The following is a 134574-nucleotide window of genomic DNA, read 5'->3' as shown; positions in this document are numbered from 1 at the left end:
CTGTACAGGTGATCAAGTATGTACATATGTTGACGGTGGTAGCCAAACAAGGTGCATGAGTGAAAAAGTGCAGGATGTGCAAAAACTGCTGAGACAGTGTTTACAGAATGGGATAAGAGCAAATGTGCTTCCAAATGAGAAAAAGGCACATGTCCATAAAAACTATTCAGACTATGGTAGTGGTTGTGACCCCTGCGCCCTCAGCGAGATGTTGTACAGCCGGATGGCCCGGGGTACGAAAGAGTTTTTGAGTCTGTTGGTGGAGCAGGTCAGGGACAGTAGTCTGGGGCTGAACACACTCCTCTGCCTGCTCAGAGTTCTGTGCAGAGGGTGAGAGGAGGAGTCCAGGATGGTCAGGATCTTGTCCAAGGTCCTCTTTTCTGCCACTGAGACCAAAGAGTCCAGCTCTGTGCCCACCACAGATCCTGCCCTTCAGATCACTCTGTCCAGCCGTGCTGCGTCCCTTTTCTTTATGCTGCCTCCCCAACACACCACAGCATAGAAAAGGACACTGGCCACCACAGTCTGGTAGAACATCAGCAACAGTTTCTTGCAGATGTTGAAGGACCTCAGCCTCCTTAGAAAGTACAGACGGTAAATGACGCGTTGAATCACCAGAAACACATGTCCACTGCTCTGTTATACTCTATGGACTCTACTAATTCCAGGTTGGATGCAATCACGAAAAAAGTGCAAGATCTGAAATTAAGCGTACAATTTACACAGAAAGTTGTGAATGAACAAAAGATCACTCAAGCAAAACAGTCTGATCATTGCAACACAATTCAAAAGGACATTGTAAGATATTTAAGTCTACAGGTTGTCCTGGACAAGCAAGAGTACCTGGAGGGTCGATCAAGGAGGAACAACATTGTGATTGATGGAATACCTGAAGCTCCAGGTGAATCCTGGGCAGATTCAGAGGAGAAAGTGAAAGACATGCTGAAACAGAAGTTACAGCTACATAGGGAGATAGAGGTGGAGCGTGCACACCTCACAGGTAAATCTCACATGCACTTTTGGAGGAGGCCTGTGTGGGCTTGTGGGCGGTGAGCTGTGGGTCTGGGCTCTCCCACTGTTCTCCTTCCTCCACTCCCTCCTCTCCTCTCCCTTATGTGGTGGGTGGGTGGCTTCTGAGGTTGGTGGTGTCTCGTTGGCTGTGGACGCTTTGCGTCCTGGTCATGGGAGACAGCTGCTCCTGGCCTGTCCTGCTCTGGGGGGCCTCCTGGGGTACGGGGATGCCTACTGCTGCCAGCAGCTCACCATATGGAGGGTGAGCCGGTGGCGTGTGTTTCTGTACAGGTGTAGCAATTGGTTGTCTGGTGTTAGTTTGGATCGATGGGTTGTTGCCTTCTATCTGTTGTATCTGTGTCTCCTCTTCTTTTTTCTACTTCCCTTTTTACTTCTGTTCACTTGTCTCCTTTTTTCTGTCCCCTCCGGTCAGGTCCAACAAGATTACATAAATTCCATAATTCAAAATAAATAAGGCAGACCATCATTCTGCCTGCTACCATGCTGGACACGACAAATAAAAAAAAGCTTTGACTAGCTAAATGGCTTCATTCTAAAAACACAGATGTTTCCGTCATCTGAGGATCTTCAATGTTTTTAAAAACATCAACAAGCACACCTCTCTCAGTCTGTCTTTTTTAACGATATTGTTATCTGTTGACGCCAAATCCTGTTGCCTTGGTGCTGTTGGATCTTTGACATGGTGGACCATACAGTTCTCCTGTCACACCTGGAAACTATTAATATTTGTTTTTAATGGTCTTAATGGCTTCGCTCCATCTTATTTATCTGAGCTGCTAACTGTTCGTGAGTGTGGCAGGGCTCTGAGGTTGTCTAACCAGCTTTTGGTGGAAGTACCCAGGTTCAAATTTAAACATCAGGGTGACCGAGTTGTTTTAGTTGCTGCATCCAGGCTCTGGAATAAGTTTCTCACTGGCATATGTGTCATCACAGAACTGGGCCTTTTTAAATCTAAACTTCAAACTTATTTATTTATAAGGGCTTTCAAAACCCAATAGTGTGGTGACACTTCTATTTTTTATTTTTCTCTTTTATCTCTCTATTTTTTGTGCTTTTATTTTTTAATCTTACTTTTACTTATGTACTTGTTTTCTGGTGTTTCTAAATTGTTGTTTTAATCTTTTGTACATCACTTTGGTTCACCAGTGGGTGGTTGTAGAATCCTATATAAATAAGGTACATTTAGATTTTTTACATGCTTTGAAATGTATAAAATCAAGTAATGATTCTTAGTTTTATGTAAGGGGATGGCTGCAGCACATTTAAAATATATCTTACAACCTCTGTCGGCCATTGTTTAGCTAACTGTATTAGCATAGGTGTTTGAAATTAGCAGGGGGGGAAATTATTTACAATTTACATAAGAAACTACAATTTAATGACTGTAAGTCATATGATCTTATCTGAAATTGTGTAAGTACTAAAAAAGGTTTAATGCTGTTTTTTGTTGTTTAAAAAAACAAAACAAAAAAACAAACAAACAAACAAACAAACAAAAAAAAACCCCCAAAACAAAACAAACTTTCTTAATTTGAAATTTAAATTTTAATCTCAATAAAATCTTCATGTAACTGTTTCCAGCCTTGACAACCACCATGTAGGACTGAGGAGGAAGTGGACAAACCCTGAAATGATCATTTAACTGCTATCTCATCCTTTAGTGGTGGAAATGGTGGTGTAATAATTCACACAGAAAAGGACAAGTCAGTGTCAGAGCTCGATATGTCCATCACATTTTTCAAGAGGTCCCTTTTCAGAGGAAAATACACTAAATATTTTTGCTGTTTTAGTGTTTCAAGTTTAAACCACAGTAGAAAAATTAACTTAAAAAAACATTTTTTTGGTATTATTTTATTTAAATGTTGCACATTAAAATCTTCTGTCATGGTGAAGAAGGAGCTGAGCCAAAAGGCAAAGCTCTTTATTTACCAGTCGATCTACGTTCCTACCCTCACCTATGGTCACGAGCTGTGGGTAGTGACCGAAAGAACAAGATCGCAAATACAAGTGGTCGAAATGAGTTTTCTCCGCAAGGCGGCCGGGCTCTCCCTTAGCTGCCCCCACGATCCGACTCCGGATAACCAGAAGAAAATGGATGGATGAATGGATGGATGGATAAAATATTCATGTAGCTGTTTCCAGCCTTGACAACCACCATGTAGGACTGAGGAGGAAGTGGACAAACCCTGAAATGATCATTTAACTGCTATCTCATCCTTTAGTGGTGGAAATGGTGGCGTAATAATTCACACAGAAAAGGACAAGTCAGTGTCAGAGCTCGATATGTCCATCACATTTTTCAAGAGGTCCCTTTTCAGAGGAAAATACACTGTAAATATTTTGTTGTTTTATTTCTGGTTAACTAGTTTTAGTGTTTCAATTTCAAACCACAGTAGAAAAATTAGCTTAAATTTTTTTTTTGGTATTTTATTTAAATGTTGCACATTATGCATGTACTTTTATTATCAGTTTTAACAATACAAAAAAGTTGTTCTGTGGATATTTAAAATGGTATTTTATGCTACGTTCACACTGTAGGTCTTAATGCTCGATTCTGATTCTTTGCTGACCTGAGATATTTCCCAGGTGGTCGTTAACATTATAATTTAAACGTGACCTCCATCAGACTCCAGTGTGAACAGTCTACAGCCCTGAAATAACCACCATGCTCAGAAGACGTGACGTCACACGCAGCACGCTGTGTTAATGCAGGTAAATATGGATGCTCAATGTATCAGTTGTTAAGTTGTTCTATTAGAAATAACATATTTATAATATAACCTTATTTAATCCATTGTTTATATTGGACCTTGCCACGCCCTGCTTTCTCTGAAGCAGAATAGGCAAGGTAAGGCAAATTTATGTGTATAGCACATTTCATGCACAAGACAATTCAAAGTGCTTTACACAAAACATAAAAACATTACAGCAAGGTGCAGGGAAAAAAATACAAGTGCAATAGAAACACAAAGATTAAAAAAGATTGAATTGATTACATAAAAACAGCAAGAAAAAGCTCAGATAAAGAGATAAAGTCAAGATTTCATCATAAAAGAACCAGCTGCAGATCTGGACTCCTAGTAAAAACTATTGAAATGCGGCAGAGAACAGGTGGGTCTGAGTGTTTCAGCTGATCTGAGGCTTTCTGGGAGTTTGTTCCAGACATGTGGAGCATAGAAGCTGAATGCAGCTTCTCCATGTCTGGTTCTGACTCTGGGAATTGATAAGAAACTGGATCCAGATGACCTGAGGGTTCTGGCAGGTTCGTACTGGGTCAAGAGGTCACTGATGTATGTTGGTCTTAAACCATTCAGCTTTATAGACCAGCAGCAGAACTTTGAAGTCTATTCTCTGACAAACAGGCAGCCAGTGTAAAGACCTCAGAGCTGGACTGATGTGATTCACTTTCTTGGTTTTAGTGAGGACTCTCACTGAGCGAATTTTGAATCAGGTGCAGGTGTCTGATTGATTTTTTCGGTAGACCTGTGAAGACACTACTAGTTACTACTAGACTAGTTTTTCCAGTTCCTGCTGAGACATCAGATCTTTTACCCTTGATATGTTCTTAAGGTGATAGTAGGCTGATTATGCAATTCCCTTAAAGTGTTTCTCAAAGTTAAGGTCTGAGTCCATCAAAACACCCAGATTTCTGGCCTAGTTGGTGGTTTTTAGGTGTATAGACTGAAGCTCTATGGTGACCTTTAATCGTTTCTCTTCCGCTCCAAAGACCATCACCTCAGTTTTGTTTTTGTTTAATTGGAGAAAGTTCAGGCACATCCAGTCATTAATCTCGTCAATGCATTTCCCATGAGTCTCTACAGGGCTTCGATGTCCTGGTGACATTGTAATATATATCTGTGTGTCATCTGCGTAGCTATGGTAACAAATTTTATTGTTATTTATGACCTGTGCCAGTGGGAGCATGTAGATGTCAAACAGGCCCCAGGATGGAACCTTGGGGAACTCCACAGAATAGTGACATCTGTCTCATTTCAGTGATGTAGAAGTTGGATAAAAATTAACATTCAGATTGAGGTGATTTTGAAAAACATCAGATATGTATCTGATAATGTTTAAGTAAAACAAAAAAACAAAACAAAACAAAACAAAACAAAAAACAAACAAACAAAACAAACAGATTTTTGTTGTTTAGACTCATAAAGGAATCATTCCTGGGTCACATATGGTCAGAAAGGTTATATTTGTTCCACTTTTAGTCCAAATTTAATTTTTACAACCTCAGTGAAGTGAGACCCCTGTGATCAGAGGAGACACCAGGTTGGGAACCAATGAACACAACCCCCTTCCCATCTGTTCCCCATGTGGATTCAAGTATGCACATGATCTGATTTCACTTGTTAAAACTTTATTTAAGGAGAAAAAGTAAATTTAAAGCCTCTTTTCCACAGATATTCTGTCTGAGACACCAGAATACACACAACACACTCACAGCATCACATATATAAGTATCAACATGCAGAATAAATGATAAAACTTTAAGTTTCATGTTCAGTATCTCACACATGATTTATGTGCCAGAGAGCATCATTACAAAGAAAAACTCTCCATATAAATCTCCATCAAGCATCAGTTATTATGTATTGATGCTTAAAATGAGTCAACATGTTTCTTTCAGACTGAAATATTACACCTCAGACAAAATGAGCTGAAAATACAAACTTTACATCTGATGAGCCTCAATGTGAATGAACACAAGTAAAAGAAGATGATGAAGAAAACACAACCCATGAAATCATCTCAAGCTCACACTGACACATCTGTTATTTAACATGTCAGGACTCAACTAAATGTCTTCAAACATGAACTCAGTTTTTACACTTTTTCATCTGTTTAATAAATCGTCTTTAATTAGTCTATAAACATGATCTTTGATGGAGAAAACAAATCACAGGAGAATTTATTTTTTTCTTTGATAAAATTTATAGAAAGTAAAAAAACAAAAACAAAAAAACCCCAAAAGGAAACAAACAAAAACAAAAAAACCCAAAAGGAAACAAACAAAAACAAACAAAAAAACAGAAATATAAACAAGAAGAAAACTAAGTTGACAAGAGAAGAACAATGACACAAAATGTTTATAAAATCATCTGAAGCCTCAGGTACTTTTGTCTAATCAGGTTAACAAAACTTGACACTTCCAGGACCAGAGTAAATCCCAAATCCAGCATAGAGCGGCTGAGTGAATGTGGTCTGGACTCTGTGGAGGAGAGTCCTGGTTTCAGAGACGTTGTAGAAGGACAGAATACCTGCTCTGTGATCCAGGTACACTCCTACTCTGGAGGACCGAGGACCTGAGATGGAGGTTCTGATGCTGTTGTACCTCAAAAAATAATTGTTTGGGTAACAATATAATGACCAAGATTTGTCATTAAATCCAAATCCACTTTCATCTCCTGTTCTGCTGATATTCTTGTATGTGACTGCTACAGAAACTTTTCCTCTCATTTCCACCTCCCAGTAACAACGTCCAGCCAGACTCTCTCTACTCAGAACCTGACAGTACTTAATGAATCTCTCTGGATGACTAGAATAAGACTGATGTTGTTCAATAAATGTCACTTTTCTGTTTCCCTCTGACAGTAACAGCAGTGTGTGTGCTGTGTTTGGATCCAGTGTGATTTTACATGAATATTTTAAGAATCCAGCTCTGCTCTTTGGTTCTGGTTGTGACAGTAAAACATCCACATCAGTGACTGTCAGTGAGATGTTTGTCCATCTGTCTGTCAGAATGTCCTGTAGTTTATCTCTGAGCTCTGACACAGCTGCTGTCACATCCTCAAAGTATCTCAGAGGACGGATATTGATGCTGGATGAGTGTGTAGACTCACTGAGTGCTGACAGTGAGGGGTAGTTGTGTAGAAACTGGATGTGATCCTCTGTGTGTGAGAGCTGCTTCAGCTCAGCATCTTTCCTCTTCAGCTCAGTGATCTCCTGCTCCAGCTTCTCCTGAAGCTCTTTGACTCCACTCACTTCAGTTTCCTGCTGGGATCTGATCTGCTGCTTCACATCAGAGCTTCTTTTCTGGATGAGACGGATCAGCTCAGTAAAGATCTTCTCACTGTCCTCCACTGTTTTATCAGCAGAGTGATTGATGGCCTCCACCTCCTGTTGAAGCAGCTTCACATCTTTCTCTCTGTCCTGGATTCTCTGCTGGATTTCTTGTCGACTCACCTCCAGCTCTCTCTGCCTCTCAGTCCTTTCTGCTGCAGCTGAGACTGTGTCGTGGCCTTTATGTTCATCCATAACACAGACCAGACAGATACACTTCTGATCAGTACGGCAGAACATCTTCATCACCTCATCATGACGAGAGCAGATGTTCTCCTGGAGGTTCTTGGAGGGCTCCACCAGCTTGTGTTTCTTTAATGGAGCCACATCATAATGAGGCTGAAGGTGTTTCTCACAGTAAGAGGCCAGACAGAATAAACAGGACTTGATGGCTTTCAGTTTTCTTCCAGAGCAGAAATCACAGGCCACATCTTCAGGTCCAGCATAGCAGTGATCAGCAGGAGCAGCTTGGAGTCCAGTCTTCTTCAGCTGCTCCACTAAAGCTGCTAACATGGTGTTTTTCTCCAGGACAGGTCTCGGTGTGAAAGTTTTCCTGCATTGAGGGCAGCTGTAGATTCTCTTCTGATCCTCTCCATCCCAGAAGATTTTAATACAGTTCATACAGTAGCTGTGTCCACAGGGAATAGTCACCGGATCCTTCAGTAGATCCAGACAGATGGAACAAGAGAAGGTTTCTCGGTCCAGCTGATTTCCTTTCTCCGCCATTTCACCTCTCAGTAACAACGACTATATTAAGTTTCACTTCCTCAAACATGAAAGTAGTCTGAGCTCTGATTTACAAATCATGTGTTTATAGAGAGAATGAAGCCTGTCAGCTCTTCCTCTTCACCACATGTTGGTTCCACCCATCATGCAACTGCAGATCTGAAGGGGAGGGAACAAGGAAATGTGTGTTCAGAATGGAGCTGCTGTGTTTTAGAGCAGGAAGAAGGAGGAGGTTAATCAGTAACCATCTCGAGAGGTGTGGTTTGACAGAAATAATGTCTGATTAACTCTTTGTATGATAATAACTTTAATCACTTTAACCTTGAAGTTTTCATCTGAAACTGTTGCAAAGACACTTTTACTGGTTTTATTACCTCCAGGATTAATCATTATAAAGCTCAACTTTCTGGCCTCCTAAAGAAAATTATTGAACCCGTGCAGCTCCTCCAGAAAGCAACTGCATGGGTTCTGACCCGAACCAGAAAGATAGCCCATAAAACTCCTGTTTTAAAGTCTCTGCATTGGCTTTCTGTCAGTTATAGAATAGATTTTAAAATTCTTGTACTGGTTTTTAAGGCTTTTAATGGTCTTGTTCCTGGACTCCTTTTACATAATGAGCCTCTTAGAACCCTCAGGTCTTCAGGACAAGATTGTTTAAAAATTCCACAAATTAGACCTTAAATCCATGAGAGAACTTTCTCTTCCTGTGATCCACATTTGTGGAAGAACCTTTTGGTGACCAGAGGACAGTAGTAAACATTCATGTTTTTAAAACAAATGGTACAGCATAAAATCAAGAAAATTTTGTGGTTGAGAGTGTGCTGCCAACATTTACCAGTCAGTAAAAGAAAATACGAAAAGTAAGCTCTGGTCATGTTTTCTGAAATCCAGCAGAGCGGGACAAACTGGAGCATCTAGAAGTGATGCAACACTTATGAACCACACAAGACCTGTCCTGTCCAGCATCCGAACATACAGAACGGCAATCTGTGTCATATTTTGCCGGACAGATTTGCTCTACCAAGGGAGACATGTTATATAAATTCTGTTCTTGATGTTTGGAATATATTTATTATTTTTGTTGTAATCTTATTTTCTTTAGTCTTGATACGTCAGTGCCGAACCTGAAAGGGAGATAGAGGAAGAGAGAAAAAGAGAAAAGGACAGAATTGAAATGTGGAAATAAAAGTTGTCTAGTTTGCCTATATTCTATTCTACAGTCATTTAGCAGCCGCTTTTATCCAAAGCGACTTACATTTGAGAGTAAGAACAACACGAGCATGAATTTAAACAAGATGGGACGTCATAATTAAGCTTTGAGTCCAGTTGGACCCAGGTGCTGTCATGTAGTGCTTGAGGCAGTGCATATATATATATATATATATATATATACATTTTTTTAAAGTAATTTTGTTTAAATACAAGATCATGATTTCATCAAACAATATCAACTTGGGCATAAGTGCACACAGCTTCTTCAGTACTTGGTTGAGCCAAAAAGCTGGACAGATCTTTCTAACTCATTCTGTTGCATAAAATTGCTAAGCTGAGAGTGGAAATGCTCCTTAAACAACTGAGTCTTTAGCTTGCTCTTATCACATCAGTATTCACAAAAACAATATAAACTACCACAGTACTACATGATACATAAAGAAAATAGGATAATGATGATATGAAAAAATACAACAGTCATCAAACATACGTGCAGAGAAACGTACCAACACACAAACATCAGCAACATCTATTCAGAAGCGGATGGCGAGATGAGCACGTTTGTGAGCATGCATGTGTGAATGTGAACATGCATATGTGGCCATGCAACAAGGATGAAACGTGTTCTTGCAAGGGGGCCATTTCCACGCTGCACTCCGAAGCAATAGGGAGAGACAGGGGGGACCCCAAGACCCCAAAGGCCCGGCAGGTCCAGAGAGCAACAGCCCCACTCAGCTCAGAGCAGAGGGGCCCCCATACCTGGACCCGCCCAGTGTGACCGGGCAGGGACACCAAGCAGCCCAGGGTGACGGTGAGCAGGCCCAGTGGGCACCGGGCGCTGCGCCGTGGGCCGCATGGAGAGCGGCACCTCACAGATCCAAGGGCCACCCATCCCCTCCGGCAGAGCCCCGCCAAGGAACCCAACGGAACCCGACCGCCCCTGGTAAAACCACCGCGGGTCACGGCAACCCAACACCAAGGCTAGGTACCCCAGGAACAAGATCATGTCCCAAGGCATCCCGCCCACTGTAGAGATGTAAAAATGAAACTTCTAAATCCAAATGAGTGATTTTATCACATGACAGAGAAGACTGCTTCAAAGCTGGAAATGTCCACCGAGGTGTTGAAGAGGAAAATATCCTGTAACCATTCTGCTCTGTGGTGTTGCTCATTGACTGGTTTTACATTAACATGCCTGATGACAAAACTCCTCTATGCTCCTTAAAAAGAAATAACAGCAATATTTTGTGACATCTGAGTTGCTTTAGGCACCTAATTTTATTAAGGGTGATACAGGTTTATTTTTTGGTGACCAGAAGTTTAAAGCCACAGTAGACATCCTCAATAAAATATTACACATTATTCACACATTCATTAATCTGTTTTAACAATTTTGAAATAAAAAAAAAACATTTCATCCATTTTTAATTTTAGTTTGTGTTTTTCTAGGAGAAATGTAAAAAAAATATAGGAGTTTATATAAACCATTAATTACATCAAAAACAGAAATGATAAAGAATTGTGGGTATTTTCTGCTCAGGTCTTTGTTGTCAACCAATCAGAGCAGAGCAGGTATTCTGGGTCTGTCCTCCCTCCATTCAAGTATGCACTTGATCTGATTTCACTAGTTTAATCTTTATTTAAGCAGAAAATGTCAATTTAAAGTATCTTTTCCACAGATATTCTGTCTGAAACACCAGAACACACATGATACACTCACAGCATCACATATATAAGTATCAACATGCAGAACATGCAGCATAATCATAAAAGCTCTCCAAATTAAGCACACAATTTACACAGACAGCTGTGGATGATTGAAAGATCACTCAAGCAAAACAGTCTGATCATTGCAACACAATTCAAACGGACATTGTAAGATATGTAAGTCTACAGGTCGTCCTGGACAAGCAAAAGTACCTGGAGGGTCGATCGAGGAGGAACAACATTGTGTTTGATGGAACACCTGAAGCTCCAGATGAATCCTGGGCAGATTCAGAGGAGAAAGTGAAAGACATGCTGAAACAGAAGTTACAGCTACATAGGGAGATAGAGGTGGAGCGTGCACACCTCACAGGTATATCTCACATGCACTTTTGGAGGAGGCCTGTGTGGGCTTGTGGGCGGTGAGCTGTGGGTGTGGGCTATTCCACTGTTTTTAAAAACATCAACAAGCACACCTCTCTCAGTCTGTCTTTTTTAACGATATTGTTGTCTGTTGACGCCAAATCCTGTTGCCTTGGTGCTGTTGGATCTTTGACATGGTGGACCATACAGTCCTCCTGTCACACCTGGAAACTATTAATATTTGTTTTTAATGGTCTTAATGGCTTCGCTCCATCTTATTTATCTGAGCTGCTAACTGTTCGTGAGTGTGGCAGGGCTCTGAGGTTGTCTAACCAGCTTTTGGTGGAAGTACCCAGGTTCAAATTTAAACATCAGGGTGACCGAGTTGTTTCAGTTGCTGCATCCAGGCTCTGGAATAAGTTTCTCACTGACATATGTGTCGTCATGGACCCGGGCCTTTTTAAATCTAAACTTCAAACTTATTTATTTATAAGGGCTTTCAAAACCCAATAGTGTGGTGACACTTTTTATTTTTCTCTTTTATCTCTCTATTTTTTGTGCTTTTATTTTTTAATCTTACTTTTACTTATGTCCTTGTTTTCTGGTGTTTCTAAATTGTTGTTTTAATCTTTTGTAAAGCACTTTGGTTCACCAGTGGGTGGTTGTAGAATCCTATATAAATAAGGTACATTTAGATTTTTTACATGCTTTGAAATGTATAAAATCAAGTAATGATTCTTAGTTTCATGTAAGGGGATGGCTGCAGCACATTTAAAATATATCTTACAACCTCTGTCAGCCATTGTTTAGATAACTGTATTAGCATAAGTGTTTGAAATTAGCAGGGGGGGAAATTATTTACAATTTGCATAAGAAACTACAATTTAATGACTGTAAGTCATATGATCTTATCTGAAATTGTGTAAGTACTAAAAAAGGTTTAATGCTCTTTTTTGTTGTTTAAAAAAACAAAACAAAAAAACAAACAAACAAACAAAAAAAAAACCCCAAAACAAAACAAACTTTCTTAATTTGAAATTTAAATTTTAATCTCAATAAAATCTTCATGTAACTGTTTCCAGCCTTGACAGCCACCATGTAGGACTGAGGAGGAAGTGAGCAAACCCTGAAATGATCATTTAACTGCTATCTCATCCTTTAGTGGTGGAAATGGTGGCGTAATAATTCACACAGAAAAGGACAAGTCAGTGTCAGAGCTCGATATGTCCATCACATTTTTCAAGAGGTTCCTTTTCAGAGGAAAATACACTAAATATTTTGCTGTTTTATTGCTTGTTAACTAGTTTTAGTGTTTCAAGTTTAAACCACAGTAGAAAAATTTACTTAAAAAAACATTTTTTTGGTATTATTTTATTTAAATGTTGCACATTATGCATGTACTTTTATTAGCAGTTTTAACAATACAAAAAAGTTGTTTTGTGGATATTTAAAATGGTATTTTATGCTACGTTCACACTGTAGGTCTTAATGCTCGATTCTGATTCTTTGCTGACCTGAGATATTTTCCAGGTGGTCGTTAACATTATAATTTAAACGTGACCTCCATCAGACTCCAGTGTGAACAGTCTACAGCCCTGAAATAACCACCATGCTCAGAAGACGTGACGTCACACGCAGCACGCTGTGTTAATGCAGGTAAATATGGATGCTCAATGTATCAGTTGTTAAGTTGTTCTATTAGAAATAACATTTTTATAATATAATCTTATTTAATCCATTGTTTATATTGGACCTTGTCACGTCCCGCTTCCTCTGAAGCAGAATAGGCAAGGTAAGGCAAATTTATGTGTATAGCACATTTCATGCACAAGACAATTCAAAGTGCTTTACACAAAACATAAAAACATTACAGCAAGGTGCAGGGAAAAAATACAAGTGCATTAGAAAAACAAAGATTAAAAAAGATTAAATTGATTACATAAAAACAGCAAGAAAAAGCTCAGATAAAGAGATAAAGTCAAGATTTCATCATAAAAGAACCAGCTGCAGATCTGGACTCCTAGTAAAAAGTATTGAAATACAGCAGAGAACGGGTGGGTCTGAGTGTTTCAGCTGATCTGAGGCTTTCTGGGAGTTTGTTCCAGACATGTGGAGCATAGAAGCTGAATGCAGCTTCTCCATGTCTGGTTCTGACTCTGGGAACTGATAAGAAACTGGATCCAGATGACCTGAGGGTTCTGGCAGGTTCGTACTGGGTCAAGAGGTCACTGATGTATGTTGGTCTTAAACCATTCAGCTTTATAGACCAGCAGCAGAACTTTGAAGTCTATTCTCTGACAAACAGGCAGCCAGTGTAAAGACCTCAGAGCTGGACTGATGTGATTCACTTTCTTGGTTTTAGTGAGGACTCTCACTGAGCGAGTTTTGAATCAGGTGCAGGTGTCTGATTGATTTTTTAGGTAGACCTGTGAAGACACTACTAGTTACTACTAGACTAGTTTTTCCAGGTCCTGCTGAGACATCAGATCTTTTACCCTTGATATGTTCTTAAGGTGATAGTAGGCTGATTATGCAATTCCCTTAATGTGTTTCTCAAAGTTAAGGTCTGAGTCCATCAAAACACCCAGATTTCTGGCCTGTTTGGTGGTTTTTAGGTGTATAGACTGAAGCTCTATGGTGACCTTTAATCGTTTCTCTTCCGCTCCAAAGACCATCACCTCAGTTTTGTTTTTGTTAAACTGGAGAAAGTTCAGGCACATCCAGTCATTAATCTCGTCAATGCATTTCCCATGAGTCTCTACAGGGCTTCGATGTCCTGGTGACATTGTAATATATATCTGTGTGTCATCTGCGTAGCTGTGGTAACTAATTTTATTGTTATTTATGACCTGTGCCAGTGGGAGCATGTAGATGTTAAACAGGCCCCAGGATGGAACCCTGGGGAACTCCACAGAATAGTGACGTCTGTCTCACTTCAGTGATGTAGAAGTTGTATAAAAATTAACATTCAGAATGAGGTGGTTTTGAAAAACATCAGATATGTATCTGATAATGTTTAAGTAAAACAAAAAAACAAAACAAAACAAAACAAAACAAAAAACAAACAAACAAAACAAAGGAACAAACAAACAAAAAAAACAACAACAGATTTTTGGTGTTTAGACTCATAAAGGAATCATTCCTGGGTCACATATGGTCAGAAAAGTTAGATTTGTTCCACTTTTAGTCCAAACTTAATTTTTACAACCTCAGTGAAGTGAGACCCCTGTGATCAGAGGAGACCTCAGGTTGGGAACCAATGAACACAACCCCCTTCCCATCTGTTCCCCATGTGGATTCAAGTATGCACATGATCTGATTTCACTTGTTTAATCTTTATTTAAGGAGAAAAAGTCAGATATTAAGCAGAAAAAGATCTGTCTGAGACACCAAAACACACAACACACTCACAGCATCACATATATAAGTATCAACATGCAGAATAAATGATAAAACTATAAAAGTTTCATGTTCAGTATCTCACACATGATCTATCTGCCAGAGAGCATCATTACAAAGAAAAACTCTCAATATAAATCTCCATCAAGCATCAGTTATTATGTATTGATGCTTAAAATGAGTCAACATGTTTCTTTCAGACTGAAATATTACACCTCAGACAAAATGAGCTGAAAATACAAACTTTACATCTGATGAGCCTCAATGTGAATCAACACAAGTTAAAGAAGAAGATGAAGAAAACACAACCCATGAAATCATGTCAAGCTCACACTGACACATCTGTTATTTAACATGTCAGGACTCAACTAAATGTCTTCAAACATGAACTCAGTTTTTACACTTTTTCATCTGTTTAATAAATCGTCTTTACCGAGTCTATAAACATGATCTTTGATGGAGAAAACAATTCACAGAAGAATTTTCTTCTTTGATAAAATTTACAAAAAGTAAAAAAAAAACTGAAATATAAACGAGAAGAAAACTAAGTTGACAAGAGAAGAACAACGACACTAAATGATTATAAAATCATCTGAAACCTCAGTTACTTTTGTCTAATCAGGTTAACAAAACTTGACACTTCCAAGATCAGAATAAATTCCAACTCCAGCATAGAGCGGCTGAGTGAATGTGGTCTGGACTCTGTGGAGGAGAGTCCTGGTTCCAGAGACGCTGTAGAAGGACAGAATACCTGCTCTGTGATCCAGGTACACTCCTACTCTGGAGGACCGAGGACCTGAGATGGAGGTTCTGATCTTGTTGTAGTAAAACTCATAACTGTTTTGGTCACAATATAATGACCAAGATTTGTCATTAAATCCAAATTGACTGTCATCTCCTTTTCTGCTGATATTCTTGTATGCAACTGCTAAATCGACATCTCCTCTAACTTTCACCTCCCAGTAACAACGTCCAGTCAGACTCTCTCTACTCAGAACCTGACAGTGTTTAGTGAATCTGTCTGGATGTTTAGAATAAGACTGATATTGATCCGAATCGGTCACCTTTCTGTTTCCCTCTGACGGTAACAGCTGTTTGTTTGCTGTGTTTGGATCCAGTGTGATTTCACATGCATATTTTAAGAATTCAGTTCTGTTCTTTGGTTCTGGTTGTGACAGTAAAACATCCACATCAGTGACTGTCAGTAAGATGTTTGTCCATCTGTCTGTCAGAATGTCCTGTAGTTTATCTCTGAGCTCTGACACAGCTGCTGTCACATCCTCAAAGTATCTGAGAGGACGGATATTGATGCTGGATGAGTGTGTAGACTCACTGAGTGCTGACAGTGAGGGGTAGTTGTGTAGAAACTGGTTGTGATCCTCTGTGTGTGAGAGCTGCTTCAGCTCAGCGTCTTTCCTCTTCAGCTCAGTGATCTCCTGCTCCAGCTTCTCCTGAAGCTCTTTGACTCCACTCACTTCAGTTTCCTGCTGGGATCTGATCTGCTGCTTCACATCAGAGCTTCTTTTCTGGATGAGACGGATCAGCTCAGTGAAGATCTTCTCACTGTCCTCCACTGTTTCATCAGCAGAGTGATTGATGGCCTCCACCTCCTGTTGAAGCAGCTTCACATCTTTCTCTCTGTCCTGGATTCTCTGCTGGATTTCTTGTCGACTCACCTCCAGCTCTCTCTGCCTCTCAGTCCTTTCTGCTGCAGCTGAGACTGTGTCGTGGCCTTTATGTTCATCCACAGGGCAGAGATAACAGATACACTTCTGATCAGTACGACAGAACATCTTCATCACCTCATCGTGACGAGAGCAGATGTTCTCCTGGAGGTTCTTGGAGGGCTCCACCAGGTTGTGTTTCTTTAATGGAGCCACATCATAATGAGGCTGAAGGTGTTTCTTACAGTAAGAGGCCAGACAGACTAAACAGGACTTGATGGCTTTCAGTTTTCTTCCAAAGCAGAAATCACAGGCCACATCTTCAGGTCCAGCATAGCAGTGATCAGCAGGAGCAGCTTGGAGTCCAGTCTTCTTCAGCTGCTCCACTAAAGCTGCTAACATGGTGCTTTTCTCCAGGACAGGTCTCGGTGTGAAAGTTTTCCTGCATTGAGGGCAGCTGTACTTTCTTTTCTGATCCTCTCCATCCCAGAAGCTTTTAATACAGTTCATGCAGTAGCTGTGTCCACAGGGAATAGTCACAGGATCCTTCAGTAGATCCAGACAGATGGAACAAGAGAAGGTTTCTCGGTCCAGCTGATCTCCTTTTTCCGCCATTTCACCTCTCAGTTACAGCGACTGTATTAAGTTTCACTTCCTCAAACATGAAACTACTCTGAACTCTGATTTACAAATCATGTGTTTGTTCAGAGAACAGAGCCTATCAGCTCTTCCTCTTCACCACATGTTGGTTCCACCCATCATCCAACTGCAGATCTGAAGGGGAGGGAACAAGGAAATATGTGTTTAGAGTGGAGCTGCTGTGTTTTAGATCAGGAAGAAGGAGGAGGTTAATCAGTCATCCTTTCAGGAGGTGTGGTTTGACAGAAATAATGTCTGATTAACTCTTTGTATGATAATAACTTTAATCACTTTAACCTTGAAGTTTTTTTTAACAATCCTTGTATTGGGTTTTAAGGCTTTTATTGGTCTTGTTCCTGGATTCCTTTTACATAATGAGCCTCTGAGAACCCTCAGGTCTTTAGGACAAGATTGTTTAATAATTCCACAAGTTAGACCTAAAATCCATGAGAGAACTTTCTCTTCCTGTGTTCCACATTTGTGGAAGAACCTTCTTGATTACCAGAGGACAGTAGTAAACATTCATGTTTCTAAAACCAAACAACACCCCCCTCCCCTTCCACCCTTTAATTATTTTACTTCATTTTAGTGCTGGGCAGCGATTACAGTTTTTAATCATGATTTTTAATCATTTAAGCATGAAATCTTGCAATTAATTGCAATTAATCCCACAGTTTTTACCTTTAAAAGAAGGTCTACTGCTATATGAAGAAAATGCAGTAAACTTTGGTTCACAAACACTAAACTAGGGGTCTTCAACCTGGGGCTCCAGATCAATAAGTGGCTCTGTCGACCTTCCACAATGTCTCTTAATACATGGCTAAAATTACTAAAGAACTAACTAACGTTTTTTAATATAGATATAATAAGAAATACAGGGTTTTAGCCAATATTAAGTTTTTTTTTTATGTGGAAAAATTGCTTTGAACTTCCACAACATAAATACACTAAAAGTACCAATAATCTAAATTCTTTTAACATACATTTCTACAAATATCACATTTATATAGAAGAAAGATTGTCTATCCCCCTTTTGCAAAAGTGTTATGCTTTTCATTATTTTTAAACCTAAAAATAGAAATAAAAATGTAGTTATTTAAAAAAAAAAAAACAACAAAATTTCTATAGTAGATATTTATCAAAAATAAATATGTTATCTTTTTTAAAAAGGTCTTGTAACATTTGTTGCTTTAAACGAGTTTTATTTAGCTGGACTGTAAAGGTTGCAGACATAGAAGTAAATTTAGGGGGGGACACAGGGGACATGTCCCCTGCACTTTTTCAAAAGTCCGTTTTGGTCCCCTGTGCTTTTTACTGTCCAAAAACAATGTTTCTCTACAGTAAACTGAGACGCATCAAGCACTAGAACCAAGTGGAAAACGTCTGCTCAAGTTGGCGTTTATTCTGCCTGAGTCAACTGGAAGGACTGTAATATCAGAAGTTTCATTTACATTAACGTTTGAGCCTGTGTCCATGTGCGTGTGTGCGTATGTGTGTTCAGTAATTAGACGCAGCCAGGATGTTTAAAAAAAGAAAAGTGGACATAAGAGACTTCTTTAAAAGTCAGTGTAAGTTACTCAGAGAAATGCTAACTTACACCCATCCTGCAACACCTTCATTGGCTCCATAAAGCAGCATATCCACTTTAAGATCCTTATCATCATTTACAAAGCTCATAATAATCTTTTAAAGTGTATTCTTTTATTGAAAGTACTGATAAACAAAATGTTTTATGATTATTATTATTATATCGCTAGCTTAGATTAAGTTACATTAAGTTACATTACATTAGATAAGGAAAAACAATGGATTGCCTCAATCTTAACTTTGACTCAGTCCCCCATCCTGAGCTTGCATGGGGCAGCAGCAGTGGAAGAAGAAAAGCTCTTTTATGTGACGGAAAAACCCGGCTCAGTCATCTGCCTCGACCTGTTTGTGTGGAGAGGACAGGGCAGAGGGATCAACAGGCACTGCAACTTTTAGCTGGTAAGACCTGCTGAGAGAGGAGAAATATGTTAATGATGTCAATACTGTCATATTTTATACATGGAAGATAAGGTGTGGAGAGATGAAAAGGAAGTGCTCAGTGCATCATGCAACGTCCCTCAGCAGTCTAAGCCTATAGCAGCATAACTAAGGGATGGCTAGACAACCCCTAACTATAAGATTTATCAAAAAGGAAGGTTTTAAGCCTGATCTTAAAGATAGACAGGGTGTCTGCCTCCTGAACCCAATCTGACAGTTGGCTCCATAAGAGAGGGGCCTGGTAGCCAAAGGCTCTGCCTCCCGTTGTACTCTTAGAGACTCGAGGAACCACAAGTAAACCTGTCTGAGAGCCTGATATTGATCTCTGCTGCCAGTTCTCATCAGAACCCTTGCTGCAGCATTTTGGATCAGCTGGAAACTTTTCAGGACACATTTAGGACATTCCAATAATACGGAATTGCAGTTATCCAATCTGGAAGTAAGAAAAACATGGACTAGTTTTCCTGCATCACTCTGTGACAGAGTGTCCTTAATTTTAGCAATATTATGTAGGTGGAAGAAGGCGGTTCTAGAAAGCTGTTTTATATCAGAATCAGAAAGGCTTTATTGCCAGGTACAGTGAAGGGCATTTACACTACCAGCAATCTGTTGTTGTGTAGATGTAAAAACAGAGTTATAAGTACAAACAGACAAAAGCCAATTTACAAATATACAAATGTTTTAAATATGTTTACAATAATATAAAATAATAAATGCAAGCCAAAGGACAAATCCTGGTTTAAAACAGCTCCAGTGTTTCTTGCTGGAATACTGGAAGTCAAGTTAATATCATCCAGGTTAATTACAAAACTCGACAATTTTATCCTGAATTTTTCTGGTCTAACAACAACAATCTCAGTCTGTCTTCAAAAGGGAATTTCATCAAACTTAAACTTTATTTAAAGTTATGTTTCATTTACTCTTCATTAATATTCAGCTCCTAATTCAACATGTCCCTTCATAGTCACACAGTATCAGCATGAGTGTTTTTTTTTTCCAGAATAAACACAGAAAACAAAAGAACATGAATACATGGGTAGTAAGATGTGGTTGTTGTAAAACACACAGTGTGTTATCTCAGGTTGGCAGAGTCAAAGTCCATCCTGCGTGGCAGTATAAAGTTTATCCATTTCTTCCAGCATGAAACAAACATGTTTCTCTTGTAATTCATCTCTGCTGTTATTCTCTCCATCCTGTAAATATCCATCATGATGTCCATCCTCATTTTCAAAGTTAGGCTCACCTGTAAAAGCCATTTTTCCATGAGGGCCTTTTTCTCGCCACCAGCATCATAGTGAACAAATGCTGATCGCTTGTTGGTCATTCATTGGACACAAGTCCAAAATAAAAAAGTTTCTTTCCAGAGGCAGATTACTTCCAAATATGTCTTGTACTACATCATGTATTCACTGCAGTAACTTTTAATAACAGGACAGTCCCATAAAACATTAAAAATGATTTGCATTTGTGTTTCCAGAATTTCTCCAGCAGGTCGGGAAGTTCATAGTTAGATTTCTGTTCAGGTGTAATAAAATATCTTATCAGACTTTTTCAGTTAAATTCCTTCCAACTCTGTGGGCTGATAGTTTATATTGTGATCCACTCTTCTTCTGTTATGTGTGTGATGTATTTATGATGCCATTCTGTCATCTGCAGAAATCCTCTGGCCAAGATCAAACACAACCTTTCGAGAATAGAATTTTAGACAGTGATCCACGCTTTCATCACAACATGGCTGGATTACTGCAGCTCACTATGTTGGTCTTTCTCCGTCATCTTTATCTCGTCTCCAGCTGGTGCAAAAAGCTGCTGTACGTCTTTTAACAGGTACACGGAGGAGAGAGCACATTTCCCATGTTTTAGCTTCACTGCCTGTTCTTTTTAGGTTTCATTTAAATATTATTTTATTTGTTTTTAAGACAGTGAATGGTCTTGTCCCGTCCTACCTCTCTGAGCTGTTGCATGTCCACCCCCCGCCTCCCCGGTCACTCCGGTCAGCCGACCAGTTGATCTTGGATGTGCCAAGGACGCGACGTGAGCTCAGAGGGGACAGAACTTTTGCAGCTCCTTGATTATGGAACTCGCTGCCATCGTATGTTAGACAAACCTCCTCACTGTCCATTTTTACATCTCTGCTTAAAACCCATTTCTTCTCTTTGGTCTTTGACCCAGTGTGAGAGTTGATTATATTATTATTTTAATGTTACTTTTGTTTTTTATATATTTTTATCTTGTTTTAATTATTATAGTAGTTGTGGTCTCATTTTACATTGTTTGTTTTTATATTTATTTTATGTCTTTTTACATGTTTTATATTCTTTCTATTGTTACTGTTCATTACTTACTGTTTTAAAAGTTTTTTATAAATAAAGTTGGCCTGGTTTGACTTCTCTAACTGTGGGGTGACTCAGGGATGGACAGGAAGCTGAGTACAGAGAACTGGTCAGTCAGTTTGTGAGATGCTGCAGAAACAATCACCTCATTAATAGATCCTGTTGAGTGTCTTGTAAAAGGAGTAGAAACATTCAGTCTGGAGAAGAAACCCTTCAAACCTGAGACATCTGGAGCAATTTGGTGACAAGGATTGGGCCAAAATACCTGTGGACAGGTAGAGAAGTCTGATTAAGAGTTACAGAAATCACTTGATTGCAATGGTTGAAACAAAAGGTTGTGAAACTAAATATTAAGTTAAGGAAACCATCATTTTTGTCCATGTTTGTATGTTGTATGAAAACTGAAGAACTCCTGAAGCTCTGGATCATCTGATTTAAGCTTCCAGAAAACAAAGAGAAAATTAAATAACACAAAAATTGTATTTAATGTGATTTAAAATAAGTCACAAACAACATGGAGTACATTCAATGTGGACACCTAATAATGGACATTTACAGACTAAATCTTTAAATAAACACAAAGTAACAGAAAAAAAACATCAGGGATATTTTTAAATAAATAAAAATGATCAAAGAATAAATGTAGATGGAGATGGTTTGAAGGGAAAATTCAACATCACAAATGTTTCCTCCGTCAAAGCTGTAAACCCACAATCTTCCTGTAGGGGGCAGTGTGCCATCACACTCCTGAACACACTCACTGTTCATAAATACATGAGGGTGAGGAACATTATGAAGCACTTAGCATAAAAACAAAGTTTCATCCTGCAGAGTCCTGCCAAACTGCTGCACCACCCTCTGGTAGCGTCCAGCAGCCATCTTGGAAACAGAATACGTCACTGCTGTGGCCCCTGCACCTGAAATAGGTCCATTTATCTGAGAAAGACGGCAGAAACAGGGTTTATGTTATGTAACAATAAACAAAATGTACAGGTATTTTAGGACACCAGTAAAAACACTCAACCACCGTTTGAGTTCCACCTTTTTATTTAGAAAGAAGAATACGTGTATAAGTATGTATAATATATGTATAATATGTAAAATACATGTATATTTTTATTCTGTTTTATAAATATTTAGCTTATTCTTTTTTTTATTCTTAAAGGATGCAGGTAAAGAAAACACATTTCACTGTACAATTGTACTATGTATAACTGTGCATGTGACAAATAAACCTCTTTGACTACTTGAAGTAAATATACTCAATTCACTGCGTTCTGGTTTTAGAAAACTGTGCCACTGGTTTAGCTGCAGAGATGTGAAAATGAAACTTCTAAATCCAAATGAGTGATGTTATCACATGACAGAGAAGACTGCTTCAAAGCTGGAAAAGTCCACCAAGGTGTTGAAGAGGAAAATATCCTGTAACCATTCTGCTCTGTGGTGTTGCTCATTGACTGGTTTTACATTAACATGCCTGATGACAAACCTCCTCTATGCTCCTTAAAAAGAAATAACAGCAATATTTTGTGACATCTGAGTTGGTTTAGGCATCTAATTTTATTAAGTGTGATACAGTTTTATTTTTAGTGACCAGAAGTTCAAAGCCACAGTAGACATCCTCAATAAAATATTACATATTATGCACATATTCATTTATCTGTTTTAACTATTTGAATAAAGAAACATTATTTAATCCATTTTAAAATTGTATTTTAGTTTGTTTTGTATAGGAGAAATGTAAAAAAAAGATAAGAGTTTATATAAACAATAAAATACAGCAAAAACAGAAATGATAAAAAATTGTGGGTATTTTCTGCTCAGGTCTTTGTTGTCAACCAATCAGAGCAGAGCAGGTATTCTGGGGGAGGAGCTTTCCTCTCTTCATTCAAGTATGCACTTGATCTGATTTAACTAGTTTAATGTTTATTCAAGCAGAAAAAGTAAATTTAAAGCCTCTTTTCCACAGATATTCTGTCTGAAACACCAGAACACACATGATACACTCACAGCATCACATATATAAGTATCAACATGCATAAAATTTTAAGTTTCATTTTCAGTATCTCACACATGATCTATGTGCCAGAGAGCATCATTACAAAGAAAAACTCTCCATATAAATCTCCATCAAGCATCAGTTATTATGTATTGATGCTTAAAATGAGTCAACATGTTTCTTTCAGACTGAAATATTACACCTCAGACAAAATGAGCTGAAAATACAAACTTTACATCTGATGAGCCTCAATGTGAATCAACACAAGTTAAAGAAGAAGATGAAGAAAACACAACCCATGAAATCATGTCAAGCTCACACTGACACATCTGTTATTTAACATGTCAGGACTCAACTAAATGTCTTCAAACATGAACTCAGTTTTTACACTTTTTCATCTGTTTAATAAATCGTCTTTACTGAGTCTATAAACATGATCTTTGATGGAGAAAACAATTCACAGAAGAAATTATTTTTTTCTTTGATAAAATTTATAGAAAGTAAAAAAACATAAAAAAAAACCCCAAAACAAACAAACAAAAAAACTAGAAATATAAACAAGAAGAAAACTAAATTGACAAGAGAAGAACGACTGAAGGACACTAAAAGATTATAAAATCGCCTGGAGCCTCAGTTACTTTTGTCTAATCAGGTTAACAAAACTTGACACTTCCAAGATCAGAATAAATTCCAACTCCAGCATAAAGCGGCTGAGTGAATGTGGTCTGGACTCTGTGGAGGAGAGTCATGTTTCTAGAGACGCTGTAGAAGGACAGAATACCTGCTCTGTGATCCAGGTACACTCCTACTCTGGAGGACCGAGGACCTGAGATGGAGGTACTGATGTTGTTATAGTAAAACTCATAACTGTTTTGGGAACAATTTAATGACCATGATTTGTCATTATACCCAAATATACTTTCATACCCTGCCCTGCTGATATTCTTGTAAGCAACTGCAACATCAACTCTTCCTCTCATTTCCACCTCCCAGTAACAACGTCCAGTCAGACTCTCTCTACTCAGAACCTGCCAGTATTCAGTGAATCTGTCTGGATGACTAGAATAAGACTGATGTTGATCCATTCTTGTCACCTTTTTGTTTCCCTCTGACAGTAACAGCTGTGTGTGTGCTGTGTTTGGATCCAGTGTGATTTTACGCAAATATTTTAAAAATCCAGCTCTGCTCTTTGGTTCTGGTTGTGACAGTAAAACATCCACATCAGTGACTGTCAGTGAGATGTTTGTCCATCTGTCTGTCAGAATGTCCTGTAGTTTATCTCTGAGCTCTGACACAGCTGCTGTCACATCCTCAAAGTATCTCAGAGGACGGATATTGATGCTGGATGAGTGTGTAGACTCACTGAGTGCTGACAGTGAGGGGTAGTTGTGTAGAAACTGGTTGTGATCCTCTGTGTGTGAGAGCTGCTTCAGCTCAGCGTCTTTCCTCTTCAGCTCAGTGATCTCCTGCTCCAGCTTCTCCTGAAGCTCTTTGACTCCACTCACTTCAGTTTCCTGCTGGGATCTGATCTGCTGCTTCACATCAGAGCTTCTTTTCTGGATGAGACGGATCAGCTGAGTGAAGATCTTCTCACTGTCCTCCACTGTTTTATCAGCAGAGTGATTGATGGCCTCCACCTCCTGTTGAAGCAGCTTCACATCTTTCTCTCTGTCCTGGATTCTCTGCTGGATTTCTTGTCGACTCACCTCCAGCTCTCTCTGCCTCTCAGTCCTTTCTGCTGCAGCTGAGACTGTGTCGTGGCCTTTATGTTCATCCATAACACAGACCAGACAGATACACTTCTGATCAGTACGACAGAACATCTTCATCACCTCATCATGACGAGAGCAGATGTTCTCCTGGAGGTTCTTGGAGGGCTCCACCAGCTTGTGTTTCTTGAATGTAGGTGATTCATAATGAGGCTGAAGGTGTTTCTCACAGTAAGAGGCCAGACAGAATAAACAGGACTTGATGGCTTTCAGTTTTCTTCCAGAGCAGAAATCACAGGCCATATCTTCAGGTCCAGCATAGCAGTGATCAGCAGGAGCAGCTTGGAGTCCAGTCTTCTTCAGCTGCTCCACTAAAGTTGCTAACATGGTGCTTTTCACCAGGACAGGTCTCGGTGTGAAGGTCTGCCTACACTGAGGGCAGCTGTAGATTCCCTTCTGATCCTCTCCATCCCAGAAGCTTTTAATACAGTTCATGCAGTAACTGTGTCCACAGGGAATAGTCACTGGATCCTTCAGTAGATCCAGACAGATGGAACAAGAGAAGGTTTCTTGGTCGAGCTGATTTGCTTTCTCTGCCATTTCACCTCTCAGTAACAGCGACTGTGTTAGTTTAACTTCCTCAAACCTTAAACTAGTCTGAACTCTGATCTACAAATCATGTGTTTCTTCAGAGAACAGAGCCTGTCAGCTCTTCCTCTTCACCACATGTTGGTTCCACCCATCATCCAATTGCATAACTGCAGATATAATAATAACTTTAAACACTTTAACCTTGAAGTTTCTACCACTTTTACTGCTTTTATTACTTCCAGGATTAAACATTATAAAGCTCAACTTTCTGGCCTCCTAAAGAAAATTATAGAATCTGTTCAGCTCCTCCAGACAGCAGCTGCATGGGTTCCTTCCCAAACCAGAAAGAAAGCCGATAAAACTCCTGTTTTACAGTCTCTGCATTGGCTTTCTGTCAGGTATAGAATAGATTTTAAAATTCTTGTACTGGTTTTTAAGGCTTTTAATGGTCTTGGTCCTGGACTCCTTTTACATAATGAGCCTCTTAGAACCCTCAGGTCTTTAGGACAAGATTGTTTAAAAATTCCACAAGTTAGACCTAAAATCCATGAGAGAACTTTCTCTTCCTGTGTTCCACATTTGTGGAAGAACCTTCTTGATGACCAGAGGACAGTAGTAAACATTCATGCTTTTAAAACCAAACTACACCCCCCTCCCCTTCCACCCTTTTGTTATTTTACTTCATTTTAGTGCTGGGCAACGATTACAATTTTAATGATTAATTACAAGAAATGTTGCAATAAATTGCAATTAATCCCACTGTTTTTACCTTTAAAAGAAGGTCTACTGCTATATGAAGAAAATGCAGTAAACTTTGGTTCACAAACACTAAACTAGGGGTCTTCAACCTGGGGCTCCAGATTAATAAGTGGCTCTGTTGACCTTCCACAATGTCTCTTAATACATGTCTAAAATTGCTAAAGAACTAACTAATGTTTTTTAATATAGATATAATAAGAAATACAGGGTTGTAGCCAATATTAAGTTTTTTATGTGGAATAATTGCTTTGAACTTCTACAACATAAAGACACTAAAAGTACCAATAATATAAATTCTTTTAACATACATTTCAACAAATATCACATTTATAGAAAAGAAAGATTGTCTATCCCCCTTTTGCAAAAGTGTTATGCTTTTCATTATTTTAAAGCCTAAAAATAGAAATAAAAATGTAGTTATTTAAAAAAAAAAAAAAATTTCTATAGTAGATATTTATCAAAAATAAATATGTTATCTTTTTTAAAAAGGTCTTGTAACATTTGTTGCTTTAAACGAGTTTTATTTAGCTGGACTTAAAGGTTGCAGACATAGACGTAAATTTAGGGGGGGACATAGGGGACATGTCCCCTACACTTTTTCAAAAGGCCGTTTTGGTCCCCTGCACTTTTTACTGTCCAAAAACAATGTTTCTCTACAGTAAACAGAGACGCATCAAGCACTAGAACCAAGTGGAAAACAAAGAGACTTCTTTAAAAGTCAGTGTAAGTTACTCAGAGAAATGCTAACTTACACCCATCCCACCCAACACCTTCACTGGCTCCATAAAGCAGCATATCCACTTTAAGATCCTTATCATCATTTAGAAAGCTCATAATAATCTTGTAAAGTGTATTCTTTTATTGAAAGTACTGATAAACAAAATGTATTATGATTATTATTATTATATTGCTAGCTTAGATTAAGATACATTATATTACATTACATTAGATAAGGAAAAACAATGGATTGCATCAAATCTTAACTTTGACTCCATCCCCATCCTGAGCTTGCATGGGGCAGCAGCAGTTCATCCAGGTTAAATATAAAACTCGACAATTTTATCCTGAATTTTTTCATTTACTTTTCATTAACGTTCAGCCCCTAATTCAACACGTCCCTTCATAGTCAAACAGTACCAGTATGACTGTCTTTTTTTTCCAGAATAAACACAGAAAACAAAAGAACATGAATACATGGGGAGTGAGATGTGGTTGTTGTAAAACACACAGTGTGTTATCTCAGGTTGGCAGAGTCAAAGTCCGTCCTGCGTGGCAGTATAAAGTTTATCCATTTCTTCCAGCATGAAACAAACATGTTTCTCTTGTAATTCACCTCTGCTGTTATTCTCTCCATCCTGTAAATGTCCATCATGATGTCCATCCTCATCTTCAAAGTTAGGATCTCCTGTAAAAGTTATGTTTTTAATAAAAGCCTTTTTTCTCGCCACAAGTAACATACTGAGCAAATGCTTGTACATTCATTGGACACAAGTCCAAAAAAAAGTTTCAATGAAATATCTTATCAGACTTTTCTAGTTATATTCCATCAACTCTGTGTGCTGATTCATGCCACTGTTGCCCATGTTGTTTTCCACTCCTCTTCTGTTTTATCTATCCTTACTTTCTATTTTGTTTTGATGTAATGTATTTTTAATGCAACTCTGATCCTGTCATCTGCATAAATACTGATTACTCTGTCGCTGTGGAGTGTATCGTGATGGACAAGAAGCTGAATACAGGTTTAGTCAGTTTGTGAGATGCTGCAGAAAAAAATTGCCTCATCAAAAGATATTCAGTTTGGAGAAGAAGCCTCATTTAGCGTCGGGAAACTAGTGCCCACCGGACTGTTGAGCCACTGTGCAGGTGGGGCAATGCCTGACTCAGAGGTTGCTTCAAGTAGTTTGGAAGATGCTGCAAAGTTGATTGCACGTTGTTCATATCTAAAGGTGGGCATGGGTGGGGTTAAGTTTTCTTTCTTGGGATCTATAACTGAGAGCTTTTCTGGCAGCATTTTGGGCCATGGGGTTCAGATAATCTTCAGTCTTGTAACTGGCTGCAGCTTAGAGCTGCTAATGGCTTGAACCAGCGGCTTTCTTGCTGTGAGGCTGCAGTACTAACCACCACACTCGTGTTGGGTGTTGCTTCATGTTGTCGATTTTACCCACACGTCAACACGGCTTGTCAACACATCTGTTGTCTCACTGTGTTACAGAGGAACTGAGTTGTTTCATTTAAGAGAATTTCAGCCTAATCACTGTAATCCGAGCTAGCGGATACCATCAAGCCAGCTGTTGGAGTGAGCCTGAGGGAGGCCGGGCACACTAGCTAGAGGCTACCATCAAGTTATCAGCCAGAGAAAGCCCAGGTGAGGCAGTGAGAACGGGCCATTGGGCTTGTGGCTACCATGGAGCTAGCCACCACCAGCAAGCTAACGAGTGAACGAGCTAACTAGAGCAAGCGATTTTCCACCTCAGCTGTTCCCAGTTGTTTCCACTGTTATTGTCAGTTGTTCCCAGCTGCTAACAGACGTCAGTGCTGTTAAGCTAACCTGCTGCTGCTAATCCATTGAAGCTCAGCTACCTGGTACCACAGTCTGCATCATGTGGTACAAATAAAATGGGACCAAAGCAGCAAAAAGAAACACTTATGAATTATTTGTATCCTTCACTCAGGTAAATGACGCATTGAATCACCAGAAACACATGTTCACTGCTCTGTTATACTCTATGGACTCTACTAATTCCAGGTTGGATGCAATCACGAAAGAAGTGCAAGATCTGAAATTAAGCATACAATTTACACAGAAAGTTGTGGATGAACAAAAGATCACTCAAGCAAAACAGTCTGATCATTGCAACACAATTCAAATGGACATTGTAAGATATTTAAGTCTACAGGTCGTCCTGGACAAGCAAAAGTACCTGGAGGGTCGATCGAGGAGGAACAACATTGTGATTGATGGAATACTTGAACCCCCAAGTGAATCCTGGGCAGATTCAGAGGAGAAAGTGAAAGACATGCTGAAACAGAAGTTACAGCTACATAGGGAGATAGAGGTGGAGCGTGCACACCTCACAGGTAAATCTCACATGCACTTTTGGAGGAGGCCTGTGTGGGCTTGTGGGTGGTGAGCTGTGGGTCTGGTCTCTCCCACTATTCTCCTTCCTCCACCCCGTCCTCTCCTCTCCCTCATGCGGTGGGTGGGTGGTTTCTGAGGTTGGTGGTGGCTCGTTGGCTGTGGTTGCTTTGCATCCTGGTCATGGGAGACAGCTGCTCCTGGCCTGTCCTGCTCTAGAGGGCGTCCTGGGGGACGTGGATGCCTACTGCTGTCAGCAGCTCACCATATGGAGGGTGAGCTGCTTGCGTGTGTTTCTGTACAGGTGTAGCAATTGTTTGTCTGGTGTTAGTTTGGATTGACGGGTTGTTGCCGTCTATGTGTTGTATCTGTGTCTCCTCTTTCTTTTTTCTGCTTTCCTTTTTACTTCTGTTCACTTGTCTCCTTTTTTCTGTCCTCTCCGGTCAGGTCCAACAAGATTACATAAATTCCATAATTCAAAATAAATAAGGCAGACCATCATTCTGCCTGCTACCATGCTGGACACGACAAATAAAAAAAAGCGTAACTAAAAGGCTTCATTCTGACAACACAGATGTTTCTGAGGATCTTCAATGTTTTTAAAAACATAAACAAGCACACCTCTCTCAGTCTGTCTTTTTTAATTGATATTGTTGTCTGTTGACGCCAAATCCTGTTGCCTTGGTGCTGTTGGATCTTTGACATGGTGGACCATACAGTCCTCCTGTTACACATGGAAACTATTAATGTTTGTTTTTAATGGTCTTAATGGCCTCGCTCCATCTTATTTCTCTGAGCTGCTAACTGTTCGTGAGTGTGGCAGGGCTCTGAGGTTGTCTAACCAGCTTTTGGTGGAAGTGCCCAGGTTCAAATTTAAACATCAGGGTGACCGAGTTGTTTCAGTTGCTGCATCCAGGCTCTGGAATAAGTTTCTCACGGACATATGTGTCATCATGGACCCGGGCCTTTTTAAATCTAAACTTAAAACTTATTTATTTATAATGGCTTTCAAAACCCAATAGTGTAGTGACACTTCTATTTTTTATTTTTCTCTTTTATCTCTCTATTTTTTGTGCTTTTATTTTTTAATCTTACTTTTACTCATGTACTTGTTTTCTGGTGTTTCTAAATTGTTGTTTTAATCTTTTGTAAAGCACTTTGGTTCACCAGTGGGTGGTTGTAGAATCCTGTATAAGTATGGTACATTTATATTTTTACATGCTTTGAAATGTATAAAATAAAGTAATACTTCTTAGTTTTATGTAAGGGGATGGCTGCAGCACATTTAAAATATATCTTACAACCTCTGTCAGCCATTGTTTAGCTAACTGTATTAACATAGGTGTTTCAAATTAGCAGGGGGGGGACATTATTTACAATTTGCATAAGAAACTACAATTTAATGACTGTAAGTCATATGATCTTATCTGAAATTGTGTAAGTACTAAAAAAGGTTTAATGCTGTTTTGTTGTTGAAAAAAACAAAACAGAACAAAAAAAAAAAAAAAAAAACCCAAACAAAACAAACTTTCTTAACTTGAAATTTAAATTTTAATCTCAATAAAATCTTCATGTAACTGTTTCCAGCCTCGACAACCACCATGTAGGACTGAGGAGGAAGTGAGGAAACCCTGAAATGATCATTTAACAGCTATCTCATCCTTTAGTGGTGGAAATAGTGGGGTAATAATTCACACAGAAAAGGACAAGTCAGTGTCAGAGCTCGATATGTCCATCACATTTTTCAAGAGGTTCCTTTTCAGAGGAAAATACACTAAATATTTTGCTGTTTTATTGCTTGTTAACTAGTTTTAGTCTTTGAAGTTTAAACCACAGTAGAAAAATTAACTTAACAAATTTTTTTTAAGTGGTATTTCAAATAAATACCACTTATTTTAAGTGGTATTTTATGCTATGTTCACACTGCAGATTTTTCAAATGTTCCTTTTCAGAGGAATATATATAGTAATTATTGTTAGAGTAAGCAGAAGTTGACAGTTTAAAGTTAACAGTTTAAAGTTTCTCCCTTAAGGATGGGTAATGATTTGCGGTCTCACCCACCCTGCAGAGGACAGGATGTGGTGGTCACAGCTCTGTGTGATAAGGGTCATAAAGTGTTGTATGCTGATGTGTTTCCCTGTTTGAACTTTGCTTGAACTTTGCTTGCTCTACTGAAGTGTGATAGCTGCTCTATAAAGAGGCTGCTCTGGGGTTGAGACTTCGGAGTTGACACCAGACACTCTCTGAGTGCTGAACCACCGTCTCTCCCCATCGCGATAAAGCTGACTTCACTCTGAGTTCTTTGTGTCTTATTTTATGATAGAAAAATACCCATCAATTATTTTGCTGTTTTATTGCTTGTTAACTAGTTTTAAAGTTTAAAACCACAGTAGAAAAATTTACTTGTTGCACATTATGCATGTACTTTTATTATCAGTTTTACCAATACAAAGAAGTTGTTTTGTGGATATTTAAAATGGTATTTTATGCTACGTTCACACTGCAGGTCTTAATGCTCGATTCTGATTCTTTGCTGACCTGTGATATTTTTCAGGTGGTCGTTAACATTATAATTTAAACGTGACCTCCATCAGACTCCAGTGTAAACAGTTTACAGCCCTGAAATAACCACCGTAATCAGAAGATGTGACATCACACACAGCACGCTGTGTTAATGCAGGTAAATATGGATGCTCAATGTTTGTGTATCAGTTGTTAAGTTGTTGTTCTTATTTAATCCATTGTTTATATTGGACCTTGCCACGTCCCGCTTCTTCTGAAGCAGAATAGGCAAGGTAAGGCAAATTTATGTGTATAGCACATTTCATGCACAAGACAATTCAAAGTGCTTTACACAAAACATAAAAACATTACAACAAGGTGCAAGGAAAAATACAAGTGCATTAGAAAAACAAAAATTAAAAAAGATTACATCTATTACATAAAAACAGCAAGAAAAAGCTCAGATAAAGAGATAAAGTCAAGATTTCACCATAAAAGAACCAGCTGCAGATCTGGACTCCTAGTAAAAACTATTGAAATGCAGCAGAGATCAGGTGGGTCTGAGTGTTTCAGCTGATCTGAGGCTTTCTGGGAGTTTGTTCCAGACATGTGGAGCATAGAAGCTGAATACAGCTTCTCCATGTCTGGTTCTGACTCTGGGAACTGATAAGAAACTGGATCCAGATGAATTGAGGGTTCTTGCAGGTTCGTACTGGGTCAAGAGGTCACTGATGTATGTTGGTCCTAAACCATTCAGAGCTTTATAGACCAGCAGCAGAACTTTAAAATCTATCCTCTGACGAACAGGCAGCCAGTGTAAAGACCTCAGAGCTGGACTGATGTGATTCACTTTCTTGGTTTTAGTGAGTTAGTGACTCTCACTGAGCGAGTTTTGAATCAGGTGCAGGTGTCTCATTGATTTTTTAGGTAGACCTGTGAAGACACTACTAGTTACTACTAGACTAGTTTTTCCAGGTCCTGCTGAGACATCAGATCTTTTAACCTTGATATATTCCTACGGTGATATTAGGCTGATTTTGTGATTCCCTTAATGTGTTTCTCAAAGTTAAGGTCTGAGTCCATCAAAACACCCAGATTTCTGGCCTGGTTGGTGGTTTTTAGGTGTATAGACTGAAGCTCTGTGGTGACCTTTAATCGTTTCTCTTTCACTCCAAAGACCATCACCTCAGTTTTGTTTTTGTTTAATTGGAGAAAGTTCAGGCACATCCAGTCATTTATCTCTTCAATGCATTTCCCATGAGTCTCTACAGGGCTTCGATGTCCTGGTGACATTGTAATATATATCTGTGTGTCATCTGCGTAGCTATGGTAACTAATTTTATTGTTATTTATGACCTGTGCCAGTGGGAGCATGTAGATGTTAAACAGGCCCCAGGATGGAACCTTGGGGAACTCCACAGAATAGTGACGTCTGTCTCACTTCAGTGATGTAGAAGTTGGATAAAAATTAACATTCAGATTGAGGTAGTTTTGAAAAACATCAGATATGTATCTGATAATGTTTAAGTAAAAAAATGAAACAAAAAAACAAAAGCAAAACAAAACAAACAAACAAACAAAAGTTAGATTTGTTCCGCTTTTAGTCCAAATTTAATTTTACAACCTCAGTGAAGTGAGACCCCTTTGATCAGAGGAGACCCCAGGTGGGAACCAGTGAACACAGCCCCCTCCCCATCTGTTCCCCATGTGGATTCAAGTATGCACATGATCTGATTTCACTTGTTTAATATTTATTTAAGGAGAAAAGAGAAATTTAAAGCCTTTTTTCCACAGATATTCTATCTGAGACACCAGAACACACACAATACACTCACAGCATCACATATATAAGTATCAACATGCAGAGTAAACAATAAAACTACAAAGGTTTCATGTTTAGTATCACACACATGATCTATCTGCCAGAGAGCATCATTACAAAGAAAAGTTCTCCATATAAATCTCCATCAAGCATCAGTTATTATGTATTGATGCTTAAAATGAGTCAACATGTTTCTTTCAGACTGAAATATTACACCTCAGACAAAATGAGCTGAAAATACAAACTTTACATCTGATGAGCCTCAATGTGAATCAACACAAGTTAAAGAAGAAGATGAAGAAAACACAACCCATGAAATCATGTCAAGCTCACACTGACACATCTGTTATTTAACATGTCAGGACTCAACTAAATGTCTTCAAACATGAACTCAGTTTTTACACTTTTTCATCTGTTTAATAAATCATCTTTACTGAGTCTATAAACATGATCTTTGATGGAGAAAACAATTCACAGAAGAAATTATTTTTTTCTTTGATAAAATTTATAGAAAGTAAAAAAACATAAAAAAAAACCCCAAAACAAACAAACAAAAAAACTAGAAATATAAACAAGAAGAAAACTAAATTGACAAGAGAAGAACGACTGAAGGACACTAAAAGATTATAAAATCGCCTGGAGCCTCAGTTACTTTTGTCTAATCAGGTTAACAAAACTTGACACTTCCAAGATCAGAATAAATTCCAACTCCAGCATAAAGCGGCTGAGTGAATGTGGTCTGGACTCTGTGGAGGAGAGTCATGTTTCTAGAGACGCTGTAGAAGGACAGAATACCTGCTCTGTGATCCAGGTACACTCCTACTCTGGAGGACCGAGGACCTGAGATGGAGGTACTGATGTTGTTATAGTAAAACTCATAACTGTTTTGGGAACAATTTAATGACCAAGATTTGTCATTACATCCAAATCCACTTTCATCTCCTGTTCTGCTGATATTCTTGTATGCGACTGCTACATAAACCTGTCCTCTAACTTTCACCTCCCAGTAACAACGTCCAGTCAGACTCTCTCTACTCAGAACCTGATAGTATTCAGTGAATCTGTCTGGATGACTAGAATAAGACTGATATTGATCCAAATCGGTCACCTTTCTGTTTCCCTCTGACAGTAACAGCTGTTTGTTTGCTGTGTTTGGATCCAGTGTGATTTCACATGAATATTTTAAGAATCCAGCTCTGCTCTTTGGTTCTGGTTGTGACAGTAAAACATCCACATCAGTGACTGTCAGTGAGATGTTTGTCCATCTGTCTGTCAGAATGTCCTGTAGTTTATCTCTGAGCTCTGACACAGCTGCTGTCACATCCTCAAAGTATCTCAGAGGACGGATATTGATGCTGGATGAGTGTGTAGACTCACTGAGTGCTGACAGTGAGGGGTAGTTGTGTAGAAACTGGTTGTGATCCTCTGTGTGTGAGAGCTGCTTCAGCTCAGCGTCTTTCCTCTTCAGCTCAGTGATCTCCTGCTCCAGCTTCTCCTGAAGCTCTTTGACTCCACTCACTTCAGTTTCCTGCTGGGATCTGATCTGCTGCTTCACATCAGAGCTTCTTTTCTGGATGAGACGGATCAGCTGAGTGAAGATCTTCTCACTGTCCTCCACTGTTTTATCAGCAGAGTGATTGATGGCCTCCACCTCCTGTTGAAGCAGCTTCACATCTTTCTCTCTGTCCTGGATTCTCTGCTGGATTTCTTGTCGACTCACCTCCAGCTCTCTCTGCCTCTCAGTCCTTTCTGCTGCAGCTGAGACTGTGTCGTGGCCTTTATGTTCATCCATAACACAGACCAGACAGATACACTTCTGATCAGTACGACAGAACATCTTCATCACCTCATCATGACGAGAGCAGATGTTCTCCTGGAGGTTCTTGGAGGGCTCCACCAGCTTGTGTTTCTTGAATGTAGGTGATTCATAATGAGGCTGAAGGTGTTTCTCACAGTAAGAGGCCAGACAGAATAAACAGGACTTGATGGCTTTCAGTTTTCTTCCAGAGCAGAAATCACAGGCCATATCTTCAGGTCCAGCATAGCAGTGATCAGCAGGAGCAGCTTGGAGTCCAGTCTTCTTCAGCTGCTCCACTAAAGTTGCTAACATGGTGCTTTTCACCAGGACAGGTCTCGGTGTGAAGGTCTGCCTACACTGAGGGCAGCTGTAGATTCCCTTCTGATCCTCTCCATCCCAGAAGCTTTTAATACAGTTCATGCAGTAACTGTGTCCACAGGGAATAGTCACTGGATCCTTCAGTAGATCCAGACAGATGGAACAAGAGAAGGTTTCTTGGTCGAGCTGATTTGCTTTCTCTGCCATTTCACCTCTCAGTAACAGCGACTGTGTTAGTTTAACTTCCTCAAACCTTAAACTAGTCTGAACTCTGATCTACAAATCATGTGTTTCTTCAGAGAACAGAGCCTGTCAGCTCTTCCTCTTCACCACATGTTGGTTCCACCCATCATCCAATTGCATAACTGCAGATATAATAATAACTTTAAACACTTTAACCTTGAAGTTTCTACCACTTTTACTGCTTTTATTACTTCCAGGATTAAACATTATAAAGCTCAACTTTCTGGCCTCCTAAAGAAAATTATAGAATCTGTTCAGCTCCTCCAGACAGCAGCTGCATGGGTTCCTTCCCAAACCAGAAAGAAAGCCGATAAAACTCCTGTTTTACAGTCTCTGCATTGGCTTTCTGTCAGGTATAGAATAGATTTTAAAATTCTTGTACTGGTTTTTAAGGCTTTTAATGGTCTTGGTCCTGGACTCCTTTTACATAATGAGCCTCTTAGAACCCTCAGGTCTTTAGGACAAGATTGTTTAAAAATTCCACAAGTTAGACCTAAAATCCATGAGAGAACTTTCTCTTCCTGTGTTCCACATTTGTGGAAGAACCTTCTTGATGACCAGAGGACAGTAGTAAACATTCATGCTTTTAAAACCAAACTACACCCCCCTCCCCTTCCACCCTTTTGTTATTTTACTTCATTTTAGTGCTGGGCAACGATTACAATTTTAATGATTAATTACAAGAAATGTTGCAATAAATTGCAATTAATCCCACTGTTTTTACCTTTAAAAGAAGGTCTACTGCTATATGAAGAAAATGCAGTAAACTTTGGTTCACAAACACTAAACTAGGGGTCTTCAACCTGGGGCTCCAGATTAATAAGTGGCTCTGTTGACCTTCCACAATGTCTCTTAATACATGTCTAAAATTGCTAAAGAACTAACTAATGTTTTTTAATATAGATATAATAAGAAATACAGGGTTGTAGCCAATATTAAGTTTTTTATGTGGAATAATTGCTTTGAACTTCTACAACATAAAGACACTAAAAGTACCAATAATATAAATTCTTTTAACATACATTTCAACAAATATCACATTTATAGAAAAGAAAGATTGTCTATCCCCCTTTTGCAAAAGTGTTATGCTTTTCATTATTTTAAAGCCTAAAAATAGAAATAAAAATGTAGTTATTTAAAAAAAAAAAAAAATTTCTATAGTAGATATTTATCAAAAATAAATATGTTATCTTTTTTAAAAAGGTCTTGTAACATTTGTTGCTTTAAACGAGTTTTATTTAGCTGGACTTAAAGGTTGCAGACATAGACGTAAATTTAGGGGGGGACATAGGGGACATGTCCCCTACACTTTTTCAAAAGGCCGTTTTGGTCCCCTGCACTTTTTACTGTCCAAAAACAATGTTTCTCTACAGTAAACAGAGACGCATCAAGCACTAGAACCAAGTGGAAAACAAAGAGACTTCTTTAAAAGTCAGTGTAAGTTACTCAGAGAAATGCTAACTTACACCCATCCCACCCAACACCTTCACTGGCTCCATAAAGCAGCATATCCACTTTAAGATCCTTATCATCATTTAGAAAGCTCATAATAATCTTGTAAAGTGTATTCTTTTATTGAAAGTACTGATAAACAAAATGTATTATGATTATTATTATTATATTGCTAGCTTAGATTAAGATACATTATATTACATTACATTAGATAAGGAAAAACAATGGATTGCATCAAATCTTAACTTTGACTCCATCCCCATCCTGAGCTTGCATGGGGCAGCAGCAGTTCATCCAGGTTAAATATAAAACTCGACAATTTTATCCTGAATTTTTTCATTTACTTTTCATTAACGTTCAGCCCCTAATTCAACACGTCCCTTCATAGTCAAACAGTACCAGTATGACTGTCTTTTTTTTCCAGAATAAACACAGAAAACAAAAGAACATGAATACATGGGGAGTGAGATGTGGTTGTTGTAAAACACACAGTGTGTTATCTCAGGTTGGCAGAGTCAAAGTCCGTCCTGCGTGGCAGTATAAAGTTTATCCATTTCTTCCAGCATGAAACAAACATGTTTCTCTTGTAATTCACCTCTGCTGTTATTCTCTCCATCCTGTAAATGTCCATCATGATGTCCATCCTCATCTTCAAAGTTAGGATCTCCTGTAAAAGTTATGTTTTTAATAAAAGCCTTTTTTCTCGCCACAAGTAACATACTGAGCAAATGCTTGTACATTCATTGGACACAAGTCCAAAAAAAAGTTTCAATGAAATATCTTATCAGACTTTTCTAGTTATATTCCATCAACTCTGTGTGCTGATTCATGCCACTGTTGCCCATGTTGTTTTCCACTCCTCTTCTGTTTTATCTATCCTTACTTTCTATTTTGTTTTGATGTAATGTATTTTTAATGCAACTCTGATCCTGTCATCTGCATAAATACTGATTACTCTGTCGCTGTGGAGTGTATCGTGATGGACAAGAAGCTGAATACAGGTTTAGTCAGTTTGTGAGATGCTGCAGAAAAAAAATTGCCTCATCAAAAGATATTCAGTTTGGAGAAGAAGCCTCATTTAGCGTCGGGAAACTAGTGCCCACCGGACTGTTGAGCCACTGTGCAGGTGGGGCAATGCCTGACTCAGAGGTTGCTTCAAGTAGTTTGGAAGATGCTGCAAAGTTGATTGCACGTTGTTCATATCTAAAGGTGGGCATGGGTGGGGTTAAGTTTTCTTTCTTGGGATCTATAACTGAGAGCTTTTCTGGCAGCATTTTGGGCCATGGGGTTCAGATAATCTTCAGTCTTGTAACTGGCTGCAGCTTAGAGCTGCTAATGGCTTGAACCAGCGGCTTTCTTGCTGTGAGGCTGCAGTACTAACCACCACACTCGTGTTGGGTGTTGCTTCATGTTGTCGATTTTACCCACACGTCAACACGGCTTGTCAACACATCTGTTGTCTCACTGTGTTACAGAGGAACTGAGTTGTTTCATTTAAGAGAATTTCAGCCTAATCACTGTAATCCGAGCTAGCGGATACCATCAAGCCAGCTGTTGGAGTGAGCCTGAGGGAGGCCGGGCACACTAGCTAGAGGCTACCATCAAGTTATCAGCCAGAGAAAGCCCAGGTGAGGCAGTGAGAACGGGCCATTGGGCTTGTGGCTACCATGGAGCTAGCCACCACCAGCAAGCTAACGAGTGAACGAGCTAACTAGAGCAAGCGATTTTCCACCTCAGCTGTTCCCAGTTGTTTCCACTGTTATTGTCAGTTGTTCCCAGCTGCTAACAGACGTCAGTGCTGTTAAGCTAACCTGCTGCTGCTAATCCATTGAAGCTCAGCTACCTGGTACCACAGTCTGCATCATGTGGTACAAATAAAATGGGACCAAAGCAGCAAAAAGAAACACTTATGAATTATTTGTATCCTTCACTCAGGTAAATGACGCATTGAATCACCAGAAACACATGTTCACTGCTCTGTTATACTCTATGGACTCTACTAATTCCAGGTTGGATGCAATCACGAAAGAAGTGCAAGATCTGAAATTAAGCATACAATTTACACAGAAAGTTGTGGATGAACAAAAGATCACTCAAGCAAAACAGTCTGATCATTGCAACACAATTCAAATGGACATTGTAAGATATTTAAGTCTACAGGTCGTCCTGGACAAGCAAAAGTACCTGGAGGGTCGATCGAGGAGGAACAACATTGTGATTGATGGAATACTTGAACCCCCAAGTGAATCCTGGGCAGATTCAGAGGAGAAAGTGAAAGACATGCTGAAACAGAAGTTACAGCTACATAGGGAGATAGAGGTGGAGCGTGCACACCTCACAGGTAAATCTCACATGCACTTTTGGAGGAGGCCTGTGTGGGCTTGTGGGTGGTGAGCTGTGGGTCTGGTCTCTCCCACTATTCTCCTTCCTCCACCCCGTCCTCTCCTCTCCCTCATGCGGTGGGTGGGTGGTTTCTGAGGTTGGTGGTGGCTCGTTGGCTGTGGTTGCTTTGCATCCTGGTCATGGGAGACAGCTGCTCCTGGCCTGTCCTGCTCTAGAGGGCGTCCTGGGGGACGTGGATGCCTACTGCTGTCAGCAGCTCACCATATGGAGGGTGAGCTGCTTGCGTGTGTTTCTGTACAGGTGTAGCAATTGTTTGTCTGGTGTTAGTTTGGATTGACGGGTTGTTGCCGTCTATGTGTTGTATCTGTGTCTCCTCTTTCTTTTTTCTGCTTTCCTTTTTACTTCTGTTCACTTGTCTCCTTTTTTCTGTCCTCTCCGGTCAGGTCCAACAAGATTACATAAATTCCATAATTCAAAATAAATAAGGCAGACCATCATTCTGCCTGCTACCATGCTGGACACGACAAATAAAAAAAAGCGTAACTAAAAGGCTTCATTCTGACAACACAGATGTTTCTGAGGATCTTCAATGTTTTTAAAAACATAAACAAGCACACCTCTCTCAGTCTGTCTTTTTTAATTGATATTGTTGTCTGTTGACGCCAAATCCTGTTGCCTTGGTGCTGTTGGATCTTTGACATGGTGGACCATACAGTCCTCCTGTTACACATGGAAACTATTAATGTTTGTTTTTAATGGTCTTAATGGCCTCGCTCCATCTTATTTCTCTGAGCTGCTAACTGTTCGTGAGTGTGGCAGGGCTCTGAGGTTGTCTAACCAGCTTTTGGTGGAAGTGCCCAGGTTCAAATTTAAACATCAGGGTGACCGAGTTGTTTCAGTTGCTGCATCCAGGCTCTGGAATAAGTTTCTCACGGACATATGTGTCATCATGGACCCGGGCCTTTTTAAATCTAAACTTAAAACTTATTTATTTATAATGGCTTTCAAAACCCAATAGTGTAGTGACACTTCTATTTTTTATTTTTCTCTTTTATCTCTCTATTTTTTTGTGCTTTTATTTTTTAATCTTACTTTTACTCATGTACTTGTTTTCTGGTGTTTCTAAATTGTTGTTTTAATCTTTTGTAAAGCACTTTGGTTCACCAGTGGGTGGTTGTAGAATCCTGTATAAGTATGGTACATTTATATTTTTACATGCTTTGAAATGTATAAAATAAAGTAATACTTCTTAGTTTTATGTAAGGGGATGGCTGCAGCACATTTAAAATATATCTTACAACCTCTGTCAGCCATTGTTTAGCTAACTGTATTAACATAGGTGTTTCAAATTAGCAGGGGGGGGACATTATTTACAATTTGCATAAGAAACTACAATTTAATGACTGTAAGTCATATGATCTTATCTGAAATTGTGTAAGTACTAAAAAAGGTTTAATGCTGTTTTGTTGTTGAAAAAAACAAAACAGAACAAAAAAAAAAAAAAAAAAAAACCCAAACAAAACAAACTTTCTTAACTTGAAATTTAAATTTTAATCTCAATAAAATCTTCATGTAACTGTTTCCAGCCTCGACAACCACCATGTAGGACTGAGGAGGAAGTGAGGAAACCCTGAAATGATCATTTAACAGCTATCTCATCCTTTAGTGGTGGAAATAGTGGGGTAATAATTCACACAGAAAAGGACAAGTCAGTGTCAGAGCTCGATATGTCCATCACATTTTTCAAGAGGTTCCTTTTCAGAGGAAAATACACTAAATATTTTGCTGTTTTATTGCTTGTTAACTAGTTTTAGTCTTTGAAGTTTAAACCACAGTAGAAAAATTAACTTAACAAATTTTTTTTAAGTGGTATTTCAAATAAATACCACTTATTTTAAGTGGTATTTTATGCTATGTTCACACTGCAGATTTTTCAAATGTTCCTTTTCAGAGGAATATATATAGTAATTATTGTTAGAGTAAGCAGAAGTTGACAGTTTAAAGTTAACAGTTTAAAGTTTCTCCCTTAAGGATGGGTAATGATTTGCGGTCTCACCCACCCTGCAGAGGACAGGATGTGGTGGTCACAGCTCTGTGTGATAAGGGTCATAAAGTGTTGTATGCTGATGTGTTTCCCTGTTTGAACTTTGCTTGAACTTTGCTTGCTCTACTGAAGTGTGATAGCTGCTCTATAAAGAGGCTGCTCTGGGGTTGAGACTTCGGAGTTGACACCAGACACTCTCTGAGTGCTGAACCACCGTCTCTCCCCATCGCGATAAAGCTGACTTCACTCTGAGTTCTTTGTGTCTTATTTTATGATAGAAAAATACCCATCAATTATTTTGCTGTTTTATTGCTTGTTAACCAGTGATGCCACAGATTACTTGAAAAAGTAATCTGACCACTGATTACTGATTACTTCTTTAAAAAGTAATCTAGTTACTTTACTGATTACTAAGGTTTAGAAGTAACTAAGTTAGATTACTAGTTACTTTATTAGTTAAAACCCCCCAAACAAAAAAATGACAATCGATTTTTTTTCGCATATACTTTACTGAAAGTGCATTAGTTACGAATGGTGACTTTACAATGTTTTGCAACTTGTAACTTTTAATTGTTTTTCACCTTCTATGAACATAGTCAGTCTCTTATTAACTTTGTAAATCATTCAGTGCTTCTTCCCTACCATCATATACATTAATTCAAATGAATAACAATAAAATAAAGCAACATCTCTCGTTAAGCATAAGACAAATCTGCATTATGTTTTACGTTTACACATGAGAAAATAATGAAATAGTAACGGACTTATTAAAAAAAAAAATCAATTCGGTTTGGAATAGGTTCTGATGAGGGAAGTGGAGAGGCGGACCTCCCATCATGCACTAGGGTAATACGTTTCTATATCATATTTTTTTCTAAAGTCATGTGCAGTGAATGATTTGTGTTTGTCGATTTAAAAAAGGTCAAGTTTCAGCGAAGAAAGGTAGCTGCATGCTTACGAGTACATAAAATTTCTGTACCACCGTTAATGAGAAGGTGTGTTGAGTTAGATAAATACACTTTCGTCCATGGCGCTTGATTTCAAATCATATGTGAAAGGAGTGGGGAGTGCCGAAGTAACGCAGGACGAATATGAAGAGTAACGGTAATTTGATTACATTGTAGGACATCCTAACGCGTTAGATTATATTTTCTTAAAATATGTAGTCAGATTACTGTAACGCGTTACTTTGTAACGCGTTACTGGCATCTCTGTTGTTAACTAGTTTTAAAGTTTAAAACCACAGTAGAAAAATTTACTTGTTGCACATTATGCATGTACTTTTATTATCAGTTTTACCAATACAAAGAAGTTGTTTTGTGGATATTTAAAATGGTATTTTATGCTACGTTCACACTGCAGGTCTTAATGCTCGATTCTGATTCTTTGCTGACCTGTGATATTTTTCAGGTGGTCGTTAACATTATAATTTAAACGTGACCTCCATCAGACTCCAGTGTAAACAGTTTACAGCCCTGAAATAACCACCGTAATCAGAAGATGTGACATCACACACAGCACGCTGTGTTAATGCAGGTAAATATGGATGCTCAATGTTTGTGTATCAGTTGTTAAGTTGTTGTTCTTATTTAATCCATTGTTTATATTGGACCTTGCCACGTCCCGCTTCTTCTGAAGCAGAATAGGCAAGGTAAGGCAAATTTATGTGTATAGCACATTTCATGCACAAGACAATTCAAAGTGCTTTACACAAAACATAAAAACATTACAACAAGGTGCAAGGAAAAATACAAGTGCATTAGAAAAACAAAAATTAAAAAAGATTACATCTATTACATAAAAACAGCAAGAAAAAGCTCAGATAAAGAGATAAAGTCAAGATTTCACCATAAAAGAACCAGCTGCAGATCTGGACTCCTAGTAAAAACTATTGAAATGCAGCAGAGATCAGGTGGGTCTGAGTGTTTCAGCTGATCTGAGGCTTTCTGGGAGTTTGTTCCAGACATGTGGAGCATAGAAGCTGAATACAGCTTCTCCATGTCTGGTTCTGACTCTGGGAACTGATAAGAAACTGGATCCAGATGAATTGAGGGTTCTTGCAGGTTCGTACTGGGTCAAGAGGTCACTGATGTATGTTGGTCCTAAACCATTCAGAGCTTTATAGACCAGCAGCAGAACTTTAAAATCTATCCTCTGACGAACAGGCAGCCAGTGTAAAGACCTCAGAGCTGGACTGATGTGATTCACTTTCTTGGTTTTAGTGAGTTAGTGACTCTCACTGAGCGAGTTTTGAATCAGGTGCAGGTGTCTCATTGATTTTTTAGGTAGACCTGTGAAGACACTACTAGTTACTACTAGACTAGTTTTTCCAGGTCCTGCTGAGACATCAGATCTTTTAACCTTGATATATTCCTACGGTGATATTAGGCTGATTTTGTGATTCCCTTAATGTGTTTCTCAAAGTTAAGGTCTGAGTCCATCAAAACACCCAGATTTCTGGCCTGGTTGGTGGTTTTTAGGTGTATAGACTGAAGCTCTGTGGTGACCTTTAATCGTTTCTCTTTCACTCCAAAGACCATCACCTCAGTTTTGTTTTTGTTTAATTGGAGAAAGTTCAGGCACATCCAGTCATTTATCTCTTCAATGCATTTCCCATGAGTCTCTACAGGGCTTCGATGTCCTGGTGACATTGTAATATATATCTGTGTGTCATCTGCGTAGCTATGGTAACTAATTTTATTGTTATTTATGACCTGTGCCAGTGGGAGCATGTAGATGTTAAACAGGCCCCAGGATGGAACCTTGGGGAACTCCACAGAATAGTGACGTCTGTCTCACTTCAGTGATGTAGAAGTTGGATAAAAATTAACATTCAGATTGAGGTAGTTTTGAAAAACATCAGATATGTATCTGATAATGTTTAAGTAAAAAAATGAAACAAAAAAACAAAAGCAAAACAAAACAAACAAACAAACAAAAGTTAGATTTGTTCCGCTTTTAGTCCAAATTTAAATTTTACAACCTCAGTGAAGTGAGACCCCTTTGATCAGAGGAGACCCCAGGTGGGAACCAGTGAACACAGCCCCCTCCCCATCTGTTCCCCATGTGGATTCAAGTATGCACATGATCTGATTTCACTTGTTTAATATTTATTTAAGGAGAAAAGAGAAATTTAAAGCCTTTTTTCCACAGATATTCTATCTGAGACACCAGAACACACACAATACACTCACAGCATCACATATATAAGTATCAACATGCAGAGTAAACAATAAAACTACAAAGGTTTCATGTTTAGTATCACACACATGATCTATCTGCCAGAGAGCATCATTACAAAGAAAAGTTCTCCATATAAATCTCCATCAAGCATCAGTTATTATGTATTGATGCTTAAAATGAGTCAACATGTTTCTTTCAGACTGAAATATTACACCTCAGACAAAATGAGCTGAAAATACAAACTTTACATCTGATGAGCCTCAATGTGAATCAACACAAGTTAAAGAAGACGATGAAGAAAACACAACCCACGAAATCATGTCAAGCTCACACTGACACATCTGTTATTTAACATGTCAGGACTCAACTAAATGTCTTCAAACATGAACTCAGTTTTTACACTTTTTCATCTGTTTAATAAATCGTCTTTACTGAGTCTATAAACATGATCTTTGATGGAGAAAACAATTCACAGAAGAATTTTCTTCTTTGATAAAATTTACAAAAAGTAAAAGAAAAAACTGAAATATAAACAAGAAGAAAACTAATTTGACAAGAGAAGAACAATGACACAAAATGATTATAAAATCGCCTGGAGCCTCAGTTACTTTTGTCTAATCAGGTTAACAAAACTTGACACTTCCAAGATCAGAATAAATTCCAACTCCAGCATAGAGCGGCTGAGTAAATGTGGTCTGGACTCTGTGGAGGAGAGTCATAGTTCCAGAGATGCTGTAGAAGGACAGAATACCTGCTCTGTGATCCAGGTACACTCCTACTCTGGAGGACCGAGGACCTGAGATGGAGGTACTGATGCTGTTGTTGTAAAACTCATAACTGTTTTGGTCATAATATAATGACCAAGATTTGTCATTAAATCCAAATTGACTTTCACCTCCTTTTCTGCTGATATTCTTGTATGTGACTGCTAAATCAAAGTCTCCTCTAACTTTCACCTCCCAGTAACAACGTCCAGTCAGACTCTCTCTACTCAGAACCTGACAGTATTTAGTGAATCTGTCTGGATGTTTAGAATAAGACTGATATTGATCCAAATCGGTCACCTTTCTGTTTCCCTCTGACAGTAACAGCTGTTTGTTTGCTGTGTTTGGATCCAGTGTGATTTCACATGAATATTTTAAGAATCCAGCTCTGCTCTTTGGTTCTGGTTGTGACAGTAAAACATCCACATCAGTGACTTTCAGTGAGATGTTTGTCCATCTGTCTGTCAGAATGTCCTGTAGTTTATCTCTGAGCTCTGACACAGCTGCTGTCACATCCTCAAAGTATCTCAGAGGACGGATATTGATGCTGGATGAGTGTGTAGACTCACTGAGTGCTGACAGTGAGGGGTAGTTGTGTAGAAACTGGATGTGATCCTCTGTGTGTGAGAGCTGCTTCAGCTCAGCGTCTTTCCTCTTCAGCTGAGTGATCTCCTGCTCCAGCTTCTCCTGAAGCTCTTTGACTCCACTCACTTCAGTTTCCTGCTGGGATCTGATCTGCTGCTTCACATCAGAGCTTCTTTTCTGGATGAGACGGATCAGCTCAGTGAAGATCTTCTCACTGTCCTCCACTGTTTTATCAGCAGAGTGATTGATGGCCTCCACCTCCTGTTGAAGCAGCTTCACATCTTTCTCTCTGTCCTGGATTCTCTGCTGGATTTCTTGTCGACTCACCTCCAGCTCTCTCTGCCTCTCAGTCCTTTCTGCTGCAGCTGAGACTGTGTCGTGGCCTTTATGTTCATCCATAACACAGACCAGACAGATACACTTCTGATCAGTACGGCAGAACATCTTCATCACCTCATCATGAAGAGAGCAGATGTTCTCCTGGAGGTTTTTGGAGGGCTCCACCAGCTTGTGTTTCTTTAATGGAGCCACATCATAATGAGGCTGAAGGTGTTTCTCACAGTAAGAGGCCAGACAGACTAAACAGGACTTGATGGCTTTCAGTTTTCTTCCAGAGCAGAAATCACAGGCCACATCTTCAGGTCCAGCATAGCAGTGATCAGCAGGAGCAGCTTGGAGTCCAGTCTTCTTCAGCTGCTCCACTAAAGCTGCTAACATGGCGTTTTTCACCAGGACAGGTCTCGGTGTGAAGGTCTGCCTACACTGAGGGCAGCTGTAGATTCCCTTTTGATCCTCTCCATGCCAGAAGCTTTTAATACAGTTCATGCAGTAACTGTGTCCACAGGGAATAGCCACTGGATCCTTCAGTAGATCCAGACAGATGGAACAAGAGAAGGTTTCTCGGTCCAGCTGATCTCCTTTCTCTGCCATTTCACCTCTCAGTTACAGCGACTGTAATAAGTTTCACTTCCTCAAACATGAAACTAGTCTGAACTCTGATCTACAAATCATGTGTTTGTTCAGAGAACAGAGCCTATCAGCTCTTCCATTTCACCACATGTTGGTTCCACCCATCATCCAACTGCAGATCTGAAGGGGAGGGAACAAGTAAATATGTGTTTAGAGTGGAGCTGCTTTGAGATCAGGAAGAAGGAGGAGGTTAACCAGTAATCATCTCAGGAGGTGTGGTTGGACAGAAATAATGTCTGATTAACTCTTTGTATGATAGTAACTTTAATCACTTTAACCTTGAAGTTTTCATCTGAAACTGTTGCAAAGACACTTTTACTGACTTTATTACCTCCAGGATTAATCATTATAAAGCTCAACTTTCTGGCCTCCTAAAGAAAATTATTGAAGCCGTGGAAGCTTCAATAAGAAGAAGCTCCTCCAGACAGCAGCTGCACGGGTTCTGACCCAAACCAGAAAGATAGCTCATAAAATTTCTGTTTTAAAGCCTTTACATTGGCTTCCTGTCAGTTATAGAATAGATTTTAAAATTCTTGTACTGGTTTTTAAGGCTTTTAATGGTCTTGGTCCTGGACTCCTTTCACATAATGAGCCTCTTAGAACCCTCAGGTCTTTAGGACAAGATTGTTTAAAAATGCCACAAGTTAGACCTAAAATCCATGAGAGAACTTTCTTTTCCTGTGATCCACATTTGTGGAAGATCCTTCTTGATGACCAGAGGACAGTAGTAAACATTCATGTTTTTAAAACCAAACTACACCCCCCTCCCCTTCCACCCTTTTGTTATTTTACTTCATTTTAGTGCTGGGCAACGATTACAATTTTAAATCATGATTAACTGCATGAAATCTTGCAATTAATTGCAATTAATCCCACTGTTACGAGCATAACATCCTTTACCTTTAAAAGAAGGTCATAAATGGCTAAAATTACTAAAGAACTAACTAATGTTTTTTAATATAGATATAATAAGAAATATAGGGTTTTAGCCAATATTAAGTTTTTTATGTGGAATAATTGCTTTGAACTTCCACAAGATAAAGACTCTAAAAGTACCAATAATATAAATTCTTTTAACATACATTTCAACAAATATCACATTTATATAGAAGAAAGATTGTCTATCTCCCTTTTGCAAAAGTGTTATGCTTTTAATTATTTTAAAACCTAAAAATAGAAATAAAAATGTAGTTATTTAAAAAAAAAAAAAAATTTCTATAGTAGATATTTATCAAAAATATATATGTTGTCTTTTTAAAAAGGTCTTGTAACATTTGTTGCTTTAAACGAGTTTTATTTAGCTGGACTGTAAAGGTTGCAGACATAGACGTAAATTTAGGGGGGGACATAGGGGACATGTCCCCTACACTTTTTCAAAAGGCCGTTTTGGTCTCCTGCACTTTTTACTGTCCAAAAACAATGTTTCTCTACAGTAAACAGAGACGCATCATACGGAAGCGTGGAGCTGTCACCCAAATTAAAAAAAAATCGGACCGTATCACGTTATAACGTGATACTTTATTGTAATAACATGAAACGTATCACGTTATAACGTGATACTTTATTGTAATAACCTGAAACGTATCACGTTATAACGTGATAAGTTTATTGTAATAACGTGAAACGTATCACGTTATAACGTGATAAGTTTATTGTAATAACGTGAAACGTATCACGTTATAACGTGATAAGTTTATTGTAAAAACGTGAAACGTATCACGTTATAACGTGATAAGTTTATTGTAATAACGTGAAACGTATCACGTTATAACGTGATAAGTTTATTATAAGAACACAGCCTGTACTGTATGCAGATGTTGTTACGACCTATATTGGAGAAAAATACATTTCATGGAAAATATACTCATTAAGCAGAAACTTTTCAGTTCTTTTTGACAATGATTAATTGTTCTACTCTGGTTTATTGTTGTACAGAAATGTGGGACAGTTATGCGAAACACGTAGTCACCTGCCTGCGCACAGTGAGACGGTGCGTGCGTGTGTGTCTGAATTGCCACAGAGCAGGCTTCCCCAACTTGGGACCTCTTGAACCAGGGTCCTGCAGGTTTTCAGTATGGTTTATTATTTCCAGAGAAATTCCTAATTTACTACATGGGATTAAGTTTTACTTCATTGGAGAGATTTGATGAAGCTTGGAGGACACTTGTTGATGTTGCACTCTTTAAGTAGACAGGACCACGTCTTTGCGTCGGCAACTTATTTCTCCCAGTCCCAGCGGTGCATAAAGCCTTTATAATTTTCATTTTTATTGTCAGGAGACAACATATTATTAACTGAAAGCAGCGCACACACTCTATTGCCACTCAGACACATGCACGCATCGTCTCACTGCGTGCAGGCAGGTGACGCACCGTGTTGCTTATAACGGTCTTGTGTACAATAATAAACCAAGTCTGCACCAGCCTCTTAACGACCCATTATTTGAGTCGTTACGTGTTTCTCATAACTGTCCCACATTTCTGTACAACAATAAACCAGAGTAGAACAATTAATCATTGTCAAAAAGAACTGAAAAGTTTCTGCTTGATGAGTATAAATGTAATTTGCTCCAATATAGGTCGTAACAACATCGGCATACAGTACAGGCTATGTTTTTACAATAAACTTATCACGTTATAACGTGATACGTTTCACGTTATTACAATAAAGTATCACGTTATAACGTGATACGTTTTACGTTTTTACAATAAACATATGACGTTATAACGTGATAAGGTCCGATTTTTTTTTTAATTTGGGTGACAGCTCCACGCTTCCGTAGCATCAAGCACTAGGACCAAGTGGAAAACATCCCCTCAAGCTGAAGCTGTTTCTCTTAATTTAGACCGCCCACAAGCTCCTCCATTGGCTCTGCCATCTCTTGTGTGATTGGCTGTCTCCGCTGTCACTCCACCTTGCTTGCACACTGGTAAGCTAGTCTGCGGTCAGGAGTCCTTCATGTGCTGCTGTAAGTTGGCGTTTATTCCGCCTGAGTCAACTGGAAGGACTGTAATATCAGAAGTTTCATTTACATTTACGTTTGAGTCTGTGTCCATGTGCGTGTGTGCGTATGTGTGTTCAGTAATTAGATGCAGCCAGGATGTCTAAAAAAAAGAAAAGTGGACATAGGAGACTTCTTTAAAAGTCAGTGTAAGTTACTCAGAGAAATGCTAACTTACACCCATCCTGCAACACTTTCACTGGCTCCACTAAAGTTGTATATCCACTTTAAGATCCTCCTCATTTAGAAAGCTCATAATAATCTTTTAAAGTGTATTCTTTTATTGAAAGTGCTGATAAACAAAATGTATTATTATTATTATTAGTATTATTTTTAAAAAGGGAAAAATACAATATATACAAACGCGATTTTTATACATCCAAACAAATGATAATTGTGAATATATGTTTTTCCTCTATAACCGTATCATCAAAGTTGATGGTTGTTGCACCGAAAATTGTCCCACTGTTCTTGTCATACACCAATATGTTTTTGTCATGTAATTGATAGTAGAGATGCAGAAGTAGATGTAGGAGGAAACGCTGTAGGAGGGAGAGTCGGAGAAGCTGGAAGAAGAGGCTGGAGGCTCAGAGGTGAGGTTGAAAGAATAAACACATGTTAGTCATGACATTAAGCATTGTGACAAATGTTAGAGTGATGATAATCTGTATCAGAGCTTTCAAAGTTCAAACACCAGAAATCCTGAGAGGCAGACTGCCTGAGGAGGGATGGCTAGACAACCCCTAACTATAAGATTTATCAAAAAGGAAGGTTTTAAGCCTGATCTTAAAGATAGACACGGTGTCTGCCTCCTGCCTCCCGTTGTACTCTTAGAGACTCGAGGAACCACAAGTAAACCTGTCTGAGAGCCTGATATTGATCTCTCCTGCCAGTTCTCATCAGAACCCTCGCTGCAACATTTTGGATCAGCTGGAAACTTTTCAGGACACATTTAGGACATTCCAATAATACGGAATTGCATTTATCCAATCTGGAAGTAAGAAAAACATGGATTAGTTTTCCTGCATCACTCTGTGACAGAGTGCCCTTAATTTTAGCAATATTATGTAGGTGGAAGAAGATGGTTCTAGAAAGCTGTTTTATATCAGAATCAGAAAGGCTTTATTGCCAGGTACAGTGAAGAGCATTTACACTACCAGCAATCTGTTGTTGTGTAGATGTAAAAACAGAGTTATAAGTACAAACAGACAAAAGGCAATTTACAAATATACAAATGTTTTAAATATGTTTACAATAATATAAAATAATAAATGCAAGCCAAAGGACAAATCCTGGTTTAAAACAGCTCCAATGTTTCTCGCTGGAATACTGGAAGTCAAGTTAATATCATCCAGGTTAATTACAAAACTCGACAATTTTATCCTGAATTTTTCTGGTCTAACAACAACAATCTCAGTCTGTCTGAATTTAAAAGGGAATTTCAAACTTAAACTTTATTTAAAGTTATGTTTAATTTACTTTTCATTAACATTCAGCCCCTAATTCAACATGTCCATTCATAGTCACACAGTATCAGTATGAATGTCTTTTTTTCCAGAATAAACACAGAAAACAAAAGAACATGAGTACATGGGGAGTGAGATGTGGTTGTTGTAAAACACACAGTGTGTTATCTCAGGTTGGCAGAGTCAAAGTCCGTCCTGCGTGGCAGTATAAAGTTTATCCATTTCTTCCAGCATGAAACAAACATGTTTCTCTTGTAATTCACCTCTGCTGTTATTCTCTCCATCCTGTAAATGTCCATCATGATGTCCATCCTCATCTTCAAAGTTAGGCTCTCCTGTAAAAGTTATGTTTTTAATGAAAGCCTTTTTTCTCGCCACAAGCAACATACTGAGCAAATGCTTGTACATTCATTGGGCACAAGTCCAATAAATAAATAAATAAATAAATAAATAAATAAATAAAGAAAAAGTTTCATTGAAATTTCTTATCAGACTTTTCTAGTTATATTCCATTAACTCTGTGTGCTGATTCATGCCACTGATGTGCCCATGTTGTTTTCCACTCCTCTTCTGTTTAATCTATCCTTATTTTCCATTTTGTTTTGATGTAATGTATTTATAATGCAACTCTGATTCTGTCATCTGCAGAAATTTTCATTTTCATTTTTTTAATTATTTAACTGATTACTCTGTCGCTGTGGAGTGTATCATGATGGACAAGAAGCTGAATACAGGTTTAGTCAGTTTGTGAGATGCTGCAGAAAAAAATTGCCTCATCAAGAGAATCTGTTGAAATTCTGTGAAAAGAGCTGAAACATTCAGTTTGGAGAAGAAGCCTCATTCAGAATCAAGAAACTAGTGCCCATCGAATTGTTGAGACACTGTGCAGGTGGGGCAATGCCTGGTTCAGAGGTTGCTTCATGTAGTTTGGAGGATGCTGCAAAGTTGATCACACGTTGTTCATATGTAAAGGTGGGCATGGGTGGGGTTAAGGTCCCTTGCTTGGTGGACACTGGATCTATGGTTTCCACACTAACCGAGAGCTTTTCTGGCAGCATTTTGAGCCATGGGGTTCAGATAATCTTTAATCTTATAACTGGCTGAACCAGTGGCCTTCTTGCTGTGAGGCTGCAGTACTAACCACCACACTCGTGTTGGGTGTTGCTTCATGTTGTCGATTTTACACACACATCAACACGGCTTGTCAACACATCTGTTGTCTCACTGTGTTACAGAGGAACTGAGTTGTTTCATTTAAGAGAATTACAGCCTAATCACTGTAATCCGAGCTAGCGGATACCATCGAGCCAGCTGTTGGAGTGAGCCTGAGGGAGGCCGGGCACACTAGCTAGAGGCTACCATCAAGTTATCAGCCAGAGAAAGCCCAGGTGAGGCGGTGAGAACGGGCCACTGGGCTTGTGGCTACCATGGAGCTAGCCACCACCAGCGAGCTAACGAGTGAACGAGCTAACTAGAGCAAGCGATTTTCCACCTCAGCTGTTCCCAGTTGTTTCCACTGTTATTGTCAGTTGTTCCCAGCTGCTAACAGACGTCAGTGCTGTTAGGCTAACCTGCTGCTGCTAATCCATTGAAGCTCAGCTACCTGGTACCACAGTCTGCATCATGTGGTACAAATAAAATGGGACCAAAGCAGCAAAAAGAAACACTTATGAATTATTTGTATCCTTCACTCAGGTAAATGACGCATTGAATCACCAGAAACACATGTTCACTGCTCTGTTATACTCTATGGACTCTACTAATTCCAGGTTGGATGCAATCATGAAAAAAGTGCAAGATCTGAAATTAAGCATACAATTTACACAGAAAGTTGTGGATGAACAAAAGATCACTCAAGCAAAACAGTCTGATCATTGCAACACAATTCAAATGGACATTGTAAGATATTTAAGTCTACAGGTCGTCCTGGACAAGCAAAAGTACCTGGAGGGTCGATCGAGGAGGAACAACATTGTGATTGATGGAATACCTGAAGTTCCAGGTGAATCCTGGGCAGATTCAGAGGAGAAAGTGAAAGACATGCTGAAACAGAAGTTACAGCTACACAGGAAGATAGAGGTGGAGCATGCACACCTCACAGGTAAATCTCACATGCACTTTTGGAGAAGGCCTGTGTGGGCTTGAGGGTGGTGGTCCGTGGGTGTGGGCTATTCCACTGTTCACCCCCCCCCTTCCTCCTCTCCCTCATGTAGTGGGTGGGTGTCTTCTAGGGTTGGTGATGGTTCGTTGGCTGTGGTCGCTCTGTGTCCTGGTCGTGGGAGACAGCTGCTCCTAGCCTGTCCTTCTCTGGGGGGCCTCCTGGGGAACGAGGATGCCTTCTGCCACCAGCAGCTCACCATATGGAGGGTGAGCCTGTGGCTTAGATCAGATCGTTAGTCCAGCTAACCGTGTTAGTTCAGATCGAAGGGTTGTTGCCTTCTATCTGTTGTATCTGTGTCTCCTCCTTCTTTTTTCTACTTCCCTTTTTACTTCTGTTCACTTGTCTCCTTTTTTCTGTCCCCTCCGGTCAGGTCCAACAAGATTACATAAATTCCATAATTCAAAATAAATAAGGCAGACCATCATTCTGCCTGCCACCATGCTGGACACGACAAATAAAAAAAAGCGTAACTAAATGGCTTCATTCTGACAACACAGATGTTTCTGAGGATCTTCAATGTTTTTAAAAACATCAACAAGCACACCTCTCTCAGTCTGTCTTTTTTAACAATATTGTTGTTTGTTGACGTCAAATCCTGTTGCCTTGGTGCTGTTGGATCTTTGACATGGTGGACCATACAGGCCTCCTGTCACACCTGGAAACTATTAATATTTGTTTTTAAAGGTCTTAATGGCCTCGCTCCATCTTATTTCTCTGAGCTGCTAACTGTTCGTGAGTGTGGCAGGGCTCTGAGGTTGTCTAACCAGCTTTTGGTGGAAGTGCCCAGGTTCAAATTTAAACATCAGGGTGACCGAGTCATTTCAGTTGCTGCATCCAGGCTCTGGAATAAGTTTCTCACGGACATATGTGTCATCATGGACCCGGGCCTTTTTAAATCTAAACTTAAAACTTATTTATTTATAATGGCTTTCAAAACCCAATAGTGTGGTGACACTTTTTATTTTTCTCTTTTATCTCTCTATTTTTTGTGCTTTTATTTTTTAATCTTACTTTTACTCATGTCCTTGTTTTCTGGTGTTTCTAAATTGTTGTTTTAATCTTTTATAAAACACTTTGGTTCACCAGTGGGTGGTTGTAGAATCCTATATAAATAAGGTACATTTAGATTTTTTACATGCTTTGAAATGTATAAAATCAAGTAATGATTCTTAAAGAACAAGATTGCAAATATAAGTGGCCGAAATGAGTTACCTCCGCAGGGTGGCCGGGCTCTCCCTTAGAGATAGGGTGAGAAGCTCGGTGATCCAGGAGGGGCTCAGAGTAGAGCCGCTGCTCCTCCACATCAAGAGGAGCCAGATGAGGTGGCTCGGGCATCTGGTTAGGATGCCTCCTGGACGCCTCCCTAGTGAGGTGTTCCTGGCACGTCCCAACAGAAAGAGGCCCCGGGGAAGCCCCAGGACACGCTGGACGGACTACATCTCTCGGCGGGCCTGGGAACGCCTCGGGATCCCTCCGGATGAGCTGGTGAATGTGGCCGGAGAGAGGGAAGTCTGTGTTTCTCTGCATGGGCAGCTGCCCCCATGATCCGACTCTGGATAACCAGAAGAAAATGGATGGGTGGATGAATTAAATATTCATGTAGCTGTTTCCAGCCTTGACAGCCACCATGTAGGACTGAGGAGGAAGTGGGCAAACCCTGAAATGATCATTTAACTGCTATCTCATCCTTTAGTGGTGGAAATAGTGGCGTAATAATTCACACAGAAAAGGACAAGTCAGTGTCAGAGCTCGATATGTCCATCACATTTTTCAAGAGGTCCCTTTTCAGAGGAAAATACATTAAATATTTTGCTGTTTTATTGCTTGTTAACTAGTTTAAGTGTTTCAAGTTTAAACCACAGTAGAAAAATTAAGGCAAGGCAAGGCAGTTTATTTGTATAGCACATTTCATGTACAGGACAATTCAAAGTGCTTTACATAAAACAAAGACATTACAGATATTTAGAATAGTAAAAGGCATCAACACATAATCAACACATAATCACAATAAAATAATAAATTAAATTAAAAATATTAAAAGCAACAAAATTAAAAAAAAAAAAAAAAAAAAAAAAAAAAAAAGTTACCGTGCAGATTTCATGTATAGGCGCATGAGAAAAGAAAAGTTTTTAACCTGGATTTAAAAATGTCTACATTTGGGGAAAGTTTAATCTCCACTGGCAGTTTGTTCCATTTGTTTGCAGCATAACAGCTAAATGCTGCTTCTCCATGTTTAGTCTGGACTCTGGCCTGGACTAGTTGACCAGAGTCTTTGGATCTAAGAGCTCTGCTAGGTTTATATTCTCTGAACATATCACAGATGTATTCTGGGCCTAAACCATTCTGGGATTTGTAAATGATCAGAAGGGTTTTAAAATCTATTCTGTGACTGACGGGAAGCCAGTGTAAAGATTTTAAAACTGGTGTGATGTGTTCAGATCTCTTAGTCCTGGTTAAAACTCTAGCAGCAGCGTTCTGGATGAGCTGCAGATGTTTAATGCTCTTTTTAGGAAGTCCTGTTAAAAGACCATTACAGTAATCCAGTCTACTGGAGATGAATGCATGGATGAGTTTCTCTTGGTCTTTCTGGGAGACTAAACTTTTAACTCTGTTGATGTGTCTGAGCTGGTAAAAAGCTGTCTTAGTGACAGCTTTGATATGGCTGCTGAAAGTCAGATCTGAGTCTATCAACACTCCCAGGTTACGAACTTGGTTGGTGATTTTAAGAGCCCGAGTCTCCAGATGTTTACCAATGCTGACCCTCTTCTCTTTGCTACCAAACAGAATAATCTCAGTTTTGTCTTCATTTAATTGTAGGAAATTCTCCCTCATCCAGGTGTTTATTTGCTCCAGACATTGACACATTAAGTCTATTGGACTGCAGTCATCTGGTGACAGAGACACATAAAGTTGTGTATCATCTGCATAACTTATGCTAATAACTAATGCTATAGTTTTGTAATATTTTACCCAAAGGGAGCATATACAAGTTGAACAGAAGAGGTCCAAGGACTGACCCCTGGGGGACTCCACAAGTCATGGCCACTCGCTCGGATTCATAGCTGCCGATCGTAACAAAATAACTCCGGCCTTCTAAATAGGACCTGAACCAGTTAAGGACCGCTCCAGAAAGTCCAACCCAGTTTTCCAGCCTGTGCAACAGGATTCTGTGATCTACAGTATCAAACGCAGCACTGAGATCCAACAGAACCAGGACTGATACTTGACCAGAATCGGTATTCAACCTAATGTCATTTAACACTTTGACCAGAGCTGTTTCAGTGCTGTGATGAGGTCGGAAGCCGGACTGAAATTTATCAAGATTTCCACTTTCATTTAAAAAGTCATGAAGCTGGTGAAATACAACTTTTTCAATAATCTTGGAAATAAAAGAGAGGTTAGAGACAGGTCTATAGTTGTTCATTATAGAGGCGTCTAGAGTCCTTTTCTTTAGGAGTGGCTTAATAGCAGCTATCTTTAGTGACTTGGGAAAAATGCCTGATGCCAGCGAGCTGTTAACTATCAGTAGGAGATCACTTTCTACTGAGGTAAAAACTGTTTTTAAAAAGTCGGATGGTATCATGTCCAGAGTGCATGTTTTTGATTTCAAATGCCAAACTGTTTCTTGTAGGACTTTTAAATTCACCATTTTAAATTGTGACATGACATCAGAATTATTTCCAGGTTTTAGACACAGACTAATTTTCTTGTTTGACTGTGTGGAATTAATATTTTGCCTAATTGTTTTAATTTTTTGGCTAAAAAAGTTTGCAAATTGGTTGCATTTCTCAGTGGAAAGGAGCTCTGGGCTTATCTGTTTAGGAGGATTTGTAAGTTTTTCAATCATAGCAAACAGAGTGCAAGAATTGTTGACATTCCTGTTAATCATTTCAGATAAATGCAGCTCTCTGGCCTTGCACAACTCATTGTTATAGTTACGCAGGCTTTGTTTGTACAGCTCATAGTAAATTTGAAGTTTATTTTTCCGCCATTTCCGCTCAGTTTTTCTGCATTCTCTTTTTAGGCTGGTAACCACAGTGGTGTTTCTCCATGGTGTTTTCTGTTTGCTCAAGTTGCTCTTGATTCTTATCGGTGCAACAGCATCCATTACATTCAAGATTTTCAGATTGAAATTATCCAGGAGTCTATCAACTGACTCTGCACTGGTTGTTGGTAACATAGCTATGGCCTCCACAAACTTAGCACTTGTTCTTTCATTAATGTACCTCTTCCTAACGGAGAAGCAGGTTGGTTGAACATTCTGAGTGATCAGTAAATCAAACAAAATACAAAAATGGTCAGACAAGGCCAAGTCAGTGACCGCAACAGAAGAAATATCAACACCCTTTGAAATAACCAGGTCCAGAATGTGACCTCGAATGTGGGTCGGTTGTTTAACATGTTGCCACAAACCAAACATGTCCAATATGGAACAAAATTCCTTGACATTACCATCCGTCATGTTATCTATGTGAATGTTAAAATCCCCAGTTAAGATGAAATGGTTAAAATCAGTAGAGATAACCGACAATAATTCAGAAAATTCATCAATAAAATTTACACAGTGAAATGTACAGGACAATTCAAAGTGCTTTACATAAAACAAAGACATTACAGATACTTAGAATAGTAAAAGGCATCAACACATAATCAACACATAATCACAATAAAATAATAAATTACATTAAAATGATTAAAAGCAAGATAAGTTAAAAAAGTTAACGTGCAGATTTCATGTATAGGCGCATGAGAAAAGAAATGTTTTTAACCTGGATTTAAAAATGTCTACATTTGGGGAAAGTTTAATCTCCACTGGCAGTTTGTTCTATTTGTTTGCAGCATAACAGCTAAATGCTGCTTTTCCATGTTTAGTCTGGACTCTGGTCTGGACTAGTTGACCAGAGTCTTTGGACCTAAGACCTCTGCTAGGTTTATATTCTCTGAACATATCCCAGATGTATTCTGGGCCTAAACCATTCTGGGATTTGTAAACAAGCAGAAGGGTTTTAAAATCTATTCTGTGACTGACTGGAAGCCAGTGTAAAGATTTTAAAACTGGTGTGATGTGTTCAGATCTCTTAGTCCTGGTTAAAACTCTAGCAGCAGCGTTTTGGATGAGCTGCAGATGTTTAATGCTCTTTTTAGGAAGTCCTGTTAAAAGACCATTACAGTAATCCAGCCTACTGGAGATGAATGCATGGATGAGTTTTTCTTGGTCTTTCTGGGAGACTAAACTTTTAATTCTGTTGATATTTCTGAGCTGGTAAAAAGCTTCTTCGTGACAGCTTTGATGTGGCTGCTGAAAGTCAGGTCTGAGTCTATCAACACTCCCAGGTTACGAACTTGGTTGGTGATTTTAAGAGCCCGAATCTCCAGGTGTTTGCCAATGCTGACCCTCTTCTCTTTGCTACCAAACAGAATAATCTCAGTTTTGTCTTCATTTAATTGTAGAAAATTCTCCCTCATCCAGGTGTTTATTTGCTCCAGACACTGACACATTAAGTCTATTGGCCTGCAGTCATCTGGTGACAGAGACACATAAAGTTGTGTATCATCTGCATAACTTTGATAACTAATGCTATAGTTTTGTAATATTTGACCCAAAGGGAGCATATACAAGTTGAACAGAAGAGGTCCAAGGACTGACCCCTGGGGGACTCCACAAGTCATGGCCACTCGCTCGGATTCATAGCTGCCGATCGTAACAAAATAACTCCGGCCTTCTAAATAGGACCTGAACCAATTAAGGACCGCTCCAGAAAGTCCAACCCAGTTTTCCAGCCTGTGCAACAGGATTCTGTGATCTACAGTGTGAAACGCAGCACTGAGATCCAACAGAACCAGGACTGATACTTGATCAGAATCAGTATTCAACCTAATGTCATTTAGCACTTTGACCAGAGCTGTTTCAGTGCTGTGATGAGGTCGGAAGCCGGACTGAAATTTATCAAGATTTCCACTTTCATTTAAAAAGTCATGAAGCTGGTGAAATACAACTTTTTCAATAATCTTGGAAATAAAAGAGAGGTTAGAGACAGGTCTATAGTTGTTCATTATAGAGGCATCTAGAGTCCTTTTCTTTAGGAGTGGCTTAATAGCAGCTATCTTTAGTGACTTGGGAAAAATGCCTGATGCCAGCGAGCTGTTAACTATCAGTAGGAGATCACTTTCTACTGAGGTAAAAACTGTTTTTAAAAAGTCGGATGGTATCAGGTCCAGAGTACATGTTGTTGATTTCAAATGCCAAACTGTTTCTTGTAGGACTTTTACATTCACCATTTTAAATTGCGACATGACATCAGAATTATTTCCGGGTTTTAGACACAGACTAATTTTCTTGTTTGACTGTGTGGAATTAATATTTTGCCTAATTGTTTTAATTTTTTGGCTAAAAAAGTTTGCAAATTGGTTGCATTTCTCAGTGGAAAGGAGCTCTGGGCTTATCTGTATAGGAGGATTAGTAAGTTTTTCAATCATAGCAAACTTTAAAAAAATTTTTTTTGGTATTATTTTAATTTAAATGTTGCACATTATGCATGAACCTTTATTATCAGTTTTACCAATACAAAAAAGTTGTTCTGTGGATATTTAAAATGGTATTTTATGCTACGTTCACACTGCAGGTCTTAATGCTCGATTCTGATTCTTTGCTGACCTGTGATATTTTTCAGGTGGTCGTTAACATTATAATATAATAGTGACCTCCATCAGACTCCAGTGTGAACAGTCTACAGCCCTGAAGTAACCACCATGCTCAGAAGACGTGACGTCACACGCAGCACGCTGTGTTTATGCAGGTAAATATGGATGCTCAATGTTTGTGTATCAGTTAAGTTGTTGTTTTATTAGAAATAACATAATTATAATATAATCTTATTTAATCCATTGTTTTTATTGGACCTTGCCATGTCCTGCTTCCTCTGAAGCAGAATAGGCAAGGTAAGGCAAATTTATGTGTATAGCACATTTCATGCACAAGACAATTCAAAGTGCTTTACACAAAACATAAAAACATTACAGCAAAGTGCAGGGAAAAAAAATACAAGTGCATTAGAAAAACAAAGATTAAAAAAGATTAAATTGATTACATAAAAACAGCAAGATTTCACCATAAAAGAACCAGTTGCAGATCTGGACTCCTAGTAAAAAGTATTGAAATACAGCAGAGATCAGGTGGGTCTGAGTGTTTCAGCTGATCTGAGGCTTTCTGGGAGTTTGTTCCAGACATGTGGAGCATAGAAGCTGAATGCAGCTTCTCCATGTCTGGTTCTGACTCTGGGAATTGATAAGAAACTGGAACCAGATGACCTGGGGGTTCTTGCAGGTTCGTACTGGGTCAAGAGGTCACTGATGTATGTTGTATGAGTTTTGAATCAGGTGCAGGTGTCTGATTGATTTTTTAGGTAGACCTGTGAAGACACTACTAGTTACTACTAGACTAGTTTTTCCAGGTCCTGCTGAGACATCAGATCTTAAGATCTTAAGGTGATATTAGGCTGATTTTGCAATTCCCTTAAAGTGTTTCTCAAAGTTAAGGTCTGAGTCCATCAAAACACCCAGATTTCTGGCCTGGTTGGTGGTTTTTAGGTGTATAGACTGAAGCTCTGTGGTGACCTTTAATCGTTTCTCTTTCACTCCAAAGACCATCACCTCAGTTTTGTTTTTGTTTAATTGGAGAAAGTTCAGGCACATCCAGTCATTAATCTCTTCAATGCATTTCCCATGAGTCTCTACAGGGCTTCAATGTCCTGGTGACATTGTAATATATATCTGTGTGTCATCTGCGTAGCTATGGTAACAAATTTTATTGTTATTTATGACCTGTGCCAGTGGGAGCATGTAGATGTTAAACAGGCCCCAGGATGGAACCTTGCGGAACTCCACAGAATAGTGACATCTGTCTCACTTCAGTGATGTAGAAGTTGGATAAAAATTAACATTCAGAATGAGGTGGTTTTGAGAAACATCAGATATGTATCTGAAATGTTTAAGTAAAATAAAAAAGAAAAACAAAACAAAACAATACAAAAAAAACAACAAAAAAACAGAAATATAAACAAGAAGAAAACTAAGTTGACAAGAGAAGAACAAAGACACAAAAAGATTATAAAATCGCCTGGAGCCTCTGTTACTTTTGTCTAATCAGGTTAACAAAACTTGACACTTCCAGGATCAGAATAAATCCCAACTCCAGCATAGAGCGGCTGAGTGAATGTTGTCTGGACTCTGTGAAGGAGAGTCATGGCTCCAGAGATGCTGTAGAAGGACAGAATACCTGCTCTGTGATTCAGGTACACTCCTACTCTGGAGGACCAAGGACCTGAGATGGAGGTACTGATGCTGTTGTTGTAAAATTTACAACTCTTTTGGTTATAATGTAATGACCAAGATTTGTCATTACATCCAAATCCACTTTCATCTCCTTTTCTGCTGATATTCTTGTATGCGACTGCTACAGAAACGTCTCGTTTTATTTTCACCTCCCAGTAACAACGTCCAGTCAGACTCTCTCTACTCAGAACCTGACAGTATTTAGTGAATCTCTCTGGATGACTAGAATAAGACTGATGCTGTTTAATAAATGTCACTTTTCTGTTTCCTTCTGACAGTAACAGAAGTGTGTGTGCTGTATTTGGATCCAGTGTGATTTCACATGAATATTTTAAGAATTCAGCTCTGCTCTTTGGTTCTGGTTGTGACAGTAAAACATCCACATCAGTGACTGTCAGTGAGATGTTTGTCCATCTGTCTGTCAGAATGTCCTGTAGTTTATCTCTGAGCTCTGACACAGCTGCTGTCACATCCTCAAAGTATCTCAGAGGACGGATATTGATGCTGGATGAGTGTGTAGACTCACTGAGTGCTGACAGTGAGGGGTAGTTGTGTAGAAACTGGTTGTGATCCTCTGTGTGTGAGAGCTGCTTCAGCTCAGCGTCTTTCCTCTTCAGCTCAGTGATCTCCTGCTCCAGCTTCTTCTGAAGCTCTTTGACTCCACTCATTTCAGTTTCCTGCTGGGATCTGATCTGCTGCTTCACATCAGAGCTTCTTTTCTGGATGAGACGGATCAGCTCAGTGAAGATCTTCTCACTGTCCTCCACTGTTTTATCAGCAGAGTGATTGATGGCCTCCACCTCCTGTTGAAGCAGCTTCACATCTTTCTCTCTGTCCTGGATTCTCTGCTGGATTTCTTGTCGACTCACCTCCAGCTCTCTCTGCCTCTCAGTCCTTTCTGCTGCAGCTGAGACTGTGTCGTGGCCTTTATGTTCATCCACAGGGCAGAGATAACAGATACACTTCTGATCAGTACGGCAGAACATCTTCATCACCTCATCATGACGAGAGCAGATGTTCTCCTGGAGGTTCTTGGAGGGCTCCACCAGCTTGTGTTTCTTTAATGGAGCCACAACATAATGAGGCTGAAGGTGTTTCTCACAGTAAGAGGCCAGACAGAATAAACAGGACTTGATGGCTTTCAGTTTTCTTCCAGAGCAGAAATCACAGGCCACATCTTCAGGTCCAGCATAGCAGTGATCAGCAGGAGCAGCTTGGAGTCCAGTCTTCTTCAGCTGCTCCACTAAAGCTGCTAACATGGTGCTTTTCTCCAGGACAGGTCTCGGTGTGAAAGTTTTCCTGCATTGAGGGCAGCTGTAGATTCCCTTCTGATCCTCTCCATCCCAGAAGCTTTTAATACAGTTCATGCAGTAGCTGTGGCCACAGGGAATAGTCACCGGATCCTTCAGTAGATCCACACAGATGGAACAAGAGAAGGTTTCTCGGTCCAGCTGATCTCCTTTCTTCGCCATTTCACCTCTCAGTAACAGCGACTGTAATAAGTTTCACTTCCTCAAACATTAAACTACTCTGAACTCTGATCTACAAATCATGTGTTTGTTCAGAGAATGGATCCTGTCAGCTCTTCCTCTTGTTGGTTCCACCCATCATCCAACTGCAGATCTGAAGGGGAGGGAACAAGGAAACGTGTTTAGAGTGGAGCTGCTGTGTTTTAGAGCAGGAAGAAGGAGGAGGTTAACCAGTAACCATCTCAGGAGGTGTGGTTTGACAGAAATAATGTCTGATTAACTGTTTGTATGATAATAACTTTAATCACTTTAACCTTGAAGTTTTCATCTGAAACTGTTGTAAAGAAACTTTTACTGACTTTATTATCTTCAGGATTAATCATTATAAAGCTGAACTTTCTGACCTCCTAAAGAAAATTATTGAAGCTTATTGAGTCTCTTAGAGACTCGAGGAAACACAAGTAAACCTGTCTGCGAGCCTGATATTGATCTCTGCTGCCAGTTCTCATCAGAACCCTTGTTGCAGCATTTTGGATGAGCTGGAAACTTTTCAGGACACATTTAGGACATTCCAATAATACAGAATTGCAGTTATCCAATCTGGAAGTAAGAAAAACATGGACTAGTTTTCCTGCATCACTCTGTGACAGAGTGTCCTTAATTTTAGCAATATTATGTAGGTGGAAGAAGGTGGTTCTAGAAAGCTGTTTTATATCAGAATCAGAAAGGATTTATTGCCAGGAACAGTGAAGAGCATTTACACTACCAGCAATCTGTTGTTGTGTAGATACAAAAACAGAGTTATAAGTACAAACAGACAAAAGGCAATTTACAAATATACAAATGTTTTAAATATGTTTACAATAATATATAATAATAAATTTAAACAGTTGCAATAACTTATACGAGCAATAGTGAACTGGGAATCTGTACCACCTCTACTATGGTAGACCGTTTTGGTCTCCTGCGCTTTTTACTGTCCAAAAACATTGTTTTGCTACAGTAAACAGAGACGCATCAAGCACTGGGACCCAGTGGAAAACTTCTGCTCAGGTTGGCGTTTATTCTGCCTGAGTCAACTGGAAGGACTGTAATATCAGAAGTTTAATTTACATTAACGTTTGAGTCTGTGTCCATGTGCTTGTCTGCGTCTGTGTGTTCAGTAATTAGACGCAGCAAGGATGTTTAAAAAAAGAAAAGTGGACATAAGAGACTTCTTTAAAAGTCAGTGTAAGTTACTCAGAGAAATGCTAACTTACACCCATCCTGCAACACCTTCACTGGCTCCATAAAGTTGTATATCCACTTTAAGATCCTTATCATTTAGAAAGCTCATAATAATCTTTTAAAGTGTATTCTTTTATTGAAAGTACTGATAAACAAAATGTTTTAAGATTATTAATATTATACCGTTAACCTAGATTAAGTTACATTATGTTACATTACAATAGATAAGGAAAAACTATGGATTGCATCAAAACTTAACTTTGACTCAGTCCCCATCCTGAGCTTGCATGGGGCAGCAGCAGTGGAAAAAGAAAAGCTCTTTTATGGGACGGAAAAACCCGGCTCAGTCATCTGCCTCGACCTGTTGGTGTGGAGAGGACAGGGCAGAGGGATCATCAGGCACTGCAACTTTTAGCTGGTAAGACCTGCTGAGAGAGGAGAAATATGTTAATGATGTCAATACTGTCATACTTTATACATGGAAGATAAAGAGCTGAGAGATGAAAAGGAAGTGCTCAGTGCATCACGAGACATCCCTCAGCAGTCTAAGGCTATAGCAGCATGACTAAGGCTAGACAACCCCTAACTATAAGATTTATCAAAAAGGAAGGTTTTAAGCCTGATCTTACAGATAGACACGGTGTCTGCCTCCTGAACCCAATCTGACAGCTGGCTCCATAAGAGAGGGGCCTGGTAGCCAAAGGCTCTGCGTCCCGTTGTACTCTTAGAGACTCGAGGAACCACAAGTAAACCTGTGTGAGAGCCTGATATTGATCTCTCCTGCCAGTTCTCATCAGAACCCTTGTTGCAGCATTTTGGATCAGCTGGAAACTTTTCAGGACACATTTGGGACATTCCAATAATACAGAATTGCAGTTATCCAATCTGGAAGTAAGAAAAACATGGACTAGTTTTCCTGCATCACTCTGTGACAGAGTGTCCTTAATTTTAGCAATATTATGTAGGTGGAAGAAGATGGTTCTAGAAAGCTGTTTTATATCAGAATCAGAAAGGCTTTATTGCCAGGTACAGTGAAGAGCATTTACACTACCAGCAATCTGTTGTTGTGTAGATGTAAAAACAGAGTTATAAGTACAAACAGACAAAAGGCAATTTACAAATATACAAATGTTTTAAATATGTTTACAATAATATATAATAATAAATTTAAACAGTTGCAATAACTTATACGTGCAATAGTGAACTGGGAATCTGTACCACCTCTACTATGTGCAATGCTTGTTTATATTGTTTTATTTAACTTATCTTATTGTTATTATTGTTATATTTATTGCATTCTATTTGCCTCTATTTTGCTTTGTACCTGTATTTATTGTGTCTTGTGCTTGTCCTGCTTTACTGTTGGTGTTGTATTGCTGCTGGTACCCAAATTTCCCTGAGGGCTCTCTGAAGGGATTAATAAAGTATTTCTATTCTATTCTATTCTAAATGCAAGCCAAAGGACAAATCCTGGTTTAAAACAGCTCCAGTATTTCTCGCTGGAATACTGGAAGTCAAGTTAATATCATCCAGACTAATTACAAAACTCCACAATTTTATCCTGAATTTTTCTGGTCTAACAACAACAATCTCAGTCTGTCTGAATTTAAAAGGGAATTTCAAACTTAAACTTTATTTAAAGTTATGTTTCATTTACTTTTCATTAACATTCAGCCCCTAATTTAACATGTCCATTCATAGTCACACAGCATCAGCACGACTGGGTTTTTTTTCCAGAATAAACACAGAAAACAAAAGAACATGAATACATGGGTAGTAAGATGTGGTTGTTGTAAAACACACAGTGTGTTATCTCAGGCTGGCAGAGTCAAAGTCCGTCCTGCGTGGCAGTATAAAGTTTATCCATTTCTTCCAGCATGAAACAAACATGTTTCTCTTGTAATTCATCTCTGCTGTTATTCTCTCCATCCTGTAAATGTCCATCATGATGTCCATCCTCATCTTCAAAGTTAGGCTCTCCTGTAAAAGCCATTTTTCCATGAGGGCCTTTTTCTCGCCACCAGCATCATAGTGAACAAATACTGATCGCTTGTTGGTCATTCAAGTCCAAAAAATAAAAAAAAAAGTTTCTTTCCAGAGGCAGATTACTTCCAAATATGTTTTGTACTACATCATGTATTCACTGCAGTAACTCTTAATAACAGGACAGTCCCATAAAACATTAAAAATGATTTGCATTTGTGTTTCCAGAATTTCTCCAGCAGGTCGGGAAGTTCATAGTGAGATTTCTGTTCAGGTGTAATAAAATATCTTATCAGACTTTTCCAGTTAAATTCCTTCCAACTCTGTGGGCTGATAGTTTTCCACTGATATGTCTATATTGTTTTCCACTCTTCTTCTGTTATATCTATCTTTCCCTTCTTTCCCATTTTGTTTTGGTTTAATGTATTTATGATGTCATTCTGTCATCTGCAGAAATACTCTGGCCAAGATCAAACTTAACCTTTTGAGAAAAGAATTTTAGACAGTGATCCATGCTTTCATCACAACATGGCTGGATTACTGCAGCTCACTATGTTGGTCTTTCTCCGTCATCTTTATCTCGTCTCCAGCTGGAGCAAAAAGCTGCTGTACGTCTTTTAACAGGTACACGGAGGAGAGAGCACATTTCCCCTGTTTTAGCTTCACTGCCTGTTCTTATTAGGTTTCATTTAAATATTCTTCTATTTGTTTTTAAGACAGTGAATGGTCTTGTCCCGTCCTACCTCTCTGAGCTGTTGCATGTCCACCCCCCGCCTCCCCGGTCACTCCGGTCAGCTGACCAGTTGATCTTGGATGTGCCAAGGACGCGACGTGAGCTCAGAGGGGACAGAACTTTTGCAGCTCCTTGATTATGGAACTCGCTGCCATCGTATGTTAGACAAACCTCCTCACTGTCCATTTTTACATCTCTGCTTAAAACCCATTTCTTCTCTTTGGTCTTTGACCCAGTGTGAGAGTTGATTATATTATTATTTTAATATTATTTTTGTTTTTTATATATTTTTTATCTTGTTTTAATTATTGTAGTAGTTGTGGTCTTATTTTACATTGTTTGTTTTTATATTTATTTTATGTCTTTTTACATGTTTTATATTCTTTCTATTGTTACTGTTCATTACTCACTGTTTTAAAAGTTTTTTATAAATAAAGTTGGCTTGGTTTGGCTTCTCTAACTGTGGGGTGTATCAGGGGTGGACAAGAAGCTGAGTACAGAGAACTGGTCAGTCAGTTTGTGAGATGCTGCAGAAACAATCACCTCATTAATAGATCCTGTTGAGTGTCTTGTAAAAGGAGTAGAAACATTCAGTCTGGAGAAGAAACCCTTCAAACCTGAGACATCTGGAGCAATTTGGTGACAAGGATTGGGCCAAAATACCTGTGGACAGGTAGAGAAGTCTGATTAAGAGTTACAGAAATCACTTGACTGCGATGACTGAAACAAAAGGTTGTGAAACTAAATATTAAGTTAAGGAAACCATCATTTTTGTCCATGTTTATATGTTGTATGAAAACTGAAGAACTCCTGAAGCTCTGGATCATCTGATTTAAGCTTCCAGAAAACAAAGAGAAAATTAAATAACACAAGAATTATATTTAATGTGATTTAAAATAAGTCACAAACAACATGGAGTACATTCAATGTGAACACCTAATAATGAACATTTACAGACTAAATCTTTAAATAAACACAAAGTAACAGAAAAAAAACATCAGGGATGTTTTTAAATAAATAAAAATGATCAAAGAATAAATCTAGATGGAGATGGTTTGAAGGGAAAATTCAACATCACAAATGTTTCCTCAGTCAAAGCTGTAAACCCACAATCTTCCTGTAGGGGGCAGTGTGCCATCACACTCCTGATCACACTCACTGTTCATAAATACATGAGGGTGAGGAACATTATGAAGCACTTAGCATAAAAACAAAGTTTCATCCTGCAGAGTCCTGCCAAACTGGTGCACCACCCTCTGGTAGCGTCCAGCAGCCATCTTGGAAACAGAATACGTCACTGCTGTGGCCCCTGCACCTGAAATAGGTCCATTTATCTGAGAAAGACGGCAGAAACAGGGTTTATGTTATGTAACAATAAACAAAATGTACAGGTATTTTAGGACACCAGTAAAAACACTCAACCACCGTTTGAGTTCCACCTTTTTATTTAGAAAGAAGAATATATGTATAAGTAAATATACTCAATTCACTGCGTTCTGGTTTTAGAAAACTGTGCCACTGGTTTAGCTGCAGAGATGTGAAAATGAAACTTCTAAATCCAAATGAGTGATTTTATCACATGACAGAGAAGACTGCTTCAAAGCTGGAAATGTCCACCGAGGTGTTGAAGAGGAAAATATCCTGTAACCATTCTGCTCTGTGGTGTTGCTCATTGACTGGTTTTACATTAACATGCCTGATGACAAACCTCCTCTATGCTCCTTAAAAAGAAATACCAGCAATATTTTGTGACATCTGAGTTGGTTTAGGCATCTAATTTTATTAAGTGTGATACAGTTTTATTTTTTGGGGACCAGAAGTTTAAAGCCACAGAAGACATTTTTTATTAAAATATTACATATTATGCACATATTCATTCATCTGTTTTAACAATTTTGAAATAAAAAAAAACATTATTTAATCCATTTTAAAATTGTACTTTAGTTTGTTTTGTCTAGGAGAAATGTAAAAAAAATGGTAAGAGTTTATAGAAACAATAAATTACAGCAAAAACAGAAATGATAAAGAATTGTGGGTATTTTCTGCTCAGGTCTTTGTTGTCAACCAATCAGAGCAGAGCAGGTATTCTGGGGGAGGAGCTTTCCTCCCTTCATTCAAGTATGCACTTGATCTGATTTCACTAGTTTAATGTTTATTCAAGCAGAAAAAGTCAATTTAAAGCCTGTTTTCCACAGATATTCTGTCTGAAACACCAGAACACACACAATACACTCACAGCATCACATATATAAGTATCAACATGCATAAAATTTAAAGTTTCATGTTCAGTATATAAATCTCCATCAAGCATCAGTTATTATGTATTGATGCTTAAAATGAGTCAACATGTTTCTTTCAGACTGAAATATTACACCTCAGACAAAATGAGCTGAAAATACAAACTTTACATCTGATGAGCCTCAATGTGAATCAACACAAGTTAAAGAAGAAGATGAAGAAAACACAACCCATGAAATCATGTCAAGCTCACACTGACACATCTGTTATTTAACATGTCAGCACTCAACTAAATGTCTTCAAACATGAACTCAGTTTTTACACTTTTTCATCTGTTTAATAAATCGTCTTTACCGAGTCTATAAACATGATCTTTGATGAAGAAAACAGAAGAAAACAAACAAACAAACAAAACAAAACAAAAAAAACCCCAAAAATATAAACAAGAAGAAAACTAAGTTGACAAGAGAAGAACAATGACACAAAATGATTATAAAATAATCTGAAGCCTCAGTTACTTTTGTCTAATCAGGTTAACAAAACTTGACACTTCCAGGATCAGAATAAAGTCCAACTCCATTATAGAGAGGCTGAGTGAATGTTGTCTGGACTCTGTGGAGGAGAGTCATGTTTCTAGAGACGCTGTAGAAGGACAGAATACCTGCTCTGTGATTCAGATACACTCCTACTCTGGAGGACCGAGGACCTGAGATGGAGGTTCTGATCTTGTTGTAGTAAAACTCATAACTGTTTTGGTAACAATATAATGACCAAGATTTGTCATTACATCCAAATCCACTTTCATATCCTTTTCTGCTGATATTCTTGTATGCGACTGCTACATAAACCTGTCCTCTAACTTTCACCTCCCAGTAACAACGTCCAGTCAGACTCTCTCTACTCAGAACCTGATAGTATTCAGTGAATCTGTCTGGATGACTAGAATAAGACTGATATTGATCCAAATCGGTCACCTTTCTGTTTCCCTCTGACAGTAACAGCTGTGTGTGTGCTGTGTTTGGATCCAGTGTGATTTCACATGAATATTTTAAGAATCCAGCTCTGCTCTTTGGTTCTGGTTGTGACAGTAAAACATCCACATCAGTGACTGTCAGTGAGATGTTTGTCCATCTGTCTGTCAGAATGTCCTGTAGTTTATCTCTGAGCTCTGACACAGCTGCTGTCACATCCTCAAAGTATCTCAGAGGACGGATATTGATGCTGGATGAGTGTGTAGACTCACTGAGTGCTGACAGTGAGGGGTAGTTGTGTAGAAACTGGTTGTGATCCTCTGTGTGTGAGAGCTGCTTCAGCTCAGCGTCTTTCCTCTTCAGCTCAGTGATCTCCTGCTCCAGCTTCTCCTGAAGCTCTTTGACTCCACTCACTTCAGTTTCCTGCTGGGATCTGATCTGCTGCTTCACATCAGAGCTTCTTTTCTGGATGAGACGGATCAGCTCAGTGAAGATCTGCTCACTGTCCTCCACTGTTTTATCAGCAGAGTGATTGATGGCCTCCACCTCCTGTTGAAGCAGCTTCACATCTTTCTCTCTGTCCTGGATTCTCTGCTGGATTTCTTGTCGACTCACCTCCAGCTCTCTCTGCCTCTCAGTCCTTTCTGCTGCAGCTGAGACTGTGTCGTGGCCTTTATGTTCATCCACAGAGCAGAGATAACAGATACACTTCTGATCAGTACGGCAGAACATCTTCATCACCTCATCATGACGAGAGCAGATGTTCTCCTGGAGGTTCTTGGAGGGCTCCACCAGCTTGTGTTTCTTTAATGGAGCCACATCATAATGAGGCTGAAGGTGTTTCTCACAGTAAGAGGCCAGACAGACTAAACAGGACTTGATGGCTTTCAGTTTTCTTCCAGAGCAGAAATCACAGGCCACATCTTCAGGTCCAGCATAGCAGTGATCAGCAGGAGCAGCTTGGAGTCCAGTCTTCTTCAGCTGCTCCACTAAAGCTGCTAACATGGTGCTTTTCTCCAGGACAGGTCTCGGTGTGAAAGTTTTCCTGCATTGAGGGCAGCTGTAGACTCCCTTCTGATCCTCTCCATCCCAGAAGCTTTTAATACAGTTCATGCAGTAACTGTGTCCACAGGGAATAGTCACCGGATCCTTCAGTAGATCCAGACAGATGGAACAAGAGAAGGTTTCTCGGTCCAGCTGATTTCCTTTCTCTGCCATTTCACCTCTCAGTAACAGCGACTGTATTAAGTTTCACTTCCTCAAACATGAAACTAGTCTGAACTCTGATTTACAAATCATGTGTTTGTTCAGAGAACAGAGCCTGTCAGCTCTTCCATTTCACCACATGTTGGTTCCACCCATCATCCAAATACAGATCTGAAGGGGAGGGAACAAGGAAATATGTGTTTAGAGTGGAGCTGCTGTGTTTGAGAGCAGGAAGAAGGAGGAGGTTAACCAGTAATCATCTCAGGAGGTGTGGTTTGACAGAAATAATGTCTGATTAACTCTTTGTATGATAATAACTTTAATCACTTTAACCTTAAAGTTTTCATCTGAAACTTTTGCAAAGAAACTTTTACTGACTTTATTACCTCCAGGATTAATCATTATAAAGCTCAACTTTCTGGCCTCCTAAAGAAAATTATTGAAGCCGTGGAAGCTTAAATAAGAAGAAGCTCCTCCAGAAAGCAGCTGCACAGCCCATAAAACTCCTGTTTTAAAGTATCTGAATTGGCTTCCTAAAATTCTTGTACTGGATTTTAAGGCTTTTAATGATCTTGGTCCTGGATTCCTTTTACATAATGAGCCTCTGAGAACCCTCTGGTCTTCAGGAAAAGATTGTTCAAAAATTCCACAAGTTAGACCTAAAATCCATGAGAGAACTTTCTCTTCCTGTGATCCACATTTGTGGAAGAACCTTCTTGATGACCAGAGGACAGTAGTAAACATTCATGTTTCTAAAACCAAACTACACCACCCCTTCCACCCTTTTGTTATTTTACTTCATTTTAGTGCTGGGCAGCGATTACAATTTTTAATCATGATTAACTGCATGAAATCTTGCAATTAATTGCAATTAATCCCACTGTTACATGCAAAACATCCTTTACCTTTAAAAGAAGGTCATACATGGCTAAAATTACTAAAGAACTAACTAATGTTTTTTAATAAAGATATGTTAAGAAATATAGGGTTTTAGCCAATATTAAGTTTTTTATGTGGAATAATTGCTTTGAACTTCTACACCATAAAGACACTAAAAGTACCAATAATATAAATTCTTTTAACATAAATTTCAACAAATATCACATTTATATAGAAGGAAGATTGTCGATCCCCCTTTTGCAAAGGTTTTATGCTTGTCATTATTTTAAAACCTAAAAATAGAAATAAAAATGTAGTTATTTTTTAAAAAAACAACAAAATTTCTATAGTAGATATTTATCAAAAATATATATGTTGTATTTTTTAAAAAGGTCTTGTAACATTTGTTGCTTTAAACGACATTTATTTAGCTGGACTTAAAGGTTGCAGACATAGACGTAAATTTAGGGGGGGACACAGGGGACATGGACATGTCCCCTGCACTTTTTCAAAAGGCCGTTTTGGTCTCCTGCGCTTTTTACTGTCCAAAAACATTGTTTTGCTACAGTAAACAGAGACGCATCAATTACTAAGACCAAGTGGAAAATGTCTGCTCAAGCTGAAGCTTTTTCTCTTGGTTTAGACCGCCCACAAGCTCCTCCATTGGCTCTGCCATCTCTTGTATGACTGGCTGTCTCCGCTGTCACTCCACCTTGCTTGCATACCGGTAAGCTAGTCTGCGGTCATATAAAGTTTATCCATTTCTTCCAGCATGAAACAAACATGTTTCTCTTGTAATTCATCTCTGCTGTTATTCTCTCCATCCATTAAATATCCATCATGATGTCCATCCTCATCGTCAAAGTTAGGCTCTCCTGTAAAAGCCATTTTCCATGGGGGCCTTTGTTCTCGCCACCAGCATCATAGTGAACAAATGCTGATCGTTTGTTGGTCATTCAAGTCCAAAAAATAAAAAAAAAGTTTCTTTCCAGAGGCAGATTACTTCCAAATATGTCTTGTACTACATCATGTATTCACTGCAGTAACTTTTAATAACAGGACAGTCCCATAAAACATTAAAAATGATTTGCATTTGTGTTTCCAGAATTTCTCCAGCAGGTCGGGAAGTTCATAGTGAGATTTCTGTTCAGGTGTAATAAAATATCTTATCAGACTTTTCCAGTTAAATTCCTTCCAACTCTGTGGGCTGATAGTTTTCCACTGATATGTCTATATTGTTTTCCACTCTTCTTCTGTTATATCTATCTTTCCCTTCTTTCCCATTTTGTTTTGGTTTAATGTATTTATGATGTCATTCTGTCATCTGCAGAAATACTCTGGCCAAGATCAAACTTAACCTTTTGAGAAAAGAATTTTAGACAGTGATCCATGCTTTCATCACAACATGGCTGGATTACTGCAGCTCACTATGTTGGTCTTTCTCCGTCATCTTTATCTCGTCTCCAGCTGGAGCAAAAAGCTGCTGTATGTCTTTTAACAGGTACACGGAGGAGAGAGCACATTTCCCCTGTTTTAGCTTCACTGCCTGTTCTTATTAGGTTTCATTTAAATATTCTTCTATTTGTTTTTAAGACAGTGAATGGTCTTGTCCCGTTCTACCTCTCTGAGCTGTTGCATGTCCACCCCCCGCCTCCCCGGTCACTCCGGTCAGCTGACCAGTTGATCTTGGATGTGCCAAGGACGCGACGTGAGCTCAGAGGGGACAGAACTTTTGCAGCTCCTTGATTATGGAACTCGCTGCCACCGTATGTTAGACAAACCTCCTCACTGTCCATTTTTACATCTCTGCTTAAAACCCATTTCTTCTCTTTGGTCTTTGACCCAGTGTGAGAGTTGATTATATTAATTATTTTAATATTATTTTTGTTTTTTATATATTTTTTATCTTGTTTTAATTATTGTAGTAGTTGTGGTCTTATTTTACATTGTTTGTTTTTATATTTATTTTATGTCTTTTTACATGTTTTATATTCTTTCTATTGTTACTGTTCATTACTTACTGTTTTAAAAGTTTTTTATAAATAAAGTTGGCCTGGTTTGGCTTCTCTAACTGTGGGGTGTATCAGGGATGGACAAGAAGCTGAGTACAGAGAACTGGTCAGTCAGTTTGTGAGATGCTGCAGAAACAATCACCTCATTAATAGATCCTGTTGAGTGTCTTGTAAAAGGAGTAGAAACATTCAGTCTGGAGAAGAAACCCTTCAAACCTGAGACATCTGGAGCAATTTGGTGACAAGGATTGGGCTAAAATACCTGTGGACAGGTAGAGAAGTCTGATTAAGAGTTACAGAAATCACTTGACTGCGATGACTGAAACAAAAGGTTGTGAAACTAAATATTAAGTTAAGGAAACCATCATTTTTGTCCATGTTTATATGTTGTATGAAAACTGAAGAACTCCTGAAGCTCTGGATCATCTGATTTAAGCTTCCCGAAAACAAAGAGAAAATTAAATAACACAAGAATTATATTTAATGTGATTTAAAATAAGTCACGAACAACATGGAGTACATTCAATGTGAACACCTAATAATGAACATTTACAGAATAAATCTTTAAATAAACACAAAGTAACAGAAAAAAAACATCAGGGATATTTTTAAATAAATAAAAATGATCAAAGAATAAATCTAGATGGAGATGGTTTGAAGGGAAAATTCAACATCACAAATGTTTCCTCAGTCAAAGCTGTAAACCCACAATCTTCCTGTAGGGGGCAGTGTGCCATCACACTCCTGAACACACTCACTGTTCATAAATACATGAGGGTGAGGAACATTATGAAGCACTTAGCATAAAAACAAAGTTTCATCCTGCAGAGTCCTGCCAAACTGCTGCACCACCCTCTGGTAGCGTCCAGCAGCCATCTTGGAAACAGAATACGTCACTGCTGTGGCCCCTGCACCTGAAATAGGTCCATTAATCTGAGAAAGAAGGCAGAAACAGGGTTTATGTTATGTAACAATAAACAAAATGTACAGGTATTTTAGGACACCAGTAAAAACACCCAACCACCGTTTGAGTTCCACCTTTTTATTTAGAAAGAAGAATACATGTATAAGTAAATATACTCAATTCACTGCGTTCTGGTTTTAGAAAACTGTGCCACTGGTTTAGCTGCAGAGATGTGAAAATGAAACTTCTAAATCCAAATAAGTGATTTTATCATATGACAGAGAAGACTGCTTCAAAGCTGGAAATGTCCACCGAGGTGTTGAAGAGGAAAATATCCTGTAACCATTCTGCTCTGTGGTGTTGCTCATTGACTGGTTTTACATTAACATGCCTGAATGACAAACCTCCTCTATGCTCCTTAAAAAGAAATACCAGCAATATTTTGTGACATCTGAGTTGGTTTAGGCATCTAATTTTATTAAGTGTGATACAGTTTTATTTTTAGTGACCAGAAGTTTAAAGCCACAGTAGACATTTTTGTTAAAATATTACATATTATGCACATATTCATTCATCTGTTTTAACAATTTGAATAAAAAAACATTATTTAATCCATTTTAAAATTGTATTTTAGTTTGTTTTGTCTAGGAGAAATGTAAAAAAAAATGATAAGAGTTTATATAAACAATAAATTACAGCAAAAACAGAAATGATAAAGAATTGTGGGTATTTTCTCAGGTCTTTGTTGTCAACCAATCAGAGCAGAGCAGGTATTCTGGGGGAGGAGCTTTCCTCCCTTCATTCAAGTATGCACATGATCTGATTTCACTTGTTTAATCTTTATTTAAGGAGAAAATGTAAATTTAAAAGTCCCTTTTCCACAGATATTCTGTCTGAAACACCAGAACACACATGATACACTCACAGCATCACATATATAAGTATCAACATGCAGAGTAAACAATAAAACTACAAAGGTTTCATGTTTAGTATCACACACATGATCTATCTGCCAGAGAGCATCATTACAAAGAAAAACTCTCCATATAAATGTCCATCAAGCATCAGTTATTATGTATTGATACTTAAAATGAGTCAACATGTTTCTTTCAGACTGAAATATTACACCTCAGACAAAATGAGCTGAAAATACAAACTTTACATCTGATGAGCCTCAATGTGAATCAACACAAGTTAAAGAAGAAGATGAAGAAAACACAACCCATGAAATCATGTCAAGCTCACACTGACACATCTGTTATTTAACATGTCAGGACTCAACTAAATGTCTTCAAACATGAACTCAGTTTTTACACTTTTTCATCTGTTTAATAAATCGTCTTTACTGAGTCTATAAACATGATCTTTGATGGAGAAAATAATTCACAGAAGAATTTATTTTTTTCTTTGATAAAATTTATAGAAAGTAAAAAAAACAAACAAAAAAAAAACAAAAAAAAAAGAAAACAAACAAACAAAACAAAAAAAAAACAAAAACACCCCCAAAAATATAAACAAGAAGAAAACAGAAGAACAAGAAGGAAAAATTTGACAAGACAAGAACAATGACACAAAATGATTATAAAATAATCTGAAGCCTCAGTTACTTTTGTCTAATCAGGTTAACAAAACTTGACACTTCCAGGATCAGAATAAATTCCAACTCCAGCATAGAGCGGCTGAGTGAATGTGGTCTGGACTCTGTGGAGGAGAGTCCTGGTTCCAGAGACGCTGTAGAAGGACAGAATACCTGCTCTGTGATCCAGATACACTCCTACTCTGGAGGACCGAGGACCTGAGATGGAGGTTCTGATCTTGTTGTAGTAAAACTCAGAACTGTTTTGGAAACAATATAATGACCAGGATTTGTCATTACATCCAAATCTGCTGTCATCTCCTTTTCTGCTGATATTCTTGTATGCGACTGCTACAGAAACCTGTCCTCTAACTTTCACCTCCCAGTAACAACGTCCAGTCAGACTCTCTCTACTCAGAACCTGCAAGTATTCAGTGAATCTCTCTGGATGACTAGAATAAGACTGATCTTGTTTAATAAATGTCACCTTTCTGTTTCCCTCTGACAGTAACAGATGTGTGTGTGCTGTGTTTGGATCCATCTGTTTGGATGGATGTTTGTCCATCTGTCTGTCAGAATGTCCTGTAGTTTATCTCTGAGCTCTGACACAGCTGCTGTCACATCCTCAAAGTATCTCAGAGGACGGATATTGATGGTGGATGAGTGTGTAGACTCACTGAGTGCTGACAGTGAGGGGTAGTTGTGTAGAAACTGGTTGTGATCCTCTGTGTGTGAGAGCTGCTTCAGCTCAGCGTCTTTCCTCTTCAGCTCAGTGATCTCCTGCTCCAGCTTCTCCTGAAGCTCTTTGACTCCACTCACTTCAGTTTCCTGCTGGGATCTGATCTGCTGCTTCACATCAGAGCTTCTTTTCTGGATGAGACGGATCAGCTGAGTGAAGATCTTCTCACTGTCCTCCACTGTTTTATCAGCAGAGTGATTGATGGCCTCCACCTCCTGTTGAAGCAGCTTCACATCTTTCTCTCTGTCCTGGATTCTCTGCTGGATTTCTTGTCGACTCACCTCCAGCTCTCTCTGCCTCTCAGTCCTTTCTGCTGCAGCTGAGACTGTGTCGTGGCCTTTATGTTCATCCACAGGGCAGAGATAACAGATACACTTCTGATCAGTACGGCAGAACATCTTCATCACCTCATCATGACGAGAGCAGATGTTCTCCTGGAGGTTCTTGGAGGGCTCCACCAGCTTGTGTTTCTTTAATGGAGCCACATCATAATGAGGCTGAAGGTGTTTCTCACAGTAAGAGGCCAGACAGAATAAACAGGACTTGATGGCTTTCAGTTTTCTCCCAGAGCAGAAATCACAGACCACATCTTCAGGTCCAGCATAGCAGTGATCAGCAGGAGCAGCTTGGAGTCCAGCCTTCTTCAACTGCTTTACTAAAACTGCTAACATGGTGTTTTTCTCCAGGACAGGTCTCGGTGTGAAAGTTTTCCTGCATTGATGGCAGCTGTAGATTCCCTTCTGGTCCTCTCCATCCCAGTGGGATTTAATACAGTTCATGCAGTAGCTGTGTCCACAGGGAATAGTCACCGGATCCTTCAGTAGATCCACACAGATGGAACAAGAGAAGGTTTCTCTGTCCAGCTGATTTCCTTTCTCCGCCATTTCACCTCGCAGTAACAGCGACTGTGTTAGTTTAAGTTCCTCAAACATAAAACTAGTCTGAGCTCTGATCTACAAATCATGTATTTGTTCAGAGAACGGATCCTATCAGCTCTTTCATTTCACCACGTTGATTCCACCCATCATCCAACTGCAGATCTGAAGGGGAGGGATCTAGTAAATATTTCTTTAGAGTGGAGCTGCTGTGTTTGAAATCAGGTAGAAGAAGGAAGTTAATCAGTGAGTGATTTCAGGAGGTACAGAGGTTCAGAGTATCAGCATTAGTTTCTTTTTTTCTAGAATAAACACACAAAACAAACAATCAAACCTATGAGCCAGTGAACATCCTTTTAATCTGTATTTTAGACATTAAGTCATGGATGGCAGAAAACGTTATAGTTTTAATCATCTGTCCTGAAGAAAAGATTCTACAGTCATTTAGCAGACACTTCTATCCAAAAGAGAGAGATGATTTTACCAGAACCAAAACATTTTAAAATTTCTGTTTGTGAGAAATCTGGATGTTCTTTTTGACTCTAAGCTGGATTTTTTCATTTAAGATATTTAAAACAGCCAATGTCCACCCAATTCTCTCTCTTGACATCATGAAGGTCCTGATGCATGCTTTTATTTCTTGTAGAATAAATTATTGTAATACCCTGCTCTGGTCTTCCCAAAAAGAGTATTTCTAACCTACAGTTTCTCCAGAACTAAGCTGTACGTGTTCTGAAGAGGACCAGAGGACAGGAACACATTACATCAGTTTTAATATTGCTGTATTGGCTCCCCGTGTGCTTCAGGATTGACTTTAAAGGTTCTTTTAATTGTTCATAAATGTTTTAATGATGTTGAGCCTTCTTATTTGTCTGAACTGATTTCAAATTATAAGCCCTTGCAGACCCCATGGTGCTCTGATACTGGGCATTTAATTCGTCCTTAAGTTAGAAGTAGGAAATTATATTGGCCTGGAGAGTCCATGTCGAGGTGTCCCTGAGCAAGACACCGAACCCCTAATTGCTCCTGATGGGTTGTGATTGGCAGCTTCCGCCATCAGGGCGTGAATGTGTGTGTGAATGGGTGAATGTGACATATATGTAAAGCGCTTTGGCTAAAGGTGTTACATAAGTACAGACCATTATTAATTGCATAACAATGTTTACCCTAAAAAGAAACATTTTTTAATTTAAATTAAATTTGGTGGAAGACACTGATAGACATCCATCCATCCATCCATCCATCCATTTTCTATTGCTTATCGCAGGGGCAGCTGCCTAAGTAGTGAAATACAGACTTCCCTCTCTCCGGTCACATTTGCCAGCTCCTCCAGGGGGATCCCGAGGCATTTCCAGGTCAGCCAAGAAATGTAGTCCCTCCAGCGTGTCCTGGATTTTCCTCGGGGTCTCATCCCGGTGGGACATACCTGGAACAAATCACCAGGTAGATGGCCGGGTGGCAGCTTGACCAGAGGGGAGTGGTAGCCTAGTGGTTACAGAGGTGGACTTTGTCCGATTGAACCTGGGTTTGAGTCCCAGTGTTGGCAACTGAAGCAAAACGCCGCTGTGGCTCCTTGAGCAAGGCCCTTAATCCCCAACTGCTCCCTGACTCTACTCTGAGTCCACCCTGTCTCCAGGGGAGATCCTGGCCCTACTGCAGAGAAAACTCGTTTTGGCCACGACCTTATTCTTTCGGTCACTATGCACAGCTTGTGACCATAAGTGAGGGTAGGAACATAGATCCACTGGTAAATCGAGAGCTTTGCCTTTTCACTTAGCCCTTTCTTCACCATGACAGACATCAACATTACTGCAGGCATCGCACCGCCTATCGATCTCCCGCTCCATCCTTTCCTCACTCGTGAACAAGACCCCAAGATACGTCAACTCATCCACTTGGGTCAGAACCTCATTCCCGACCCAGAGTTAACACTCCACACTTTTCCAGATGAGGACTATGGTCTCAGATTTGGAGGTGCTGATTCTCATCCCAGCCAATCCCATTCCAGAGCCAATACCCACCAAATTCCTGGTCCCACCAGCGCCCATGCCCCACTGTCACGAGGCGGCCCTAACAGGGCCAGACACAGAGCCACCCTCAAATTGGGTGGCCCAGATCCCCACCAAGGACCCACAGCCATCAGGCGCCCCCAGCCAATATCCAACCCCCAAAGCAACTAGGTCATAATGCTCCATGTACACTAAGTGATAGAACTAATCACAGGGGAGCAGAAGGAGTGAAATTCAACTGAGTGATTCTTTGAGAAGGCAGCCATTGTCTCAGTACTGATATGGTCTAGTAAGAGATTCCTAAACTGCTTAATAAAGATATTAGTTTTGGTTTTCCAGTTCAAAGGATATTTTTTTCTTTGTGAAGCATAAGACATTATGGATCATGTGTGCTGAGTTATTTGCCATGTTAATGTCACCCAAGTCACTTATCAGGCACAGTGTCAGGTTTGCAGGAATATACTGTAACATTTAAGCCATGCTGACAGGTCTTCACATACCTGAAGCCAGAACCTAAAGACTGGTGTGCAGGACCACAAGGTGTGGAAATAGTTGTCATTGCAGTGTGAGCAGATATTTGATTGTGACAGATCTATCCTGAGCAACCTTTGTCCTGTATAATGAGTTCTATGAAGAATTTTGAATGGTATTAATGGCATCATTGAATTCTTAGTCATTTTGAAGGTATTTAAACATAACTTTGACCACTCATTTTGATTAAAGTTATTAGATAAGTCAGCCTCCCATTTTGAAGTTGGAAGAGATATTGAATCTTTTAGCTTAGATAATAGTCTATATATTTTTGATAAAAGCTTTGTGGCATTGAGAGTCAAGAATTGTGCTACCCTGATATGTAACTGCAAGTTTAATTGGTTAAAGGTATAGATATATATTTATTTTTACATAAAATAGATTTAGTACAGTGGTATTCTAAAAATCTAGTGCTGCTGATTCCATATTGTTAAGTGAGAATATCAAATGACAATAAGTTTCCTTTTTGTATTATAGACAAACAACAAACTCCCAGAAGCCTAAGATCAGCTGAAACACTCAGTTCATTTAAATCCAAGTTAAAGACCCACCTGTTCTCTGTTTCATTTCAATAGCTTTTATTTAGAAGTCCAGATCTGCATCTGGTTCTTTTATGTTGATATCTTAACTTTATTTCTTTATTTGAGCTTTTTCCCCCTGTTTTTATGTAATCAATTTTATGTTTTTTAATCTTTGTTTTTCTAATACACTTGTATTGTTTCTGGGTGTAAGCTTACATTTAAAAAGTGAAAACTTGGTTATTTTTTTTTTTTTTTTAAGAAATTCCCACCAAGCCATTAAAGAGGAACTGATGTTAATCCTTTAAAAAACTTATGTGGTTTAATGTCTAAGCTGATGAAGGCAGGTCAGGGATAACTAGATTCTCACACAATGCTTGCTATACATCTAACCAAGGTTCATCTAGACCACTAGGTTTAAGTCATTTGGAGATTGCAGCTTGTTAGCTAAGAAATAATGATTCAAGTTGGGTAGGTCTAATACACCTCTGTCTTTAGTCTGTTGTAAAGTTTTTAGGCTGATACAAGTGATTTGTGATGGCTTGTTTTTCCATAGAAATTTAGATCTATATGAGTCCAGTGACTTAAACCAGCTGGAGGATGATTTAGTAGGTATCTCTGAAAATAGGCGACTTTAGGTAGAACCATCATTTTAATGGTGGCAACCCTCCCCATGAGTGATATGGGTAAGCACATTCACTTGAGAGATCATCCTCTATTGTCTTAAGTAGCTGGACGTAATTTAGCTTTGTTAGTTCTGATAACCTGGGGGAAATGTTTATGCCTAAATATCTAATGTTTCCAGACTGTATTGTAGTATTGGGTATGTTTTGTAGGTCACAGTTAATGGGCATAGACCAGTTAATAGAGTAGTCAGATATTGATGAGAATGCTGAGTGCAAGTGTCCTCGAGTTCTGGAGGAAAAGTAATACGTCATCAGCATAAAGATTTATCTTATGTTCTATATTTTTCTTATGGATTAAACTGAGCTTATATGAATTGTCATTTCTCATCTGAAGTCTTGTTTAGGCAACATAATGGACTCTTTAAGATGCTGGGCCTCACAGAGGATCCATTTCAGTGCTAAGTTTGCTACATTAACCATTATTAATCATTATTTGAACATGCGTTTTTGCCTGGAAGCTTCCTTTAGGTGCCACATTTTGTTTCCTTACACGTCAGCTTAACACCATCAGTGAGCTAGCTAGCAAGCAAACTGTACTGGGTACTGTGTGGACAAATTCTACATTTGAAAACTGAGCAAACTCAACCTTAGACTAACAGCACTCAAACTGTTTAAATGCATTCAACTCTACTTTTCACCAGCATAAAAAAATGAGAAAAGTACTTAAATGGTTTTATAAGAGATGCTAGAGCCACGCAGGAAAAACGGTCTTGAGCAGCTCCTCTCCTGCTCGGTTAAGGTCCTCTCCGTCTGAGGGCGTGTGCACATGCGCACGTCCAGTTCTGCTGCTTTAGACCCTTAGATTCAAATTTACTCAGTAATTCTGGGTTTATTTTTATATAAGCATGTTCATAGTAAATCTACCTCTAAAACATGCATTTTCATCACTACATGTAAAAATCAAATTCAGATAGAATCTTAATATTAAAGTTTAGATATAAGGGTTCATTTAAGATATTTCATTGGACTGAAAAGTTTTTTTTGAGTGTTTTCAGTAAAACTGAAGAGAAGGAAGGTGGAGAACGTGGTGAGTCTTGAATCTTGGGGTGTACTATCTGCTTTCAGCTGCCTGGAAGTAATCTTAGTGGAGCTAGGGATGGTGAAACCAAAGCTTCATGAAACAAAGAGTCACTTTGACACAACTGCTGTGAGACAGACTCACTGCATTGAAAGATTGATGCATTCAAAAAGAGCTTCATCCGCTGTCTGTGTGTGATGCATTTGAGGAGGAGCATTAATAAGGCTTCATTACTCTGTTATCTCATGCAGCTCCCTGACTCATCCTTGATTAGGCGTTTGATAAAGGATGTTCTTAATCCTGTGTTACTGTTATTTGTCAGTAAATCAGTGCTGGAGCATCCAACTCTTTTTTTTTTTTCAAAGTGGAAAAGTAGGAAGAAAAGAATGCTTATTCAAATCCAAATTTAAATTTATTTATAAAGCACATTTACAATAACCTCAGTTGACCAAAGTGCTGTACCAAGCAGAGCAGTCAAAAGGCCATTATAAAAAATTAAATAAACCCATAAACCAACTTATGCAACTGGGTTAGTGATTGTGTTGCTGTATTTATAAAGTTGTAATATAGAAATATGCAATTGATCTGATTTCACTTGTTTAATCTTTATGTAAGGAGAAAAAGGAAATTTAAAGCGTGTTTTTTCCACAGATATTCTGTTTGAGGCACCAGAATACACAATATACTCACAGCATCACATATGTAAGTATCAACATGCGGAATAAATGATAAAACTACAAAAGTTTCATGTTCAGTATCTCACACATGATCTATGTGCCAGAGAGCATCATTACAAAGAAAAACTCTCCATATAAATCTCCATCAAGCATCAGTTATTATGTATTGATGCTTAAAATGAGTCAACATGTTTCTTTCAGACTGAAATATTACACCTCAGACAAAATGAGCTGAAAATACAAACTTTACATCTGATGAGCCTCAATGTGAATCAACACAAGTTAAAGAAGAAGATGAAGAAAACACAACCCATGAAATCATGTCAAGCTCACACTGACACATCTGTTATTTAACATGTCAGGACTCAACTAAATGTCTTCAAACATGAACTCAGTTTTTACACTTTTTCATCTGTTTAATAAATCGTCTTTACCGACTCTATAAACATGATCTTTGATGGAGAAAACAATTCACAGAAGAAATTATTCTTTTATTTTTTTTAGAAAATGTTCAGAATGCTGAAATAATTGAAATTTGAATGAGGAAAAAAAAAATGAAAGGTTGGCAAGAGAAGAACAATGACAGAAAATTATTTTAAAACCACTTTTGTTTAATCAGGTTAACAAAACTTGACATTTCCAGTAGAAGAATAAATCCAAACCCCAGCATAGAGCGGCTGAGTGAATGTGGTCTTGAATCTGTGGAGGAGAGTCATGGTTCCAGAGATGCTGTAGAAGGACAGAATACCTGCTCTGTGATCCAGGTACACCCCTACTCTGGAGGACCGAGGACCTGAGATTGAGGTACTGATGTTGTTGTAGAAAAATATAGAACTGTTTTGTTCACAATATAATGACCAAGATTTGTCATTCCATCCAAATCCAGTTTTTTTCCCTGTTCTGCTGATATTCTTGTATGCGACTGCTATAAAAACATCTCCTTTTATTTTCACCTCCCAGTAACAACGTCCAGTCAGACTCTCTCTACTCAGAACCTGACAGTATTCAGTGAATCTCTCTGGATGACTAGAATAAGACTGATCTTGTTTAATAAATGTCACCTTTCTGTTTCCTTCTGACAGTACCAGATGTGTGTGTGCTGTGTTTGGATCCAGTGTAATTTCACATGCATATTTTAAGAATTCAGCTCTGCTCTTTGGTTCTGGTTGTGGCAGTAAAACATCCACATCAGTGACTGTCAGTGAGATGTTTGTCCATCTGTCTGTCAGAATGTCCTGTAGTTTATCTCTGAGCTCTGACACAGCTGCTGTCACATCCTCAAAGTACCTCAGAGGACGGATATTGATGCTGGATGAGTGTGTAGACTCACTGAGTGCTGACAGTGAGGGGTAGTTGTGTAGAAACTGGATGTGATCCTCTGTGTGTGAGAGCTGCTTCAGCTCAGCGTCTTTCCTCTTCAGCTCAGTGATCTCCTGCTCCAGCTTCTTCTGAAGCTCTTTGACTCGACTCACTTCAGTTTTCTGCTGGGATCTGATCTGCTGCTTCACATCAGAGCTTCTTTTCTGGATGAGACGGATCAGCTCAGTGAAGATCTTCTCACTGTCCTCCACTGTTTTATCAGCAGAGTGATTGATGGCCTCCACCTCCTGTTGAAGCAGCTTCACATCTTTCTCTCTGTCCTGGATTCTCTGCTGGATTTCTTGTCGACTCACCTCCAGCTCTCTCTGCCTCTCAGTCCTTTCTGCTGCAGCTGAGACTGTGTCGTGGCCTTTATGTTCATCCACAGGGCAGAGATAACAGATACACTTCTGATCAGTACGGCAGAACATCTTCATCACCTCATCATGACGAGAACAGATGTTCTCCTGGAGGTTCTTGGAGGGCTCCACCAGCTTGTGTTTCTTTAATGGAGCCACATTATAATGAGACTGAAGGTGTTTCTCACAGTAAGAGGCCAGACAGAATAAACAGGACTTGATGGCTTTCAGTTCTCTTCCAGAGCAGAAATCACAGGCCACATCTTCAGGTCCAGCATAGCAGTAAACAGCAGGAGCAGCTTGGAGTCCAGTCTTCTTCAGCTGCTCCACTAAAGCTGCTAACATGGTGCTTTTCACCAGGACAGGTCTTGGTGTGACAGTTTTCCTGCATTGAGGGCAGCTGTAGATTCCCTTCTGATCCTCTCCATCCCAGTGGGATTTAATACAGTTCATGCAGTAGCTGTGTCCACAGGGGATAGTCACTGGATTCTTCAGTAGATCCAGACAGATGCAACAAGAGAAGATTTCTCGGTCCAGCTGATCTACTTTCTCTGCCATTTCACCTCTCAGTAACAGCGACTGTGTTCCCTCAAACCTGCAACTAGTTTGAACTCTGATCTACAAATCATGTGTTTGTTTATAACACAGAGCCTGTCAGCTCTTCTTCTTTATCACATGTTGGTTCCACCCATCATCCAACTGAAGGGGAGGGTACAAAGACATATGTGGACAGAGTGGAGCTGCTGTGTTTGAGATCAGGAAGAAGGAGGAGGTTAATCAGGAGGTAATTTCAGGAGAAGTGGTTTGACCGAAATCATAGGCCCATTCGGATAGACTGCGTCAATCTACCATTTGACTTCATGGTCAAACAAGAACTTTGTAAGTGGTCAGGGTTGGACTATAAAAGCAGCGCAGCAAAGTTGGACAAGTTTGTTGACGTGACGACTGCAAGGATGAAAGATCTCACTGCATTTGCGTTCGTTATTGCGGACGCCATCGATGCCGATGACATCCTCACTTTTTTTCAGGACAATGTAATTGTGCAGCAACGGTGTAATTCCTTTAAAATGGTGACTCTGAAAGGTCAAGAATTGTCTTTTAGATGGATGCAGTGTTCTTGAAATTGCCAAAATATTGGGGCGTGATCACTGAACCATCAAACGTTTTGTTGCAAATAGTCAAGAGTGTCACAAGGAACGTGTTGAGAAATTAAAATTTAAATTAAAATTAAATCCAAAAGATTTGAGAAAAATTAAACATGTAGCTACCAGGAACCCATTATCCTCCAGCCCTGTCATATTCCAGAACTGCAACTTACCCGGAGGGTCCAGAAGTACAAGGTGTACAGTGCTCAGAGACATGGCCCAGGTAAGGAAGGCTGAAACACGAGCACCACTGAACAAGACACAAGTTGAAACGACAAGACTGGGCCAAGAAATATCTGAAGATGTTTTCAAAGATCTGATGGACAGATGAGATGAGAGGGACCCTTGATGGACTAGATGGATGGGCCCTTGCTGGATCAGTAATGGGCATAGAGCTCCGCTTCGACTCAGATGCCAGCAAGGTGGAGGTGGGGTACTGGTATGAGTGGGTATCATTAAAGATGAGCTAGTTGGACCTTTTTGGGTTGAAGATGGACTCAAAATTAACTCCCAAACCTACTGCCAGTTTTTAGAAAACACTTTCTTCAAGCAGTGGTACAGGAAAAAGTCTGCATCTTTCAAGAGGTCCAAGATTTTTATGCAGGACAACGCTCCATCGCATGCATTGAAGTTACCCACTGCGTGGCTAGCCAGTAAAATGAAAAAACTAATGACATGGCCCCATTCCTCGCCTGACCTAAACCTAATGAGACCTAATAAGAACTTGTGGGTCCTTCTTAAATGGGAGGTTTACGTTGAAGGAAAACAGTCCACCAGTCTTTACAGTGTCTGGGAGGCTGTGGTTGCTGCTGTACAAAATGTTGATCATTAACAGATCATGAAACTGACAGACTCCATGAATGAAAGGCTTATGACCTTTATTGAAAGAAGGGTGGCTATATTGGTCACTTAATTTTCTTTTAAATGTCAGAAATGTTTATTTATAAATTTTGAGTTGTTTGTCTTGTCTGACATTAATAGATAAAAATAAACAAGTGACATGGGGACGTTTTCATTTATCATTTAGTTGCATAACAATTCTGCACACTAAGAGTTGCCCAATAATTGTGAACACATAGATTTTCTCCTAAGAAAGCCGAGACCTCAATTAAAAAAAAAATAAATAAATAAATAAAATGAATCCTCAAAAATACAACTTGCCTAATAATTGTGCACACAGTGTAGTGATTTGTGGAGATGTTTTTATTTAAAGAGAAGGGGTTAAGGTAAGTTTAAACCAAGTCAGGCTTACTGTTTTAATTGAGATTGTAGTAAAGCAATTTCAGTAGTCTCTGTGTGACCAAACATTCATAGGCAAACACCATTTGTTGGAGCATTGATGTGCATACACTACCGTTCAAAAGTTTGGGGTCACTTCCCTATTGAATCCCATGGCAAAGTGACCCCAAACGTTTGAACAGTAGTGTACATAACCTCACGTCTATAGTTATGATAATTACTGGTTTAAATGTACACAGTATTTTGCACATTACACAAAATACTGTAATGACTACAGCCGGGTTTAATTCTGCTTAAGAAATGTGATTTTGTGCCTTTCGTTTAGAGCGGTTCCAAAAATACATAACTATGTAGAGAGGAAGTCATTCCACTTTACAGCCCGTCAGACTTCCTGTCACATTTCAGACTGACTAAAGTTGAGATTTGTTGTGTAGACTTATGTCTATGCCAAGTGACCAGTTAACTGTTGGCAAATCATCAATAATCCTGCCCTGTTTTTGATCCCACACATCGAGGGAACATGAGAGAGCTAAAACAGTTCTGTCCAGAAGAATGTGCTGAAATTTACTGAACGTTGTGCAGATCTGATAACATGCCTAGTCTAACAAGAAGTTTTTCCTTGCCCTTGTTGTTCTGGGGTGCATCTAATAATAGACTGTTCAGAGTATTGAGACAGCATTGTTGTTGGTGCTAATTACATGAACATGTACTGAACCATTAGAAGTGTCCTGCCAGACAGAATGTTGTTTACCTGTTAAGGTGCAATATTAAGGTAAATGTTCAACCTCAAATATATAAAACTTTAATGTTTTGCCTTGTTAGCTGCCTTTCAACAGCCTGACAATAACAAGCAGGGAATTCAAAGGAATTCAAAACAAATAAAAGAAATGGAAACTTTTATTTAGATGGGGTAGAAATAAATGTAGGCTACAACCTACCCCTGCAAATACTTACAGAGGACAGGATTTGATGAATTTGTGCTGTGTATTCTCAATTTTCCAGTTCTATTCCTTCTTATTGTTTATTTATATGTGTTTAGGGTCTGAAAGGCACTTATAAATGCACAAAGAAACGTAGGATACACACAAACAAGTCCTTGAATTGTGGGTGTCTTTGAATGAAACAAATCCAAATTATAGAGGATTAGTGAAATTATTGTCCATGTTTTGACATAACCTACAGTTATGCTTCATATTTATCTAAGTTTAATGTATGGTCATGTGGTATGGTCACATTTTCTGGTGCAGTCCGGGAGCAGTCTGAAGTCAGACAAAATTTCTAACTGGCATGCTATATTCCAGGACCACAATCCCTTATTTCCAGACGGGTTGTGTTGCATACAGCCGAAGTCGAACGAGCCCAATGTCTGATTAACCTGTTGCATGATAATAACAATCTCTTTAATCTTAAAGTTTTAAATAACTGGGCTTCAAGTAGCTGATTTATGTGTTAAGGAATTTAATCAAACTTGCAAACAAAATTAGCTCTTTCTAATTGATAAACACTTACAGAGATTTTGGATAAATTGATTGTTCAAGCTCTGAATCAACAGGACATGAACGCACCATGCCATAGACTAAAAATAAATAAATATTTATGATTGCTGTCAATGAGGTAAAAATGAACTTTCACACCCTTTACACACACACATATTCTGTTTGCCCATTACTTGTTTGTCTCATTTAGAACCGCTCCTCCCACCATGTGCATTAGCAGCTGCACGTAGGGTAAAAAATACTGAGAAAAGGGCTTATTTAAAGTTATGTTTCATTCACTTTTTTTTAACATTCAGCAACCAATTCAACAAATGTCTATTCATAGTCACAGAGTATCAGCATGAGTGTCTTTTTTCCAGAATAAACACACAAAACAAACAGTCAAACCTAGTCATGAACTTCCTATTAACCCCCTATTGTCCTCAAATATTATTACCACATTTCACCCATCAGGGTCAGTCTGACCACAGGTGTATTTGCCCCCCAGAAAATGATTTACAGAAAACTGCTGACCAAGTTTGTGTGTCAGACACTTTGTTTATTAGTTAAATACATAAATAACCTTTTGATAAATAACCCCTTTACCTGTCCTCTAGCTCCACCATCAGGCCAAACTTTTAAATTAGAAATTATTTATACTGAAAAGTTTTTATCCAAATTTTCTCAAATTCACTGACAACATTAATTACCACATGGGTATGAACTCTATTAAATTTGATAATGATATGACCTTTCCTGCAGCACCACCATCAGGTCAAACATGTTTTCAACATGGCCGATTGCGTGTCTGGTGGAGACTGGAGCCATTCTGATAATATTAGAAGCACTAAGTCTAACCTGCTGTTGAAGTGGGAAAAGGGACCATATAATAATTACAATTTTGGAAGGGATTAGTTCTGCCGGTGGTTGAGAGTCAACACTCTCATTCTCATCAGGTGAGAATGCCTCAAAATCAGGGAACTCCTCAACACAATATCATCTGTCTCAGAAACAGTTACCTGTACGTCATTTTCCCAGTCAAAGAGCTGTTCCAACACATCAATGACAGCAAACCTTTTTACAGCGGACATTTTCAAGAGAGCGACAGAAAGCGCAACAGAGTGAAGGTCGCAGTGTACACACAACAAAATGAGGTATGATTTGGGTAGAGGGCCACTGTAATTCAAATTAAAATTATCACGTAGAATAAATTTCTTCCTGATCCCCCACCATGCTTTCAGTGTGTAATTAACCATCTCATTTTGGATCTTCATTGTTCCCACACATTGGGGTTTAAAAAGGGCAGAACCATTAGAGATGATCCAGTAACTGAACACTGTTCAACATGGGCCCACCTTATTTTATCTTCTCTGATCCATGCCACCAGAATTCTTAATCGGGCAGCCCAGTAGTATCTCCTTAAGTGATTCTAATCCACCATATCTTTTCCCAGAACACAAACTTTTAACCTTACCTACCTTATAAAAAAGTTTGCCTAGCAGCTTGAGTGTGGAGACAGGCACTTTTACATGCACTGCGTTAAAAAGAAAAAGAAGCCTGGGCAGGATGGTCCTAATCGCCTCCATCCTTCCCATCAGTGACAGTAGAAGCATTCCCCAACGTTCTAAGTCTTTCTAAATCTGAACAACAGGTTTACCAGCTCTTTGTGCAAAGCTGTGAGGAGTTTGGGTGGATGTTAATCCCCAGATATCTGAATGCCTGTTTTGCCCAATGGAATGTAACTATTTTGTCCAGCTGATTTGGCCAGAACCCTGTCACCATCACGGCTTCAGATTTCTCTTAATTTTGTACCCAGAAATCTCCCCATGGCTTCTTAGACACTGCAAAGGTGGAGGGATAGATGTTAAGTTTTAATAAAGAGAAGAACATTGTCTGGAAATATTGCAAATTTATATGTTAAATCTTCTTCAAATCAATTCAGCTCTATTTGGGTAGCTCCATTTCACATCTCAGGGCACTTTACAGAGAAACTAATTCCAGCCAATTCATTGTCATCCAATCGGTATTCATACAAGCAAATCCATAAAAAATAACTTCAGGGCATATTTGGGACAGTCATGGTGATGATTTGCATTTGTATTTCCAGAATTTCTCCAGCAGCAAATTGTTATCCACTCTTTTTCTGTATTCTCCATCCTTCACTCCTTTTCTCATTTTGTTCTAATATATAGAGCTGAATGTGTTTTTATCTGTATCAGTTCTTTTTACCAGCCCTTGATATTATCTTTGTTTGACCGGTATGTCCTCTTAAACAAGTCAAACAGCTGTTTGCTTCATTCTGCTCTGAATTTTATTTTCCCACTGACAAAATGTCTCATCTATAAGTAACAATAAAATCTTGTGCTCCTAGTAATTACTTTTCCTTCATCCGTACAAAACTAAGTAGTGTACCTTCCTTCATTATCTGTTAAAAAATCTGGTAATCCTTTATATGTCTAGTCTCTGAATCTATTGTCTAATCTAATTAGGGTGAAATGTGCATCATATACAGAACATTTTAGAATCACTTTGTCAGTTTCTAATTTATATCCTGTTATTACTGTTTACCAGATTGTAAAAGTCAACTCGATCCATGAGTTTTCAATAGTCTTTGTAAAGTCAATGAGGTCTTGGATTTTTTTGTGTTCGATTTTGAAATTTCTAAATAATTAATATGATAATCAAAGTCAATTTGCCTGAATGAAGGTGCAGAGAGAATTCATTTGCATTACAATAATGATGAATGGTATTTGAGGGCCCTATCACCCCTCGAAAATAGTACAAAATGGTTTAGTGCATGCCTGTACTGGTCTGTTCCACCCAGTTCATACAGAGCGCAGCCAGACAGCCAGCCAGAGGAGAAAGTCATGTATTTCCCAAAGAAAGTGAAGTCTGGATGCCAGAAAAATGTGAGAAAAATAAATAAATAAATAAAAACATGGTGAGGGGCAGCAGTTTCTTATGAATGTCTACAGAAGAGAGGTGAACAGCACCTGAACTAACACACAGTTTGAGCTAATTCAGCAGCTGTTGTCTGTAGGGAAGATGTTAGGGACACTGATTAATCACCGTCAGAAATTCATCAAAGTCGTTGCTGCAAATGATATGATTTTGCAGACCTTGTGATAAAAAAGTTCCACATGATGACATATTTATTGTCAATGGATTGCTTGTAAATTCAGGGTTGTAAAGATGCCACTGAATCTGAAAGAACTGAATGCACCAGACCCCGAAGTCTGTAATGTTTATAACAAAGAATCTACCATAATTTTTTTAATTAATAAAATAAAACAGGAGGAGAATTTCCCAACTTTAAGGGCATAATGACTGATCCATAAGTCAGTCTGATTATTTTAACCCCAACTGTTGGTGCATTTGAGTCAGATTTAATACCTTATAAAAATATCTAATCTGGACAACGGGAAAATGGGCTGTTTTATAATTATTACTGAATTACTTCATTCAGTGCATTACAAATAAGGCATTGACATGAACCAGAAAGCTGTCCAGCATGCTTTGTATAATATGCAGACCTGAAGAAGTTCACAGTAAGACAGGAGGCACAGTACAAAATATGACTGTTCGTGTAGCAAATGGTTTGTTGCATAACAATCATAATGAACCTTTCAGTACCACTTTACCTTTGTAACATCAGTTTTAGCAAAGTTTAATATCATGGACCACATGGTCCTCAGTTTCAGAAACAGCAGCAGCAGCATCATTTCCAGATGATCAGTGAGGATGTAAGACAAGGTGAGTTCATTTTTAATGTTTCAGTTTACAAACAATCATTTGTAGCTGATGTAGATGAAAGAATCTTAGTAACACTTAACATTAAGTTTTATTCTACTGTTTGTTGTGCTATAAGCAGGTTTGGATAAGCTTGTATCTATCTAGCTTGTTTGGGGTCTGTCCTCTTTGTGGCAGCGAGAGATACAGAAGATGTGAGGAAACAGGAGGTGAAGTTGCTCTAAAGGTAGTGAGGAGGTTGAGGAGAGGAAAGAAGGAGAACAGGAAGACAGTGAGAGACTTGATTACTGCTGAAGAGTGTCTGCCAGATGAACCAGGACTATGGCCAGAAAAGCCATTTTGCAATTTGGATGTTAAACTAATTATCTTATGTATTACCTTGGTCTTATACCATGGGACAAGCTTGGTGAGAACTATCAATCAAGTCCACATAGGGGCCCACCAAGACGGTTTGAATATAGGACCCAGAATTTAGTGCTACGTCCCTGTTTGTATGTTGTATGAAAACTGAAGAGAGCCTGGAGATCTGGGTCATCATATTTGAGCTTTCAGAAAACACTAACAGAAAATGAATTAACACAAATAAGAATTTTATTTAATGTGATTTAAAAATAGTCATGAAGAATATAGAGTACATTCAATCTGAACACATAATGAACAATTACAGACTAAATTTTTAATAAAGAAACACAAAGTGACACAAGAAAAAAACCATCAGAGATACTTTTGAATAAGTAAATATGATAAAAGCGAGATGTAAATGGTGTAAAGGGAAGAATCGTTATTACAAATATTACCTCAGTCAAAGCTGTAAAACCACAATCTTCCTGTAGGTGGCAGTGTGCCATCACACTCCTGAGCCTCACACACTCACTGTTCATAAATACATGAGGGTGAAGAACATTAAATATGAAGGACTTAACATAAAAAACAAAGTTTCAGGAGAAGAAATCTGTTCACACGTCACATTGTAGAGATAAAAAGCTGCTCCCCTCCAAGTAAACCAGTCTGGTTAAGGTTGTTTTTCTGGTGAAGGTCAGAGTTTGTGTTGGCAGGTTCAGGTTGGGTTCAGGTTGCAGACATTATGAGGACACTTTGGGAAGGTGGAAAACTTTTTCCTTACTGGACCACTACAAATGACTGAGGGTTAAGACTCAGTTTTAGAGTTAAAGGCTGCATGGGTCATGAAATAAAAAAATAAAGGATTAATAACTTTATTATCTAATGCTGTTTACACAGAAGCAGAAGCAGCTAAAGCATCCTTGACTCTTCATTTGAACCTGTTAACAGATCAGTGGCGTCCTCATGTGGGACTGTAGAATTTGTAAATAAAAACACATAGAGAAGTTGATCTCCTGCTGTATGATGATTGATTAATTTTCACATTCCTTACACTCACCTGCTCGTTGAAACACAATGTCCACACACATTCCTGACAAAGAAAAATGCATCAACTTCACTGTGAGCCTCTGTATTCAGTCTTTCACCCTCAGTTCATCACTGGCTGATGCTGAAGTGACTGAGCTGTTGAGGTTTCCTGAGCCACATTCCCAGACCTCCACCCTCCAGAGCCCTGCCAAACTGCTGCACTGCCCTCTGGTAGCGTCCAGCAGCCATCTTGGAAACAGAATATGTCACTGCTGTGGTCTCTGCACCTGAAATAGGTCCATTTAACTAAGAAAGAAAGGCAAACACAGGGTGAGTGTTATAGAGCAAAAAAGTGTACAGTTATTTTAGGACACCAGTAGAAACTCTTCAACACCTGTAACATACTGAAATTTGTATCTACAGTCCTCAAACTTTTATATAAAATATTCACATGTGTTTATGGCACCAGTTTAAATCCTTGCAAGAATATCACAGACTTTATGTGTAAATGTGAAACTCATGATGGTCATTTGTTAAGGTTGGGTTGTAATTCATGCTGGGGGAGCTGAGAGGCCACACCATAGAATATCTTTCAAGATTCAAAATTCAAAGATTTGTTGTCATTTGCCCAGTAAGGAAACAAGTTTCCCAGAATAATCAAATTCTTACTTTGCCTACCACACTGAATGCCATAAAAGATTATAAAATAGAAGGAAACATCTTTAAAAACTATATCTGAGGATCTTCAGCGTTTTTTTTAAAACAGTTTAAAAACATAAACAGGTGAACATTTCTCAGTCTTTCTTGTCTACTGCCTATAGACATGCTTTGAATGAGTACAGTCAAGTAATGATTCTTAGTTTTATGTAAGGGGATGGTTGCTGCACATTTAAAATATATCTTACTGCCCTGTCAGCCATTGTTTAGCTAACTGTATTAGCATAGTGGTTTGAAATTAGCAGGGGGGGGGGGGTAATATTTGACATTTTGCAAAAAAAAAAAAAAAAAAAAAACAATGTATTGACTGTAAGTCGTATGTTATCTGAAATTGTGTAAGTACTAAATAAAGTTTAATAAAAATGCCAGACTGCTGCGAAAGGAGAAGATCTATTCAACAAGGACCTGCAACTGTAAAGTCTTCATAAAACTGAATGATGCACCAGAGAAATCTAATGTTCTTGTCATTAGAAATGTGGAAGAGCTGGACAAGTACTCATAAGAAGATTAACACAGCAAGGTAATACTTAAACACTCCTTGGTAATTTAACTGATATTTGGACCTGAACAAGATATTTGTCCTAATAACAATATCTTCAACAACCTCAACACTAAATGTCGATACTATCTAGATAAACAGTTTAATTTAAAGTTTCAGTCTGATAATTGTTTATTAATTGTTTACTTCAACAGCAGAAGTTTATAAGCAAACTTTCAAAATACTGATGAATATCTAAACCAGTTCACCAAACCATTCAGTGTTATAGCTGTTTCAGAAACTTGGCCCAGAGAAGGCGGATGGATTTTGAGCTACATAGTTATGAAATGAACTAAAACAATAGAGAGGAAAAAAAAAAAAAAAAAAAAAAGATCACCTTCATCTGTGGAGATTTTAACACAGACTTGTTGAATCCCAACAATCAAGCAATGACAGATGAGTTTTGGCATCCATGTACAGTATGAGCCTCTGTCCACCCATTGCTAAGCCGAGCAGAATAACTGTTCAGAGACAGACCTAGTAAGTGGGCTACTACTAAATGATATTAGTGACCCTCTCCCTGTTTTTGCATTGTTTGACTGTGACTACAGAAGGAAAAATGGAGATGATGAAATCAGATTCAAGAGAGTGAGGACAGAGGAATCCTTGAGTGCATTTAGAGAGGAATTATTAACACAGAATTGGAAAACTGTTTATGAAGCGCAGGCCATTGACACAGCTTATGGTTCTTTTCTAAAAATATTTAAATCACAAAAATCCAATCTAGCAATACAAGAGAAAACAAACTCAGGAGAGACCATTGTTGACAAAAGGACTGTTAAATGCTTGCAAGACAAAAGACCCCCTATATAGAAAATTTTTTTTCAGTGGAGGCAGAGATCACGTATGAAAGTTATAAAAACAAATGACTGACATTATGAGGATTTGCAAAAAGTATTATTATAATTAAGTATTACATAAAATTAGAATAATATCAAGGAAACATGAAATATTTCAAATAGAATAATTAGAAATTAGCTCAGCAACTAGTTATCCTGATTATTTTACAGATGAAGATAACATAGTCAATGATACGATTGCGGTGGTTGACAGGTTCAATCATTATTCTGTTAATGTAAGATCTAAACTAGCAGAGCAAATACAACATCCACACCCCAGAAAGGGTGGGAGTACTGACAGTTGTCCATTTTCTATTTATACTGCTTTGTCCATTAAGGGTTGCAGGGAAACTGGAGCCTAACCCAGCATGTAGCAGGTGAGAGTACTGAGAATTATGGAGACAGAAATCCTTGTACAATGTTCTTATGAGCAGGGCCGTCATTTAGGTGAAGAAAGGTGATGACAATTTTAAGGGCCCACACACACCCCAGGCTCCTCTATGCAGCTGGGGTAGCATGGGCCATGATGATATTCTTTCTGGGGGCCCAGAATTCCTAACAACTGCGCTGCTTATGAGCTGTAGATATAAAGGAAATTATAGATATTAACAGTTGTGAAAATTAAACATCTAAAGATTGGAATATTAACATGACTATAAACAGTCATTGATGGTATTGTTGAACCACTACAGTTTCTCTTCATATATTGGCTAAGAAGTTATTTTAAAAACAGGCAACAGTTTGTTCAGACAGGCGACTTAAGGACAAGCGATTTAAACATTACCCATGGAGTCCCACAGGGGTCAGTGTTGGGCCCCAAATTTGCAGCTGTTACTAGATGTGGTCATGATGGAACTGACTAAACTGAAATTGTGGTTTGTTAAAAACAATTTATCATTCAATTTGGACTCTTAATGTTAAATAGTTGGATGGCCAACTATTGTAGATAAACAGATGACAGGTGGAGAAGAAAATTATGTGTTTATACATAAATGAAAATTATTACACAGATCTTTATTCAGGCATGCTCCTCTAAATTGCACATTTAGACTGTTTTAGACAACACAGACTGTTTTGGTAAAAAAAAAAATATACGTCCATTTACCCCTATAGGGCCAAACAAAACATATACCATATATCAGGAAAAAGAAAACAAAGAAAAAGACTGGAGACTGGAAATAAAGTACATTTACAATTAACATAAAATAAATCAATAACAATTAATAAATGCTAGTTTAAGGGGTCAAACAGATTATTTAAAGGTAGAATGGGAAAATTGTGGATGCAAATCCTCCCAGTGGACTGGACAACTATAATAAAACTACCACACCACATGTGGAGAGGTTTTTCTTGGAAACTCCAAAACAAGTCTTGACAGACCAGTGAAGAACTGCTGGTGGGGATGCTGTCATGCCCTATCAGATCATTTCCAAGTTTTTTGGAGTTGTCCCATTCTTGGACCGTACTGAAGCACCATTCAGAGAACAGTCATGGAGGGTGAAGGTCATGACGTTGAATTTCCATGTCTGATTAAAGATTTTCATGCATGAAGCTGTAAAATGTTGTGTGATCTCTACTTTCTGAAAGCCTCACCTGCTTCTGCAGCTTCAGCCAGCGGGTAAACAGAGAGCGCCTGCATAGCCGGGACAGCGTTCCTGAGTCCTTCCTTCTTCCTGTGACGGTGCAGACCTCCTCCAGGCCTCCATCACCACAGCTCCAGTTCAAGCTCACGCTGGGTGCCTTCCCTGCTGGCCGAAGCTCCCTGCTGCTCAGACCTGCATGGAGGCGAAGACAAGCTTTGGTGTGTTTTCACTGTTATATAAACTGTCAAACTGATTGGCTTTTCTTTCTACACTCCATATTACACTGAAGATTCATTGTGTATTAATATTTTAATAGCTGCATAAAGACTAAATAGCCAAATTACACCATTTTTTCACACCTAGAAATCAGCGTTTTGAGAAAAACATTCTCAGCTATAACTCTTGCTGCTATCATCAATATTCGGGATTTATTTAGTTTTTTTATGTATATATTTTTCCCTCCAGATGACATATTTCTCTATTTTTCAGAGCAGGTAAAACTCAGGTGACCTGACAGTCTTATGATGTCATTTTATACATTTTTTATCATAAAAGTGCAAATTCAAAAGCTTAGTTGAACCGAACACCTGTTTCTGGTTCTTCACTAATAACAATCATTACATTAGAGCTCTGTTTGGACCTACAGCCGAGCAGCAGCTGCTTCCGTCGGTAAGGAAAAGGCAGGTGCTCAACAGAAGCCAGGCGGCGAGCCATGGCTCTTTCCAGGTGACCTGTGTGGCTGAGTGTGCCTACTGTCAGGCTGTGCAGGTAAACTGGTTCCACCAAGTGAGACAGGAGGGCACCCTGGAGGCCAAGTGCGCTCCACCTGTCGAGAAAAACGGGTTTTAAATCAAGTGGGAAGAATTATGATGAATTCAGCTAAATAAGACTTACAGAAATTAAAATCCGAAGTCCAAAACAACAAATAAGCCTTCACTATCATGTCTGGATGTCTTAGAAAGTTGCAGACATGCAGTAAACTGCAGGAGATGAGAATATGGTATTTGGAACATCTACCTGATGCAGACATCCTGTCGTTGACTCTGGGAATCTTTTCTGTTGTTTTTGGTTTATTTTCTGTTAGATTTTTATTTAATCTTTTGCAGTGTTAGTTTTCTGGTTCTTATTTGGGGTATCTTTACTTAAACACTTGCATACAGTCTTTATTCAAAAGCATAAATGGGCCTTTATCCAACCATCCATCTTCTTCTGCTCATCCGTGATCGGGGTGCAGAAGCAACAGATGACACTCTCCAACTCCTCTTGGGGGAACCTGAAGCAATCCCAGGGCAGAAGGGATATACAACCCCTCCATTAGTCCTGGATCTACCCCAGGATCTCCTCCCAAACCTCCAATGGTAGCGACCAGAAGCTATCTTGGTCAGATGAAATCATCTCAGTGGACTTGTTTCAATACAGAGTAGAAGTGGCGCTCAGGCTGAACTCGGCCACCTTCTGAAAGAAGCACAGGGCCTTGCCTTCACTTACAGCCCAGTTTGCACAGCACTCTACCTTAAAATCCCTCCCTGCAGATGATGAACCCACTTACAGGTGGCAACCGGTGGTTTCTTTGGGCTGGGTCCAGCTGAGCCCAAGATGTCAAGACTCGAACCATCAGGCACTCCCTGGCAAGCTCCCTTCCCAGGCCTGGCACCAGGAAGGTCCCCCAGGCTCCGTTTTCTGGGCAAGATTTGTAGACTGTTGGTGGTCTATGAATTACCCTTAGCCTGACCCCTCCCCTGAGATCAGTCCCTGGGAGACCCTAGTAGAGGCTGATGCTCCCAACAACAGTTTTTTTTGCAGTCTATCCTGTTTAGGTTGCTGGTTTTCTCTTGCTTTTTTCTGGTCTTATGTTCTTGTTCTGTTCTCCAATACTGTACTTTTGTTATTTATAATAAATTCAAAGTTTAGTTAACCTGCCTGAAGTCCTGCTTGTGGGTCCCACATGCTTGATTTTAACTTTAAATTATAACACATGCACAGTGGATGTTTAAAGACAAAAGTTCTTTGACAGAGTTTGGCACAAAGTGGCAAGCCAAGACCCACTGCTGCTTGGATAGACAAAATCTTTTGTGAGTGCTTCTTTTACACCCAATCCTGACACCCTCACCTCATCCCACTGGTCCTGTGTATTCTGCAAACTTTCCTGTTATTCTTTGCTTCTGTTCCAGCTTTTTAAAAGTATGATATGACATCAAATTCTAGGGCCCTGTCCCCAAATATATTTTCTGTTTTCATTGTAAATGGAGTTTTGGAGCACTGAAAATGTAAAACCCCTTTCAGAATAAAGATTTTCAGAAAATCCAGCTGTATAAGTGTGTAAGTGTATCAGTATTTTTGGCTGATGACACCAGATGATTTTAGCTTTTGTCACAACATAGGCCTCATTTGTTTACATGGTTGTCCATTAGCACCAGGAAAACCTGTTAGTCTTTTTAATCTTGTTCACAGAACTTTTGGACAGGTTGTACTGGGAAAAATTCGTTGCACCGGTTGCAATGATAATAAGGTTCATTCATTCATTAATTTTTACATGTTAACATATAAATAAAGTTAGTCACAGACCATACTCAAGAATGAAGGCAACACAATGTATTGTGTTATTGCTATGCAGCTCACAGGAAAGATTTTGCATTTTTTGAGCAATTTTACCCCATGTATGTGTCATTTCTTGGATTTACCAGAAGTGGTATTTTTTGTAAGCCTTCTGATTGGCTTCAGAGGTGGGGCCAGATTGTCAGCTCTTGGTCTGGCATTTTTTTTTTTTTTTTAATAATACTTTTTTAATCTTAAAACAGTGCAGTATGGATGAAATTTAATTGGAGGGAATGTGGGGCGAAAGAACTTACTGGATATAGCCTAGATTTGTGTATATTTTCTGAATAAATTAAGTTGGTCAATGAAAACACTGACAATCAATTCCTTCAATGAAATGAATGAACTTCTTTGGAAATGTTCGTACAACGGCCCTACTTTTAGATCCACAAGCTCTAAACACGATGAGTACTGTTTATCAATCAAACTTACTTTGCTATTTTATCAGTGCAGGACATGGTGACAAAAGGTTTACTCTGAGACACACAGTCCACTTTCTGATTGGCCCTCTGTGCCATGACAGGCAGTGTCCCTTCGCCACCGTTCACCTTCATCCTGAGATGACAGCGAAACCTCCTGCTGGGATCTGACAGAAAAGGAAAACCACTTCACCACTGAGAATTATCAGTCATTTAAAGTGGTCTACATCTGAACCAACTCTACTTTCATGTCCATCAAAAATGTCCAGAAATGGCCTTCATCAATACAACCACTTTCATTTAAAATGTGTTTGTCTCACATGCAACTGTGGTCTCATAGGGACAGTTGAGTCGAGCATCTCCACACGGCGACGAGCTGACATACATGTGGAAGAAAATGTCGTCCTGCAGCCGAAATCCACCACTGCAGCCTTTATGTGGTACGAAGATGGACTGTTCCTCACCCTCTTCTGGCTCACTTCAGAGATGTGGGAGACATAAGAAATATTCTTTCCAACATTTGGAAACAAAACTGAAATTTCTGACTTGACTTCAACTCAACAAATTTAAATTTATCAACCAGCTTCCTCATAATGATATTTAAACAATTTAATACCAGAAAACCAAAATAGCTCAAAATGTCAAAAATCTAAACAAACATCAGTATCTGAAATAGGATGAAGCTGGATTATTAACTGTAGAATTAATCCAAAAACTAGATAAAATGACATCAGTGAGGGCAAAATCCAAACGGAAAATTGAAAAATCATTTCTAATGCTAATTTTTAGTTGTATAAATTTAAAAATTACATTTTTTATTGACCAAATTACTCTAAAAACTACATTAAAAAATATAGTTTTCAATGCAAAATCTATCTGAAAATAAACAAAAACTATATTTTGGGGGTAAAAATCAACTAGTTTTGAACCTAAATCTCAAATATTTTATGAAAAACTAGCAGATAAACTTCTAAAGGAAATAATTTACCAGGAATTTAGACAACTTAAAATTAAAAGTTAGACTGAATGAATTTCTTTGGGTCAAATCTGCCCCAAACTATTTTAAATAACATCTTTTAATGTAAGTTTCACCCAGAATCAATCCACCCAAGGCCTACCAAGCCAAGGCAGTACGTTTCAGCGCAAAATCCAAATACTTAACAAAATACATGTTTACATCCATATAAAACCAAGCAAAACCGAAAAAAGGTCTTTTGTACCAAAACATCAGGTCCAGTTGAGAATAAAGGAATCGAACCAGCGCTCTTCGGCAGATGACCTCAGCATGGCAGTCGCTGAGTGTACATCCGTGGTCACTTATATTGTGCAGCTCCAAACACTTAGTCCCTGTGGCCAGAGACACAACCTGGGCCGATCTGAGGTCAAATCCTGGAGGGAGGCAAACAAAAGATGGTGGAACCATTAAAAAGGAGGATTTAGCACAAAAATAGAGATCATTTGAAAATAATTTGTTTTGTGTAAATGTAATTAAAAAAATATCTATATTTTGACAATGTTCTGGTGGTACTAATAAGAAAACTTTAACACTGTGTACCTCATACAACCTCTGAGACCTATTGCATTACTTCATAGTAAAAACGTATACAATCTCTACTTGTCTTGTTGCTCCTGCTGGATACTTTTCACACTACATGATAATAAATGGTACTTATAATAATATTTGGTTAAAGGACCAAATAAAGACTTCAGATTAAAGAAATTAGAATTTTCTGGCCATGATTTCTTCTGTTAAAAATCAGATTCTGTCCAAAAAACAACCGAGAGGTGACAAAATAATGACATAATGTCTTGTGTTGATGTGTCACTAAGGCAACGAATAATACAGCATCCATTATGTGGGTAAGTAAAGTAAGTAAAATTTTATTTTTATGACACATATCAAAATAAAAATCATAAAACACAACAACAAAAGCTAAGCAAAAGCAAGTTTATAAAGATGATGTTTAGCAGCTTTTTTAAAGAGATCACAGTCCTCGACTCTCAGGCTCAGAGAGAGAAATTGAGCCAAAAATAGTGTAAAAATAGTGTGTTATTAAATCCCTTTAGTGTATTTAAAAAAATGGCCAAGCATTTTGTTTTAGTGAATTCTAGCCAAACAGTCAACAAAATAACACATTTAGTGAAAAAAACAGCTCAGTCCTACATTAAATATCAAATTCCATCTGGTGAGATAGTGTAAACTTTACAGATCCTATTTTCACTCTGAAAGACGGACAGAAGGGGCAACAAGCGTTTTCATGTAGTGCTTATCTCCCTGTATCATTTAATTCTGAGAGTCGTGTTTTTCCCACTCACCTCTGGTCATGACGATCCCTGCCAGCACCTTGTGACGGGCGAGTGAGGTGGAGCAACGGTTGTCCGTCAGCTGGGTGTATTTCTCTCTCACTAAGTGGTAGATCGACTCAGCGAAGACCTGCAGGAGAAGAAATATTAGACTCAGCACTGGATGTGTAATAAACATCTGTCTTCTTTTTTAAAGCTTTTGACATAATTTTTTCTTTATTTTGAGACATATGAATTATTATTTTATTTATTTATGTTTTATTTGTTTGCTTTTGGTTGAAGTAAACAGGAATTATAATGTTGCCATGGGACAGGTGGTTTGCTACCCTTTTATCCAAAATCATTGTGTGGGCACCTTTAAACCTGATTAAAATAAGCAATAAATGTCCACTGATGTACTGACAGCTATCAGAGGCCTGGTTTGATCTGGACTGAGCAGGTGCAGATCCTTTTTCTGATAAGATGTTTGATACATTCTGTCATTAAATCATTGATGTGCTCTGAAATCCACAGTAGCGTTGGATGATGACAAGATATACCAAAAACTAACAGAAAAGCCATGCTACAGCATCTAACCAAGAGGAGAACATGGGCAACTATTATCCAGGGCGACCATTAAATGGAAACATATCAGAGTGAATGCAGCAGGTTCACCACAGGATATCTGTAAGCCTCAAAACCAGAAGACCTGAGTAGACTGAGCAAACTGATTAACCATCTGAAAAACAAAAGGACAAAAATGTGTATGGAGCCGACCTGGAACAGCTTCTCATCACCAGGTCTGACTTCAGAAATCCATATGTGCATTCAAGCGCTGGCCACTCCCAACTTCCACAGATTTAAACCATTGATTTAAAACTACTACGGACTATCTTAGTGAGACAAACATAATGTGTGCAGTTTTTTTTTCTATGCCATCACTCCATCACTCAGAGACTACAACAACAGAGCAGCAGACTTTCCAAGATTTTTATTTATTATTATTTCTCTCTTGGGAGAAAGGACACAGCTACACAATCAGAACAGTAAAACAGGCATAATAATAAATAGCATCTAAGACAATAAAATGAAAAACAAAACAAGAAAAGCAACCCAGGTGAGGGTGCATTATCCTGCTGGAAGTAGCATCAGAAGATGCTACACTGTGGTCATAAAGGGATGGACATGGTCAGCAACAATACTCAGGTAGGCTGTGGTGGTTAAACCAGGCCACGTGGGCCAAGAAAATATCCTCCATACCATTACACCACCAGCAGCCTGAAGCGTTCATCCAAGGCAGAATGGATTCACGTTTTCCTGATGTTTACACCAAATTCTGAGCCTACCATCAGCTAAAATGGAGACTCATCAGACCAGCAACATTTCTCCATCTTCTATTGTCCAGTGTTGGTGAGTATGTGTGAACTGTAGCCTCAGTTTCCTGTTCTTAGCTGACAGGAGGCACCCGGTGTGGTCTTCTGCTGCTGTAGCCCATCTGCTTCAAGGCTGGACGTGTTGTGTGTTCAGAGATGTTGTTCTGCAGACCTTGGTTGGAACCAGTTTTTATCTGACTTCCTGTTGTCTTTCTATCATCTCCAACCAGTCTGCCCATTCTCCTCCGACCTCTTACATTAACAAGACATTCTGGTCCAGACAACTGCTGCTCATTGGATATTTTCTCTTCTTCAGACCATTCTCTGGAAACCCTGGAGATGGTTGTGTGTGAAAATCCCAGTAAATACTCAGGCCAACAACCACTTTCAAAGTCACGTAAATCCCCTTTCTCCCTCATTCTGATGATCAGTTTGAATTCCAACAAGTCGTCTTCACCACGTCTACGTGACTAAATGTGTTTCTTGATAAAGTGTCTGATGTTTGTATAAAATCTCTCCTCCAACTTGGATGTGATTATCTGTAAAATAAAGCTGGTTGTCTTTACTGTCAGTTCATGTTAATCATAAATTGGAACGACATGCATGTGTTGGGATGAAAGCGACTATTTTTTTTTCTTTTACATCATAAACAAACTTTAAATATCACCCTGCTATGATCTCTTTATCTAACTCAATCACACATCCTATCAATCTAAATGTTTTCTGGATGGCAGTGGCACAAGGTCGTGTGTAATGAGTGTGTTAAACAATTATCTGTCAGATTATTATGCTCTTCACACCACCTTCCTGCTCCACCTCCATCTCCTTGGTCTGCTGCCGCTCCTCCTTCATCCCTAATGTGCTGTAATAATGTTCATTAATGCGTTGCGCAGCCTGACAGACAGTTCTTATTGAAGGAGGGAGGGAGAGCTGACGCTAAATGATGAGTTGGAGTTGCTGAGAAAAAAATCTGCCTCCACACGCAGAGGAGGAGGGAAGGTTGTAATCATTATGATTTGGTATAAAAGCCTGCAGCTTAGTAAAAATCACCTTTTTGTTCAAACTCAGAGAATTAAACTCTTTTTTTCTGACTTAAACTCTCATCACTTCATCCGTCCTGAATTCTGTCCTAAATCTCCCGCAGGGTGTAATAAAACATCTACATGTCTGTCTTTCTCCATTATCCTTTGCATATTTGAACAACCTCAGCTCCCAGGAGCTGATCTGGGGAGACAGATCTGCTTGTATTCATAAAGCATGACAGCAAAATACGCCGAGGACAATTCTCGCAGGCTCTGAGATGTAATGAAGTTGTTTAGATGCCACAGACGATCATGCAGGACACCACCCAGCTCTCAGACCTCAGGACATGATGGTCATACTGATGCGCACAATCCATTTGGAAGCGTGCAGTGTCCTCAGACCCATTTATTCAGATTGTGGATGTTAAAGGGATGAGGGGCAAACTCGGTGTCATGGCATGAAGCTGTCATGCTGTTTCCAGTTGAGGGAAATTTGTATTCAACTAAATCACCACTAAATCTGTTGTAAAGTATGTTTTACCTCTGTATATCGTGTTAAATGTTAATCCTGAATCTGTAATGAAAATATTTCTGAAGTTAAATATCTTGAAAAATTCTACTTTATTGTGATCTGAAGGTTTTTGTTCTTGTTCTGTTAACGTCTGTTTCATTTTCTAGACTTTTCTCATTTTTTTTTAAGTTTTCTGTCTTATTTCCTGTTTTATCCTGTAGTTTTTCTCCCCTTTGTTTATTCTGTTTGCTTTACTTCCTGGTCTCCACTTTTGGCCATCATGTCTCACACCTGATTCTCGTTTTGTAATCAGTCCTTCAGTATATATGCTCCAGGTTCATTGTGTGTGTTAGTTGTGCTACTCTGTGTCATCTCAGTTAGGCCTTTTGTTAACTTTGTTTCTGCTGTGTTTTCAGTTAATTAAATCATCTTTAGTCATCCTTCCACCTGTGTCTCTGAGTCCTGCACTTTGGTCCTTCTTCCTCGTCTTCTGCTTCCATGTCTGTGACACTTTATACTATCTTTACATTTATTTTTAAAAAGAAAACTTCTTTTTAAACCGCTTTAGAGTGTATTTTTGGTTATATTCTAAATATGTCTGCAGTTACTAATTCAATATCTGACATTGTTATTATTGAATCATGTCATTATTGTCATAAATCAGGCTGCTGTATGTGAGCAGTATTCATGAGTAGGAAATGTAATATGCATAAGATGGCTACAAAAGGCAAGATGAGTAGCGTTGGTTATATATTTTGAATAGTGGCTCTATGAGCACAACATAACAGCCCCTGACAATGGCTACATCATTTGAGCACAACAAAAAGGTGCTAACTCGAGGAAAGAGGCTGTGTATCGAGTGGATTCTTTGTTGTGGGCGGTTCAGCTCTCCTGTCAGAGAGAGCTGAATCTTTAGAAGGACAGGGTTTTATTTTGGCCAATCACATGGAAAGACAGACTAGGACCATACCATTATGTAAAAGGAGACAGCCGGCTCTCAGAAGACAGCCAGTGTAGTGGTACCAACCAGGAGCACAGAGTCACATGAGAGATGGGAAGCTTGACTTAAAATACAAGTGTGTCAAAAAAAAGTTGAGAAATTAGTGTTTAGAAATTAGAAATTAAAGTGTCATAATGTTTGGACACAGACTTTTATTTATTGTGTTTGTTGTGGTTCTAAATAAGTCTTTACTCAAAACTTACTTCTTTGCACTGGCATTTGAACAAAACTGAGCTTGACATTCGTGTGTTTTATTATTTAATTTTATTCTAGTTTGTAATTCTAGTTTTGTTGTTTTTATTATTTTATAGATTTTATCATTTTTATCAATTTTTATTTCTGTTTTTATTTTCATTGTTTTTTATTGTTTTATTGTGTAGTGTTTATTTTAACTGTGGAGTGTTTTTTGTTCTGTTGTTCAGCACTTTGGGCAACTGCTGTTGCAGAAAATGTGCTATATAAATAAACCTGAACTTGAACTTGAACTAAATAAAGTTGCTAATTTACAGGTTGAATAAAATAATATTTTGTTTTTATTAACAGGCTGGGCAGCTGTAGCTCAGAAGAAAGAGCAGTTGTCTATCAACTGAAAAGTTGGTGGATCAATTACCCTTATTACATGTCGAAGTGTCCTTGGGCAAGACACTGAACCCCACGTCACCTCCCAATGAGGCTACTGGGGAATGCATGTGAGTGATAGTAAAAGCACAGTATTTAACAGTAGAAATCTGTTCAACTGTGTTTGAATCGGTGAATGTGACATGTGTGTGAAAGCACTTTAACATGTCTAGAAAAGTGCTGTTTAAGTACAATCCATTTACCAACAAAATTTCAAAGTTTCCCTGTTGCAACACACCTGATTCAGACTCAGCAGAGCTCGACATTTATTACACACATCATTACACATTTATTTGAGTCAGATGTGTTAGTACAAGTCAAAACTTCTAGAATTTGGAGGACACTCTAGTACCAGGACTGAGGATCTCTGCTCCATAATTTATTTGCACCTGGTGATTCTCAAAGAGCAGCATGCAGTGCATTAAGAGGTGAGATAAGTGGAGAACAAAACAAGGAACTGCTGGTTTGTAAGGGGAAAGAGTTTTACCGAGAGCAAGGAGAAGGACTCAAACTAGGACTTATATACAAGTAGCATTGTATCTGAAAGCAGAAAAACTGTTTAAAGGTTAGCAAAAATCCAATTTATCCTTTATGGCAACAATTTATTCTTAGTAAGTGGATGCAGTCAAGCAGCAGCTTGAGCCTTGAAACCACTCATCTCCTCATTTTAAATTCAGTTATTCTGGTTATTTTTAGCACATTTGCATATGTTGCATTGCTTCTGAAGTAGAAGAAACTCACCTGAGGTAGCTGATTTTTGGTCCGACTGCCCTGGAGGCCTATTATTTTCTTCTCTGGTCCCAGACTTATGTTGTAAATCGACTCCAAGGCTGCTGCTGCTGCCTGTGTCTTAGCCAGTCTTTTACTGTGACCACAGCCTTCAAACACCCTCCCTTCCAGTTTGAGCACCATGATAAAATTCCTCATTGGCCTGCCGTGAACTCTTTCTGTCAGACATGTGTACCTGAGTCCTGGTCGCAGCTCATTTAACAGTGCCACTGGACTGAGTGAAGTGCTAAGGTCTCGTCTCTTTGGATTACTTGTGGAAACCAAGTCCAGTGAGAACCGAACAAGCCATCTGTGGTTGCAGAGGCTGGAGAAAACCTCCTCCTTTGCTGCACTACAGTGTAGAAGATCGCAGTTTTCATGCAGCGATGATTCAAACTCTTTGAAGATTGCATCAGGGAGGTCCAGTTGATCTGCAGTAAAATCCATAGGTGTGCTGGTGAAGTTCCCCATGGTGGTGTGAACCTGGGAGGCATTAGGAAACTGGATAAATGACTGCAGAGCCAGCTCCGCAGCTCTCAGCTTGGCCTGCTTTTTTGTAGTTCCTTGACCCTCAAAGTGGAAACCATTAACTTCCACACCTACAGAAAACACCGGGGCATGCAGTGGACCAGTTTTTGACACAATTTCATATTGCAGACCTGGTCGTAACTCGTTAAGCTGCACCAGTGCATTTTTCTGAGTCACTGCCCAGGCTGCTCTTTTACAAGCCCCATGGCTCTGGCAGAGCAGCCAGTCTTTTCTGTCCACTAGCGACTGCTTCCTTTTCGGTGCTCTTGGTCTCTGTCGTGGAAAAGTTGCACAAAAGATTGATGGATGATACTTTCGGAGAAGGTTGTGCTCCAACTGGTTTTTCTCAACCTGATTCTCTTTAACCTCCAAACTACTGGTGCCTGTTGAGAGATCAAAATCATGACAGGAAATGTGAAAATCTTAAGAGTCTGACTGGTTGGCTAATCAGATATTTCTGTATGATCCATTGGAAGACCCTAAAGGAACATTAATAGCAGAACCTGCTTAAATTACACCTCATTAGATAAACCAGCCATGTTAGAAGTAATTAATCTGTTCTCACATGGAAAACGGGAGAACATTATGAGCACAAATCCTTGACTTTCATTAGTGTTGTTCTAACATGCATCTCATAATGGAGACTCTCCTATTTGAGACACACTATTACCAAATAATCTGGAGAAGTGTCAACATTTAGCATGCAGGAGGCAGGAGGTGATGCAAAAGATTCGTTGAGTAAATCAGTTTTTATTGACAGCACAAAGAGAATGGAGGATGCGGTGTCATATCTGGTGTTTATGCACAGTCCATATCTCATGTTTTTTGTGTATCCACAAAGCTGAAAATATAGCACAGTAAAAGAACCAAACCAATAATAAACCAGCACTGGTAACTGGTAACCATAGCAAATCGTGCATTAGCACTGGAGAGGCTAACAACTAGCGTCTGTATGCTGGTGACCCACTAGATTAGACACTGCCTCACTGGCTGTTACCATGTATAAACTGGTCATGTGCATGGAGAGACTGCAACCATCATACTGAAGCTGACAAGATAATAACAAACTGCTACACTGGTTACTAGCATGCCAAAGCTAATTGGATTAGCTGCTGTGTTAGCTTGTCTTCTAGCTGCATGCCCTTCAGTGTCAGATCCTGCAGTACATTGCTCACCTACTGTTGACTTGGTTGTTATTATAGTCTGTGACCTCTACTATGAACTAGAAATAGATTTCTGCTAGGTCTGTCTTTTAACGAGATTGTTATGTAAAGCATTTTGTGCTTCTCCTGTATCAAAAATGCTTTATTTATAAAATTAATCTTTTTTTTTTAATTATATATTTTTTTATAATATTACTACAGCTTGAAGGGTCCAAAATGGTCAAAATGTTTTGTCTGGCTGTGGTTTATTTTCCAAATGTTTTGCACATGAATGTAGTGTAATGTAAAGTAATGTTTACCACTTTAAATATTAAAAAAAAAACAAAAAAAAAAAAAACAAACAAACAAACAAAAAAAAAAAAAAACACTTGCAAGGACCCATAATGATAGAAAAACAATTCACATCTCCACAAAATAATTTGCCTGTTACAATGTTTTGCTGCCCTTTGGGAGTGACTAAAGAATTTGGGCTAAAATATCAAAAATAGCTTCTGTTGGTGCTCTTTTTGTTCCTTGAGCAATGCTTTGGTGCTGAAAGACAGCAGTCTAAGTATGAACGAAAGTAAATATGTCACTTAAGTAAGTGTGATGTAATGCAAATCATGGTGAATCTAAAAAGCACAAAATAAAATAAAACAAATACATAAATCCTCACTTTTATGCATGTTATGTGCAGTCAAAGAACAATGAAATTTTTACTTGAATTGTCTGCATCCTCAGCTGATGATGCTGCAGAATCCCAGTGATGTATGGGACTGATGAAGGGCGATACTGTGTTGCTCCATCCTGAAAAAAAAACAAAGAAAACATTAGAAACACATGAAATCACAGACAGACCTAAGAGTCCACATGTTACTGCCACCTACGTTTTCTGTTAGAGAGATGAGTCCAGTTAGTTTAAATTCTGTGTCTTTTAGCTGCATGTTTATATATTTACTTCCAACAACAGAAGTAATAAATTGGAGTGAGATAAACACACTGATGGTGATAGCAGTAAATCTAATGCATGAAGGCAAGAAGGCCATTAGAGTTCCCACCAAATGAACAGATAGAAAACAAACAGAGAGGCAGCGGGGGTAATAGAAAGGTGATGGTGATAAGGGCTGAGGCTTTCAGGCAAGAAATATCCTGAGGTTTAAATCTAATACAACGCAGGACTGTTCGTATTTAGATTTCCAAAGATTTGATTTGTAGTTCAAAGCCTTGATGAATGTTAGCAACCTGAAGCATGTGATTGCATTTACTTATTTATTTGCTTGTTTAATTTTACATTTTTTTCATAATTTCTGAAATCATCGTTGACTTTTCCGTTTTCCAGAGTTTCCTGAATCTGTTGTGGTTGGATTAAAAGTTAGGAAGTTAATTCCAGTTGGATTCCCATGCTCAGCAGTTTGGCTGTTTTTTTTTTTTTTTTTTTTTTTATCATTTATTGTCTATTAAATTTCAATCAGTGTTGTGTTTTTTTTTTTTTTTTTTTTCTTAGATTTCCAAGAATGACCCGTTCGGATTGAAGACTGAAGTGGTAAGTGTCCAGAGCAGCCAGTGTTTTCAACTGCCGGCATGTGACGCAGTGCCGTAAAGCAAACGACAACTGTCACACGGTGCTCAGGTCTGGAAAAAGAAGTTGTGTGGTTTCTGAACACTGCGTATAATAATAATAATAATAATAATATAATAAATGTCAGAGTGCCACAAAACAAGCCAGAAGTGCAGAGTTTAAAGGTTGAAAAGTTATTTAGTGCTGCTTTAAATTTAATGTACCAAAGTAAACTCAATTAGGCAAATAACACACCAATTCTAAAATGTATTTTACTGTTTTATGTGAAATTAATGATACTTTACAGCTACCTGTTCACTACTTTGCTTTTCCAGCTTTGTGTGTGTCAGCACCAGAGATGAAAACATGCTGCTGAACACAAACCTCCAACACAAACTGTAAAACTAAATGTAAGACTCTAAAAATCCAGATTTTTCAAGTCTCCATATTTGTGATTTTGATGTATTTTTTACTGTAGAAAATGTTGTGTGGTTTGGTTTTCATGAGGGAAGAATATATACAGCTGAACTTATGTATGATGGTGAACCAGACTTTTTAGACTGAGTGCCTGGTGTTTGTTAAGATTGTAAATCAATACAAAACCAACCCAAAAAATCAAGAATTAAGTCATTTGTATAATTAAATCTAATACAAAAACATGTCTGGAAAAGGAATTTTTAGTTCTCTTCATGTTGTAAAATGTCATGGAAGTTATGTTGTTTTTTTTTCATAAAGTTTTTACATTTTGTTTGATAAAATGTTAGAAGCTAATGTAGAAATCTGTAAATTGTGTATCCATGCAGAGCTTTTCTATCAGTTCAAGCTACATCTTCCATATCTTTTGGTTTTGGAATTTAGCTTCAGGGAAACACCTGGATCACAACCATTGTAATAGATCACCTGCTGGCCAGTGACCCCGTTTATTTCCATTTAGATGTATCTGGTTCTCTGCCACCATTTAACAACTCTGCTTGTGGGGCAGAATTTCCCCCACACATATAAACAGAAATATGAGCTGCAGTGGCAGTTTTATTGTGTTTGAAATATTAAAATCCTTTACTGTAAATGTTACATATCACTCCATTTTAAGACTGTAAAACACATATACCTGTACAATGCTTGTAATACTTTGCCATCTTTTTTGGTAAAAATGTGAGACTAACACATTATTAGTACAATATCCAGTGTAAACATGAATACACATAGCCTAGTTAAAGTATAAATGATGTAAAACTGAGTGTGTAAACAATTAGAATCAATTGGAAATATGAAGGTTTTTCTTGGATGGAAACACAGTTTAGCTCGGTTTTAGCCCTGGTCACTGCTAATACTGAAGGGCACTGCAATGCACACTAAAAGTCATTAGAATAATGACGGGTACACTCTAAACTCTTCTGCATTAACCTTGCACCTTGCAGTTACAGCATATTAGGCGTGTGATCCATTAAGTGGTGGGTTGATATGAGGGAGAGCTGTGAGATGAGATGTGAATATAATGATGTGAGTCCTGAGTTGCTGAAGGCAGGTGGAGGTTGGATGCGTTTTAATGATCCTGGTGGCAAACAGGTCAATTTATTTTAGCATGAAAAAGATTTGAACTGTTTGTAAAGCTCATCGTTCTGTCATTTCTCACTTGATTTCACTTCACCTTTCACCTGTGAAATGAAGTATCACACTTAGTTCCTGGTTTAAGCAGAGGTTAGCCATGCTTTCATGTGACAAACCTTTTGCAAAACGAGTTTGTGCAACAGTTTTTAGATCAATATGCAGAGCTGGTGAGCAAATTAAAACACAGTAAAAGTGCATGCGCTATCTGGTGAGCAGTGCAGGGGATTTCAAATATCTGGCATGTATATAGAAAATGACAAGGCCAATAAAAAGCAATGAGCTTGTATTACTAATAAAGCAGCTTTCCTTTTTTACACACATATATCTACTTTAATTTGTCCCTCCAGTAGCACCCCTGCTTACTGATTAATACTGTCTGCAAATTGGAAGTCAGTCTCGGGGCGACATGGCTCAGTAGGTAGAGTGGTTGTCCTGTAGCCCAGGGGTTGCCGGTTTGATCCCGTGTCGTCCATGTTGAGGTATCCATGAGCAAGACTTACTTGCTCCTGATGGGTCGTGGTTAGTGCCTTGCTTGGCAGCTTCCGCCATCAGTGTGTGAATGTGATGTATACATAAGTACAGACCATTTACCATTTGTTTTCCAAGAAAACTAAACTGGAAAAGCACCTCCCCCTATTGTGGATAGAATCCAGAAATCTGCAAGTAAAATGTCCGAAAGGTCAAAAGTCATTTATCCTGTTGTTGCTTTATTAACATTATAATAAAAGCTTGACTTCTTTTTTCCTGATTCTTGAAGATCTTTCATTTATTTATTCAAATCTTTCACAGCAGCTGGAATGATGACAGAGTTGCGATGGCTCGGCCTGCAAGACACGGGGAATCCTTGTGCTGGTTCTACCCGTGCTCACAGGGACTGCAATCAGAGTCTTACGGTTTCTGTAGGTTTGTAATTTATATTATCATATGTAACAAGTCTTATATAAAAAATATTAAGACCTTTCTCACGCTGATGATGGCGTGATCTAATTCTACTTTCCCAGTGACAATCATGTTACCCTACAAGACTTTAAGTGCCTGGAACTCACCACCATACATTTGCAACTTGAAAGGAGAACTGAACCAGGAAAAGAAACTAGCTTCTTTTTGAATCACCCCGACCTGGATGTGTGGGGTGATGGGTGGACTTTTGTAAGCTGTGATGGCCGAGTGGTTAAGGCGTTGGATTTGAAATCCAATGGGGTCTCCCCTCGTAGGTTCAAGTCCTACTCACAGCGATGAAGTAAATGATCAATCTTATAAAACTAAATGTAAAACTCTAAAGATCCAACTTCAGACTTTTCAAGTCTCCATATTTGTGATTTAGATTTCTTCCTTTTATTGTGTGGTCTGGTTTTTATGAGGGAAGAATATATAAAGCTGAATGTATGTACGATGGTGAACCAGACTTTTTGACTGAGTACAGCCCAAAAAAAATCAAGAATTAAGTCATTTTTTAAAGTGAAATCTAATACAATAACATGTCTGGAAAAGGAATTTTTAGTTCTATTCATTTTGTAAAATTTCATGGAAATTATGAAAAATCACATTTTTTTCTTTAAGCTTTTAGATTTTGCTTAAAAAATGTTAGAAGCTAAGGTAGGAATCTGTAAATTGTGTATCTGTGCAGATCTTTTCAGCTCAAGTTACATCTTCCATATCTTTTGGTTTAGGAATTTTGCTTCAGGGAAACATCCGGATCAGAACATGCCGGCCACTGAACCAGTGACCCCATTTATTTCCATTTAGATGCATCTGGTTCTCTGCCACCATTTACCAACTCTACTTGTGAGGCAGAATTTCCCCCACAGATATAAACATAGAAATATGAGCTGCAGTGGCAGTTTTATTGTGTTTGAAATATTAAAATCCTATACTACAAATGTTTTATTAGTCTGTTTTAAGTCTGTTTTAAGACTGTACAACACACATACCTGTGCAATGCTAATAATATTTTTTGGTAAAAATATGAGATTTAATTTAACTTTAGGCATCCTCAAATAAATAATTAGTAGAATATCAGGTGTGTAATATCTAGTGGTTTGTTGTACAACAAGCCAAATTGGACATTTACAACCAGAGCTGAAAAAGGATATATCCTTAATGAAGGATAATGCAAAAAGAATCTAGTATTTCAAAGAAATACCATTTAATTTATGCACTATTACATTTTCTGCTGCAGTTTTTTCATTTTCAAAGTATTTTTTTAAAGGCAAAAAAGTAGCATTGACACCTAGTGTTTTAAATCAGAACTGCAGTCGAAAAAGATAAACACAGAGAGCGTTCATCCCCTCCCTCGGAGAGTTTCGCGTAGGTTGCCGGTCATTACATTTGCTGTTGTAAACTAATAGGCCACCAATTTACTCCATTAATACGTCCATACAGTCACACAAATTAATTTAATGAGTGTCGAGAAATAAATTAGACTAAATTCTTTGTAAATCAAGATAAACTTTTCGGTAATTTAAGCAAAATTCCAGTGCTTACCTGTTGAGGAAAAACTTTGCCAACTCAGACTTCTCCACCTTGCAAAAGATTCTCCACTATTAATCCTTTTTTATTACGTTTTTGGTCATTTGCTTTTTTAGCAGGATGCCGAGGCTTTTTAGGTTTTTCTGAAACTATTTCTGGTCCGCTTCTTTTACTAGCTTTCATACCTGCAGGCTGCTGCTCTTTTGCGGACATAAAAAACCCAAACGCTGCCTTGTTGTTATTAGGCAACCGTGGGGAGTCGCATATGATTGGATAAGGAACCAGAAAGCAGGAAAGAGCAACACAGTGCACCCAAGTTAGTGCGGCACGGAACTCTTATTTTGAAGGAGAAAAACCTGACAAAGACACATGAGACAGCTTGTTTATAGGGAAGCTTCCTTTTATCCCTCCCAACAAATAAGAACAGTTGAAATTATTTTTACAGGAAAAATCCTAATTATTCAGCCTTTAATGCCCAGTCAATAATGTAATAACCAACAAGTGAGATATAATGTTTTACATTACTGGAAAACTATTATTATATTATAAGCTCAAGTACTGTATGCCAACAGCTGACAGGAGGTGCAATCTACTCATATGTACAGTTCAGCATGTGACAAAGAAGACACTGTTTGATGAAGCTATTTCATCGCTGTGAGCAGGGTTCGAACCTGCGCGGGGAATCCCCATTGGATTTCAAGTCCAACGCCTTAACCTCTCGGCCATCACAGCTGATTGACAGAGAGTTTGCCTGTTATTGATAGTTTTGTCCCTTCTCTGAAGCACTGTGTATTCTGTAAAAGGAGCTGAAAACTTTCTAGTTGTTAATGAGTGAGAGGCAGAATACACCTTGGACAGGTCGCCATAGTGAGAGAAAAGTAAAAAAGGACGATATGAGCACCAGCTGAGGCCTTTTAAAGACTTTTGTTTTGTTTGTAATATTACCTTACATTGGTGTTGATTTAAGAATCCCCTGTAGAGAAAAACCTGTTTTGAGCTCCATTTACATTTATTTCTTGTCATTTTATGGTAAAAGCAGAAAGTGTGCAAAAACACTTTTATGCTTGGTTCATAGAACAGCCAATTAAAGACAAAGAAGGAAAACAAAATGTATTATTTTGCACAGTGCATGTTTTTAGCAGACCCTAGAAAACAAGCTTTTTCCCATCAATCTATGGTTAATAAACCTTATTTAATAGAGTAATGAAATAAGGCGTAGCAGGGAAGGGAAGTAAGAAGCACTGTTCACTGTCCAGAGAATGTGTGGTCTGACAGCTGTGGATAATTTCATTTGCTAAGCATAATTAATGGCAAGTGGTTTCATTTACTTGTAATGTGTAAAGTCTTTCCTCAAGGGCAAAGAAATATTGAAACTTTTTGGATTAAATCCTCCATAAAATACCTCATTATTATTTAGCTATTATATTTTTATTCTCCTAAGAGCGCATGCTCGGGGGGGGACATAAACAGGATGTTCAGGAAAAAGGGAGATAATATTAATAAGAACCTCAACAACTAAAATATGTTCTGTTATTGTAAAACAAAACTTACATGTTATAAAATACATCCAGCTAAATAAGGTGACAGTCGTCTGCCTGCATGTAGCAGTCAGTGTGAAAAGTAGCTTTGGTCCTTCATTCCAGCAGAGCAGAGAAGGTCTAGAAGTTATGCAACACTAATGAAACACACAAGAGGTGGATTTCCTTTTATTTATTTGTTCTTAAACATTGCTTTTTTATTGTTGTCCTAATTTCTGTCCAGACACCACCTGTGTAGGGTGGAGATCTAAAGTTGCAAATGATCCTGCAAGACTTTTAAGCCCTGGAACTCACCACCATGCATTTACAACTGAAGGAGGCTTTTAATTGAGATGAAAACTGAACAAAAAAAAAAGTGATGACCTGGATGACTGACAATAACAGAAGTCAGTGTGGTAGGATGAGTTGTAGCTGTCATGTTGTGATGGCTGAATGGTTAAGGCTTTAGATTAGAAATCCAATGGGCATTCCCCTTGTAGGTTCAAGTCCTGCTCAATGGTAAATAGAACTTATCCTGCCATCTGTCACTCTTTCCATGATAATACATGGATTCCCCAACTATGTGCTGCAGCTCCTGGTAGCACCCATCACTGGGTAAAAGTAATATGAAGCCAAGAAGAATCTCAACTGCAGCACCCCTCCAAAAACAAAATGTGTAAAAAATGCATAAACTGATGTTTTCTATCTGAAATTCCAGCAGCAACAACTTGTTGCCTTTATGAAAGACTGGCACCGTTAGCACCAATGAGTTGTTTAACTGATGGTATAATGCTAGCTATAATGTATTGAACTGTATGAGAATTTACAAAAACAACCTTTTATCTTTTTACCTTTTTACCTATTTTTCCCCGTTTGCTCCAAATCTCCACAAAGTTTCATTAAAATCCACCAGGTAGTTTTTCTATCATCATTAAAACTAAGAGTTTTCTCAGGATCTCTCTGAAGAAACATTTAAAGAAACCCAAATTGTAGTTCTGATGATGAAAGTTGGTTTTACTGTAAACAGGTTTTCAATCATCTCGGTTCATTTTTATCTGTGATGCAGATGCAGCCAGACGTAACATTCTTATTGGCACATCATCATCTAAACTTTAAAACGTTGAGATTACTTTAATAAATTTTGCCCAATGGTTTCTAACTTCATTCATTTGCATATATTGTCTAATTTATAACTGCAGCAGTCGAGTGTTTGTGATTTCAAATTGCATCAGATATAATTTTCTTTCCTGCACAGTGAGAACAGACCACAAAGCTTTCCTCAGTTCTAAATTTAGTTCACTGCATCATCTCATCAAATCACATTCAAGCAACAAAGTCTGAGCGTCTGCCTTCAGATCAACAGGCAGATGATCATTATTTGAAAATGAGTGATGAAATTACTGCCAGAAACATATGGTAATGTGCAATGAGAGATAATAACAATGACAGCGGTAATCTTAGGCAGACCGTTGGCTGCACACAATGACTTTACTTCAGCTTCTAATGTGCTCGTCTGCTGCTCTGCTTTGTCGGTTTGAAAGATTAGCTCTCTTTTTATATTATTGTTAACTGTGAATCATTTAGATGTTTTGTCATTTTAAATGTATCTGTTCTGTATTTTGATCATGAATCAGAGCTTTGCAGGAGCCTAATTGTAAAGCCAAATGAGTGCTTACTCATTTTCTAACCTTCTGCCAATGAACCCGAATGGTGACACTAGCAGAAAAAATTGTGTTGACATATTTTTTTAAATGGTGTTTTCTAACCAGAAAATTTGAATGCATACAATTTTCTACTTGTTCAAATGTTTGGTGGTGTTTTGAGACACTGTTGCATTGGCTGCCATGTCAGCTGTGGCTACACACCTAGTTTACCACCACTAGTGTATGAATGGTTAATGGACTCGTGTAAAGTGTCTATATAAATCCAGTCTATTATAATTATTAATATTATTAATAATAACCCTAATTCTAATTATCTGTTGGTGAGAAGACAGTATGTTCCTGAAAGGGTAAAAAAAAAACAACAACAGATTTTTCTATACATTTGTGTTTTTTATCCACATGCAAACAGTTTTTGGGGAATTCAAGACAAACTTTTAGTAACTTGCTTTCCAGGGTGAAGATTTTCAGATTATCCAGTTCTGCCGTGGATGTGTGGACAGGATAACCAGCGTTGATGGCTTGCTGTATTAGATTATGCGCCCCATCTGTGTGGCTTGCATCACAATCTGTGCTGTTAACTCCTTTGTTTGTTTGATGTTGCCAAAATTGTGCTGCTGCTAATCTTGTTTTACATGTTTGCATATGAATGTGCAGTTAGCCAGTGAGTATACTGAGGAATGTAGGCTTTCAATGTATCATTGAGGACACTGCTACATAAAACAAAACATCCATGTCACAAAACCACAGAACAAGGGCTGGATTACCACCTTTCCGTATTTATATTGTCACTGAAGTGACACTGGTTCAGGTTAGTCTCTACATCTGGATCAGTGGCTTTATTTCCTGATCTTCCCTGGCCAATTTTTATGCTTGTTTTAGATTGGTGTGCTTTATAGTTTCTTGACGTTTCACTGTGTTGTTCCTTGCGGTGCTATTTATATTCACACCTAATCCTTAACAGTTGGCTACTAAATTGTTCTCACCAGTTGCTTATATGTATTGCCGTGTCAGACAGGCTTGAAATGAATAAATGGTTTCTTTTCTTAATATAGAGGAGTCTGACGTTGTGCCTAAGGTAGACAATACGGAAGACAACTTACTATCACTGACTGAGTCCATCTACCATGTGTCCACAGTTCGGACACAAGGACAGCATGTAGCTGCTAGCGATGGGATATTCGGCTCTTTTCAGAGCCCCGGCTCCCAAAGACTTTTGACTCGCGAACGGCTCTGAATTTAGCATCTTTTTTAGGGTTTGATGACAAGACGCACTCATTCATTCATTCACTCTCCTCACGTCTGTCTGCTGTCTCACTCACAGTGTAGCGCCATCTACCCTCCTTTCTGTTTTTACATAATGGTATGATCTTCTATCCTCAGATGTGATTGGCCGCCTGTCCATGATGGCCAATACAAACAAAGCATTGCTGGAGCTGAGAGCTAAGCAAGCAGGAAAAGGAGATAAAACTGGGAGGCAGCCACTGCTGGTGTAATTTTAAACCATAGCATGATTCTTGTTGTTCCTCCCATTGAGTGATCTTCTAGCTGTCACTACCAAGCATCAGCTCTTAGAGCCGGCTCGTCTGAGTCACTACCAAGCATCAGCTCTTAGAGCCGGCTCGTTTGAGTCACTACCAAGCATCAGCTCTTAGAGCCGGCTCATCTGAGTCACTACCAAGCATCAGCTCTTAGAGCCGGCTCTTTCGCACAAGTTACATCACTAGTAGCTGTGATGGCCGAGTGGTTAAGGCGTTGGACTCGAAATCCAATGGGAAATTCCCACGTAGGTTCAAATCCTACTCACAGCGGCAAAAGGCTAGAGCATCTAATAAAGGATGCTTACCTTTCAGAAAGATCCAGCATAAGTAGACTTTGCCAGCCTACTCAAATCCTCAAGCACTGCTTTTAGAAAATTAACAACACACGTTTACAAACTTCACCTCTTGAGGAACAACAGGAATCATGCTATGGTTTACACCAGCAGCGGCAGCTGAACCATTGTTCCAAGGCAGGATGGATTCATGCTTTTCTGATGTTTACACCAAATTCTGAGCCTACCATCTGACTCCTCAGACCAGCAACGTTTCTCCATCTTCTGTTGTCCAGTGTGAATTGCAGCCTCAGTTTTCCGTTCTTAGCTGACAGGAGGCACCATGTGTGGTCTTATGTTGCTGTAGCACCATCTGCTTCAAAGTTGGACATGTTGTGTGTTCAGACATGCTATTCTGAGATGGACAATGACAAGACATTTTTGTCCCAACAGCCTCTGCTCACTGAATTATTTCTCTTTTTCATATCATTCTCTGTAAACTCAGAGATGGTTTTGTGTGAAAATCCCATCAGCAGTTCCAGAAATATCTCAGACTAACAACCATGCAACATTTAAAATCACTTAAATCCCCTTTCTTTCTCATTCTGATTCTCATTTTGAACTTCAGCAAGTCGTCTTGATTGTGTCTGCATGAATAAATGTGTTGACTTGCTGCCATGTGATTGGCTGTTTAGATATTTCTGTTAATAAGTGATTGAACAGGTGTAATAAAGTGGGCAGAGTGTATATATAGTATAAATACAGCAAGCTTTGATGCTATAACTGATTTGCAAACATACAGTATTATGAAGAGCCTCCAATAACGTTGGTCAGTATTGAAATAAAAACAGTAGCATTAAGTTGTTTTTTTTTCTTTTCTTTTTCTTAGATTTGCAAAATAGTTTGAGCTCACAGAGCTGTAAGTCTGTGTGAAATCTTAATTTTATTCAAGTACTATCTAAAACTAGAGCGATGCAAACTTTTAACAGCATCATCAACCTCAGCAGGATCAAATCTCAGCAACAGCGTTTCCTCTCTGAGCTGCAGATAAAATAAGAGCCTTCACTCTTCCATTGAGCATCCCTGCAATTAAGTTAAATGGGCACACAAACCATATTGTTAATGTTTTCATGCAGCCAGAGCCCCTGAGAAGTGTGGCGATTGCAGAATCCATCAATGAAATTGTGCACTGACATGCCCCACTAGGTTTGACAGCACAATGGAGTTCACTTATCCAAAATGCATCCAATACACAAATATGTCCAAGCACAGAAAAAACTGACTGAGCCACCGCAGACAGCAGCTGTTTGCTCCATGTTGGAGAATCATAATCCTCACTCAAAGCAGGACAATCAAATCATTTCTGAGACTTTGCAGCCAACAAATGACAGTTTGTTAATTTGACCGAAAAGCTAACAGAAGGGGATTTTTACAGCCAAATGGCAATTTATTTTGACTGAAAAGCAGCACAAGTTTATCTTCTCATCTGTACACAGAGAAAAATCCTTTTTGATTTCAGTCCATCCTCAGTCTGTCACGAGCTTTCAGTTTTCCATGAAGTTGTTCAGACCTTTCATCAACACAAATCATGCTTTCATTTGTTTCTGCCACATTTTCCCAGTAATCTGTGGAACTTAAAAGAGAATATATTATTTTAAATGCTTAACCCCTTAATGCCTGAATTTATTTACAGTTCTATAAAATGAAAATAAATACAGTGAAAATAATGGAAAAAAATCTAAAAGAAAATATGAAATAAATTAAATAACAATAAATAAATTAGAGCAGAATTAGTTGACAGATATTACCCGGCTAATCAGTTTTTCTATATTTTTTTGACAAAGACTATAAAATATGTGACAAACATGTTTTTTCTTCTGTTTTTTGGCTTTTTTCTACCTCATATAACTCAACACTAAAAATAACTAAAATATATCATTAAAATGTACTTTGTCCTATTTATTAATATACTATGTAAATAGTCACATTTAATTAAATGTTTAATCTGATTTTGATCCAGAATACAACAAGTCAATAAAAAAAATGGCAGATTTGATTTAACTGAGTCAATACAAAATTATAAAACTTAACAAGCAGCAATTACAAGAAAACACGACATTTTCATTTGTGAGGAGGTTTTAACTATTTGTTTTCCTGAAGGTGTCTGAAAGTTTATGACATTTGTTGCTTTGTGTTTTATTATAAGACAGAACAACCAGTTTGAGATGCCTTATGGTAATATGGATTAATCACATAAGCACAGAATATTTAGGTGAACTAATTTAATAAAATCTGACACAATTTGTTTGCTTTGTGGCAACATGGTGGACTAACAGCATTAATTGTGACTCTTCAGCCCTAAATCTTAAATCTTTATTTCTATTGCCTAGTTTCTATCCACTCACACACACGGTTTATGCAGTTCTGGATTTAAAGCAACACAACATAACCTTACCAGCTTAAAACTGTTGACATTTTTTACGACACACTGACTTTCATTTTGCACATTTCTCAAGCCGTCGTTACCTTGCAGCGTTCCTAGCCTGAAAAATAACACTTCACAAATCTTTGTTGTAGTCCAAGGCATCCATGACAGCTGTGGTTTGCTTTACGGCACCTTATCACACACTAAAAACTGTATATTAGCACACTGTCTGTTTTAGACATGCACCCTGGCTGATTCAGCAAAGAGAACTATATCAGAGGAAACGACAAGAGCCAACATCAGACTGACTCCTACTTGCTGGAAAGAGTTTAGAGATGAGACAAGATGCAAGATGGATGCTGATCTTCAAAGGGAAGCCTTATGGCTCGACACATGGGGGTTGACCAATGACAGCGACAGGCGAAACTCATTGCCTCCCAGCTGAAACCCAACATGGGACGCAACAAACAGCAGCAACAGCGGCAGGGTCACTCTGAAATCGCTTGTCTCAAAAAGATTTGATTGCTTATGATACTGGTGGGAATTTTGACATTTTCAAAACAGTACGTAACAGACAAGGCATGAAGGATGAAGAGTCAGAATAATTTGCTTGAACTGACAGAAATCTTTCTGTTGACTATACTATAAAAATCAGAAAGACGACCCTGGGTTCATCCTGTTTTACAAACAACAGCATGGTACATATTATCATTCATTAGCGGACCTCAAGGCTGATCTAAATAAATCCAGAACCTATGTTTGGACAAATTCAGCCTGGCACCATGCTTTTTATTTACATCCTTATGAGCTTTGCGTAAAGTATAGGAAAGTCAGACACAGCTAAAATGATCTGTTCCTCCACATTGAAAGTGTTTACAGAACGGGCTGTCTAGCCTGCTCTCAGCTCATTGGTCAGTGAATGAAGTCCCTTGCTGGTTGGTTGTAGTACCGTGTGAAAGAGACAAAAATCTAACATTTTTCTATTTTCTTGTTTCACATACACAAGTTTCACATGTCGCTTGACTGGTGGAGGGCAGCGATTTTTGCCTCATAACGCAAGTTCCACAGGAAATGATGGCGGAGTGATGTCGCCTCCCGTGTGTCGAGCCTATAAGTGAGTTCAGTAGCATTGCTTTAATGGCTGCGTATTGTATTTTGTTCAGTTAAAGACACACAATGGAACTTTGATAGATTTTCTCAGTGAGGTGCCCCTTAATATCAGCTAATCTGACAGCCATCTTGCATCCTGTCTCTTCTCTGAGCTCTCTCCTGCCAGTAAAAGTCAGTCCGATGTTGACTGTTGTCTTATCTTTAGCTCTGTTGCATTCTCTATTTCTTTTCCTCTCCTCCTTATTGGGGTTTAAAACAGCCTGTTGCTAGCATGTGATGTGGTGCATAAAGCAAAACTCAGCTGTAATGTCACGCCACGACCCGGAAGCAAAAGTTGTAAAGTGTGGTTTTTCAACTTTAGAACGCTGCTGGGTAATGACGGAAATGTACATAATAAATGTCACTGTGTCATCAAATAAGTCAAAAGTCTGCGTTTTAAGGTTGGAAAGTTAAGTTTTTGTGTTATTAAAGAATACATTTATTTTCCTGATCTTTTTTTATTATTATTTTTTTTACTAGAATTGTTAGCTTTAGGGAAAGCTTTGGCTTTGGGATCAGTTAAATAATTCTTTGATTAAAGGTTTTTACATCACACACACAGTAACTATCAGGGTGGTATGCAGCCCGTAATTTCACAGCCTTGTAGCTTTTACACATTCACATGGGAGTGTGGTCTGCTTTAGCTGTGGCCATGTGTTGCATTAACCCTCAAAATTATAGATTAGTGACAAATAAATTAAATTCTTTCATTTATAAAACTTTCTACACATATTTTGAGTATATTTCAAAGAATAAAAATCAATGTTTACCACTTGTAACAACTATTTAATACTAGAGATCACAGAAATTAAGTGTCTTATGGCTAAGTTAAAGTTCATTGGGTCTTCTACCCACTCTCAGAACAATAGAGAAGCTCAAACACTGTTGAGTTAAAGGGAGAACAGCAGTAACAGGACTTATGTGTATCCACAGAGCTCTGCTGTAGACTGACGTTACCATTTCAGCAAAAAAAAGATGCCACCCCCTCGTTCTAAAATGACAGCCGGTATTAAACCCCAACCAATTGTTGGATACTATGGGAGTGCTTGCTGGCCCAAAAAATGAAATTAAAACTGTAGGATTTGTGGGGGCTACACTGAGGTATGATTTTCTAGATGCATTTATTTTCCAAAGAGGACATGCTTTCATTTCAGCACTCATGTACAAAAAGGCCAGTGTGTCATTAACGAAAGTGGAATAGGCTTAGCACACTTTGAATAACCACTAGATTTAATACCATAGCCATCATGGAGTAATCTGCAGCATTTACAGAAGATTAACATTTGCAGAACAATGCCTGTTTAATCCTGGCAGCCTGACCTGTTGCCCTGACGACTGCAATTATAATTACTAGGGCTTGTATAGTGATGAGACTTTACATTTATGCATGACAAACAGTAAATAGAAAAAGAACATTCAGCATTTTTAGATTTGTCAGACATTTGTTGCCCCAGCTGACCCTTTGAAATTCTTGTGTTCTGGTAGAAAATTTGATCTACTTAATGCATAATTTTCAATAATTGAAGTCTTCACATGACAGCTTAACCTGTTATTGCGATCCAAGATTTAAGTTTCACCACTATTTCTATTTATTTGCAGAGGCTTCTTTCACTTTTAGCCTTGTTAGAGTTGAGGCTCTGTGAAAAACTTCATGCTGATCCATATTAAAACATCTCGGCAGCTCTGGAATGAATTTGGATGAACTGTTGCGCAGACGGTCATGTTCCCCAGATAATATACCCAAAGGCCTTTGTTGAGCCTCTGAGTGTTTCAGTGCTGCCATGTGTTTGGAGAGAAACTCCTGGACAAAATGCCATGAAATCCGGTTTAGTAATCCATGCTCACCTGTCAAAATCAGTGATTAAATAAGTTCAGTACTGTCAGATATCTTTACTAATTTTTAAATTTCATGTCTGACATAAAAGGCTACATGTTTTGTGCTGAGGTCTTGCATGAAGAGGATTTAAACCTTTGCTGGCGTCTTTCAGTGCAGAGTTGTCCTGTTTCCTGTTGGCTTGTGTGAGTTTCCTACTAAAGACACAGTGGTTATATTCACTTCAATTTTTTTAACAGGTGTGAAAGTTAGTGTGCATCTCAGCTAAGTGGTGGATTTAACCGGTACCTGACACACGGGGAACTGTATTTGTTGCATATTGCCAGTTAACCTTCAGTAAAGCATCAGCTGCTCCATTACACTATGCTCCACATTTCAGAGTACAGCTTTACAAGCAACACTAACAATACAAAAGGTCAGATTGAAAGGAGTGTGTGTGTGTTCAAATTTGTTCTGTTGCTTTTAGTTTCTTTTTTTCTGTCTTTATCTCTCACCTCCAGTCTTCTCTTTGCCTGCTGCAGGCTACTAGTTTGTTGTACAAATAAGCTGCATGTTGACTGAAAAAAAGTTGGTTTGAAACCTTAAAAAAATGTCGGTTTCTTAATGGACACAAAAAATGTATTATTATTATTATTTGTTTTTTTTACTATGACGTTATTGGTGGATAAAGGCTGGGCTCACCTGAGCACCTGACTACTGTATCACTTATGTTTAAATAAAGTTATAAAAAGAGGAAAACCTTGATTGCTCGTCCAATGCTGGCCCTCTGTGTTTTCACAGGTGCTGTTAAACATAATATGTTTCAATATTGTAAATAAACTACACATCAAATAATCAATAAGCATCAGAAAGTTAAGAAGGAACAGCTCAATTGAATAAAAGACTTGAAACTGGAGCTGGACGTGGTGTTGGTGCTGGACATCAGCCAGAACCGAAGAAGTTGTTGAATGTTGTTGTAATGTTATGTTGCCCAGCAACCACTTTAAATTTCTATTTGCTTTATTTTAAATCATAACAGCCTTATTTTTTGCATTTTTAAATAAAAATATATATATAGTTATGTTTAATAGTTTAATCAAACCTTTAAACCAGACATTTACTGTTGCAGGATAGTAGATCTTGAGGACCAGACTTGGGTACCCCTGTTTTAAATGAGTAACTGAACACAGAACCACACCAAGTAAATCAAGAAAAAATAGTCTGAACATTAAGACACTTTAAATTTGCTGTTTCTCAGTTTTTCTGACACACTTGTACTTTAAGTCTGGCTTCCCAGCTCTCTTTAGTCTGTACCATTACACTGTCTTCTGAGAGGCTGCACCACCTTAAAATAAAGATCACAAAAAAACTCATGCTCTCAAAGCACCAATTCACAACAAAGTCATCTCAAATACAGTCCAATTTTAATCCAATTAAAACAAATTCAGTATATGATCCACATTAGTCCAGCTATGTTTATACAAGCCCACTTATAAAAGCTAATTGCTTAGCAAAGGGAGCCAACAGATTGCATCAGATCCTCTTGCCAATTCAACCTTTCCAACCTGAGCATGCATATGTAACATGTACAGACATTTTCATTTTTTCACTCTTAATTTTCCTTTTTATTTCTATGCTGTGCTCATGTAAACATATGGATTTAGTTTCAAACATCTGGTTCACTGTGCTAGATTTTGTCCCTGTTAATTCATCCATTAGATAAATTTTTATCTAATGCTAAAGATAATGACGCTATAGAAGAACTGCACATGTAAACCTGTCAAAACCAAACAAAGATGCAAAGCAGAGACTGTAACAGACCTTGCATTTAACTGCAATCTGACGACATGTGACTGATATTCTAACCACTCCAGAGGTAGAAACTATTTAGTGGCTGAGTTTAGCCTCAGTGGCTGAATTTAAGAGCAGTCATGAAAGACGAACTAGTTATTTTAAATAAGACTGTTAAAATTCTTTAGTACTTTGTTTTTAATTGAGTCATTTTCCTCTGAATTCAGACTGAAGTTGCATCTTGATAAGTTTGTTCTGCCCACTGAGGTTTAATTCAAGCATTCAGGTGGTTTCTGTCCCCAAATTGCAATAAAGCCCCTACAAAAGACATCAAAGTACTAACAAGATTATTACTCTTTTATGCAGCAGCTGTAGTGATGAAATGTAACAGTAATACAGTTTCAAACCAACTCGACAAATAAATATCATGTATGCAGTAATTTGGATCTCTGAAGACACACAAGTGACAGAAGATTAACCTGCAGAGACTCGTTTTCTATATAATATGTTTAATAACTCATGAAGTAATAAAGATTATAAAAACTGCCAAATTCAGTGTCAAAGCAACAATCCCACCAGTGTTCCCACACATCCTTCAACAACTGCTGTACTAACCTTTGCCTTTACATCTCCTCCTTCTCTTCCTCTTGGACTTTCCCTTCATGTCACACTCTGACAGCTCCATGTTCCAGCTGCAAGTCCCATAAACTGGTGACATTAGGAGATTTTCCAGTATTTTACCCTGTTCTGCTTCTTCTCCTCAGCCTGTGTGAAGCAGATGCTCAGGAAAGACTGGGAGAGCAGTCCAGCAGCAGTAAGCCCCACACAGTGACTGACTTCTCCCCCCTGCTGCTGGCTTTAGGAGGCAGGCAGCTGCTGAGGCTGTGACATCATGAAGAGGGGAAGAGCTTTTCTGACTTCAGGCTGGGTTTCAGAATCAGCTCCACAATCCCAAGTACATTTTTTCCAAACATAAAACACTCAATGTGCAAAAAATGTGCTGAGGCACTGAATTAATGCAGAACTCAATATAAATATCTGCAGGAGTTATGGATAATTACTTCTTCTACAGGACAGACAAAACGCAGAAGTAGCTTGTGAACAACTAAGTCCACCCTCACTGTTTCCATTTCGATTAAGAGGGTAAGTAGCAACCAGGTCCAACTAATCAAATGCACTTAATTAATGGATCATGATTAGTGTGATCACCTCTATAGAAGCAGAAGCTTCTTCAGATTGCTGCTTTGCAGTATTCAGGTGTGTTAACAATATGCCAAGGAGGAAAGACATCAGCAGTGATCTTAGAAAAGTTGCAGCCTGGTGGGGTTTACAAGGTACTTTCCCAACAATCTGCATTCCATCATTTTACAGAGAGAAAGATTATTCACAAGTAGAAAACAGTGGACAATATTCTGAGGAGTGGACGCCCCAGCAAGTTCAGTCCAAGGTCAGATCTTGTAATGCCCAGAGAAACTGCAAAAAACTCAAGAGCTACATCTCAGACTCGCCAGGCCTCTGTTAGTATGTTTAACATTAAAGTCCACGATAGTGCAATTAGAAAAAGACTGATCAAGTATGGCTTGTTTGGTAGGTTTACAGGAAAACATCTCTTTAAAAAGAACATGGCACAGCTTAGGTTTGCAAAACTGCATCTGAACAAACTACAAGGAATAATGTCCCTCGAACAGATGACACCAAAGTAAAGAAGTTTGGCCATAATGCACAGCAGGCCATATCAGCACCAGCTGTCAAACACGCTTTCTAAACTGTCTAAACTTTAGCTCATGGATTCTTTTTTTCCATGAGCGGAGCCTGTCAAGCCTCCTGCCAATAGACAGTCAGATCCAAGTAAACTGTCGCTTCCTCCTTCTTCTCCCTTACATCCCCATAGCGAATGATCCCAAATGCAGCAAGTCTACCACAGAGTGACCAACAAAAAATAAATAAATAAAATAATTAAGGTGTTGACATAGACCAGATAAAGTCCAAACCTCAACCTGATTGAATCTGCTGTGGTATAACCTTCAGAAAGCTGTGCAGAAACAAATGCTGCAAACCTCAATGAACTGAAGCAACGCTGGAAAGAAGATTGGAGATTTGAAAAACTCCATCTAATGCGGACGTTTCTACTCAAAACTAAGTTAGAGAGCGAACTGCAGCCTCAAAGCACTGAATGAACCTTTTCTAAAACTTACTGTAACAGAACTAAAGCACAACAAATTCTGCATCTGTTTAAACTTATGTTAAAACTTTTCTGAAGACAATAAAGCAAGACCTGTCATGAATTCAGCAGATTTAAATAAAAATTTCAAAGGAATTTTATTTGCTATTTGTGCACATGTACATTGGAATTCTCACAACATTCTTCCAAAATCAGCAAGTTAAGGTGCAAAAAGAAAAAAATAAAACAATAATAAATATAAAAAGTACCATCTAAAGTGTCAACAATACAATATAAAACCTATAAAAATAGATTTTAAATATAAAAATAAATTGTAAATGTTAAAAGAGAATAATATATAAATATTATATTCTTAGTAATAAGTGAATGCAAGTTGTATAAAGATGAACGCAGGTCACTATGAACAAAAGTAAAAGTTATAGACAGAAAATATTTCACAAAAAGTACTTGCATGTGTACCACCTGTGCTTAATATTGCACTGAAAACTGGAACAAGGTAATGAGTGAATAATTTGCTGCATATCACAGGGATTTATCACACATTGTTCAACAGTTTGTCTTTGCCATCAGTTTCACTGTGGCAGGGAAAAAACTAGCGAAGAAGCATGTTGTTAGTGTGATAACACTGTCCACTCTTCTGCGTCTGGTCTGGCGTCTTTTTTGACAGCTTTGTGAGGACATTGTGTCCATCGAAAGACGTTCAGTCCCAATAATCCTCTCTGCAGTCTTTATAACCCTTTGAAGCATCTTCTTTTGAAGGGTGTTGCCATATCACACAACGATGCCTGTGGAAAGGATGCTCATATCAGTCCTGGCCTGGGTGAGAGGGCGACCGCTGAGACCTGCTTCTCTGATCAGCCTGATGAAATTTAGTCGTTGCTGGGCTTCACTATGACAGCAGTGTTTGTGGCCCAGCTCAGGTCAGATGTTACCTGCAGTTCCAGGAATCTGCAGCTGTCAGTCCACGTCAGTCCCTTTGATGATGAGGGTCTGCAGAGAGGAGGTTTTGCTTTGCCTACGTTGAGGCTGAGATAGCTCTCCGCCCCATAGACAAGATACAACGATCAGACAAAACTCTGCAAAATCCAGTGTTTCTTTAAAACAGTTACTAGAACAGGTGGTCTGTCAGCAAGGTTACAAAACCAGACAAGAGAAGGGAAAAAGCAAGGACCACAGACAGAAAGAGAGGACAGAAAGGAAACTGAAACACATTGAAGATATCTACTAAGGTATGCTGTAACTAAGAGCAGTCTTTACACTTCAAGTGGCATTGATCAGAATCCACACATGTGGTTGCAATGAATACTACATGCATTCATTAATTCTTTCACACTAACAGAGGAAGTTAACAATAAAGAAATAAAATATAGGTTAGAAAGATGTTCCTGCTGTGTTGTTTCTGCAACAGCAGGACACAAAGTGAATGACTCTTCATGCAACACTTATCTTTCAAGGCTTTCCTGCTTCCACTCTGTAGGATGCAAAGTAACTATGGAAAACAGAAAGAAGCACATGATTAAGAATACAATATGCACTAATTTGTCTAAACTAAAATAAAAAGCAATTAAAAAGATAGTATTTACAGTTCAGTGTGGATTTAATTTCTAGATCCAAAGCAAAGCCCTGTAGTTTTATCACAAAATGATCCTGATGATAAAATAATACAAACGAAGTGACAAAGTACAATGGAGTTAATGAACAAGTAACTCAAACAAATATTTTATGTAGAAATCCACTAATCAGGAAAGTGTAATAGCAGTGAGTCATATTTATACTTTGTCTCTTTGATTATTTTTTGTCTATGTGCTCCTATGTTAAAAATTCTCCTGTTGAGCCCTTTGTACCAGTTTAACTGTTCACCAATGGAAAATTAGCAAATCACGTTATTTACAGCACAGTGTGTTAAAATGTAATACAGTGTTTTACAATGTGGTGACCTCTAATATGATATAAAATACTTTATTGTTCCATTAAGAAATTCTTTAATTAAATAGAAATGCTGCACATATAGATGCCATTTACAGCAAAAGATAACCATTAAAAGAAATTCCACATAGATCCCAATGTCTTATACACACACATATTTTTCAATTTTGGGGGCTGCACGCTACCATTTTGAAAGGAAAGCACAGACATATTAAACATAAGATATTTTAATACATAAACTGTATTAATTTCACAAGTTTTGAGCCTTAATTCGTTAACTGCTACGTTTTCAGCTGAGGACCAAAGTGTCTTAAAATGCTGGTATGGGACTGTTGGACTGGCGTGTGCATTAAAGAAGAAAACATTTTACAAGAGACCTCTGAGAGCTTCATGAATCAGTGAACTAACAACATTTCCTCCCTTTCATAACATAAAACTAAATCATTAAAATGTAACTGTTCTTTAGAAGTTGCCTTTGAATATCACAGATATATTTTTCTCTTCATCTAATCCTCCTCATCTGCCTCTCTAGCTCTTTCTTATTTCTTGGAGGAAATCTGAAAACTACTTCCAATACTGTACTAAGATTTTGGGAAAATCCACAAAAAAGGAAAACAAAACTAGCAAGTAAGGCTCTTTAAGAGAAAAGAGTGAAGGAAATGTATATTTTAATGTTTAAAACATTAATAATGCACTATAAACCACAGCAAAGCCAAACTATGGTTAACTAATTTTGTAATTCTAATAAATTTGGACGGACATCTGATACTAGATCTATTGGTACTCAATTTACTTTATTATTTTGCATAATAACCCTCATTCAATTTGCATAATCTTCCCTTGTACCGTTCCTTCCCCTCTAGTTAATCCCTGCCAATCACATCCTCCAAACTGATAATCTGACTGTGTTACATGTAAGCTAAGATTAATATCGTTAGCTTTTATTTGCTTCCTACCTTTATTTTACTCTTCTTATCATCACGTTTCACAGTTAATGTTTCCAAGTGACTCTGGTGATCACCAAGTCAATGTGTTTGATTTAAGGTTTGAATAAAACGTCTAAAATGTTTGCTACACAAACTCATGTTTCCACTCCAGAGTATAAATTTATATTTTGGTAGATCATTTTTCGCTTTCATAGGCTAATATTGTTTAATCTAAATAAGTATTTTGCCGCCTCAGAATATCTTTACACCTTGAATAACCAATAGCCATTTTAGGACTTAGTACCATATTGTGTTAGCATGCAAACAAGCTAATCTAAGGTTATCATTTTTCATGCCAATACAGCTTTAAACAGCAGTGATACATGAGCAACTACTGAGTGGATAGCCATGTCTGCTCTGCAGCATGTTTCTCTCAGAAATTCAATATTATGAGTCATTTGGGCAAGATATTTTCAAAATATCTGGAAGCTGTGAGACTATTTTGACCCTGTATGGTGGGAAATGGGGAGAATCATAAAGCAATTAAAGCTGTTTTTATGGGGAATTAAAAG

General features: G+C 38.5%; 10 protein-coding genes, 1 long non-coding RNA gene and 3 other non-coding genes across 15 annotated transcripts; 2 read left to right on the top strand and 12 right to left on the bottom strand.

Moving 5' to 3' along the window:
* Positions 1-5451: 5451 nt before the first annotated feature.
* LOC121644038 (tripartite motif-containing protein 16-like) lies at positions 5452-7865 on the bottom strand. The gene has a single exon (XM_041991733.1). The coding sequence runs from the start codon at positions 7825-7827 to the stop codon at positions 6172-6174; it is 1656 nt and encodes a 551-aa protein (XP_041847667.1). The 5' UTR covers positions 7828-7865; the 3' UTR covers positions 5452-6171.
* A 6555-nt stretch (positions 7866-14420) lies between these two features.
* On the bottom strand, positions 14421-47585 carry LOC121644039 (tripartite motif-containing protein 16-like). Of its 2 annotated transcripts, none has more exons than XM_041991735.1 (2): positions 47569-47585; positions 14421-17073 (listed from the first exon to the last, which is right to left on the bottom strand). In XM_041991735.1, exon 2 carries the CDS (start codon positions 16782-16784, stop codon positions 15129-15131), a length of 1656 nt encoding a protein of 551 aa, XP_041847669.1. In that variant the 5' UTR covers positions 16785-17073; positions 47569-47585; the 3' UTR covers positions 14421-15128. The 2 variants fall into 2 exon arrangements, with proteins under 2 accessions (XP_041847669.1, XP_041847668.1); XM_041991734.1 differs by lacking the exon at positions 47569-47585 and adding an exon at positions 25667-25717 and having other exon boundaries at positions 14421-17105.
* Positions 23731-25540, bottom strand: LOC121644042 (tripartite motif-containing protein 16-like). Its single transcript, XM_041991739.1, has one exon. It carries the CDS (start codon positions 25472-25474, stop codon positions 23819-23821), a length of 1656 nt encoding a protein of 551 aa, XP_041847673.1. The 5' UTR covers positions 25475-25540; the 3' UTR covers positions 23731-23818.
* Positions 33550-36014, bottom strand: LOC121644045 (tripartite motif-containing protein 16-like). The gene has a single exon (XM_041991742.1). It carries the CDS (start codon positions 35945-35947, stop codon positions 34292-34294), a length of 1656 nt encoding a protein of 551 aa, XP_041847676.1. The 5' UTR covers positions 35948-36014; the 3' UTR covers positions 33550-34291.
* LOC121644041 (tripartite motif-containing protein 16-like) lies at positions 44917-47409 on the bottom strand. The gene has a single exon (XM_041991737.1). The coding sequence runs from the start codon at positions 47282-47284 to the stop codon at positions 45629-45631; it is 1656 nt and encodes a 551-aa protein (XP_041847671.1). The 5' UTR covers positions 47285-47409; the 3' UTR covers positions 44917-45628.
* A 14437-nt stretch (positions 47586-62022) lies between the features above and the next one.
* LOC121644046 (tripartite motif-containing protein 16-like) lies at positions 62023-63809 on the bottom strand. Its single transcript, XM_041991743.1, has one exon. The coding sequence runs from the start codon at positions 63752-63754 to the stop codon at positions 62099-62101; it is 1656 nt and encodes a 551-aa protein (XP_041847677.1). The 5' UTR covers positions 63755-63809; the 3' UTR covers positions 62023-62098.
* Positions 63810-66902: 3093 nt separating this feature from the next.
* Positions 66903-68352, bottom strand: LOC121644081. The gene is made up of 2 exons (XR_006011222.1): positions 68238-68352; positions 66903-66958 (listed from the first exon to the last, which is right to left on the bottom strand). It is a non-coding gene; the product is annotated as an uncharacterized LOC121644081 (long non-coding RNA).
* A 1640-nt stretch (positions 68353-69992) lies between these two features.
* Positions 69993-72204, bottom strand: LOC121644040 (tripartite motif-containing protein 16-like). The gene has a single exon (XM_041991736.1). It carries the CDS (start codon positions 72119-72121, stop codon positions 70466-70468), a length of 1656 nt encoding a protein of 551 aa, XP_041847670.1. The 5' UTR covers positions 72122-72204; the 3' UTR covers positions 69993-70465.
* A 5248-nt stretch (positions 72205-77452) lies between these two features.
* Positions 77453-79132, bottom strand: LOC121644050 (E3 ubiquitin/ISG15 ligase TRIM25-like). Its single transcript, XM_041991747.1, has 2 exons — positions 78096-79132; positions 77453-78021 (listed from the first exon to the last, which is right to left on the bottom strand). The coding sequence occupies exons 1-2, from the start codon at positions 79101-79103 to the stop codon at positions 77527-77529; spliced, it is 1503 nt and encodes a 500-aa protein (XP_041847681.1). The 5' UTR covers positions 79104-79132; the 3' UTR covers positions 77453-77526.
* A 5305-nt stretch (positions 79133-84437) lies between these two features.
* On the bottom strand, positions 84438-86879 carry LOC121644044 (tripartite motif-containing protein 16-like). Its single transcript, XM_041991741.1, has one exon. The coding sequence runs from the start codon at positions 86807-86809 to the stop codon at positions 85154-85156; it is 1656 nt and encodes a 551-aa protein (XP_041847675.1). The 5' UTR covers positions 86810-86879; the 3' UTR covers positions 84438-85153.
* An 8328-nt stretch (positions 86880-95207) lies between these two features.
* Positions 95208-129763, bottom strand: LOC121644001 (double-stranded RNA-specific editase B2-like). The gene is made up of 10 exons (XM_041991689.1): positions 129584-129763; positions 111885-111971; positions 109468-110405; positions 104236-104353; positions 103140-103308; positions 102240-102397; positions 101933-102086; positions 99550-99731; positions 98916-99097; positions 95208-95534 (listed from the first exon to the last, which is right to left on the bottom strand). Exons 1-10 carry the CDS (start codon positions 129684-129686, stop codon positions 95358-95360), a joined length of 2268 nt encoding a protein of 755 aa, XP_041847623.1. The 5' UTR covers positions 129687-129763; the 3' UTR covers positions 95208-95357.
* Positions 115484-115565, top strand: trnas-uga. Its single transcript has one exon. It is a non-coding gene; the product is annotated as a tRNA-Ser (tRNA).
* On the bottom strand, positions 117450-117531 carry trnas-uga. Its single transcript has one exon. It is a non-coding gene; the product is annotated as a tRNA-Ser (tRNA).
* Positions 121707-121788, top strand: trnas-cga. Its single transcript has one exon. It is a non-coding gene; the product is annotated as a tRNA-Ser (tRNA).
* Positions 129764-134574: the final 4811 nt, after the last annotated feature.

The sequence above is a fragment of the Melanotaenia boesemani genome, chromosome 8 (assembly GCF_017639745.1).
Source record: "Melanotaenia boesemani isolate fMelBoe1 chromosome 8, fMelBoe1.pri, whole genome shotgun sequence".
Taxonomy (NCBI): Eukaryota; Metazoa; Chordata; class Actinopteri; order Atheriniformes; family Melanotaeniidae; genus Melanotaenia; species Melanotaenia boesemani.
This window is presented reverse-complemented; position numbering and strand designations above follow the sequence as displayed.

Excerpts from the sequence above, each read along its gene's own strand:
- LOC121644001 (XM_041991689.1), bottom strand. The coding sequence starts at position 129,686 with ATGTCACCAGTTTATGGGACTTGCAGCTGGAACATGGAGCTGTCAGAG. Across the intron at positions 102,087-102,239 it reads CTATGAGACCACAGTTGCAT|ATCCCAGCAGGAGGTTTCGC; the intron begins GTGAGACAAACA and ends CTTTTCTGTCAG. Across the intron at positions 99,098-99,549 it reads GAAGCAGCTGCTGCTCGGCT|GTCTGAGCAGCAGGGAGCTT; the intron begins GTAGGTCCAAAC and ends GCCTCCATGCAG.
- LOC121644042 (XM_041991739.1), bottom strand. The coding sequence starts at position 25,474 with ATGGCAGAGAAAGCAAATCAGCTCGACCAAGAAACCTTCTCTTGTTCC.
- LOC121644039 (XM_041991735.1), bottom strand. The coding sequence starts at position 16,784 with ATGGCGGAAAAAGGAGATCAGCTGGACCGAGAAACCTTCTCTTGTTCC.
- LOC121644050 (XM_041991747.1), bottom strand. The coding sequence starts at position 79,103 with ATGGCGGAGAAAGGAAATCAGCTGGACAGAGAAACCTTCTCTTGTTCC. Across the intron at positions 78,022-78,095 it reads GATACTTTGAGGATGTGACA|ATGGATCCAAACACAGCACA; the intron begins GCAGCTGTGTCA and ends CCATCCAAACAG.
- LOC121644045 (XM_041991742.1), bottom strand. The coding sequence starts at position 35,947 with ATGGCAGAGAAAGCAAATCAGCTCGACCAAGAAACCTTCTCTTGTTCC.
- LOC121644046 (XM_041991743.1), bottom strand. The coding sequence starts at position 63,754 with ATGGCGAAGAAAGGAGATCAGCTGGACCGAGAAACCTTCTCTTGTTCC.
- LOC121644041 (XM_041991737.1), bottom strand. The coding sequence starts at position 47,284 with ATGGCAGAGAAAGGAGATCAGCTGGACCGAGAAACCTTCTCTTGTTCC.
- LOC121644044 (XM_041991741.1), bottom strand. The coding sequence starts at position 86,809 with ATGGCAGAGAAAGTAGATCAGCTGGACCGAGAAATCTTCTCTTGTTGC.
- LOC121644040 (XM_041991736.1), bottom strand. The coding sequence starts at position 72,121 with ATGGCAGAGAAAGGAAATCAGCTGGACCGAGAAACCTTCTCTTGTTCC.
- LOC121644038 (XM_041991733.1), bottom strand. The coding sequence starts at position 7,827 with ATGGCGGAGAAAGGAAATCAGCTGGACCGAGAAACCTTCTCTTGTTCC.